Raw genomic sequence first — 144,179 nt, 5'->3', positions numbered from 1 at the left:
TTGGAAAAGACCATCTAACCTTTAATGGCAAGTGCCAGCATCAAAACAACACTTCAAACACCATAATCAGAGACTGCATAATCAATCAAAATTAAATGAGAATTCATATCTCATCTCCGTATCTTATTTCAACTTTTTTTTTTCCCTCTGAGAGAGCAGAAATGAGTCAAGTACAACAAACTAAAGTCCACATTCTTCAGTCTTCTCAGAAACCTGAGCTTACAAGCAAGAACTTGCTATTGCAATATAAAAAGTTTATTATCTCTCGAACACAAGAATCTCTGAATGGCAAACATGCCTTGTGTAAGTTTGAAGAGAACTCAAGTTGTTTCTGTGAATACAGGTTTATCCAAGCTTCCCCAGGTATTCCTGCAAGACGCAGTTTATCTCAGTCTTCTCCATGGAAATTGTCTCCAGCTACTGCCAGTTATCTCTTGTCAGTATTTATGATACTTTGATGACTTTAAAAGGCTGATGCTGTACTATGTTTCTCTCAGTTCTGCAGCAGAGAGACACAATTTTCATGGTTGCAGGAGGGCTTTCAAACTTACACATGGAATGACTGATTTCCTAAACCAGATTATTTAGCTTGCTTTTGGGCTAAACCAGCAGAATAACATTTAATTTTTGAGTTTTCATGAAAGCAAAGCCTAAGTATACCTTGAGCACACTTAGTAGACACTGATGATAAAAACATGATAGTCCCATTTAAGGTCACTGATCTATAGCTTATTTCCAAAAATATGAAGTCCATCTCTTCTGATTTTTTCCACACTAAAATGATTTCATTTCATGTGCTAAATATCTATCCTTAGCTATTGATATTCTTTTTTGAATACTATTTTCCTCAACCTTGAAAGTCTCAGAGTGAAATGGAAACCCTGTATTTGAAGACAGGTAGTGCATGTTTTTTCTCAGCTGGAAATGTATTAAAACTGCATCCTCCCAATATATATATCCTCATATACATATATACATACATATATATATATATAGTGCAGAGCTGTGAGAATGCAGGGCAAGTGAATTTGAAAGTGCTTCTAAAAAATGTGCCACGAGAGTTTCAGTTACAATACAGTGTTAAGCTTTTCATTGCCTTGTGTGTCGTTTGCACAATTGAGAAGAATATGAAGGAATGGAAAAGAAAATAATATTCATTTGTATAGTTCTGAATGAAAACTTTGTAGTCAAGAGTATGAACAACTTAAAACTACTTAAAATACATTTCCAAGGTTTTAATATCAGTATTTAAAAGCAGAAATTAATATAATTTATGAAGATGTGTTCACATGCCCTCTATTTTGCAAGTTAAGAAAACAAAAATGTATGAGTATGGTTGACTTACACAGCAACCTTCTGTGAATACTGTATGTGTATTTTGCCTTCTGGACTCCATCTCTCTCTCTTTCCTCTTTCTAAGTACTAGTAAGGTCATGGTTGTTCTAGCACTCATCTTTCCTGACTTACACACCAATCACCAAGAGTGGATAGAGCAGGTAGGGAGACATTTTTAGTGACATCCTTTTTTACTGTAAGTGTATACAGAATTATGCTATAAAACTTTTTGCAAGCACAAACTTTATGCTGATGTAGCCCTTCTTCTGTAGTTGCTTCTATTTTATACTTGTGTGAAGCAGAGCAGAAAGCCAAACCAATGGTTTAGCCAAAGGATATTCAATTAAACATTAACATTATTTGGCCTCTATCAATCTCTGAATCAGGAAAAAAACTATTTCACCACACAGCACAAAACTGTTTTCAGACTTTTAGAGAAACCCAGGATTGGTGGTATTGTATCTGTCTTAGAATCTGAAAACACAGGGGTAGATTATTGTTTGGGTTACAGAGGAGAAAAAAGACACAAGCTGATGTCAGTTTTAGATTTGTTTCTGTTTTCATTCTTCCTTTTACAAATGTAATGCTGCATTAAGTACCAAGCTATCTGCTTGGGGAGTTCTGCTCAGTTACTGAAGAACTACAGCAGAGAAAGCAACAGCAGTTTTCCCACAATATTCTGCCAGTCTCAGCAAGGCTTTGCCAAATAATCTTTGATAGTTTATATTGAGTAAAAATGTTGTTGTGTACAAAACAATAAGATATCTAAGTACTCTGCTATGGCAGATGCTGAGTGCTACTATCATATTTTGTTACTCCTCTGGAAGAACATCAAAGTCCTTTTGACCCTTGTGCTCCAAGTTCTCTGTTTTGTCTTTATACTCCAAGTTCTTCACATTTGGATGCCACAAACAACAGGTAGCATTATCAAGGAGTAAAATAAAGTCTAAAATAATATTAGTAAATTCAGGATAGAGGACCTTTTTACCAGTTGTTTCTTGTTCAGTCTTCTTCCAGTGAGATCAGTGAGTATAAGCCTTATTGCCTTTACAGTGAAAAATCAAACTTTTCTTCACTTTGGCTTTCCCAAAGTAGTATTGTCAAAATGGGACAACATAAAGTAAATAAAAAAGCTGTTTGGGGAATGATGTGAGAAATAGATGGGCTTCTTTTTGAGTTCGCTTTAATCAGGGTGTGTTGGAACCTTGAGTGCCACAATAATGAATGTGTTACAAAACATGGATATTAAAGGGTTATAGATTTCCAGTAAATCAGACCTCATTTTATTCACTGATTTTGTAGCCTTCTTGCTGGGCTGGGTAACAAAAGTAACTGTTAGTGTTAGCAATAATAATTTTTGTTTTACCAAGACTAAAGATAGAGGCCTGGTTAGTCTAAATCAGGAACTGAGACAAGTTACCAGCATCGCTTGCCACACTTCAATGAAAAGCTTTTTGTGGTTTGTGAAGAAAAGTCTTCATTTTTTGTTATTCTTGTAAACTGAGTCATTTTATTGCTGTTCTGTAATACTTCATTTCTATGGATTTCAGAAATGCTGAAATAACACATGTAAGGCTAGTCTTGTGATTTTGGTTAGCCTCTGGTAGGAAACAGTAAAAGCCTGATGTGAAGAAAGGGTCCTACTATTTTGAGTCCAGTCCCAAGACCTCTGGTGAAGTATGCAGACATCTAGTTGTGCAGGGTACTTGCTGACTCTTCAGTCTAGCCTGGTCGTTGCAGGCTATCACCCTTTTAACTGAAGCCCAAGGAATTATTAGATTCTATAGACATATGTCAGATCATAAAATTAGTAGGCTGAGCATAAAATAGGCAAATAAAAATGGGGCAGCTGATGGTTCAGTGAGCAGGGTTTGAGGAAAGATGAAGACTAGGGACTTCTTGAAAGAGGAGTTTGAAGGCAAGTTGATCACTGGGACTCCTCTTGCAGGAGAGAAAATGTGAGAAGAGGCATGTGAGGAGTTCTGCAGGCAAATAGAACAAAGCCATTTTAAAAACTCTCAGGCACAGGGCAGTATAGCTCACCCAGCAGGGCCATTTGAAAACTGGAGCAGAAAACTGAACATTCAGGGGAATTAGTATGTTTTTAGACTTGTAGGCAAAGAGAACTATTTTGAGAGTTGAAAAAGATGATTTTTAATTCCCATCTTCCTGTGATTGAAATAAGAATGGTTCTCATATAAACAGTAAAATGCATTTCTGATTGTCAAGAAAAGAAGAACTGAAGGTGATAACTTGCAGTAATGTCTGTTTAGTGCTGTCCCTCTCACGCTGTTTATTCAGTCCAAATGGGATCTGCAGGTATTTGCACTTAATAGTTAACCTTAGTTGCTCTCCTTTTGTATAGAATGAATCTAAGATAGCTGGCATATCAGACTTATGAAAGAATGACACAAAACTTTATTTTCTTGAAAACTAAATAAAACAGTAAGTAGGCATTCATCCTTTGTTTCTGTAAGATGTTTGGAATCTGCAGGTGTCTGCACACCCAGAGCCACTGATGATCTGTGCCATTTTAAAATGGTACATCTGCATGACTCTCTGTGCTACTTAGAGAAGGTGCCTCCTCAGATCCCAAAGGTGGATGGATAGTGAACACTTTGCCTTACCTAATAATCAGGCACATCTTGCCATTCTGAATGAACTCAACTGCTGTTCGCATGGACATCTCAGCACTGAGTCTGTTGTGTGGTTTTGACAAGTCCTTCATTTTTCTTCAGACTGAAAACCATCTTGTTTATTCAGAAACAAGCTTGCATAAAAACCAGTAGGAGTATAATGGAGATACAGTATAGCTATTACTATCTTGTACTCAAAGAAAAAATAGCTAACATTAGAAACAGTCAAACTCAAAATGAGCAAATTTGGATAACTGTCAGTTTTTGTCAGACAGTTAGTGTTTGGAGTTGACAATTACGAACTGCTCAAGTTAGCCGACTGTGTCGGCTGAAATGAAGGCTGAGGAATTTTTGTTGTGTGTTGCATTAAAACTTTGCCAAAAATAAAAATACCAGGAAGAAAAAGACTGGGCTGTATGACTGTATACTTGGCTGTATGTGAGGTGTGCCTTGTGAACCTAAAGTGTATTTTTTTTACAAGACCTGCACTTAATTTTCTTTTGCTTTGACTTAACCTGTCCATCTCTGTAAAAACAGTCTCCGCATTTGACATATCCTTGCCCCTGAAGTATTGGAGGAGCAGATAATGCAATAGAAGATGAGACTTTCAGCATATTCCATTAATGCCTATCACATTAAAACTCAAGGAACTCTTGGGAAGCTGCTGAAATTACATGCTTGTCCATGCCGGATTAAAGAGCATATGCATTTTTCTGGTGTCTCTGACTCATTCAAAACAGCAATTTCCACCAACAAGAAAATAGGTACCTTTCGTTATATTTTATTATTATTCTTGTTATTACTATTCTTCTTCTTCTCATCATCATCATCATTATCATTGCTATTATTATTATTAGTTTGTTTGGCCATGTGACTTGAATACTTCAGAGTAAATTAGTAGCTATGATTTTATAAGAACTCTTGAGCATGTTATGTAATAATACCTAGACAAATAAAGTAAAATGGTAGTGATTTCTATGAATGTATTTGGACAAAAAGAAGTACTAGTTTGAATTATTATACTTGTAAAAAAGTATTTTAAATACTTCAACTAATTCACCCTTCATCATATCTCATTATTTTTCAGTTTTATGAAACTTGTATTGTGGGTCTCTATTCAAAATAATATTCAGAGATGCTGAAATGTGTTGAGAGCACTTCTATTTTAGATTGAAAGGAGGAAGAATATGAAATAATTCTCAAAAGGCTTGTGAAATTTCAAGGTCAATTTTGTAACCTCACTGTTTTTGTATATTTGGATGAACAGTTGGAATTTCAAGTGGACTAAACTACAGTTCTGAACCTTTCTGAAGTTCTTTTGCACAGAACCAGTATTTGCCCCATTCTGTAAACCATGTTGCAATCTTATAAATACGTGGAAGAGTCTTCTGTTTCTTTCTAGCTTTAAAAAAGATAGCTTCAACCTCAGAAAACTATTATGAGGTTAAGAAAATCTAATGTTTCGGGTGGGAGTTATGTGAGGAAGCAAAAGTGGTTTGCAGAGGCTCATTGCATAAAGAGTAAATACACAATTAAGCAAACAAATAAAGCTAACTTTAGTGTTTATGTAGAGCAGCCACATAAAAATGAAAACAAAGTGGCATTCTTAAAAATGTAAGTTGGCCATTTCGTTCACACAGCATAACAAATTCATATTATCAGCTCTTCATATTTATGAATAAATCAGTTTTACTTTACAGGTAAAACACACACCATTCACTGAATAATTAGTCCTTATTTACAAAAAAGCTTTTTATAAAACTAAAAACATGATGCATAGCATTTCTTTACTGTCCAGTCTGATTTCAGCAATTTCTGGCCTTCAAATCACATTCCTTCAGGAACCCTCATTTTTTTCAGTGACAAATGGTGTCTGTGACTAGTAAAATAACATTGTTAATCTGGCCATGTCTATTATAGTATCCTAATTTTTGACATTTTCTGTCAGACATACATTTCTCAGTTAAGCAGAGGTGGTGGAAAGATCATATTCTGCCATTATTTCCTCCATCCTCTTCTGTGACTTTCCTTTTTTTCTTTAGTCTTAACTCATACAGTATTTATTTGCCTATTTCTTATTCCCTTCAGGGTGCCCTACATGTCTGAAAATATTTTGGAGATTAAGCCCTTGTTGGCTTCACGTTAGCACTATGAGTTTTGTCAGAGGTGCTATGGGATGTCAGAGAAGATGACTTCAGTGAATGGAAGCAGCTCCTTACATCACTGCAGCACAAATAATAATCCTGGCTTAAAAGCTGGAATTCAGGTCTGTCTGAGACTTGAAATTGGAGTTGTGCCTCGCTCTTATTTACAAGCAATACTTAAATTTATTACACTTTACAAAGTAATCCACATGTTCTGTATGGAACATTCCTATATAATCCACCATTGCGACCTGCCCTATATTTTGTGTGTCGTAAAGAACTCTACTCCTATAAATCAGTGAAACAGCAAATAGGTGAAAGAAAAATGACATGCTTATCTAATTACAGAACATGGGAAGATCAGAATCGAGTAGCTCTTTAAATGGCAGAACTTAACACTTAAACTCTGATTATAACAAGGTAGCATAGCACACATTTACCTTTTCCTCATGACAACCATTGTTAGAGGGATGAGACTTTAAAGAAGCATAATCCATTCTGATTAAAATGTGGAAACTTCTGTATACTTTCTGTGAGTGCAGTGTTCGTGTATGCTTACAAATCATTATAGCAGCCATTTTATATTTAAATGCCAAATTCAGCAAAGAGGTAATTTATTTTAATGCGACAAGAAGATGATCATTAAAGAACAACATTAAGGACAAATATTTTATTAATTTCACCATTTAAAAATCTGTTTTCCCTAAAAGCAATGTAACCATGATCTATAGTATTATAGGAGATTTGCGGTTACAGAACTGTAATGGGAGCTGTAATTCTGTACTAGATAATGCTCAGATAGGGATAAAACAAATAAAAGCAGTTTGAAATTGAAATATTACTCTGGATAAGATTATCCCATGCTCAGGAATTGCTTATGGATAGAAATGGCAACCTTAAAATATGAGACTGTTCTTCGTAGGGTAATCCCCACTTCTAACGCTTCCTGACATGGTTCCTTCTGGTGCAGTGGAGTTTGTTTTTTCACCGCAGAAAATCAAGTGATCGCTTGAATTCAACAGGCAGCTTCAGAAAGATTATCTTTTATTTGTAGGCTCAGGATAGCACTGGCTTGGGCTGCTTTTTCTTCCAACCATAAACCTCTGGCAGCTCCGTATTTGTAAAAAAGAGACAGGTTTTGCTGCTCTGTCCGGCTGGCTGCCCTATTTTCAATGTGTGTAACTGTTTAAGGGCTAGGGCTCAAGTGTGCATGGTGCTGTTTCAGTGTGTGGGGTGCTTAAAAGGGCCTACAAGGTGTATGTTCAAAAATACTCCTGAAGGCTTAAAGCTTATGCAAATGACAATGAATGAATAAAAACAAGAGAAAGAAAGTGGCAGAGGGTAAACGAAGAGTGAATCTGTTTTACAGGTTATCAGTAATCTGAAGATTTTATTTCTGATAAAGGTCTAGATTATTAGCTCATAACTGCAACAGAACAAACAGCTTAGATTCTCTCCCTTTGTGGTTACATTTCTTCTTCCCATCTGTTCAATCGGCTATTGCTTTTTCTATAATGTATCCTCTGCAGTATTATAGTTCATAGTTATGTGAAACAAATGAAAGGCATTATGAAAATGGCAAAGCAATGAACATCACTCTTGGCTAAAACTGAGTTTTAGCATTTCCTCCATGACATGAAGAAAACTTGCTTTGTTTTTATTTTTGATGCATTTAAGTTATAGTATGGTATTAGGAATTAAAATTTCTCCTTTCTCTGTTTAAGCACTGGAAAGTAAGGAATAGAAAGATTTTTTTTGATGAATGTCATATGTGCTGGATCCTGAGTTATGAATGGTTTGGGTATGGCAAAAACTTTTAAAACTTACAAAATGTTCTTATGACATTGTTTTGATATTTATTCCTGGAAGTACCACCCATTGTCAGAAAATGTTTAAGTATTAGAGGCTTATAAATAGTTCCACAGAAATAATGTTTTTTTCTGTGTGAAACAAAATTTTGCCATAGTACTTCTATAATTTTGTAATATAAAAAGTGCATCTCATCAATGTACATTTTGTTGAAAAGTGTAGAGAATGCTGTTTCTGTGTGATTTTTTTATTGTGGCACAATTTAGCTTATGGTTTGGACACTGTGTGGGACTGTGGACAACAGAAAAGGCATAGTATTTGATCGGTGCTGCATATCCAGAGTTAATCTATCACTGAGATACATTCTTTCATATAGGCTAAACCAAGTTGAATGATTTCATATTTGTGATAGGCTAGAATGAGGCAGCTGACTTGTGAGGGTTTCTTAAGCTTGTATGAGACTTTGGGAGATCCTAATGTGTTCATCCAAGATGTATGGCAGTGATTTGTTAGGTCAGTGATACCAGACTCTGTGTGAGCTCCCAAGTCTCCAACGTAAAAAGATGGGAAAGAAAGAGCAGAAAATGGTGCAAAGAAACTTTATGCGAGGTAAGGAAGCAGAATAATAAATCTAGAGATTGATAGCTGGGCAATGTCACCTGCATCGAAGTACCTGACCTTTCCAGAGTGCTCCCATCCTCTTCCTGTTCATTTTTCTCTTCCTCTTTTAGATAAGTCTGTTCAGGGAGTTCAGCAAGTTCATGGTTACACAAGCTCCCTCCTGTGAGGTAAATTATGCTGCAGTCTAGAACAAGGTACCTGTTTGCATTTAATGCCTTGCAATTTCCCAGCACAAATATTAAGCAGTAGTGTGATGTTATAAATACTTAGCAATTTTTCACCATATGCTATAACTAGCTGTCCAGGCAAAGGTGAAAAAATATTTTATAGAAATATATTTTAGTATTATGTGATGACATAACAATTCATTAGTACTCACCAACAAGGAGGGTCTTGTTGAAGCAGTGATGGTCAATGGCAGCCTTGGCTGCAATGATCACCAGATGGTGGAGTTCAGGATCCTGTGTGGGAGGAACAGAGTACCTAGCAAGACCAGAACCCTGGACTTCCGCAGGGCCAACCTTGGCCTCGTCAATCAATTGTTAAGGGAAGTCCCATGGGACAGGGTGCTAGAAGGTAAAGGGGCTCAAGATAGCTGGTCAACATTCAAGGACCACTTCTTGCGAGCTCAGGATCAGAGCGTCCCAATGGGTATGAAATCAAGTAAGGGAGCCAGGAGACCAGCATGGTTAAACAAGAAACTCCTGGGCAAACTCAAGTGGAAAAAAAAAATCTATGGATCATGGAAGGAGGGGCCAGTCACTTGGGAGGAATATAGGACAGTTGTCAGAGGATGTAGGGAGGCAATTAGGAAAGCTATGGCCTCCTTGGAACTTAACATTGCAAGTCAGGTCAAGGATAATAGAAAGGGCTTTTTCAAATACATAGCAAATAAAACTAACACTAGAGGCAATATAGGCCCACTGATGAATGAGGTGGGTGCCCTAGAGACAGAGGATATAAAGAAAGCAGAGGTGCTGAATGCCTTCTTTGCCTCTGTCTTTACTCCTGCAGGCTTTCCCCAGGAGCCCCAGGTTCCTATAGCCCCAGAAGAAGTCAGGATAAAGGAGGAGTTTGCCTTGGTAGATGAGGATTGGGTTAGGGATCAGTTGAGCAATCTGGACATCCATAAATTGATGGGTCCAGATGGAATGCACCCAAGGGTGCTGAGGGAGCTGGTGGAGGTCATTGCTAGGCCACTCTCCATCATCTTCGGTAAGTCATGGGCAACAGGAGAGGTGCCTGAGGACTGGAGGATAGCAAATGTCACTCCAGTCTACAAGAAGGGCAAGAAGGAGGACCCGGGTAACTATAGACTGGTCAGCCTCACCTCCATCCCTGGAAAGGTGATGGAACAACTTGTCCTTGGCACTATCTCTAAGCATATCAAGGATCAGGGGGTCATTAATAGCAGTCAACATGGTTTTACCAGGGGGAAGTCATGTTTGACCAACCTTATAGCCTTTTATGAGGTATTAACTAGGTGGATAGATGATGGTAGTGGGGTAGATGTGGTTTATCTTGATTTCAGTAAAGCATTTGACACTGTCTCCCACAGCATCCTTGTAGATAAGTTGATCAAGTATGGGCTTGGTGATCAGGTGGTGAGGTAGGTAGTGAGGTGGATCATGAACTGGTTGAAGGGAAGAAGTCAGAGAGTTGTAGTCAATGGGACAGAATCTAGTTGGAGGTCTGTGACTGGTGGAGTCCCTCAGGGGTCGGTACTGGGACCGGTGTTGTTCAATATCTTCATCAATGAACTGGATGAGGGTACAGAATGTACCCTCAGCAAGTTTGCTGATGACACTAAACTGGGAGGAGTGGATGACACACCAGAAGGCTGTGCTGCCATTCAACGAGACCTTGACAGGCTGGAGAGTTGGGCGGGGAGAAACTTGATGAAATTCAACACGGGCAAGTGTAGAGTCTTGCATCTGGGTAAGAACAAGCCCATGTACCAGTACAGGTTGGGGGCTGACCTGCTGGAGAGCAGTGTAGGAGAAAGGGACCTGGGGGTCCTGGTGGACAGGAGGATGACCATGAGCCAGCAATGTGCCCTTGTAGCCAAGGGCCAAGAAGGGCCAAGAAGGCCAATGGCATCCTGGGGTGCATTAGAAACCTGGGGTGTGGTTAGTAGGTCAAGAGAGGTTCCCTTTCCCCTCCATTCTGCCTTGGTGAGGCCGCATCTGGAATACTGTGTCCAGTTCTGGGCCCCTCAGTTCAAGAAGGACAGGGAACTGCTTGAAAGGGTCCAGTGCAGAGCCACAAAAATGATTAAGGGAGTGCAACATCTGCCTTCTGAGGAAAGGCTGAGGGAGCTGGGTCTCTTTAGCTTGGAGAAAAGGAGACTGAGGGGCAACCTCATCCATGTTTACAAGTATGTAAAGGGTGAGTGTCAGGTCGATGGAGCCAAGCTTTTTTCAGTGGTGACCAGTAATAGGACAAGGGGCAATGGATGCAAACTGGAGCATAGGAGGTTCCATGTGAATATCAGGAAGAACTTCTTTACTGTGAGAGTGACAGAGCACTGGAACAGGCTGCCCAGAGAGGTTGTGGAGTCTCCTTCGCTGGAGACATTCAAAACTCGCCTGGATGCGTTCCTGTGTGATGTGTTCTAGGTGACCCTGCTCTGGCAGGGGGGTTGGACTAGATGATCTTTCGAGGTCCCTTCCAACCCCTAGGATTCTGTGATTCTGTGATTCTGTGAAACCACTGTAGAAATTGAAGTAGAATGAGTATCAAGTTGAAATTCAGTAGTGTATTGAAAATATGAACTCAAATGGCAATACATCAGCAGTCTGATGTTCACAACAATGTACTACTCCAGCTAATGAGTTACACAATTTAATTTGCTGCATGGTAATACATTAACAATTGGTAATTAATAATAAATGCATGCTATCAAATTTATATCATCTAGTAATAATAATAATAATAATAATAATAATAATGTAATTATGTTTTCAAAGTATGCATTGTTATGAGTTTAGGTTTTGTAGTTGTCTCTGTGTATTATCTATATTGGATAAAGCTCTTTGATATACAGTATCTGGTTTGAGCTGTATTCCCATGATGGTAAATTAGCTATTACTTATTTATGGTTTAATCATTCAGCATGGAATTTGTGCAGTAAGTAAAAGTCTTCGTACAGATTCAATAGAATCTATACTGTGAGTTCCCAGAAATTATGTTAACTGAGAACACTTTCTTGCTTCCACTCTTACTGTAAAGATTAAGGGTTTTCTTGAGCATTGAGGAATTATGTCTTAATATGTCTTAAGGAGAGAACTGAGTGGGAAAGGGGTTGAAAGGGTGACCTACTATGTCTTGCTTTATCACTTAGGTACTTCATATTTAGCAGACAAGATGGGAATTATTTTTTTTTTTAAGATTTGGAGATAGGAAAGTTCTACGGATTTTCTTGAGCATGATGGCAAAGCTAAGAAATTTAAGAGTAGCTTTAAAAGTTTAAATTTCACATGGCAGAAAACAGAAGGAATTAAAGAAAAAAATTATGTGGTCTGATTTGAAAGGAAGACAATTATAGCATGTTAGTTTTGAATTGATTACGACAGGGCAATACTGACATGCTTAAAAATTCTAATACATAAGGCCTCTCTCCAGATTTATAATTTGCCTTCTGATATTTGGACAACCAAATTTGAAGCTTCCAAACACATTTTGTGTATTGGAGATGCTTCCTGTACTTTTTTACAGAATAACTCCTGGTCAGCCTCAAGTCTTCATATTTTCCCGTTTAAGGTTCTGAGTGCAAGTATTACTCGACATGTTCTTTAATCAGTAGTTCCTCAGTGACCAAAAGTGTCTCCATTTTAAGAGAGGGTCATCCAGATTTATGGTCCCTCACATTTAGCCCTGTTTCAACACCTGGAATTTAAAGCCAGGGTGGAACTAAAAAGACAACTGAGAAGTTCAACTAGCTTTACAGCCGTCAAGGAGTCTGTAAAGTTTTAAGTAGAATAATGTAAAATAACAGCACAGAATAGTTCCTGTTGTAAGCGACCTACAGCAATCATGTAGCCCAACTTCCTGACCACTTCAGGGCTGAACAAAGGTAAAGCATGTTACTAAGGGCATTGTCCAAATGCCTCTTGAACAGTGACAGGCTTGGGATACTGACCTACTCTCTGGAAAGCCTCTTCCAGTAAATATATGTCACTGGTTCATAATATCAAGCCTAGTTCTGAAACAGTATATAGACAAATTTTGCAAATTATTCTATTTTCGAATTGGCTTCTGAAGAACCATAAGACAATAGCATTTTTACTGCCTAATTCATGTATCTTCATCACAAACATAGGAGGCCATATGTATATGGAATGCTTAGACAAGCAGAAAGTTGTCTATGAACTTTGCTTGCATAGTGGGTCATAAAGCCTGTTAAAAAGAAAACTTACAACACAAGTGCAAGATATAAAGATGTCCATTCAATTAACATCTTTCAGTAAGTCTGGAGAAATGGAAGAGTACTGAAGAATCTTCAATTTTAGCTTTGCAGATGGAATTGGGAAAGACAATAGCATCTGTCTTTGCTGGAAAGCTCATTTACATCTTGGTTTGTGTGTGTGCATACATTCACACAGGCAGTATTAGTCATCACTCCATAGTTACATTTACTACGGATTATGATTTAATCAGGGCTGTAATTCCCTGTTTGAAGTAACTCTGTATCTCGATTTGATATTATAATCTTTAAATGAAATAATTTTGTCTGAATTCTCTTTGTATAATGAAAATTTACACTTTTTTTTTTTTTTTTTCATTTAATGCTCTCCCTTTTTCATTTCCTCAAACCTAAAAAAGAAACAAAAAACCAAAACAATTCCTAAAAATTCCAGATTGGCATCTAGTCAAATAGTGTCCACATAAAGGTTATTTCTTAAATGTTAAAATTATCCATTACAAGTGTTGCTGCTTCTATTTGGATTTACAATTTTGAACACACTGATATGCCCTTGGCAGTCCTAAGATTCATCTGAGCTTTACATTTTCAATGGAAAACTATAGCAGATTTTGGAAAACGGTTCTCAGTGCTGTTCTTTTTACATTTTCTTACCAGTTTTCTTGAACTTACCAGCTGTGCTTTGAACATATCTTCAAGAAATCATGGAAACCAAGACAAGGAGAGTGGTCTTCAGGAAGCTGTAGACAGCAGACAGATGGAATATGAGAACCTTGGGGGACATTAGAGAGACTTTGCCAGTGAAGAAGTTTGGCAGTTATATCAAGGTCAAAGAGAAACATGTTGCAGTGTCCTAAGATAAGATATTCTGCCCTGATGCACTAACACAACAGTTTTTTCCCAATGCTGCCATTTTTGCATCTTTGTGTACTCAGACTATGGTAGTCTGGGAGCTTGCAAGGTCTTTGGAGCAGAGAGATTTGACATTTCCAATCAAATCCGTAGTACACAGCAAACTGACTTTCTCCTTAGCAAGTTAGTTCAGAGTCATGATACTTAAACAAAGGAAGAAAAAAAAGGGGAAGAAGGGTAAGAGCATGAAAGAACCCTGTATCTATCATCCAAACAAGACAACCAAGAGCACTAAAGGGAGAATAAACTTAAGAAAAGGTTGTGTGGGAATTACATATTTCCTCAGTGTGTAGCTTTCTAGCATAATTTTTTTTCTTTTATTTTTGTTTGTTTGGTTTTTGTTTTGCAATTGTCATTTCCCATAAGTATGGAAGTTATATCGTGTATCGACAAAAGGGCTTAGAGGAGTTGCTCACTGCCTTGTACACAGCTACAGAATTTACAAGAGAGCATACAGGATCAGATTTTTGTTAAGGAGTTCATTGCTGATTGACAGGAGCCTGTAAGGGAAGTAGGATCATGCTGAATTGCTTTGTGCTCCTCCCCTACATGTGTACTGTTGGCAGCTGATACAAGACTGTGGGATGAATCTTTCATATGAGACAGTGTGGCTCTTTGTATGTTTGTATATATTTCCTGTATATTTTCACAAAAATCATAGTTTTTCCAGAATCATAAAATTTTTAAAGATTGTGAAGAGTAATTTGTAAAAGGAAGTGCTACAAAAATACAAGGATACTATCTGAAATTTTATGTTTCCTGTTCAACTCCAGAATGTGTCTCTTGGTCTGTATGGAGGGAGGGTAAAAAAAAAAAAAAAAAAAGAAAAATCATCTGAGGGAGATTTCACATGCCATAGTAGCAATGCCTCTTTCCACTGGGCTCAATTAAGATTTTTCTGGGATCCACTGATGTGGATCACTGAGCTATGGCAAAAAGCTGCATATTTTCCACAAATTCTGTGTTTGATAAGGATTTATTTTAAGTGTGTTTTTTAATTAAAACTAAATGATCAGGGCTTCATTAGGCCTGATACACAAAGTGAAAGACCAGAAGTACTGCAAAGCCACACATCTGCTGTACAGGCTCAAGTCTCTAAAGATATCTTTTGTAGTCCTTTGATTGTTGCAGAAATGGGAGGACAACCCATTGATATGAAGTGAAAAATTCTTCCTGTTTTCTCTATGGCAAAGACAACATAAAATTCTGTGACTCTGGGTTTCTAATCTGCCTTTGGTCAAGTAAAATTTCACTGACTCAGTTTTGCCTGAAAAAAGACTAGATAGTGGTCCAAGTTGTCTGTGGTTATTTTATAGCTGTGTTCTCTTATTTAAAAACATACAATTTTGAACCTGAGATGGGCATTCATAATCAAGTGCTCAGAAGAACAGAATAAATTACAGGAGAAAAAGAGTGTGATGGAAAAAACCCCCTATCCCTTTCCCAGTTAAAGGAAAGGCATGCAATCATCATGCTTTTTATTAAGACTCGTGCGTTTTCTGAGGGAAGATAAGACATGGGGAAGAGAGAGTAGAAGCTAAATTAGAATTGATATCAGATGCAACGATTAAGTATTGACAATTTTTCAGGCTTTGGAATGGTTCCCATTTGCTGCTGCAAGGCACTACTGCAGCTTTAGTATTTACGAGCACTTGGTGAATACTCTGACAGGTTTATTATTTGTTGGCTTTCTCCAGCATTGCAGAGTAAAAATTGTTTTCAAAGAGTATTCAAAAGTGTAGCTGGCTGCCACTGTATCAAACTCAATCAATCCACCAATGTATTTCACATTCTTGATTGATAACTGGCTCAGCGGCTTGGCATTTCAGGGAAGGAGTGGAAGGGGAACAGGTCTCAACGGTCATTAATCCCTTTTCCCTGAGCCTCCCCTGGGCAACTGCTTGTGCCATTATCCGCATTTCTTACTGCTGATTTCCACAATCCCATGGCTGTTCAAACCACCACAAATTCACCAATGTCCCTTTCACTTACTATAGACCTTTCATCACTCCAGCCTCAGCAGCCCTCCTGTGCTGATAGTGGTCAGGGAAACATCTCTTTCTTTATTTTTAAAAAAGTTGGGCCATTGATTTGGTTCCTTACCTCAGTCTCCTTTCCTCCCTTTAAATTTATGTTGTTCCTTACTGAATGGGAACATGAGAGTATGAATGTATTCCTTTAAAATCCATATGCATGGGTTGAGGTGAGAGATTCCTATGATAAATAAAGCAAGAGATTCTGTCTGCCTACTCTTCCACTGCTGGTTGAACTGGTTATTTGTGATGCTTTGTACATGTTAGCTGCTGGGCAGATAGTTTTTGTTTGTTGGGTTTTTTTGTTTTGTTTTGTTTTTCCATTTATTTGTTTAAATGCTGCATAACTGTGAGCAAGCTCATGCTGTGCTGACTGAAATGTCAGAAGTAATTAAGCCAAACTGTTTCCAATGGAAAAAAGAAAAGTTGTCTGTCATTATGAGGAACAGATATCTATAATTAATTGAGAGCTGGAACTTTTAGGAAGAAGGGGAAGAGAGACAGGGAGACAAACACATTTTTCATGTTTTTCCTGTGTTGGCTTCATTGCGTCAAGGGTACTGAATACTCCAGATGGGTTTAAAAAATACAGATTTGAGCTCCCCACTGAGGATTCAGTATAAAGTCTATCTGTCATTTGCCAGCAATCTGGTGTTACGTGTAGCTGTGCTGCCAGCAGCACTGCCTTGTGTGTATTTACTATGATATTAAAGCACAAATGTCTCCTCCACCTGTCCTCTAAAGAGTAATGTATCCTGGACAAATCTGTTCCATACAATCTTTATTTAACTACCCTTAGCTCTGGAGGAAGAATCCATGTTAAGAAGGAGTGAAATATCAAAATGAAGGGAATTAATTGCATGAGGAGAGGGAATTCAAGCTATGAAGACAGGGTAAAGAATTTAAAGGAAAGGAAACTGAGACAAAGAACCTCACTGGGAAATTCTGAAAGAGTGTAAAATATTATGAAAGAATTGAGCATGCACAGGAATCCTCCAATGTCTCTATAAACTGCAAATCAAAACCTGCCCCTGAAAACTTGTCCCCTGAAAGCCTTTACCCATGTCAGAGTCTCTACTGAGCCCACTAGCATGACTGTCCCTTAATCAAATCTGTGTTAACAGTTTAAAGGTCTGGGGCCAAGTACTTCAGGGGATTATGATTTCAGCTGACAAAAATGTATTTTATGAGGAGAAATTAATCAAGATCAACAGATGAGCAGTTAATGCATATGAACAAGAAAAGGTTTCAGGTGGAGGCTGTGAGCTGCATCAGCTTGGGCAAGAAATTAAAAGAAAATGATCAGCATTATATGAAAGTATTGCTCTTAGTGGAATAACCTCAGTTCTGTGGTAAGAGAGAGCTTGATTCCCTGTGTTAGCAAAACATCAGACTACCTAAGGAAATGGGCAGGATGTATGAGAAATTATTCTGGAACTGCAACTCTGTCCCAAAAAATAGGTTTGTGCTGAGGCAGTGCTGGTGTGGGGAGGGACTGTGCTTTCTTGAACAGTCTCTGCACACAGTATTGCTGCAGAGATTTGGGACAGCTTGAAAGGAGCATGTAAATTTAGCAATTTGCAAAAAAACCTGTTAGGATTGGTGAAAGGATACAGAAACAGTTGGGGGAAAAGGGCTGAAGAAGCTTACAAAACTGGACTCATTTGATGTTTTAATAATAATATTTAATATTAATAATAGAAAGGATCTTCTGGGGAAGATTTCTGCCCTATTGACTGATTTCCCTCTGGTCTATATCAGGTGTGTCCCTCAGCCAGTAGGGCTGGATGAGACCTTATTTCTTTTTTCCCCTTAGGAAAAAATAATACGAAAAGAGAACTTCATTTTTCATATCACCCTCCTGAACAGCCTTTCAGAATTCTGGCCAAGCTGCTCCAATAGTCAGATTCCCTTGTTAAAGATCCCTCATCCTCCAGAATATCCTTCCTGTCTGAATTCTGGCTTGCTATTAAATAGACTATGGGGGGATGATATTGGTGCCCTTGGCTGTTGCCTGATTGCTTTAGAAAAAAAACCCCACAGAACAGTGCACCATAATGCTTTGGATGCATTGCAAGATTCTAAAAATGCTGGATTTAAATTAATTTGTGTCTTGCAATAATGAGTTACATGAAAATACAGTCTTCTCAGCAGATGTATGCGTTCCTTCCCAAATCTCATAGTTTAAGAATTGGGTTATTGCTTGGGCAGCACAGTAGCAAAGATAATGAGGGAATTAAACATTTGCCTTGGCTGGGAGTACCCAGTGAAAGACTCTACAGTAACTGTGCATTTATTGCTAAAGCTGCAGCCTTTAGCAGCATGATCTGAATATCAGGATGTGTCAGAATATTCACAGCTTATAAGTGCTAGTAATGCTGACAGGTTCATCAACCTCATCTTCTTAAAGCTAGGACAATTTATTACATCTTTTTAACTCGAAGGAGTTTATATAATTGATGGATTTGGGTTATATTAGAGATACAAAATAACCTTGAGAGAACTGGTGTTCACTGCTGGGGTTGAATTTGATAGAGCTGAAGTGCCATTCAGCCGGGCCTTCAACAAAATTGATAGCTCTAGGTTCTATATGACCAATTTAAATTGTTTAACTAAAATTACCTTTTCTGTCTTAAATGCAGGACATGCTGATTAGGTTTGAGGGAGAGGGAGTGGAGAACATATACCTTAAATAAAACCTCCTAAACCAGCAGAGATTCTTTCCTTAGGGCTTAAGTGATGATGTCTCTAAGACACAAGTAGGATGTTAAGAAACCAAAGTCAACATTTCCAGAGTAGGGAGCTCTTTATTTTCCATGACAACTGGAGTCTATGCTGCAATGCATTTGTGTAAGCTTTTAGGAGAGCTATGTGTTTAAATAAAGCCTGTAAATTATTGTGCGTGTGTAGCAGCTTTTATTGTAGGGTTCAATGATACTTTTCAAAGGAGAGCTGGGATACAGGGATTGAGTGACTTGACTAAGCTCACACAGTACGTCAGTGGCGAACTGTGGCTAGGCTGTGGACTGCTGGGTCCCTGGCATATGGAGTTGGTGCTGGTTACTGCAACAGTTTCCATCTTTACAGGTTCTTCAGTCCTGACTATGCCTTATTGCATTTGATTATGTGGTAGAAACAAATCCAGGGAGAAGATAAAGAAGACAAATGGAAATTTGAAAGCAAAATACAAGAACGTGGAAAGATAAAGTTATATTTTCTGTTTTACTCTGGAGTAAATAATTTATGGTGATGTTCTGAGCATAAAAGCAGGTTTCAAAACAGTGTTAGAGAGGTTTTACTTGGATTATTTTAAATAAAGACATAATTTTGAGTAAGAGAAAGGAGATGGAGAGTGGGACAAGAGTTAGATTCAGGAGTTAGTGAGGAGGTGGGAAGGTGATTTTGAGTGTCTTATGGTTCTGAGGGCAGGTTTAAACACCCAAAGGACTCCAGCAGAAAAGAGATTGCAAAGTAAATGAAAATTTAGGCAGGCATACTGCTGTATAGAAGAGAGTTCCCTGCTCAGCTATATTAAAGATTGGTAAGAGAAAGATGCTGTTAAATGACTTTGCTTTACTAAATCATCCTTAAGCAAGCATTTCTGCATCTAAGTGCTATTCTACACTTGGAAAAAAAACACAAATAGGACTGCTACACCATGGTGCAGAAGCTATCCACACTGAGTGGTATTTTCTTTTATCTGGAAATCAAAGTTCTAGATATTTAGGATCTTTTTCTTGAAGTGTCTTATCCTTTTCCCCAACCCTATGATCGAAGATATAATACTGAAGACATATTGGAAATGGCTTGAAAAATAAATGATGAACTGAATATTCTGAGTTCTCGTAGCCATTCCATAAAGTACAGATACAATTTTGACAAGTGAAGCCCTTCATAAAACTGCAAAAGACATCCAGATGGCCAGTCCAGCACTCTGAAAAAGTGTATCTTGCTCCATTGAAGGACATCCCAGAATCTTAGGGGCTGGAAAGGACCTCGAAAGATCATCTAGTCCAGATGCCAGAGCAGGGTCACCTAGAGCACATCACACAGGAACGTGTCCAGATGTGTTTTGAATGTCTCCAGCGAAGGAGACTCCACAACCTCTCTGGGCAGCCTGTTCCAGTGCTCTGTCACTCTCACAGTAAAGAAGTTCTTCCTGATATTCACATGGAACCTCCTATGCTCCAGTTTGCATCCATTGCCCCTTGTCCTATTACTAGTCACCACTGAAAAAAGCTTGGCTCCATCGACCTGACACTCACCCTTTACATATTTGTAAACATGGATGAGGTCACCCCTCAGTCTCCTTTTCTCCAAGCTAAAGAGACCCAGCTCCCTCAGCCTTTCCTCAGAAGGCAGATGTTGCACTCCCTTAATCATTTTTGTGGCTCTGCGCTGGACCCTTTCAAGCAGTTCCCTGTCCTTCTTGAAGTGTGGGGCCCAGAACTGGACACAGTATTCCAGATGCGGCCTCACCAAGGCAGAATGGAGGGGAAAGGGAACCTCTCTTGACCTACTAACCACACCCCAGGTTTCTAATGCACCCCAGGATGCCATTGGCCTTCTTGGCCCTTCTTGGCCCTTGGCTACAAGGGCACATTGCTGGCTCATGGTCATCCTCCTGTCCACCAGGACCCCCAGGTCCCTTTCTCCTACACTGCTCTCCAGCAGGTCAGCCCCCAACCTGTACTGGTACATGGGCTTGTTCTTACCCAGATGCAAGACTCTACACTTGCCCGTGTTGAATTTCATCAAGTTTCTCCCCACCCGCTCTCCAGCCTGTCGAGGTCTCACTGAATGGCAACACAGCCTTCTGGTGTGTCAGCCACTCCTCCCAGTTTAGTGTCATCAGCAAACTTGCTGAGGGCACAGTCTGTTCCCTCATCCATTCCATATTGAATAGTAGTGGTTCCAGTACCGACCCCTGAGGGACTTCACTAATCACAGACCTCCAACTAGATTTTGTCCCACTGACCACAAGTCTCTGACTTCTTCCTTTCAACCAGTTCATGATCCACCTCACTATCTGAACATCGAGAGCACATTTACTGTTTATCTATGTTTATCAGCTATTTATTTTATGAATTTCATATTCGTGTCACCTTGCTGGTATATACTTTTTTATTTTGGAATGTGTACAGTATGGTGTTCTGTTCTGTGTAATTTTGTCTAGAATAATTGCTACCTGAAAGGCTTGTATTCAAATAAATTATGTATCTTCTTGCTCTGATTCTTGTTAATCTTATTGTAGCCTTTTCCCAAGACTGAAAATATGTGTATATCTATGTTAATATTCTATATATGGGTTTGTTAAACATAAGACATTATTATTAAGCTATATTTTGTGATTAAGTATAGCACTCAATTTAGATTCAGCTATACATATATTTATATGTATATTTATAGATGGAAGTATGGTACTGTTCAAGGTAAATCACAGCTTGTTTTCAAAATTCCCTGATTTACTGTAATAGTGGTGTTATACTCTCTTTGAGGATTGTGTTTCTAGTCAGCTAGTCATCTTCCACACTCTTGTCATATTTCTTGCTCTGCTGTCTCTCCTCTGTCTTGTGCATAAAGCAAAGCTTTCACATCTCAGGCAGTTGTGACCATTATAGGTTGTCTGCTGCATTGTGTGGCCAGAAACAAGAGATGAAGGTGCTTTTCTTTAAGCTAGAAACAGGCCACAGGGGTGCTTTGCATCCCATTTTGCTACCCTGGGACAGTCACGTGCACTGCCCCTCCTGCCACTGCTTGCTGCGCTCAGTGCAGATGTGTGTGGTGAACCAGGCAAGGGACTGTTGTTTACACATTCTTGATTTGATATAATTACAAAGCATTTTCCGTTGGTGTTCCTTAATCCCCAGTAGACAATATGGTCCATTGTGTAACTTTCCTTCCAAAAGTCACAGAGGTATTGTAAAGTGAAGCATTTTTAATTCATAACAGAATTTTGTGAAACTATGATTCAGCAGTGATTGTGAAAAATGGAGGTTTTCTGATTGATAAACAAATTGGAAAAGTAGAGGATTATTTTTCTGGTTGTATCACCTTTTTCTTGCTGTTATCTTTCACAGCTGTGGTAGGTTTATACCAGTTTGTTTAGGGATTTTTTTAATCTGTACTAATTATGTCATGGGAAATAGCCTTCAGATTTTTATTAATAAAAATAGGTTTAAATTTAAGTTCACTGAAATTGCCATAGTTTATAGTGCCATATTTTGATACTATTATCTTCCTTTCTTTAGAAAAACCAAGGAATTTTGCTAAGTGAAAGGAAACACATTCTGCATATTGTAAAATTCTGGTCAGGCTGTAATTCCCATACAAATAAACAACTGAGCACACCATACTTTTAGCTTTTAACTGCACCAGACCAGTTTTTTAAGGGATGGAATTATAATCTTGATGTCCTGGCCAAATTAGATTTGAGAGAGCTAAGTTTTGTCTGTCAGTGGTCTCCTGTGGATTCAATTCAATATGCTATTTTCTGACAGTTCAGAGCAAGTCCAATGGCTTTTGACCTTTTCATGTAAATTGGATTTTTTTTGTATTGGCTTACACGGTTCCTGAATCATGCTCCTTTTAAGCATATGTTTGCCCAGTATTCTTAAGTGACACTGCTGTGAAGTAATAATAATTTCTTCCTTAGCTCCCTCTTATTTCTGTGTGTAAGTGTATGAATATACAGAGAGGGCTGGTATGATTTCAGCCTACTTTATGACAGGTAATATGTTTACTAAAGAGAACGTGTTCCATACAGATGAGATGAAGGACAACATAGAGTGGCAGATTTTATTTGCATTTGTTTACAGTACCTGATGTATCAAGATCCTGTGCTACTTCATAGCTTGCAGGGTAGGGAAAATAGATCCTCATCTTGTATAACACACATACACAAACTTTCATACTCTCTGCACAATAATAAAACTTTATAATGCCTTGCAATTGTAAAAGAAATTTAGCTATCCACAAAATATCTTCCTTAACTTGGGGCAAAGTCCCTTGAGTACTTATAACTGAAGAAGAAAATACTATTGACTTAAGTGAGCCTTGGATTGAGCCTCTAAATGCATGTCTTAATCATACTCCTAAATAGTAGGAATATACTAAAAATGGATGCTGTATCCAAAGCTACATAAAAAAGCACTGACGTTTTCTTTCATGCATCTTGAAGGTTGGTTTTACTAATATTTCTTTGTCCTCTGCTATTCAATTTGTAGATGTACTTTGAGAACAATGTAAATTACTTGGTTGTTATCTTGTGACTTGCCATCCATTTCGTGGGTAGCATTTTTATTTCCTGGCCTCAAAAGCAGTTTTTTGTGGTTCCATCTATTACAAGTATAGCCATGTGATCCTGGAAGAGGTCAAACCTACATTTTGGCATTTCTCCTTCAGTTCTTTTATTCAAGTTTATGGTACTGATATGTTCATTGTTTTCAGATAATGTACAGTCCTGTCAACAGAACAATGCACAATGAATATGTTGTCTAATGTATCATTCAGCTTTTAGTTCTCTGCTACAGAATCAGTATTTTAGTGAAAACTTTAGGTAGTTACTGGTGCTCTGAAATACTGTGTTATACTGCAGAGGAACTTCGCTTAGCTAGTAGGAATATAACAATACTACCTTGATAACTTGTGGGATAATGCTGCCTGTTACCAAGCCCATGCCACTGAGTGCAGTATTAGACACAACTGGTTGATTTTTCTCATTATGTACTTCTGTGACTGTAATAAGAATTTTGGCAAGTAAAGGACACCTATAACATTTGCATGATTTATGTATGTGAGGTTAAAATTGCTGTTTTGCCATGCAGTATGTGATCTTGCAGGTACTGTAACAATTATGGCAAAGACAGTGAACAAAGTAGAATCTAAACTATAGAAGTATTAATGTTTAGACATATGTAGGATAGTCAATGCTGTATCCTGGTTTGCTTAGTGAAAAAGTCCAAGGGCCCAATTTGCCAGTTGCTGTTTGCATTGCAGCAATAATTGTTGCAGGCCAGTTTGAGTTGAAACTGTACTTGGACTGTCAGTTTTTTCCTATGTTTTTTAAATCCTTTGTTTCCTAATAAATGGAGCATATTGAAGGAATTTCTGTTCATTCTGCAGATTTTAAAGGTTAAAATATTCTTGAGTGTTGTAAAACAAAGAAACAATATTTACCAGTGCTTAGAAGTTATTTCTAGTTTCTTTGGAGATAACTATACATTTTATTCATAAATCACCAGTATGAATCTGTAGTGAAAAACTTCGCTGTGGTTTATTTTTACACACATGCTACATTTTAATGTTAACTGTATATTTGTTTCTCAGCTCCCTCTCCTTCATAAACAATGTAAGAAATGTGTATCAGAAGACACCATAATATAGTGAAAAAGTGGACATAAAACATGTTGGTATGTTGGCACTCAGATGGGTAACTTTCCTATATGCTCTGCACTTCATCCATAGTGTACATTGTGAATAACAACTTCAATGGTTTGTGTTGGCTTCTAGTTTAAGATGCCATTGGCTGAATGGACTTGAAAAGGGACAAAAGAAGCTCAGATAACAATATTATGTCAAAAACTTTTTAGCATGTTTTAAGTTTTGGAGAAGCAATAGTCAAAAAACCCCACAATGCTCCATTGTGAATCTCAAAATGTCTGCTAAACTGTCTGGAGAAAACAAACAGACTGAACAAGGAATATGCTGTGGAGTGCTGGATGAAGATACATGTATGCAGAAGAGATAAAACCAGTATAATAGTGATATCTCTAAACAACTGATTTAGAGTAGGACCTGTCTTTTCCTGAGTTACTGAAAGACACTGTTGCTGAGCAGTGTGCTTCAGCTGATGCGCTTTTAAACCTAATAACCCTCCTCTCTCCCCCTGCTCCAACATTTTGGGAGGGAGTTTGAGTGCTGAGCGGTAAATGAGAGTTGACCTCTGGTGACTTAAAGCAGAGAGAGATGAAAAAGATAATCTATACCAACTCTGCAGAACAAGAAGCAACATTCAGCAGCTTTCAAGAGACGCATCTGCAGAATCAACTGTAAAGTCGGGAGTGCAGGCAGTCATGGTGTTCTTACAGAGCAGCTTGCTACTGTTCTCCCTGCTAATTAGCTTGGTAGCCTGTCTCTGGGGTAATATTGGACAGTTCAGCCTGACAGCTGGAGAAGTACCATAGAAAATAATATACAAGCTTGAGTCAAATATTAAAAAAAGCACAACATTTTAAGACATTGATCTCCAATTACTGCAGCCCATAAATAAGGAATCTCTGCAACTAACATGTTTCAGATAGCTTCATATTTTGCTTTTTCTGTCAGCTTCATTTTTAACATTTAAATTCACATTTTGGCACTAGTTATCTTACAGACTACGTGTTACTTCTGATTTGTGAAATGGGGATCACTAGGTTAGGACAATTTAAAGAGAGGACAGCAGAGAATACAGGTTGACTTCAGGTAGCAGTTCTAGCAGACAAGAGGTAGTAGAGCAGTCAAGAAATCTGGGATGGAGCTTGATCAGTCCGTGAAAATAATGGGTCAGAATTTTAATGTGTGAAGCCTGGCATTAATATGAAAGAGTATGTTAGATACCGTTTTCTAGTCTTATTAACTGAATTAGAGATCCTTGTTTGACAGCAGAGGTGACTGACCTGAATATGAGTAAGTCCTCATCTGAGGATTTGAGAACATCCTCTCATGTTGTGATTAGAAGTGGTCATACTGCTGAACAAAAGGAAATGACCCTTTAATGACAAAGAGCTTTAGGCTGGTCCACTTTTATTTCTAATGCAGTAACAGGTATATAAACCATAGCTAGAAATTTAGGATGAACAAGGTTGGAGACCCAGTAAAAAGCTGAAAGAAAGGAAATTCTGAGGATATACGAGAGGCTGTCCAAGGGGCCAGATTTCCAATTTGTTGGAAGGGAAGAAAGAACTGAACATTTGCAGTATGTGGATTCTAATGGTTTTCTCAGAACGATATTCCTAAAATAGTACTGTAATAGATATAAGAGATGCGAATGTCTGCTTTTGGATGCATTTCAGGTTTCTAAGTAGTGTTGACCTAAAGGCAAAACTATCACTTGCATAATCTTTTATGAATATTTATAAACCCTTGATGTTGCTAATACTACTTCCCTCTCTGGGTTAACACAAACCAGTCATTCAGAAGAGTGGCAGGATGGGATTAAGCATAACCTGGCATGACTCCCATCCTTGGACTTTCGGAAATTGTTTTTAGTTAGTTCTGTGGTGAATTAATTGGCAGGCTTCTATTTGTAGGAAAGAAAGTAGCTGCAAAAGGAAAAAAAAAGCCTTGCATTAAGATGCATTTATATTCATACTGTAAGCATATGCAGAAACTTTCAATAGTACAATGTGTTTTATGAGTGGTGTCTAAGTGTCTGAAGGAGTAATGAAATGATCTGCTATTCTAGTTTTAAAAAGACTAAAGTTCTGTTCGTGCGCCTGACATAGTGTAGGCGTAAATAAAGTAGATTTTCAGCATTGTTCTTTCAGATTTAGGAGGTGGTGTAGATAAATTAATCTCTGTGCTCTGTCAGGAAGCTCATGTTTACTCTTTCATGCCTGCTGTGGTTGAGGACTGTGGCACAGGCTGACAAAGACTTAAGTCTTTACAACTATAAAAATGGTATAGTTTGACAATTTTCTCTGAGAAAGTAGAGAAAAGACCTTACAGAATTAAGCAGTCAGACTAACCATTTTAAAAATGCACATAATTTGAGTTTTGGGTCTCATATATAACAGTCATTTTACTGAGAGTCTTGTGGGATTTCCACTGGCCTTCTCCAGTTCTACACCATATTACTAAGATAGGAAGCCAAGCCATGATATCAAAACATGCAGCAAACAAGAAATCATATGAGTTTCAGGCCAGCATTATAACTGAAGCTATTCTGGCTCACGATGTACACGTGCTTCCTTTAGCACCCGCTGCTTATTTGTCTGGACCAAGGCACTTGCAGGCAAGAGCACGACTTTTGCTGCCATGCACGGGGAGCAGGAACACTGTTGCTCTCTCAGGGACCAATTATGGATATTTCATCGTTGCAGTAGATGGAGCTTGGGAATTGCTCCACAGTGAAGAAAAAAATCTATTTTATATGGTGAAACAATGCAGTCTTTTGAATGGACTGTCCCAATAGACACCTTTCCGAACTGTGGCAAAAGTAAACCTTGATGGCTTTGACATCTATATGGAACTGGTAAGATTGATAAACAGAACATTATAAATATAGGATGCTATACACCACTTTATATAGTCATGTTGAAGGTAGAAATGGATTGACTTTAAGAATATTTGGATTAATAGATTGATTAAAGGAATATTAGAATTAATTGTATAAATGTTTAAGATTTGGACAAACTGAAAACTGCTTCACATAAGTGACTTGACTTAGCATGAATAGCTGGACTGATAGGGCCTAAGGCTGCAATTCAATAATATTGAAACAAGATGTAGACAATGAGATAAGTAATCAAAATTATCTTATACAGTGGTGAAATGGATTAACCAAAACTGAAGTTGGAAAAACTGGAATGTTGAAGAATTATCGTGATGAGAAGTGACTGATGGTGAATGGTAACCCTCAGATATAGGAGGGTAGAACCTATCAGAAAGAGATGTAATCATCGTAGAAGATAATTAGATGAGCAGTCATGCGCACATCACGTGAGTATGTGCATGGTCAGATTGTGAGGCCTTAAAAGACACAGGTAAAATCCTGTTTTAGTGATACCCAGTTTGAGCTGTAATTAACCAACTGTATGACAGAACTCTATGGTCGGAGGCCCTGAGGAGTTTAGAAAGCAAGGGTGTCCAGTCTGAACCTCAGATTTTTGCAGGAGGGTCTTTCGAGACTCTTCTTTAACAAATTGAGACTGTCAGGTCTTAGCAGAACAGAGAATAAAAAAGTAAGTTTGTAGAATAAATAGCGTTTGTGCAGTATCTTTGACTCTCGGGCAGGATTCATGGCACTATCTATAGTCTTATCAAGGATGAAAGGGTCATTAAGAGCAGTCAACATGGTTTTACCAAGGTAAAGTCATGTTTGACCAACCTTATAGCCTTCTATGAGGAAGTAACTAGATGGATAGATGATGGTAGGGCAGTAGATGTGGTTTATCTTGATTTCAGTAAAGCATTTGCCACTGTCTCCCACAGCATCCTTGTAGATAAACTGAGTAAATGTGCTCTCAATGTTCAGATAGTGAGGTGGATCATGAACTGGTTGAAAGGAAGAAGTCAGAGACTTGTGGTCAGTGGGACAAAATCTAGTTGGAGGTCTGTGATTAGTGAAGTCCCTCAGGGGTCGGTACTGGAACCACTACTATTCAATATGGAATGGATGAGGGAACAGACTGTGCCCTCAGCAAGTTTGCTGATGACACTAAATTGGGTGGAGTGGCTGACACACCAGAAGGCTGTGTTGCCATTCAGTGAGACCTCGACAGGCTGGAGAGTGGGTGGGGAGAAACTTGATGAAATTCAACACGGGCAAGTGTAGAGTCTTGCATCTGGGGAAGGACAACCTCATGTACCAGTACAGGTTGGGGGCTGGTGGACAGGAGGATGACCATGAGCCAGCAATGTGCCCTTGTGGCCAAGAAGGCCAATGGCATCCTGGGGTGTATTCGAAACCTGGGGTGTGGTTAGTAGGTCAAGGGAGGTTCTCCTCCCCTCCATTCTGCCCTGGTGAGGCTGCATCTGGAATACTGTGTCCAGTTCTGGGCCCCTCAGTTCAAGAAGGACAGGGAACTGCTTGAAAGGGTCCAGCGCAGAGCCACAAAAATGATTAAAGGAGTGCAACATCTGCCTTCTGAGGAAAGGCTGAGGGAGCTGGGTCTCTTTAGCTTGGAGAAGAGGAGACTGAGGGGCAACCTCATCAACGTTTACAAATATGTTAATGTCTCCTTCGCTGGAGATACCCAAAACTCGCCTGGACACATTCCTGTGTGATGTGCTCTAGGTGATCATGCTCTGTCATGGGGGTTGGACTAGTTGATCTTTCGAGGTCCCTTCCAACCCCTAAGATTCTGTGATTCTGTGATTCTGTGACTTCAGGGGTGGATTGAATATGTGTCAGTAGTTCAGAAAGTCTTGTTAGAGAATTGGAAATATGAGATATGAACAAGCCTCTGTTTGCTGACAAGGCCAATAACAACCTAGTAAAAAACCTGTTAATTATTGAGGTTATTGAGATGAACTGGTGCAAACATTTGGCTCATAAAATGGTGGGTGAATTATTCATCAACTCGAAAAATAATAGAGGGAAATTCAGAACACTGACTGTGTCTTCTTAAATTTTCTTTCACTGCGCAGTACAATGGTGCCCAAATTTTTTCAGATGATGCCTAGCAAAATGTAAGTCTATCTGATAAATAAGGTTTCCAAATGCTAATACAGAAGTAAACTTAGCTTCTGTATAGAGTTAATCTAGCAAATAAAGTGAAAGAAATATTTTGCTGTGGGACAAGCTTAGCTGCACTTTTCACTTTTAGGCAGTTTCTATTATAGATTAAAAAATGCCATCTTCCTAGATGTGATATTCTTTGTTAACTGTCCTAGAATGCTAGTCAATAATAATATTTTTATTAGCTCTCTAGTTTCTCTAAATTTAATGGTAACTGTTGCAATTATACTTTTGTATGGAAGTAATTCAGAGGTATTTTCCAGCAGGTCATGAGTCAGAATGGAGTTTAGGATGCTTTGTGATTTTCCTAGTCAAATTTAGTATGCACATTAAATAGTTTCCTGGTTTGAGCCAGGATAAAGCCCGTTTTTCTTTTGCTGATTCCTTTTTTTTCTTTTTAGTGAGCTTTCTTCAACTAGCAACTGCGTGTTCTGCTAGGTTGATAAGACACTGGAATGTTTTTATAATTGCTGGGCCCTCAAGGTCGTGCCTTTGCTCTGCCGGCTCAGACACTACAGGGGGATCTGTGGCCCCCCCCCGTGGGAGGATGGGTTAGACGAACAGCAAAACTGGCCAGAGATATTCCATCCCATATATCTATGTAGGCTCGGGGGAAGGTCGGAGATGACAGAAGAAAACTTACTTCCTTCCTGCTTTGCTCTCTCTCTGCTTTGCTTCGCCTCTCTGTCTCCCTTCCTTCTTCTCTCTCTCTCTCTCTCTCTCTCTCTCTTCCATTCGTGGCCGGCGTCTGGGAAAACACCATCTGCCCATCATCGTCGACCCGTCGACCTCAAGCCCTCCTGACCCTCGTAACCCTCTGCCTTTCTCCAGGAGCAGCTTCGGGATTCCTCAAAATTGTCTCGTCTGAGGGAAGTGCTGTGGGAGTTGCTGGGGGTGGGGGGAGGCAAGAGGCTTCTACCCACATCTTTGTATAATCACATATATAAATATGTATACATATACACACACATATGTATATGTATCCTCTCATATCACCCATTAGTATTCTAATTAAAGCTGCACGGTTCAGTTTTCAATCTAGCCAAGTCTCTCTCTCTTTTTTTCTCTCTCTCCTTCCCTACCTGGGTGGGAGGGAGAGGGGATCGAGAGCATTGTTGTCAAACTGAGTCAAACGGTGACAAATAGATACTAAAGCCAATTAATAATAAGTTACCACAACATAAACCTACTCATACTACTGGTATTTATCTCTGTATGCATGATCTATCAGTAGCTTTGAACCCTTACAAGTTATCATTGAAAACATAGTTGGTCTAGTGAAGAATGGAATTTGGAGGTATCTAGACTACAACTTCTGTACTGAATCAGCCCAGGTAAAGACTGTGCCAATGATATAGAGAAAAATAAATTTTTCAATTAATTTGTGTTATGAGGAACAAACAAGTATTTGGCTTAGCTTTACTTAATAATTTACATAAAGGATGAAAAATAGGAACATAGATCTCTTTCATGAGGGAAGCGTTCAAGGAACTCTAGCTGTGTGTTATTAAAAATGATCTTCTCTGTAAACCTGCAAAGTCTTATCATGCTACTTAGTTAAAAAGCATCAAGAGAAGAACAATTTCTGATTTGTAGTTAACTGGTGTGAACAGCATGAAAAAGAATAAAGTTAATTACAACAAACAGTGTTAATTTTATTTTATTAAAACAAAAGGTCAATTTGATGCACTCTTTTTAATGACAAAGGTTATGAGGGTGCCAATATACAAACCAACTCGTTTGTATTGTGTATGTATCTATGTATTATTGTATATGTATTTGCTGTATACAAACCAACTCTGCAGTATTGGCAGACTGCTCGTCAGATATGCTGCATATAACTAAAAATTACAGAATTAGTGTACTACAGAACAATAAGGTAATATGTAATAAAGTACTAAGAGTTAAGAGGACCATATCAGGCACTGTTTTGCATTCCAGGTTCTGAGGAGACATTGTCACAGTTGTTACACAAATATTAAATAAGTAGAAAGTAATGATATTTTGCTTGCAATGTCTTAAATGTTTTCAGATTTTCCAGTGCAACAGTTACCAATTTCACAGCAAATCAATCTTTTTTAGTGCAATGGACCGGAGTGCCTGTCAGCAGCTTGAATTCCTGTTATGTATCTCCTAACCTTTCCTATCCCTGTTTTTCTACTTATCACCATTGCTGCCTTTATGTTATCCCTTGTCCTTGAAAGAATTCCCCATGTGCCCTTTTTCAGTTCTGTTATTCCTTTCTTTAAAACCCTGCTTGTCCATATTTTGCCATTTATATGAAATCAGTCTCAACAAATGATTGGCACCACAGTCAAGTCTGGCAAGATTTTTAACTTATCATCGTGCTTCTCAGCTGCAATGCTGTTTAAAATACATTTGGTAACAGACAGCAGATGGGTTTGATTTCAGGAAGGTAGATCTAACTGATAGGTTTTTCCAGTTTTTTTGTACAGCAAGTTAATTGTAGGACAGAATAGTTTTCTAAAGCATGCTTGTAACTTTTACCCCTATGGAGCTACAGGGGTAATTGTACATTAGGCTTGATGAAGTACTGAGGAGGGGTAAAAGAAAGTGACAACATTTGAAAACCCGGGGAAGTTGAAGTTGGCTCCACTCAGGATTAGTTCCTTATTTCCAGGATGTGTAACAGACTTAAGCATATGAGTCAGGAAAACAAGTGCCGTAGCTGTCTCACTGCTGTACTCAAGAGAAATTTTATAAACATTTATATGTACTTGTGGGTTGGTTTCCCTAGATGACTGCATTAGGCCAATATTCCTTATAGCTTGAAGGCTCAGGGCTAACAACACTCAGCAAGTGGTGAATCGTAGGTGCCACTGTACTCTGTGCTTGGATGACCTGACAGCATTGGAGTCTTAACTTCTTCTGGAATTGAAGACTATTGCAGAGATCACGTACTTCGCTGAATCCAGGCCAAACAAGGATTCTAACGAAGAGCTTGTGTAGATAAAATTCAAATACTTATACAATATATGCTAACATTTGTTTTAAGCCAACCATATGGAGAATTTGGCTCCAAACTGGTCTGACAGCTCTTTGGTCACAGGACACATCCTATTGAGCAACTCCAAAGTTCCTTAGCTATTTTATATTTGAGGATTTTTTTTCTAAATTTATTGTGCAAAGCTGCTCCCCTGTGTTACTGCTGTAAGTCATCCTTCATAAGAAAGTTAAATAAAAAGCTTCTGGCAATGTCTCCTGCCTTCTAATTGCCACTGTTAACACCTTCCCACTTTTTGTGCTATGAGACAGTTCCTGTTCTTGTCATGAGGCATTTTAGTGGGTATCACCAGGGTGCCATGAGTGCTGGTGGCTCCCTGGGGGTCAATGCCTGTCCCACTGTCCTCAGTGCAGGAGTAGAGGGGAGCATCCAGGGCAGCCTCAACCACCATGGCAAGACAAAGCAGTGGTGAAGAGACCAGACACAGGCTGAGCACAGGCCTGGCTGTGGCATAGTGGAGGCTAGAAATTAAAAATATCCATTACTTGATTTATACCTACATGTTCAGAAGTATATTTTGCATTTGCTGATCTGCATACGGCATAGTCCTGAGTTTGAAATTATATGATACAGATAGTTTTTATAGGGCATTATTTTTTATATGCTGTATAGTTATTAATTAATTACATTTTCTAATTGGTTGTCACATGAATTATAAACTGCTGCCAATAGAAATTTTGTTTTTCTTGTATATATTTCCACTCTGTGGAATTGAATGAATATTTTCACAAGTCTTGAGTGAAAAGAGAATATGTTTAACACTAAAAAAATATAACATAGTGTTTGGGAATCTTCTCTTGGCATAATGCATAGCCACAGTGAATATATAATACGCCTCCTAGGAAGTACACTGTTCACCCCCTGCAGCAGCTTCATAGCAGCACCTCATAGGAATTGTAACTGTCAGGTCTGATTTTGTTTGTTTCTGTGTTTAGAGATACAAGGATGTTGCTCAGCCACAGGAAGGTCTGTTAATCTTGGGAAAGAGAACTAAAAAGCTTAGTGAGAGCTGGGAAAGAATCACAGGGAGACACTGTTTCCTTAGGGGAACATGGAGTATATTCCAAAGGGAAACATTCAAATTTAAGATTGGTTTATATTTCTGGCTGATATGACAGATTTTGTTTCAATTTTCTTAATTTTCTTTATCTTAATAAAAAGATCAATGCCACCCTAGTTTTACTGAAAAATGTTTTTTTCTGTTTTTAACCACTACCAACAAAATCAATGCTTTCTTTTAAAAAAGTGATTTCCCCATGTACTACCATGACTATAAATGATAATTTCAGAAAAACCCCCTCTAAATATTGTGAATAAAATATTGTCAAAAAGCAGAGATGCTGCAAAAAGAATAACCCTGACATAAAGGTTATTTTCAGTGCTATTTTAACAAAAAAACCTAAGTGTGAAGACCTTTGTGCTTATCTGGAAAGCAACAGTGCTTATCAGTTAGGATTTACAGTCACAGGCATTTCTGAAGAAAGAGATTTGGTGTAAATGACAGCAAACAAATCTTCCTCTATAGAAGTATGATGTGGCAGTCTGCAGGAATTTCTTAGTTTAACATTTAACTGAGATGCAGCAGAGCAGATAAGTACATGGAGATCAAAATTAAACCAGTCTCTAGTTGGAGTGGTTATATATACAGGTAGTATAGATGGAGTTCTTCAGCTCATCATTTTCTGAAAAAGAAGTCCTGTCTGCAAAGGAAAAAAAAAAAGTGAAACAGTATTTATTCTGTCCTTTAGTATTGGCAAGGGTTATGGTTTTTAGGTTTTGGTGTGTTTTCTTACTTCTAAGAAGTGGGCTGACATCCGTCACAACAACTCCTGTTGTCAGTGTCATCCTAGTTATAATTTCAAATGGCTGAAATCCTGGTCTCCTAATACAATAGTTATCACATGAATGAGCAGATGCTGACATGGGGAGCATCTGACACTTTAAAAATTAAGGCCATCCAAGAAAACACATCAGCAGAATTAGATATATTTAGGTAGTTAAACATCTGCAGAGGTGACTTGTTTGCAAGTCATTAAGAATAATAGCTTGTTGTCAGAGTTCCTTGGCATACACATGATGTCTCTGGGTCTAGATCTTCTTGGAATTGTGTGTTAGCATCAGGGATGTGCTCATAAACACTTTTGGCAAGGTGAGCTCCCAGAAGTTTAGTGTGACACAACAGATCTAGGCACAACTCCAGCATCAAAACGTGCTGTGGAAATCTCAGCCTAGACACCTCCAGTTACTTGGTGGTGGTTTGACTAGGTTCAGGTCTCCATGTTTATACCACCGTGTTCTTGTTAAAACAGAGGGAAAGTGGAAGTGCTCCCTCTGTGCCAGACACTGTAATAAGCCTTCCTGACAAATAGAAATAGAAAATTAGTTATGAAGCCAACATTATGGAAATAAACATTTGGAAAGTTTTTACTTAGGTTATGTTTCCTAATTAAATTATTCTGTCTCTCTCCCCAGAACAACACAATTATTTCTAAGCTGTTATAGACATCTGGAGACCTCTCACACGTCTTCCTAAGAGCACTGCAACAGACCCCACATCATATATTCTTGTTCGTGGTAGGGAAAATAATGGCTATGGGCAGAAACCAGATCTGAGGGTTTCAGACTTGTGCTCTGGCACTGAGGTAAACCAGAAGGCATTACAGATTTCTGTTTCTAATAACTACTGAGTAAAAGCTGAAGACAAACTAAACTCAAACTGGAATAATTAACCCATGAAATTCTCAGTGGGAAGATGGTACACTAATCTGTGAGCAAGCTTCATAAATGAAAGGCTTTAAAACTGCCTGAGGTTGACGATAAAGTGTGAGGCATTGCTTTGTTTCAAAGGAAACCAATTTGCTGAGTGCTGCTTTGTGGGGTGATTCTTTTAGATTGCACATAACAAATTAGAGTTTCTGTTGGAGAAATAGAAGGTGAATTGATAGTAAACAGGTGGCTCCTGTTCCAGGGAGATTTGTTTGGTACCATTTTATGATTGAGCTGATACTGTGACACATTAAGTGGAGCTTGTCACTCTCCCATCTGGTCTACACAACTGCTGGAGGCAGAACCCATTTAGGACGTTGTACATTTCTTGCAGCTGTTTCTGAATGTTTCATAAATAACCAACAGAAACCACTGATTCCTTTGGCTTTATTAAACCTATCTTAGGGGAATCATATCATTGTTCATGGAGAAAATTGTACATGTTGCATGGCGTTTAAGTAACTAGTTGTCAAATTACAGCACTTTAAAGCCTTACTTAGTGCTAATGGGAAAATTGTAAAGTACAGATCAGGGCTTCTTTTGGCCTGATTATAATTTATCTAAATGACTACACTTGATAAAGAGTCCTTCATGCCAAGTAAAATGGTGTTTGCTGGTGGAAACCAATGGCATCTTTTTTTCATCCACCTGTGGATGCAGTTTATCCTTGGGTTTTATCTGGAAGAAGCAGTTGTTGCAGAATGCTGTATTCACTTCATACATCGTTTAAACTGGTTTTATTATTGATTAATTGCTTTTGTAATTCACAGTTGAAAGTGAACATTATAAACAAGCCATTCCCATATTAGCTTTTCAGTGCTTTGCCCAATGGACAATTTAATGTGACATCAAATGCGATAGTAGCTGAATGACAAAAATAACCTTCCCCATGCTTGTTGGCTTTTAATAGCTTGATTTCATTTTTAATAGGCTGTTAATCTTCAGTTAGTGTTTTGCTCTGTATCAAGCGTTTCACTGCAGTAAGCTGGGTTGTTTGTCTACTTTAGGTTTGTGTTGTGTTCAGTTAACACTCCCTTTGGAAGGCAGTTGGTGTGCATAAGATGCCTGAGACTGACTTTGCAGTAGAAAATTTTTACTCCCCTTGACAAAACTTTGCTATCTGTCATGATGTGACAGGCTAATAAAACTATTCATGTGCTAAGTCATAATGCTATCTAATATGTTGACAATAAAAAACTACCAGCTCTTGAATTCAAAGCAAGCAGCGTGCTGTATAGAAAAAGAGAGAAACTGCTGGGTTTAAAGGAGCTCTTCAATTGTATTGCTTTCTAGCTTAATGAAAAAATTGAATACATTGAGCTGTTTGACCTGAAGGAAACACATTTGTTTCAGCTACAGTTGTGTTCCAAGAAGCCTGGTATGTTCAGAATGTGTAAAGAAGGGTTTTATGACCATAGAAGACTTCTAGCACTGCTGGGATGGACTCTCCTAGTATTTCTTTTTAAGTTATTTTAACTCAAATCTATTAAGTTTGATGCATGCTAGCTCTACTATTTCTTTTCTTTCCTTCCTAAAAAATATACCCCCATTCCACCCCCGTTGTGTTTTTGTTGTCTCTGTGTGGTTAGCTTTGTGTTGTGTGCCAGTAACATTTCCATGTTGTTATTCTCCTGTGATATATAGAAATTTTTTTTTTTCCCCCAAAGCTATGACATATTCCTGAGCTAGATTAGTTACAATACTTGTTTTAGCTCTCTTGCCTAGTGTTAGTGTATTTTTCATCCCTTGTTTTTTACCTCTAACATTTCTTTGTTCAGTGCTGAATCTCTGTTTACCCCAGGTTCTTCTTCCAATATATTTAACCTTTTCCTTTCTTAGTGTAAGAAACTCTTATCACATTGTATTCCTGTCTTTCAACATGTCCCAACATAGAATAAAATGTTTTAATTTCTTCCTCCGGATCTCATTACCTACTGTATTTTTACAGAAGATGAGATTTCCTTGTCATTTTGTTGTGTGGTGGGACTATTGATACGAGAAACCTACTTTGCTTGCTAAGAATATAATTTTTACACATTCACTTTGCAAAGAGGCTATATAAAAGTAGCTACTAATTTTCCTGAAGAAATCTTAAGGGACCTTAAAACTTTACCTTCTTACACAGTTAATCTAATGAAAATAATAAATCGTACAGAAAAAACGGAGCACATCAAACACCTCAATTTCTTGAGGTTATCACCTCAAGAAATCTGAACAGGTTATCACCGGTGTTAGAAATGGAAGTTATTTTTTTCCTGCTTCTTAGTTCACTGATATAACTTTAAAGGTCTCAAAGTTTTGTGATGAATGGACAAAGTGAAATGATGAAAATGTAGGTATTTAGTCTTTGCTCGGCATTGATTGAATTCCAGAAGCTACATGTCAAACTTCAAGATCTGGCTTTACTTGAGGCCATTTTAGACTTCACATTAAATCATGTATGGCATTTCAATGGGTCATAAAGAGTAATAGTTTTCCTTGTCAAAGCATCTTTCAAACAAATCTGAAAAAGATAGTGAGCTTTGAAATGGAAAAATTCAGAGCTGATTTACAGATGATTGAAAAAACACTTATCACAGGCAAAATGAAATCTGAAGAGAAATGTATATTGTCCAGAATATATTAATCACTGAGAATTCCTGCTTTATCATTGCAGATTTCCTTGTAAAAGTGCAAATAGGGGCTCAATAAATAGTTTATGTTTCAGGGCTTGGCTAAGTTCAGTTCTTATGCATTTTCTGACCAAATGTGTCAAGAATAATTATGATAAGTTTTGCATGTAGTTTCTCTAATCTGATCTGTGCAAAGGACCAGAGTTGGGCAAACAGATTTGCATAACCTCTTCTAAAAAAAGGAATCAAGCCTGGTCATGCTCACTTACAGTCCTTCTCTCATTAGATACTTGTGGCTAATAGTTAAAATTCTTTTTTTCTCTAGTTGCTTTTCACATGTGTTTGTTTGTTTTGATTTAATTGATTTTTACTAGATTTGGCCATCATTCTGCTGTTTAATTATTGTCCTAATGCATGCAATTTCTCTCTTTTCTCGTTAATTTTCTATTTTGTTATTTGTTTGTTTTTTATTATTTTAATAGGCAATAAATGAAAACTCATTTTAATTCAATTACTGACTTTGTATGCAAAATAGAGAAGTAATCCCACCCCATGTATACATACAGATTAATTTTCATTCCTATTTAATTGATCTGCAATTCTATTTAATTTATGATTTCCTAACTGATTTGGTTTTGTTCTGTTTTCAGTATTTTAAAATATGCCAGCACACACAATATGCGAAAAATTCAGTATGTGCAAATAAAATTGTAAAAAGAAACCCATCCTTTCATGTCCTTTCCAAAAAAATACATCCTACCTAAATATTATCTAAAATGCTGTGTGAAAAGCTTATTTTTTCATTGAAAACAATACTATTTTATACTGTAAATCTTCTTCTCCCAAAATATAGCATGCAAAAGCACTTGTTTTAAGTGAGGTAAGGAACCTCTTTTTGCAATGCCAGCCTTACAGCTGCAGCAGATTTCAAGAACTATGATTCTTTCCGTTAGAATATTTTTGCTTTGCATGGTTTCCCAGAGCTTGAAAAAATAGGCCCATTAATAGAAACTAGGCACCAAACTAATAACTGGGCTAAGACCATTAAATATAAACAAAACAGCTAAATCTTCTTTGCTTTTCTTCTGAAAGTAGAAGAGTTTCAGAGTGATGTTTTTAAATACTTTTCTGCGAAGATAGCAAATACAAACATTTAATTACTAAAGATATCATGACTTTACCCATACGATGAACCTCTAGAAACAGTTCCTCAAGACTGGCTCCTTAAAAACAATACAAAGAAATTTTGATTCTAAAAGGGTATATACTTTTGAAATTCTTTCTCCACAGTACATCTTCATTAAATACAAAAATAAGGGGGAACATAAACGGGGCAACAAGGACTTTGACAATCCTTTTCATGAGTCAGTCATACATATGGCAGTTAATTTTATGCCCTAATCATAATTCCTTTTCCAGAAAGCTGATAAAATTTATTTTAGGTTCAACGAACCTTACCTGGACAAATATGATGTGGAAAATTACAAGTAGTAAATTTTTTTTAAAAGACGTAACATGGAATTTACACAGCCAGGCTTTCATTTAGATATATATTTTTCTTGATTGTTCATTTTCATTCTTCATTATCTCTCTGATGAATGAAAGTATTGCTAAAAATAAGGGATCTGGAAAATAATGCAGTAGTCCAAAAATTAAGTAACTCAGATGAGGAAATGAAAATGGTTTGTTGTTCTATTTGCTGCCTTGAGCCATTCCCATCTCTTTCAATACCTCACTGATGCTGTTGCTTATCTACTTTTACAGTACCACTTGCTAGGTAATATGACTGACAATAAAAGTCTAATTGTGTCACATTTGATCCCCGCTAGATGAATGACTTAAAGATCAAAACTGGTATAATTTCTGCAGAATTGCCATGTCTCACTCTGCTGGGGCTCATACCCCAAGGTGTGAATACCTTTGGGTCAGAACACATAGGATAGCTTGAGCTTTCAAGTGCCAGGCAGACAAAAGGCACCCTGGATGCCTGGGTGAGGTTGTGCTCTCACGGACTTGATTAACATTTCACAAAGATCCGTCTATCCCAAACCTGTTGTACTGTTGTAAATTTGTCACCGAAAATGACATACTTAGTACTTTGGCATTGCTGAAAACCTTCCTTAGCCTGTTCTGATGCAATCTCAGAGTATGTGAACCTTCAGCTGAGGGAAGTGGGCTGTAACGCACTCACTATGTATTTGTGTCAGACTGCCAATGCTGTGCTGTTGATCAAGCCCATCCTGAGTTAGGGATCTATCTCACAGTATACTCTTCCTTTTGGACTGTGACCACTGCTGTTTTTCTGTCTTCATAGTTAGGAAGACACTGAGACTGTGTACATGTCTCTGATCCATTTACAGAAGCCTGGGATTTGCTCGGATAGTCAAGTAGTAAATGTGGATTAGGATTTCCAGTGTCCTTGTACCTGTACTGATTTCAGTAGAATTGTTTCTGGTTTATGCAGCTGGGAGTGCTGTCAGCATCAAGTTTTAGACCTTTATGAAGCTACTCTCCTTAAGATAATTTTTCAGTTGCTAAATGTGGTCAGGATTTCTGAAGTATATTATTCAGGGGAAAAAAAATATCCAAACCTGTCATATTTAAAGGTCCCGTGTTTACTGATCATTCTTACTTGACTAAAAATCAGATCAAATCCAAATTTAGTTATCCAAGTTGCTAGTTCTTTCATTCTTAGTAATACAAGAAGGAAATATTGTGAGTTCAAGGGTTTAGAAGAGAAATATAGATAGTAGCTGCAGATCAGCTTTCTCTGAGCCCTGGCGGGTAGTTGTCACTGCAGGCTTAAGTGTCAAGGTAGAAAGCACAATCCCATTTTTGTGATGAAGCCTGTAATATCAGGAGAAAAAATCAAATCCGGTTGCTTGCTGTGTAATCCTAAAGGAAATGCTCTCTTAAGTTATAAGACAGTTTCAGTTAAAGCAGAGTTTCTTATCAGCTATGGGCAAGATGCCCAATATCGCATTGAAGACATTTCAGAAAAAGAATCAAAGTAGTTCAGCTGGTTTCCCTCAAGCTATGAGCATGAATACTGTGAGCTAGATTTTGATCTCTGTAGCACCAGTGTAGCTGTGGGTAGCTTGTCAGTTTTTCAGAAGAGCTATCTTGACTTGACTGCAATCAGCTGCTGATGTCCTGGGATAAATCCCAAGCTGCACTATTTCAGGAGATCCCTTGCTCAAGTGAGCCACACCCCTGTACTCTGATGACTTTCTTCTGGTCCTAATTTTGCTTCTAGATGTCTTCCTAAAAATCTTAAATCCTATCTGATTACACTTCTTTCTGTATGAAACCACCTGTTTGTTTAATATGCTCCAGGCTAACAGCACTGGATTTTACTTATTAATCAGCGTGGTCTACATCTCATAAAAGCCTTGCACCTGCCCAAGGGTTGAGTAGCTGTTGTTGTGCTGTGACATTTTTAGTGAAGGAAGAAAAGTTTTTATTATTCTGCTAATTACCATTCCTTCTTTCAAGATGTAGTTGTACCTCTGGGTCTGGAATTTACACGGCCTTTTTGACTCTTGAATTCAAGAAACATGAACATTAGGCTGTCTGCATAATATCCTGTCTTTTCATTTGAAGAGTTGTTTTGAAGGTGTGATTTTTGGCTCTGAAATCTTGGCATGTTTAATTTTCACAATAGGTTTATAGCAGTAGAGGTAGTGATGTTACAACCTGAAAGTAGCTGGTAATGTGAAATCTTGCCTTTTTACCAGTCTGCATGAGTTTAGATCATGAAACTCTGGAGTTTTCAATTTGCAAGCCAAATTTAAAGGCTCCTAGATTACAGAGTCTGAAACAAATTGTTGTCATTGTGCTTGAATATATTGCTAGAGTACTAATGGTCATTGAAATCGTTTGAGCAATTAAAGTTCATAAAGGGCATAGTCAGTCGTTATGGATTAGTGTAGGCCCCATAGGGTACATAGATCGTTGGCCTGTGGCTTCTGCTAATGTCTTTTTTTATAGACTTTTATAGCTGTCATATTTTAAAGGAATGTTTTATGTAAGATCTTTTATGTATGATTTAAGCAGTGCTAACTGTGATGTTCTTAGTTTCCTTGCAGTCGCAATCAAGACTGTTTCTTCCCAGTTGCTATATCCCAGATGGCTTTTACCTTCTTGATTATGCACCTTAATGTCTACTGCCATGTTCTCCAAATAACATTAATCACATCAAGTAATAAGATTACATTCATGCTAATTAATTAATTTCTAATAACCTGCAGTCTGGCTAGAGAAGATTCAAACCATGAAGTGAAGTTTTTACAGTTCTGACTACTGGCTGTTCCTTCTGGCACCTGCCTCTTGCATGAGCTACTGTGTTAGCCATCATCTGGGGAATATTGGCTCGTCTAACACTTTGACCCATATTTGGCACCAAGATACAGGCACTCTGTTCATCACTGACTGCATGAGGATCTGTTCTGAGTCTTAGTTCTTCCAGAGACCAGAATTCCTCAGCCTTTCCACAAAGCCTGACCTGATGCTGTATTTATCAGACATTTAAATATAGAAAGTAGCAGACCTGATGCTTCATATTCATGGTCTGGCAACACTTGGCAGAGTCCAACTGTTCAATAATCAGAGTCCAAAGCTATTAGTCTGCAGTATATTTTGGATTTAATATTCATCTTCTAATTGATTATCCTGTGTCTATGATTCATTTTCTGTTAATTAATTTATCCGTATATTAAGCATGTTCTCAAATTCTTGTCATTAGCAGCACCATGTGTTCACTTCCTGCTCTACAACTTTTGGCCATGTTTGGACATTTCTGAGTTTGTGTGTCTTCATCATACAATGCCACAGCTGTCATCTGTAGATGTTAGTCTTTCTATGGTCTACACACAGGTCAGTCTTTGTAACCAGCTGCTGACCAGCTATATTAGTGAGTTACACATCACTTCACCTGTATAGCTACAGCTGTTTGATGGTTTAATTTCCCCCCCCCCCCTTTTTTTTTTTTTTAAAAAAAAAGGCTTGAAGGACCTTAAACCAGCCTTAGTAAATGTTTTCTTTGTTCTGCTCTTGCAGAAGTTATCCTGTCAGCTTTTAATGCCCTATGAGAGAGTAAGATAGAAGAAAAAGACTAGGTGTAACAGAGCAAGATCTGTCCAGATATGTGTCTACTTGTGCCTACAGATAGCCATGCTGGTGTCTCCTTCCAGTTTAGTAAGTAAGAAAAAAAAGAAAAAAAAGAAAAAAAAAGAGCTAGGATATAAAAAAGTAATATGATAAGACAGAAAGAAATAGACTGCTCAGAAAATCAAATAGAAATTCCCAAGAGTGAAAGAGATTCTCCAGATCTTCCCAGAAGTGCTTTGGGAATACATTTTTCAATGCTTAAATTAACAGTGCTTTCAAATTAACAGCAGAATGCAACAGAATGCAGTGCATATGCTACTTTATGACTAAAAATAGCTTTGCATTCTACAGTGACTCAAACTGCAGCTTCTCTTTCATGAACGTTGACTTTGTGATTTTCTGTTTATTCTACAGTTCTTGTTGAGAAGTCCTTTAGATCAATGGCAGTTAGGTACTTCCTTGAACAAGGTTTAGGATCATTAATCACCATGCAGCAGTTGGTGAAAGCACTAAACATTTCCACCCATCTTCGGTAACATTAATTAGGTATTTTAACTTTATGCCCATCAGAGATTGCTGAAATGCATGCAGTAGATTGCAATGCAGTGGGAAGAGAGATGCAGAGCAGCTGTGTATGAAGAGATTCTGATGTGTTGAAGAGGTATATTCAGTGTTTGCTGGCAAAGTCCTTAATTCAGAACCTTAACTCAGAGTGAGAAGAGTCACCAGGTACCATTTTGTCACAAGCATGTGACAGTTGTACTGCAGCTTTGAGCTGCCCATAAGTTGTAAGAGTGAATTCTGACCTAATTATCTTAATTATTTCTCTTATAAAGTTCCATTAAATTAGACCTTTGAAGAATAAAATTGTCCTTAGGAATTTGATATTGAAAAATGTCTCATTACATTTTTATTTGAAGATCCTATGCAATAATGAGACAATAGTTATACATATACTCATAATGAGTTTTAACTATACTGTATTTCGTGCTGTGAATTCCTAGAACAGCAGAAATAGCGCTGGAGTTTTGGGACTCTTTGACATGCCCTTTTGGTGTGTGAGGAGTCATGAAACATTTTCAGATTGATTTCATAGGAACTTAGGTAGGCTGATATAAATTGGAAACAATGAAAAATTCATCTATTTGAAGATTTCATGAACATCTAGTAAAAACTTGCCATTTTCGGTTTACTGAGTAAGAGGTTCTAATGTATAAAATTAAAGCATTAATCTGAAAGTAGTTCTTGATCTGTTCCTAAGGAATATTAAAAAGAAGCAATTAATGCAGCAATGCAGTCTGCTTTGTTCTGAGTGTTCTCAGAATTCTGGAACCTAATTAGTCAATGCAATGATTGTCTCAGCCTAAGCAAAGTTATTGAATCCTTATGTATGTACTAGGCAAATATGGTGTTTCTTAAAATATACTAACAGTATATCTGTTTGGAGAACATAATTTTAATGCCAGGAACTAAACTGAAGGGATTTTCATAATAAAATATCTGACAGAAGGCTCTTTGCAGCTGTATTAGACATGATTATGTGGTTCTGTGGTTGCATAATCAAGCTTCCAGCATATGAGAAACATATATACTTCCCATATATATAAAAGATGTAACTGGGGAATTGATTGCAGCTTAAATTACCTTTCCTACTGCATTTCAGAAGGCCACAGGTTTAAGTACATTATTTTGCCATGGGCTTGATTTAAGCTAGAGCAATACCTTTTTCAATTTTCATTATGTTCTTTGCTGTGAAAAAAAAATTTCTCAAGAGAACAGATTCATGTCATGTCAGTTTGTGTCCCTACTATGAATTATAATAGGAATGAATGACCAGATTTTAACTACCCAATATGTTATGTGCAGTGTGCCAACTTGGTATGCCATTTTAGATTTCATCATAGCTCTTTATTGGATAGATATTTTTCTGTCACCCAGCTATTAGTTACAGCTGGAATGAGGATTAATGGAGTGGTTATCAAATCAGGATGTAGCACATTGAAAAGGTTGTGCCATAGAACACAAATTTTTAATTCAGGGAATAGAAATGTATTATCCTTTAACATAAGGAGTGGGAACAGGAAATGGCATTATCTATCCATTTCTCAAAATTAAGCTTGTTTAAAAATGCTGCTGAATGGCAATTCATAGAAGGGATGAGTAGATGATGACAGACTCCTGCAAAACTCTTAGATGCTCTTGTCTCATTATCTGTGAATGACTGGGATGAGGAAATTGCTATGCTGTTAATATTCAGAATTAACATGGTATGTTCAAGGGGATAGCCAGAGTGAGAAAGAGTGACTGAGCAAAATACAGAGGTGACTAGTAAAATGTGATAAATGAGACATCTGAATGGCCAAATATGCAGGCAAAGGTGGACATTAGACACTCTAGCTGAGGTCTGGAGCAGAAGGAGGCGAGTGACTGTAGTACACCTATTGGCAGGGGACAAAAATGCGGTTTCAGATGCGTTTTTCTGGAATATGTGTGTATTTTGTGTTCATATTTCACATCTGCCCAGGTAATTATTTAACCCTAGGCTGATGCTTCTGTCCATCTAACAAATGCCTGAAGTTTTGATGGTTGCAAAATTGTTCAACTTTAATTAAAATTAAACACATCATCCTATGGTGGGTTAAGATGTGAACTCCAGAGTGAATGGAATTGTTTATTTTGAGAAAATGCTCCCTTATATACTTCTACAGTGGGAACTGAGAATAAGCAACCAGAGTACAAAGAGTGTAAACAGCACTTACACCTTGGCACATACACAGTCTTTGGGTTCCCAGGATGTAGCCAATCACACACCGAGCATACGATAAGCAGTGTTCTGATTTATGTCTACATTCACAGTACTGCTCACAGCAAGCCCTGGCCCCTAGCTGGTCTCATATTGTTTTTATCTACTTCTTTATAGATAAAGGAGGCCCCTTTTCCCCTCGCTATTCTCCACGTCATCCTTCAAGCTGTCATGACATAGTAGCTGTGATACTCTTTTGGTTTATGCATGACGTAGCTTCTTGAGTTTAGATATGAAGACACCCTTCAATGACCCTTCAAGTCCTGTCATGTTGGATGGAACATTTAGACTTAAAGTCACATGGACTGATTGCTTTAACTTACAGTGAACTACTTGAAGGACCTTAAACTCTGAGGAGGTAATGAATTTTGAGGGCAGTGATCTAATATTTTGGGCAATCAGAGAAGATGCTATTTAGAGTATCCATTGTGGCTTTAAAGTTTTAGGTAGGTAAGAAAGGAAGGAACAAGCTTCTTTGCTAGGCGAGCTGCTGGTGAGAAGGTAAATTAACTATTCTCATTCTTACTGACTCATGCTACTCACTTGTTTTCACCTCAATAATTGTTTGCGTTTTTTCTTTATAACTGTGTCATTGAGCTAAATACCTTTATGGAAGATTTAAGAACCAACTTATTCTGAAAACGTAATTCTTATTCTAATACGGCATAAATCAATTAAGTACAAGTATATATCTATTTTGAGGTCTTCACTGACATAAGTGCATTTGAAAGGACAATTTGCCTTTTTTTTTTTTAATTCCGTAGTCCTAATACTTATGCTAACAAAACTTCTACATATAGAACTAGTCTAAACTATAAAAGAGCTATTATTTGTATAATTTATTTGCTTAAATGCTAGTTTAACCTCCTTTTTGGCTTCATGGTATGTAAGTGTAGGGAAAAAGGAGTGAATATAGTGTGCATATATGTGTGTATATATACATATATAAAAAATATATCTACTACTTGCCTTCTTGCTGTTAGTGGGACTGTTGTATGGAATTTTTCAGGAGGTCAGTTCCAGAATTGAGGTAGGAACAAACAGCTATACTGGAGTTTCAATGACCTGGTTATTTGAAATAGATGCATAAGTAAACATTTGTCTAATCTGCTTTTCCTACCTTCTTACTACCCTCCAAAGGATTAGACTCCTGCAAAGGTTTTTTTCTGCCTCTTTCCCATCATAGTTGAAACTGATAGGATGTGCTGTCAGCCTCCCTGATTCTGTGTTACTTGAGATCTTTAGACAGGGTTTTGGCAACTGATGTTTGACAGAAGAGCTCTTCAGTCTCGTATAGAATCACAGATCGTACTATAGGATATATTTTCTGCCACATAACACATTGCTCCTAAAATTGATCCTTCCTGTCTGACACAGTTCTTGCTCCCAAAGCCTCACCCAAAAAAACATCTGTGATAAGGTACAAGTAAATGGATAACTAGGAGCTCACTTGCATCTCTAGCCACAAGGTCATCTGCTTCTCAGGAAGTAGTTAACATCTTTTAGGATATTTTATGTGTGTGTGTCCAACTACTAGCACGTCAAATAGAGAAAAAGTGAAGAAGAGCTGTAATACTACATTTTAGACTTATTAGAAAAGCATGGCATTTGGGAAATGGACACTCTAATACAAAATAAACAGTAATTGCAGGACTTTGGGTAATTATTGAAATCATAAAATGTCTTGGACTGGAAGGGACTTTGAAGATCATCTAGTTCCAACCCCTCTGCATGGGCAGGGACACCTCCCACTAGACCAGGTTGCTCAGGGCCCCATCCAGCCTGGTCTTGAACACATTTGGGGATGGGGCTTCCACAGCTTCCCTGGGCAACCTGTTCCAATGTCTCACAGTAAAGAATTTATTTCTAATATCCAGTCTAAATCTCCGCTTTTTCAGTTTAAAGCCATTACTCCTTGTCCTATCACTACATGCCCTTATAACAAGTAATAGAATCATAGAACTATTCAGGTTGGAAAAGACCCTTGGGATCACCAAATCCAACCATCATCCCTCCTCTACAAAGCTCTCCCCTAAACCGTATCCACCAACACCACACCCAAATGATCCTTAAACACATCAAGGGATGGTGACTCAACCACCTCCCCGGGCAGCCTATTCCAGTGTCTGACCACGCTTTCTGTGAAAATTTTTTTCCTAATGTCCAGTCTAAACCTCCCCTGTTGCAGCTTGAAGCCATTCCCTCTTGTTCTGTCACTAATTACCTGTGAAAAGAGACCAGCACCAACCTCTCTACAGTGACCTTTCAGGTAGTTGTAGAGACTGATGAGGTCTCTCCTCAGCCTCCTCTTTCTCAAACTAAACATTCCCAGCTCCCTCAAACGTTCCTCATAAGAGTTATTCTCTAGGCACTTCACCAGCTTTGTTGCCCTCCTCTGTCCTCGCTCCAGCACCTCGATATCTCTCTTGAATTGAGGTACCCAAAACTGGACACAATACTCCAGGGGTGGCCTCACCAGTGCTGAGTACAGGGGGATGATCACCTCTCTGCTTCTGCTGGTCACACTATTTCTCATCCAAGCCAGGATGCCATTGGCTTTCTTGGCCAGCTGGGCACACTGCTAGGTCATATTCAGCCACTTTTCAGTTAGAACCCCCAGGTCCTTTTCTGCCAGACACTTTCCAGCCACACTTCCCCAAGCCTGTAGCATTGCCTGGGGTTGTTGTGGCCCAAGTGCAGGACCTGGCACTTGGCCTTGTTGAAGCCCAGACAATTAACATTAGCCCAATGATCTAATCTATCCAAGTAGAGCCACCCTACCCTCATGCAGATCAACACTCCTACCTAGCTTGGTGTCATCTGCAGACTTACTGATAATACACTCTCTGTCCTTATCAAGATCATCAATAAAGATGTTAAACAGAAACATTCCCAACACTGAGCCCTGAGGAACACCACTTGTGACTGGCTGCCAGGTGGATTTGACTCCATTGACCACCACTCTTTGGGCCTGACTGTCCAGCCAGTGCTTGATCCAATAGATCGTGTGCTCATCCAGGCCATGAGCAGCCAGTTTTTTTGTGATAGTTCTATGGGGAACCGTATCAAATGCTTTTTGGAGGTCCAGATAGACAATGTCCACAGCTTTTCCCTCATCCAGTTGGGCTGGCAGCTTAATGAAAGATGGATTCTCTCTATCAATCCCTCTCCCTTCCCTATAGGGAAACTTACTGGTTTGAAACTAAACTACACAGCTTTAGTGGAACAATAGTGATGAAACAATATGGAATATGTACAAATATATACAAAACCACTATCAGCCCTCCCACAAAACGCTTACGTCACCATGAAGGCTGCAGGGTAGACACTGGGAAAGTCCTGAACTTGACCTCTGGAATCAGTGGCAGACAGGACCTGGATGTAGGAACGCAAGGATTCAGGATCACAATGATCAGGATCATAGGCAAACAAATGGACAGAGTCCTCCCAGGACACCAGCCATGGATGAAGAGAGCTTGACCGTTGTGATCCCTCACCTGTTTACTGAGTATAATGCATATGTGATACTTTGTTTGATCAATTTTGGTCACCTGTCTGGTTCACTCCTCCCCAAAGGAGGGTCTCAGGTGTGATCCCTCCTCCCATCTGGTTCTGGAGCATGAGTTGTTTTCTTCAGAACCAAGCAGTGGCCTTGGTTCTACATACCATTCTCCAGCAGTAATTATGAACATTGAGCATTAGCAGTTCTAGAAGCAGACACTGACTGAGAAACATGCTGTTAATTTCAGCAAGTGTAGCTACTTAAAAGAGACTTAATTGAAAAGCAAAATCACTGGAAAGAAAATCAGTTCTATCCTGGCTCAAACCAGGATAGCCTATCACACTCCAGTTTATAGATATTGAGGAAAAAATGCACACACATACTGTAATTGCTCTTATACATCAACACAGAATCTTTTAAAACTGAACATCAGAATAATGCCCAGATAATCTTTCTGTTGTATGATTAATAGATTAGAACCTTACCCTGTGTGCTAAATAAACCCTCCCAGTAAAGAAAAGGAATTACAACAGAGGAGAATTTTACTCTGGGCTGTTTGCTCTGTGCACACTGTTCAGGTCTGTTCTGTCTAAATGTGTGATTTCTAAAATAAATGCAGCCTTAAAACTTCCTATAACATGAGATAAAAGGCAGAAAGCAGGTGCAGATGATTAGATGATCCATCCAAAAGCAATTAAGCTGGCAGCACTTTCACTGCACCTGGACTGGAAAGGATTCACCTGTGGTCTTGTCAGTTGGCCTTGCATTGGACTTGGATGCTGTGTTTTCTCCTCTCTCACTCATGCAAGCTTCAGACTTTAAATGAATGTGATGTAGAATCTTAATGGACTTATCTCACATGTCCTAACAAATTGCTAAGGCTGTATATTATATGCAGTTGCATGATTTACTCTCGCTCCAGATAATACATAGTTCATCATAATAAACTGTTTGTTTAATCCTTGATTTAAAAAAAAGAAAAAAAAAAAAAAAAAAGGCCATGTTGGTCTAAAGATAGTTATAGATCAAGGTCTACTTCCTGTAGAAAAAGATTTGCTGTGTGAAACTGTAAGATTTTTTTATTTTAGAGTAGTAGATTAAGAGCAAATAAAATAATCCCAGCATGCTTGAAGTAGGAGGCTGCCTTCTGGTGACCACCAGCTTTCAGATCCTGGGACGGGATCTTTGTGAACTGCTGTCTTGACATCTTCAGTATGCCAAAGTTGAGGATGATGTATCTCAAGGTACTGTAGATTGTATCCATTCATTTCAGATCCAGGGAAGGCAGAGAAAAGATACCTCAGAATTTTTATGGAAGTTTCTTGCCAGTTCTTGAGATGTTCTAATTTATTCTTCAAATAATTTTTTCTTTATAATTTGTTCTTTGATGTTCTCATTTAACAGACTTAATCTTGTTTTGAATATGTACTTTTATATTTATTTTTTTGCTTACTGTATATATTTTCAATTTTCATTAATTTTAATGGAAATTAAATATACAGAGTGAGAAGAAAATTATAACACAAATTTGGAAGGACGTAAAGACAAACAAGCTGTTAACAGCCTTTTCAGCACCAAACAGGTCTTCACATTATTAAATTGGCTACAAGAAAAGTTCCCATTTCAAGTGAGTCACACTGTCAAACGAGTAAATCACAGCATAGCATATTAGAGCCTCTTCAAAATGATGGGAAAACTGCTATCAGTTCACCTAGCAGCTTTCATAGTTCAAAAAGGAGCAAGTAAAGGGATATTTCAGTCCATCTCATTTCCTATTAGCAATCCAGTCTACAGTATTCAAACAGAAGGTCTACAGCATAGTTGAATGGTGGGGTTTTTCTGCTGTTGACAAAAGAGCAAATATTATGACTGTTTCAAGATTACAGAGAAAATCTCTCTAAAGATATACTCAGTTTGGAGAAAATGTCACTGATTCAAATTGATACTTTGAAAGAATAATGACCATACAATGTGATTTTCAGTGTGCAAAGTTCAAAGAAAGATGAAGCCGAAACAGCCTAAACAACTTGCTGGAAATAGAATTTAAACAATTTTCGCTTTTGGAAAAATTCTTACTGGTAGAAACTCTTTTGTTAGCCATAACAACTTCTGATTAAGTACTTGTCCTCTAGAATGTCTACAGAATTTGTAGGTATTTTGTACAAATTTTATAGAAAGACTGTACAAATCATATTTCACACCATGCACAGAGATGTTTCTGTGAATTATCATTTCTGTATCTCCTTGAGGAAGGATGTTAGAAAAGCAGAGTATGGCTTTCTGATTTTGTCACCTTATCTGAAAGACCCTGGTGCAAGTGAGAGTAGCTTGAAATGCCAGGCAGCATGGAGCCTAAGGAACTGATACTATAACATAGTGCACTTTTTTCCCCCTCTCTTAATATGTTTTTGATTCCACTAACTCATTTTTCTGTGGAGAAAGATAGATTTTTGAAATAGAAACTTGGCAGGGAAGTTGGGTGAGAGCTCCGTGCTGCTGCACATGGAGAGAGGAGGGGTTGATTAAAGAGAAAAGAAAGTAACGTTGTATCATGCGCTGTAGCTATGTGGTATGATTTTTTTTAATGTTGAAAAATACTAACGAAGAACAGGTGTACTAAAAAAGCTCTTACCTTTCAAAATGGTGAGAGTACTCTTCATCACTTGCTAATTATGATGACCATATGATATGTAATAATATCTACGTTCAGTTACTGAAAATGTAGCACCTAACAGTACGTTATCCCATTAAACTGCCAGAAGATACCAATTCCTTGTGCTCACCCTAGGCACTATTCCCTCTTCAAACAAGTTTGCACATACTGTATTGTGCATAAAATGTATTGTGAAACAAAACCAAGCCTGGGATAAGCTGTTGGCTCAAAATGGCATAAATACATAAAAATATCACAGCCCTGGAAAATTCTATTTATGTTTTACACCTTGGGCACATACCAGATAGACATATAGTTTTCAAGTTTTTGTCTTTCTTTGCAGGGAAGAATATTTTACTTGCTAAAGAACTAGTAACTGAGAAGATATGGTAGTGAAGAAAATTTAGCTTTTTTGTATTAGCTCATAAATGCAATCATGTTCTTTTGATCATTGTGCTGCAGTGGGATTCTTGAAAAGTAGTTAATTTTATTTAAGCCATTACATTGCCAGTTCCATGAAAATTTTATATATTTCTGCAAGAAAAAGGTAGAAATGGGAAATAAAGAACTTTTTATATTTATAGAATCCTTGAAACTGGTGAAGGTTTATGTTTACCAAAAAGTGTTATGATACTGTAAAAATAAAAAGCTGATTTTTAGTGCTCTGCTCACTCAGTAAAATCCTTACTTCAATAAGTAGACCAAGTGCACGTGCCATGTTTTTCTTTGTGATAACAGCTACCCCTTGAGGCAGGGCTATGAGAGACCCCATTGGGCTCTTCCCTTGCCCCAGGGATCTCAGCACTGGGCACCCTGGGGTCATGGCCAGTGGCCACGCTCTGCTTGGCCTGGCTGGGGGACACAGCACTGGCTCACCTGCTGCCCCTGTGCTTCTGGTGGAGAAACTGAAAGATGAGTGGGGGGATGGTGATAGAAGTATACCAACCTGTGAATGTACTAGGCAGGTCAATATAAAATGACTTTTTCTATAGTTTACTGACTGGGGCACAAACATGAGTAGATGGAAAAAAAATAAAAGTATTTTCCATACACCTATACATAAATCCTGGGACTTGTTGTTCTAGCATTGTGGCTTGAAATATAATCCAGAAAATGTCATTAAGCAAAAAGGTGGGGATATAGTTCTTGAGTCTGCATATTTCTGAGTAGTTTTCTGAAGGCAGAGGGAGAGGTATTTAGAGGAGTGTGATTTCTGCTTGCCTTATCTTTTTTCCTAAGAAGCTGTGTTGCCCACTGAAAGTCACACCATCATTATGGTCTGCACGGTATGTTGGTCCTTATGTTCTTACTGATAGATGATGCTGAAAAGATAAAGGTTTAAATTATTTTCCATTATTTTCTACAAAAAAGATCACCTAAAGTCAAATGGCTTGTGACATTAGTAAAAAGTAAGGAAAGGGAAAATGTCATCCCCTTGAACGGAGAAGAGAAGGAGTAGAAGTACTTCGATACTTTGTGTAAGAAATGTGTTAAGACAGACCCCAGGTTACAAATAAACTGTCACATAAATAGAAAATAATTGCTTTGAATTTCAGCAAGCAGGATTCAGGTGAGATATAGGAATAAAACTCACTACATGTAGAAGAAGAAACCAATGGATTAGAGTCCGTGTTGACTATAAAGGATGTCCATGCTTGGAGGACTTTTAGAAAAGGTTTGATGAAAAACTACCAGCACTGACATGGGTACAGTTGTTTGTGCATTAGGGCAAGAAGCTGTGCTGATCAGTCAGGTGGCAATCTGCAAAAATGAAAAGCAAGTATGTGAAATGATTGTGACATAAAAGCGAAACCTGTACAAACTTATCCTATTACACAGAAGTAAACTTAAAAGAAATCAGAATATGAATAGCAGTCAAAAGTTTTGCTTAATTTTTATTTTTCTGTAAATAAACATAAACATAATTTCTGGAAGGAGAGTTTTGCAAAGGCTTTCAGAAAGTTTTGCAGTTTGGCAGTCTGACGCTCAAAATTCCCATCCCACCTTTCCTCTGAATAATTTAGAAACTGTTCCCAAGCTCCACAATCTTATGTGCCCATCTGGGCACCCTTGGGCCAGAAAAGCTTGTGGCATGGGCTGTACTATAATTACATTCCTTTGCTTGGAAAATATTCCTGTAAGCCAGATCCAGCTTTTTCTCCTCCCCTCCCCCCCCACAAGTTTACTCAAAAAAGCAGATCATGAGAAAACTGACAGTTTGCCAACTAGGTTTTTATTATGGATTTAGAACCCTTAAACCACATTTGGGACTATTAAGTTAAATTTTCAGATTCAGCTCAATGACTAAATCAGCAGGCATTCTGGAATATAAAGTGAATAATATACTCCATAACAAAAATAAATACTTTAACAATGATTTACATGTTTACAGCAATAACAGTGCCTAATGTGCAGTAAAGTCAAATTTGAATAAAAATTAGTTAATTGAGTCCTATTTTAATTCTAAGAAGAAGAAATAAGCATCATGCATGATATAAGTATCAATTGCCTGCAAGATGACATATAAAAACATAATACTCTGTTATGATAATGAAGCAAAACCTAAAAGAACAGACTACTGTTCACCACTGCGTATTGCATCATCTGTATAGTGTCAGTGCATGGGAGAAAGCTGCAGATCTTGTAAATAAGGTCTTATTAATTGAGAGAAAACATCCTTTTCTACTTCACAATTCTAAAATGCATCACAGCACTGAAATGCCTTTGTAATCTACTCTCTGTGTATGTGTGCTTGTGTGGAGTGAAAGAAAACAGTTTCTCAGCATTTGCATTGAATCCCAAACTTCTGGTCAGGTTCTTTTTGATAATGAGAAAAAAATTACATGAATTAAAAAAGAGACTTCTAAAGAAAGTATAAATTTTAGATATATCTATATATAGTTTCTTCCTATTGGGCAAATCTTTCTGTGGCATAACCCCAAGTGAGGGACACCTGCTGTACCTTTGTCCTCTTCTTGCAATTTTATTCATCTTTTCTTTTATTCTTGATGTGAAAATCAATATATTTTGGTTGCTTTTGACAACACTGTGCTACTGGAAGACAAGAATGTTATAAAGTCAACTTCAGAGTATCAGTGCTTATTTTTATGTGTTTATATTGGTCATTGGAAAATCATAACTTTTCTTTGGACTTGGAATGGTGCAGTGGACTGCTTGTAAGAAGCCTGATACCATAGGATAATGAGCTAAATGTCAATCACATGCTCTCTCTGCAGCAAACTGGGGAAGGCTTTTTCTTATATTGGTCTACACACTTAGGTAAATACTCTTGATCAGCTTCTCAGCTGATGTAATTTGAAGTAGTTCTGTTGAAGTCAACTGAATTAGTGGGCTGTGCCAACTCACACCTGCACAGGATTATGTTCCTAAAATATGTATCAAATTACTTCAGCAGCTTTGAATGTGATGTGGTAGGAATGCCATACAAAATAAGTAATAGAGCAAATTACTTTTAGGGAAGTTCTACTGACTTCTGGGGGTCTGCCTGAAGAGGGAAGAATTGCACTGCATGAAGATGATAGTCATGATTCAGCTCTTAAACCACTAAGATAAAAACAAAAATGCATTACTGCAAAGAACAAAATAATATAAATTCTTTGCAATTGAGATTCCTTGACTGATTGACTCCTTCTGAGTGCCCCATCCCTGCAAGTATTCAAGGACAAGTTGGATGGTGCTCTGATCAACCTGATCTAGTGGGAGGTGTCCCTGCTAATGCAGAGGGGTAGTATCTAGATGATCTTTAAGGTCCCTTACAACCCAAACTGTTCTGTGATTCCCATGTGCAAATGAAAGTATCAGGTAGATGATTAAACACACTTTGTTAAGTTTTAACTACACAAAAAAACCCATGGTCTTGTAACTGCATTCCTCAGAGGCTGATTCTGACCCTGTTGAATGTATAAACTGTGCCTTTGATACACTCATTTCTTCTGCAAGTGTGTCCAAATGATTTTTGTGTGATAGTATAGTCTGTATAGTATAATTTAATCACTTGTCTGCATAGTTAAAGAATCTTAATAGACCATAAAACCAGCCTTATTGCTAAAGTTTATTTCTATATTTGTACTGGAAAATGTATTTGTATTTATCAATCTTGTAAAACAGTCACACTATTTATAAAATCTGATAGAAGAAAAAAATCTACTAGTCTTTTACAATAGAAATTTGATTTAGTAATCAGCTTTCTTCAGATAAATCTTTCCTAGTGAAGCAATCTAATGCTAGCATCTTGTTGGCTATTTTTTTTTTTTTTTATTTTATTTTTTTTGTGAGATCATTCTACCTACAAGTCATCTTGCTGGGCTTATGGTCCAGATAGGATCTGGACCAAATCTTAGGATTTCTGATAACCTAGCAATGAGTGAAATACAGCTTTGCTGCTTTTCAGTTTTCTCCTATAAAACATTTTTTTTGGTGACTTTTGCAGCTTTATAAAGGCATATGTGTGCCTTTCATCCGTAAAGCACACACACACAAAGTCTGTAACAACTGAGGAGGCTGGAGTGATTAAATATATTGACTAAGTACAGGGTAAGATACGTACATCTGGATGGCTCCCACATTAAACATCTGAATGACAAACAAATACATGATGACAGCAGTAGGAATAGAAAGTAAGTCGTGGGTGGAGGTGAAGAATTTGGTTTAAATTCACCAGTCTGACAGAGCTTGTGTCTTCGGCAATTTTGGTTTGCTTTTTTTCTAAAAGTCTAAATATAGACAGCCATGTGACAAAGATAAAGAAACAGAGTTGCACTCAACTCATACTGTTTTTTTTTTTTAAGATAAGAAGTATTTTCCTTAATGCCACCATGTTTCAGTACTTGATTTGTTGTATAGCTTTTACTTTGCACCTTTTCCAACCAAGCCTGTTTTCTTGAGGCAGATGGAAGGTGGCAGCACACACATACTAGCAAATTTAGTGAGTTTGCCAAAAAAGTTTGTTGAAAGTAACTAAACTTTGAAGTTGAAAGCACTATCGGTGGTGTGATTTTGCAGCTCAGGCTCACAGCTAGCCATCACTCTTTCCACGTTTGAAGGCTACTACTGAGACAGAGAAGGTTTCTGTGAAAAGTAAACACAGTGCAGATACACTGTCTAGTTGACCTATGGTCAAAGACTTTTTTTGAAAATCAATGTGTGGTTTCCTTTCCTATCTTCAATTTTTTTCTTTTCTGATAGCAGCAAAAGCAAGGGTTTCAGATGTGCAAATATTATAGTTCTGTGTATTCTTAAATTTAAAAGGCTTTCTCTGTTATCAACCAGATAAACTAAAAAATGAAATAGTAATACAAGCCCTCATCTTGTGGTCTGTTTCAACTCTTAAATAAGAACATAATATTCTGACTAAATAATAACGGGATTACCTTGGAGTTCAGGAGATTGCAAAATCCTGGAAAATGACAATCTCATTTACTTCAGTTACAGAATATGAAAAAATTCAGGAGGTCCAGGAGCAAGTTAAATGGGAATAGTGCCAGTTATGGGTTGCAGTCTATTGTACTGCCAGAAATCCCTTTTTGAATGCTGATAAGGTGCAGTGTGCTGCTGTTGCTCATTGCTTTGACGGAGTCACACACCAATTACCTGTCAAAGATATTTTCAAAGCAAGTGTGCAGCTTCTTCATTTTGACTTTGCTACTCTGACAAGCTAGAAAAAGGGCAATAAATAAGCAGGAGGGGATGTCTGAACCAAAGTGCATCTTTTTCTCCAAATGAAGAAAAATTACAGTTATTATTTTTCACATTGAACTGAAAGTTTAACTTTGTTTGCTGGAAGCATTTAGTCTCCAGCATTTGTATAGAGACCCAAATGGTTAGAATGCTGCTCAAGCAGCCCCCCCAGACCCCTAAGGAGACCCTGAGAATGTGCGCTGTATACCCTGGTGCAGTGCCTCCACCCGTGCAGCTGGAATGACAGCAGAATCCTGCCTCTCCTTCTCTTCACTAATTTGGGAAGCTAATTTGGAAGAGAAAAAAAACCTGAGCCAAGACTTCCAGTGCAGTTAACAGAAAACCATTAGTTTTATTATTTAAGTCAGGTGAAGTCACATTTTTTGTTACATTGGCATTCACCAAAAATGTTGGTTCTGGCTCTAACTTTAGTGCAGCTGTCACAACTATCAAACATTTGCCTGTAGAAGCAAAGGGTCAGTCACCTGCGTGTTGCTGTGATGCCCACTTATAATGACTGCAGAAATCAGCCAAGGACAGACTGAGTGTTTAGGCACCACCAGCATGTTCCCATGGATGCTCCAGTGAAACAAAGACAGAGAAGGGCAACAATATTCTGTGACACTTAGGGAGGACAATCATCTCCACTGGCTTTTGCGGGGTAGTGGGCAGAGGACTGAGTTTATACCAGCCTCTGCTCTGGCGACCAGCTATTTGTGAGATGGGAAACTCAATAGTGGCCCCATCTGCTCAGCCTCTATCCAGGCTGGTCAAATAGGAGTGGAGCAATATTGATTCTCTTCTTCCTTCCAACTCTGCATCTGCAAAAGGGCTAATCATAAGCTTAAGGCGTGATACTGCGCCAGGGGGAAAACAAAATAGAATATTAACTTTAGGATGCTAAGGTTGAATTTTGTGTAATATTTTCCTATGTATGTAATTAATATGCCTCCTGGGGAAGTGCAGCTGGAGATTCCTACATGGAAAACTCTCTTTAAGATACATAGAGTTGAGATATGCTAATCTAATTCAGAATGTAAGGCTGAAATATAGATAAGTTGATAATTATAGCTATATAAATAACACAGCTCTAATCTGGTGTGAATGTCCTAACTGGCATGCAAGATGCAGAGTACTGCCAATTTTTAATTTCCAGTAGGATCAGCTACAGCTATGATTCCTACTGTGAAAATTTCTGTATTACTGAATATGTATTTTTAATGAACCCAGTAGTAATCAAATCAACAGAAATTCATCAGCTCAGTGCTGTTCACTGAGGTTAGTGAAGATCTGAGTTTGGCATCCTAGTATATTAAAGGAAACAATAGAGAGCTTGGCAACATTTGCCTGTTTACCGTATCACAATTAATTTGGTGGTTTCTTCCTTTTTTCACCAGATGATGTGGCAAAAGCCCCAGTTCTGCCAAGTTGATCTGGCTGATTGTGTTTGGTCACACGGTCCTGGAAGTGCCCAGTACCTCTGACTAACATGCTCAGCACAACTCAGTGTTACTGAGAAATGATAACACTTTGATGCTAGAGACTTTTTTTCAGGCTTCTGGCAATATGTATTGATAAGAGCCAGTTTTTAAGAAGTCTTTAATCAAAATTGCAGTTAAACAGCTAGTACCACTTGTCTCTTTTAGGATGTATGAGAGTGCCACATCTAGTTAGACAAGTTTTGGAAATCCTACTAACTGGCTGTATTTTTACTTGTGTATCTGATTTTACATATATGGCCCAAAACTTACAGAAAAAAACATCAATCAAATCATGGATGTTGAGAAAAACCTTGATGCTCTCTCATTCTTTCTATTCTCAACTGATGTTCATACTTCATAAATGTACCTGTATTCCTGAGTTTTAAACTCATGCATATTTTATCCCTAGAGCCAAAACAGGCAGAAGAGGAAGCACAAAAGTAAGGTGTAAAGTACAAAGACTCAAGAAAATGAGTGAAGAGAAATGAAGTCAATAGCTTTTATATATATATATATATATATATTTAGAGAGAGAAAGCGCGTGTGTACATGTAAATATATATACACACAAGTATTATCTGTAGATATGTATTAGAAAACAAGAGACCAGACCACAAGAAGGGAAAGAAATTGCAACACAAGTGACACATGCATAGGAACAAAGTGTCAGTGCCCCGTCAAAAAAATACCCCCTAGAAACTAGAAGGGAAATCATGAAGCTTCAGGATAAAGGGAATTGTACCCGATTTCCTGAAACATGGCATTTTGCCTCTGCTGCAGGAAGACAAAGAATACTTTTTGACCTTAAAGCCTGCTTCTGCAGTGACTATAGAATAATGTCATTGTAAAGAGCCTTCTTCACTCACTCTTAATGGCTTCCTTATCAAATTTGTGCAGTTTACAAGCTAGGGGATGATTTGGTAGTTGCTTGCACTCACGATTGCTCTTGGGATCTAGGAACCAAGCTGTTTTTTGTGCCTTTTACATTACCACCAGTGATAAAGAACAAACAATTTGATGCAGCAGAATTCATTCCACTCTGAGAGCTCTTTGCAGTGCTAACTGAGGCAAAAATCTTGTTTTTATCAGAAAGTTGATAGGGCTCCAAGGCTCAGAGGGTACTGATATGCAAGAAGGTGATACTTAAAAACTTGCTTGTTTTACAATATTTTTATTACCTTTATTTTCCCTCTTTTTACAGTTTCCTGTTGGCTTATTCAAACCTTATTTCCTTGGAAAGGAAAATTTTATATAATCCTAACCAATAACCCTGCAGCCTCTGGGTGCAGAGGGTTTATTATAGCAGTCTTTACTGTGTGTTGGCTATTTTGCACCAGCAGTTTCCCTACTGCTTAAAGTCTGCTGCATTTTCATGCATGGGCCTGTGTTCTGGATTCAGGACTTATGTGTCAGTTTCTGACAGGGAACTTGAGAGGCAGTATCATTTCAAAGAAAGATTCTGCAAACACATAAAAATTAATTTATCCTGATATATGTGTATGGCTTGCCTTTGGGAGTAAAGTCACTTAGTTTTGTATGGAAACTGCTTCTGACATTAAGACCCCATATGTTTTCTTATCTGAGTATATGTTCAGTTTCCAGGGAATTTAAAGGTGTATTGGAGGGACACGGTTGGGAGTGCACATCACAGCTTGGCTCCTGGGAGTAAGGAGAGATCTAGCCTGGCTAATAGAGATCCCTTATGGATCTCAGTATCTACCTAGATTTTAAAAGGTTTTCAGAGAGACTGAATCTCTTTGTCTTCTGACAGAACAGAAGGGCAAACAACTTGACTGCAAGAGTGTAGCAAAATTGCCACAGTAAATATTATAACTGCAGCATTATTGGACAGTTTCTATATAATAATACTTTTTTTTTTTCTTTAGGATTCTTCACAGGCTTTAGATGAGGTCTCCTATGAAACAGCTCACCAAAACCAGCAACGCATAATTCCATGTGTCATCTTCATGATTCACATACTCCGGCAACGTGCCTAGCTCCTGCAGCTGCTGTAGTCTTTGAGCAATGGTAAGCTTTCCTCTCTCCTTGCATCCCCACTACATGATGCCTGCAATAAAATGCCATCAGAATGTCTGTAGAGAGGCCCACCTTAAAAACAGATAGAAATATTTTGCAATCCAAGCTAATGAGATCAGCAGTTGAGAGTGAAATTGTTCCTAGCTTTCATGAAGGTTGTCTGATAAACAGAAGTAGGTAAAATGCTTTACACATTACCCAGGGCATCCCGATGAATACATTAACTTATAATATTCTCATATGCCACATGCATTTATTGGAAGAGCTTTGTCTGATTGTTTTGATAATATTTTCATTTCATGTTGTAGAGATTGATACTAAGAAATAAATATTAGTGTTGTTTTTATTGCTCTTTCCTTCTTTATAAATTTCAGATAGATAAAAATTGTATACGCTATTGCTGGAATTTAACTCTCTTTTGCATATTGTGAATTTTTTGTCAAGTCTAAATGTAATGGAAGACATTAATCTACTTACTGTTTTTCTTCACTAACTTTGCTTAAAATGTGTTTTTGCTTTGCAATATACTATGAAGTTAAAGGCAATGCTTTTCCCACTGTTTTTTATATTTATATATTTATATGCAGTCATTGTGAAATGTGTTCAGTATTCATTTGGAAAATTTGCTATCTACTGCTCAATACCTACTTTGAATGTCAAAGTCGCCAGTAAACACTTCATTTTCTTATCTGAATGAAGCTAACATTTGCTGTCTGTATGAGGAAAAAAAATTCAGAACTTAATATAAAATTTCTGTTCCATCTTCCAGTATCAGAACTTTCCTATGTCAGTGAAAGAAAATTCACTCCTTTGGAAAAAAAACTGAACTGTGAGAGATACCATTATTTCTATTTAAAGTAAGTACCTCAGAGATGTAATCCAGTTTTTAAAGGTATAGTAAGAATTTTTTCTAAAGTCTCTCCCTCTGGTATAATTGTGATTCCGGAGGGATTTCTTAATTCAATTTCCATTCATGTTTTCTGCCAACAAATGCTTCTGCTATCATACATTTATATTAACTGTTCTGCTGGCTAGTAAAGTTTGTGTTTGCTTTTACATAATGGGAGGTGATGACCTAAAACTATGCCTTGGTATAAAGGAGTCCTTACATTACAGTCAAATACCAGTTGCAGTTTTAATGTCTGAACCATAAATACCTTATTCTTCTGAATATTTGAGGAGCAGACTTAGAAAACATAATGTGATGCATATATAACATCTGTCATTTGGAGAATTGTGTAAACTGCAGTACAGGTCTAGAGTTTTCCTTACCCTTTACTAAATGCAGTTTTCTCAAGGTGAGGATGGGGAGGGAGAAAATACATGTTTAAAAATACACAGACAATATTTTAGGAACTAATTAAGATCTCCCCCCAGTGCATACAATAACATGGGGATGTGATGGCTCAAATTAATGTGAGCAGGGCCACCTTTCAACCAGCTTTTTCTGGCTAGTTTTGCTTTTACTATTCCTTTTCATTTTCACAAATGTCTTGAAAGCATTGAGGGTAAAGAAAACAATACTAATTTTTAAAAACAGATATAAAAGTCCTGCTCAATATTTTTGGCCTCTCTGACCCCTGAAAAGCTTTGGAATATCCCAGGTCTTGTTATCACAGTTACACGTTTCTCAGGAAGGCTCAAGGAAGGTTGCTGCAAAATGTCCCCTGTGCTGCACACATGCAGTTAGATGATGCTGTAGAGGCTTCAGCTTGCTTATCTGTGCTGCTCACCCGTGCCATCAGTACACAAAAGCTTACATGCTTTTGTGCCAAGTGTTCTTATACATCTGTTGGAGCTAAGCTAAGCCATTCGCCCAAACTGTGACCTTGAGTGTGCAAGGCTTTGTAACTCCTCTGAAAGACTGCTGTTTACTTGTTCTGTTTATGATAACTGGGTGGGAAATTGCATTGTACTGCTGAAGAGAAGATTGGTTTCAAATTACTCTGAAAGGCAGCTAACAGAACAGCTAGCACCATGGGGCCATTTTTTAAAATGGCCCTCAGTCTGGCTTTCAAGTTTGTGTTCCCAGTCAATCGTAGAGAAAATTATTTCAGGCCAAATTAGCGATGAACCTCTTATCTACTACTTTTGCAAAAACGGGATAAGTTTGTGATTGAAAGGACAGTGTGAAAATAAGACAGCACTTGAACTTTCCCAAATGCAGTTGGTTTCACTGTTCTTTTGTTTTACTCAGGTTGTATGATCTTTTCTCTTTAAGTTGCAATAGTGTTGCATGATGCCAGTGGCAGCACTCATCGATGCCTCTTAAAGGATGGGAAGCATCCATATAGTATGTAGTAATGGAGCAAAATTGGTCAGAGGTTGGGCATCTTTCCCCCTTTATCTGAGTCTGTGGTAATATCCTGTGTTGAAACCAGGTGTCAGTGTCTTCGGGTAAACTGCCATTTACCTGAGCCAAGATTTCAACTCCAGACAGGGTAGGTGGGTGGATATGTGGGGCATGTCACAGAAAATTTAATATTAATTTTCATTAAAACTATTGGAATCTCGATTTGTTCTCCAGGATGCTCCAGGAGGACCAGATAACAACAAGGCAGTGAGATAAATAATAGAATCCCAGAATAGTTTGGGTTGGAAGGGACCTTAAAGATCATCTAGTTCCAACCCCCCTACATGGACAGGGACACCTTCCACTTGACTGGGTTGCTCAGACCCCCATCCAGCCTGGCCTTGAACACTTCCAGGGAGGGTGCATCCACAACTTCTCTGAGCAACCAGTTCCAGTTTCTCACCACCCTCATAGCAAAGAATTTCTTCCTGCTGTCATAATTTGTTCCAGAGTATGAAAAAATGTGCATTTCAAGATCTTGGAGCCTCTCCCTGTAGAACAAGAGGAAAAGACTGAGCAGATAAGGAATTGAGAACACCATGAATTTCAATACAGTCTGTCACCTAAAATACTTTTCCCCCTGGGGATCAATACAGCCTTAATTAAGGTCACCCTAAGGACTGATGTTCTTGGCAAATTTCCTTTTACAAAGACAGATTTCTTAATGAACTTTTCAAGGTGTCTTTTGTTGTGATTACCAGTACTGAGTTTGTCCCTTTCAACTATGAAAACAGCTATGAAAACTCACACTTTCTGATCGAATCAAATTACCGATAGAACTAGTCTGCTATACAAATGATCAAGCTGAACCTGTAATACAGCAAAAAGAGTCTCTGGGAAGTGCTGTCTACACCTTTCCTAACATTGCCAGATCATTGCTTGTAGTGAGTAAATACCTCATGTGAGGAAGCTGTATTTGATCAACATCAGGAAAATGAAGTTGAAGTCTGAAATTTTACTGCTTCTCAGAAACTAACATGTAAGTCATCCAGAAAAGCTTTCTGTGCATGATACAAGAGCTGCTAAATTCTCTTTGCAGCAATTTGACTTGAAGTCATGCTGTCTTGATGATTACTGTGAGAAGGACATATCTCTGAAATCTTGAAATCACAAGCACTGCATAGTCTTTCTACCCCTTCTTTTGAGAAAGGAGGAAATGTCCTTTGCATAAAAGAAATATCTAGCCTCAGGATGGATGGCTGCCTTTTTAAACAGCAACATGTCAAAATGAGTTAATCCTACTGGAGGATGCTGCTGTACCCTGTCCTTCTCATGAAATGGAAGCCAGAGGCTTCCCTCAGGGAACCTGACTACCGTTTTCTTAAAATACACCTGAATCTTTAATGTGTAACATAAAACATTCTAATTTATGAGAACAGTTCTTCAGTTTGGTTTTGTGTTCTTCTGTAACTGACAGTTTATAAGGAATTATAACAAACCAGCAAGCAAACAAAAGCATCCCCCTTGTTAGAGAAGCTTTTTTTTTTTCCTTTTTTTTTTTTTCCTTCTTCTTCCCATTGCAGGAAATGTATCACCAACTTACTGTAAAACAAGGAGGAAGGATGTAGAGAGGGGAGTTTGCCATTGATGACTGAGTCTTTATGCTGGTGGTCCATAAGGGTGTAGTGTATTCTTACAGTAGGTAATGAGATGTGTTGCTGTCTGCTGATGATCTATGAGGAAGGTCTTTCAGTCTCTCACAACCATGATCCTAAAAAACGCAAATCAAACAATCTTCTTCCTTCATGGAGGTGCTTTTGCACAACACAATGATTGCCTTCACATTCCCAGTGCGAAGTCTTACTTACAGCCTCAGAGAACACTAGCAAATATCCTATAAACACACGGCAAGACTCTGCATCCTGAGTTTGGCCAGAGTTTTTTTGGCAGAGGCTGCCAGTGACCTTACATTGGTTGATTCTGTCCTTAGCTGCTATCTGACAGATATGCTGGAGAGAACAGCATCAGGCTGTTAGTGCTATTGAGTCTCCTGATCTTCTTGGTAGGCTTTCAGCTACCAGATGTGAGATGGAACTCACAATCTCTTTAAATCAGAAGAGCCTAATAAATAAAGATGAAGTTCCTCCAGTCTCTGATTAGTTTACTATATAGGGGGAGAGCAGAAAGCTAGCAATTTTTGTAGTGACATTTAAGGTATGAAAGAGAAGTTCAAAGCAGGCTAACATAAACACTAAGCAAATAAAAAGTTTGAGCTTCTTGGAATCTCATGAGAAAGAAAATAAATATCCTTCCCATTGAAGGATATTCCCATTTTTGGCTGATTTTGGTCAGTCCTGCACTGCAGCTGTAAGGGATTCCAGGTTCCCATCTCCAAGGTGTGGTTACGGCATGGCTTAAGAGCCACACAGCAATCCAGGCCACATTATGGAATACAGTTAACCTTCATTCCCTAGCCAAGTTTGAAACAATCCTGTAATTGCATCTGGGGACAGGCAGGTTGGACTGGACTTCCCTGACCCAATTATAGCTGTAACTCTAACAAAGCTTAGCTATCAAAGCAGGTTAAAAAGCTAAAGGGAGAGATTCATGTTATGTGCTGAGCATGAAAGCTTCTTTGAAGCAGATCCATGGTGCTCTAATCCAAAGTTCAATAGGCACTGTGCCAGCCCCTCTGGAGTATCCCATGTGAACTTTACATTGCTTTCCTTATTAGTGGCATTCAGAGTGCTTGATGTATTTTTCATCATTCAGTCAATCTTGTGGTATAATGTAAATCATACAGACCCTTTCCTTAGTGGAGGGGCTGCTTTTTCCAACTTTGAGAACACCAGCCGCAAAGTACTTTACTTTTACCAGTGGAAGCTAAACTTTCTTTTGTAAAAAATAAGTTCCTTTTTTCCTGTTTACTTATATGTCTATTGCTCATTGCATTTAAATGAGGAATTAACTTGCTTGACTCAAAGCCAAATATTTTTAAGCTATGCCTTGTTGAAGGAAAGTATCTAAGACTAAAAAGTGGAATTGATTTACCAGTAAAAGTCTCAGTTACCTCTATCATAAGAAAACAGTTGGCATTTGCTTCAGGGACATTTCTGTAAGTAGGCACATGTACGCTTAATATTTTGCAGTTGAGGGGAGCAGGTGTTGAATTTTCAATTTACTGGGCTCTAATGCTTTCTTAAATGCCTTGTGTTTTTGTCTTCATCATAGGAGAAGTCTGACTAGCTCTAGAATGGCACCCCAGGTTTCCTTAGGTAGAATTTGGGCTCCACTGGCATTAATCAGGATTTTGCTGTTGTCTTCAGTGAAAAAATTACGCATCTGCTGCTCAGTTGCCTGATTTTAGTGCCCCATATTTTCATGCAAAGCTTCATGGAGATTTTAAGCTCAGTAGAGTGAAAAGCTTTTGGTTGTCAATTTGTTAAATGTGTTAAATTCTTTAATAATTACTCGTATAATTGTTATATACAGTTGCAAGAACTGAAAAGGGGACAGGCTGGAGACCATAAGGACAGGTAATGGGGAGTTACTCCTCAATGAAAAAGCTATTACATGCACTGAAGATCTCCCAGGAAAACACTTAATTCCGTGCACTTTCTTTGATCCCGCACATTGCTAGTGAAACATGAGACTAAATGGGCCAAAGGAAAAAGGCAATCATGGTAAAAGCACATCGAGGCATGTTTGGAATGAAAACTTGTGATGCTGCAGACACAAATATGCCTGTAAGCTCATCTAACTTACAGATTGTATTCAAATTGATATAATTAGCTCATATATCAATTACAATGAAACTATAGACTTCAGTGGCCTGCTAAAAACTCTTGATACATGGCCACTCAGCTGTTGGTTGGGCCAGTACACTAGAATTGATACCTGAGCTAAGTAAGTTAAAGACAGGTAGCATTTATGTAACAGATTGCACTGGTGTGTAGAAATATTGAAACTGTCTTAAAAGAAGTTAGCATGGGTGCTGGAAACAGCCCTGGAATGATATGCAGAGTTCAGGGTGGGCTAACTCAAAGGACTAGGAAGAAAACCAGCATGATGTTTGAGAAAGCAGAAAGCAGTGGTGATGGTGGGGGAAATTAGCACATAGCTTTGATCTTAGAGAAAGACTCAAAAAGAAAAAAAAAGAAGAATAAAACAAACAAAAAAAACCAAAATATTGAAAGGGAGGATTGTATACACAAGAAACAAAAACTGGGAACTAAAAAACCCTGAAGCTAATAGGGCTATTATTAAAATGTAGGAAAGGGAATAGACAGTGGAAAGTGAGAAATATGAAAAGTCCATGTAGAATAAAGAAAGATAAGGAGAATTCACAAACCTTGTGACAAGCATTTTCTTGTGAGTGTGCTTTGCTGCAGCGCCTCAATTTTGTAACTTGTTTTCAGCATCTGTTACTAGAGGAGACAAAGCTTAAGGGCAGGGAAACAGGAAAACATTCCATTGAAATAAAATCTAAATCCAGACATGAGCCTGGTTTTCAACTTACAGCCCAACTCTAAATCCCTTTAAAGTTTGCTTGTCACTTAATTGCACTACAAAATCTTGGCAGCCTCCTCACATCACAATTCTAAGCTGTCAAAGTAAGTAAAAGTGGATATAAAACCCCTCTAATGTCTGTCAACTTTTAGAAACAATTTTCTAGCTGTAATTATGCATTGAGCAGTAAGTTCATTGTGTCAGGTCACAAGGCCCAACCTAGCAAATAAAAGTCCATCAAACTTACTTGGGCTTTGCTTTATTAATTGGCCTTTCTGGAACAATGAAACCCACCTTTATCATATCCAGAACTAGAGTCTTTGATCTAAAGTTTCACATAATGCAAGTTTATTTGAACTGACATGCAAAGAAAAAGATAATTAAAACAACTAAAAATGCTCTGTGATCACTCTTAAGTGGCAGGAAAGCTCTCAATTACATGCATGGGCAGTGGCAAACTTTTAAACTGCTCTATCCTATGGATGTCTGGGGTATATATAGCAATGTGTAGCACTGCAGTGGTCTCATATCCTCTTCCTGACAATCTACTGTAACCAAAGGCCTCATGAAGAAATAATAAAGTCCCAGGTATGTGCTATGACAGCAAATGGGATGTTGTGGCCTGTGATACGTTGTGGATGTGGTGCAACCGTCTGCAATGACTACACAATAATTCAAAGTTATTTTACCATTGCATTGAAATTTTGTAGCATAAACAGTGCCTAGATACTTTACTGTTGACTACATGACGAAGAGAGTATGGGAGAGGGGAATTAACTAAGGGGAAGCTTCTTACAGTTCTGTTAAAAATGGCCTTGAGATTCAGGCTGGTGATTACTATGCCACGTATCAATACAAGTGTGGTTTCAAGCTGAAGTATTTTATCAGTCGTCACTCTAATTTCTGAACAGCAGAATGGGCTGGTTCAGGTTTCACATACATGCACTATACCAACAGAAGTCTGCTGATTTTAATGACATTGCCTATGCTTTATAAATGATGCTTATTGGACTTGCACCATGCTGTTTACAAATACCTAACAATATTTAACATACTTGCACCACAAAACATTCCGTTGTGTTAAAATCACCTATTAACCATTTTTTAAGAATGGAGATTCTGAGCAGAGGCACAAACCTGATCTTTATAGTAAGAGGAGACCTCAGTTCAGTTGGATTTTGTTTTTCAAGCTGAATTATTTTTAAGTGTAGTTGTTAAATGTTTTCATAGAAATAGTGGTTTTCTTCCCTATGTGCTTTTTGAAAGAAGTAGTTACAGGTACTTATGTAGGTTGTGTGTTGCTATGGAAATGTTAGGAACTGGTAAGCAAAGAAAATTCTGTTTATAAAGAAAACAGAAAACAGGGGGAAGGAAGAAAATATCACAAAATGGGGATGATATAATTATCCCCATTTTACAGCTGAGAAATCTCAGCACAACAAAGATAAAGAGCTCAACTGTTGTGGAAATCTATCAATCCTCTTAGGTTCACCTGTCGTTTAGGCATTGTTCTGCCTGCAGGGTATTCACAAAACATCTACAAATCATCACCCTCCCCTCACCCTCTACCTTTTTCCTGTGTCTGCATACAGATGCACTCCTTCATCATAGCTGTCAAACTCTCTTTTGTAAAAAGACCACAGAGTCACCCTGCCACCCTCACATCTAAAGAAATATAGCAAAGCCTAGCAAACAATAGTACAAGTCAGTACAGGAAGAACAGGCACTATCAGCAAAGAGACATTACTTTCTGATCCACTGAATGTCACAGTGCGGATGTGGGCCATCCATTCATAACATGTCACAGTAACTATGCAGCATGTGAAATGTCTTCACTGATCATTTTTGTTGTTTCAGAACTGACGATGAAGGAAACAGGTGGGTCATGTACCTGTGTTTAGCCTTGACAGTAAATTCTGCACTGTCATTGTCAATGGTGGGAATCAAAAGCATGTCCAAGCCATTAGGAAGAGATTAGAACTGAAAACAAGTTTGGATTTAAATACAAAACCTTTCTTAGTGACATGGTTACAGCCTTCCCACTCCTTCTCATGCCTGTCAGGCATTCCTGATCCCTGCACTCTGCAGCCAATCAGTGCCAGGATCTGGGATTCAAGCTGATGTTCATGTTCAGTGGAAGCTGGCTCAGAGATGTCGGCCCAATGATGCTTCAGGAGAGGAAAGTGGAGGATGCACAGGAGAAGGTGGCTATGTCCTTTACATGAGCAAGAAATCAAGTACTTCAAGTACCTATCCAGATGTTTTGGTACCACAGTTCCCTGTTAGAGCAAAGAGCCTGAAAAATAAAACCAAACAAAAAGCCTTCTCTGTGCCAGAGTCTAGAATTGTCCCAGTAGGTAGATAAGAAAATTGGTCCTACAGAACAGCATTTATAGAGTAGAGGAAGACCCTCTCTCCACATGCTTTACAGTTGCTTTGCAATTCAGCCTACATTGAGTCTGAGACAGAGGGCAAGATTTTCCTAAGACTAGGGAGCCCATGCTCTTATCCAGGACTATGACTGTGGTCAGCACAGCTATAATTCTGTTATAACCTCCTCATGCCATAACTGCCTGCACATCCTCCTCTGAGCATTTGGTCTGTTATCTCCTGGTCTGAAAAAAAAATGTGGAAGTTGGTGGAAAAACCACATCTGACTGAGGATGGAGTCATGCTACAAAATGGGCTAATTATCTGTTTGGTCACAGTGCTGGATGTCAAGAAATGTCTAGGAAGAAGGACACACTAACTCCTCACTTTTAAACAACACTCACCTGCATCTCACTTCCATCACACTTCCACACCACAACAAGACAGTCAACCATCATCCTGATAGTTTTTGATCTTGACTGTGCACTTATCCCTTCCCTACATGTTGTATATTCTTTTTGTAATAAATTCTATCTCTCCTTGAAATTCACTCACTCTTGGTATGTCTTACTTACTAGAGTTGTGTTCATCTTATCTTTTAGGAGAAAGAGGGTGGAATAGCCATCGATTCAGAGGGACTGACCAGGAGGGAGAGGCCAAATATCATATCAGATATCATCTGAATAGCCCAAACTGAGTAATGGACTGAGCCTGAACTGAAGCCAAAAAGACTTTTTCACCTAAAACTTGAGGCATGTGAGGCTTTTTACATGTTCAGCAAGGAAGATGTCCCAGAAGAAATGTTGGAGTGCTCCTTTGTGAAGTGAAGGAAGCCAGAGTTGGTCTTTGCATTTCTTCCTGGGACTTGTTAGGTGCCACTTGTGTATTGGCTTGCCTGTCTCTCATCTCTTACTACATTTGTGGATAGAAGTCTACTGTACTGGTATAGTCTCTGTTCCAGTCCTGGCCCTACTGAACTCAGAAAGCCCTACTACTTCCTTTCTAACTTCCCAAATTATCCACAGCGTTGCTGTCAGTCATAGTCTAGGGTGTCACCTACAGCTTCTGCCAACCATTCCTATCCTAACAGCCACTTCATGCTAATCTCGTCTGGAAAAATCCTGTCCTTGTTATGTCATATCTTTCACTATTTACTAATCTACCAGCCAAGACAAGCCCTTAAGGAATCAGTGCTTTCAACCGGTGTTCAAGCCTCCTTCCTGCTTCAGGAATGTCAGATCTAATCTGGTAGGATAGAGTAATTATAATTCAGGTACGACCAAAAATAATGACTTTAAGGACAGCAGCAGATGGATGTAAGTGTCTTGGAAGTAGGAGAAATAATGTAATAGGGCTAGGATGCAAATGATATGTCAAGGTTGTCAGAGTTCTGTGTGCTAAGCGTGTGTGAAGGGTCACCTGAGAGATGTAAGAAGCTTTAGACTTCTAAATGTAGATGTCAACAAAATATAAATGCCAAATACTGACAGAAGTATATGAGCATATGGGGAAGGAGAAAAGAAGAGGCAAAAAAAGCTTAGATGCCAACACAACCTGAGATGCATAACAGGACTGAATCCCAGATTGAATGACTAAGTTACTTCCCAAAGTCAGTTTAAAAATCTGTAATGCAGCCAAGAATTGAATCTATCACCTGAATTCCAATTTTTCATCTTCTACAGCGACAGTCTAAGCCTACTTCAAAGGCATCTTATAGGCTGTAAGGCCTCTTTAGCAAGCTACTCTAACTGATAACTTCCAACAGAAGATAGTCCATGCTATTTACTTAAAACACCTGCTTACATGATATGTTTTTCTACTTAAAAAAAAAATAAAATTGCTTCAAAAACAGAGCATGTCTATACAGCACGTTGTAGCCTGTTCAGCTCTGACTCAGATGAGACAAACTTAACCTTGGAATTTGTGTAACCTTTTTGTCTTGGCTATCATTGAACCTGAGTCAGTGCTGCTGTTGGAAGGGAGGATGAAGCAGATCAGGCTTGTAGCTCTGCTTCTTCGGAGCCTGAATTGTCTTGTTTGGGTGAAGTGCAGGCAGCAGGTGTGCATGACTGGCTACACCTGAAAAAGATGCTAGGTGTCACTGAAAGAAAGGCTGTAAGAGTTAAAAGGATAAATCCTGAAAGGAGGTTTGGCTTGTAATTCAAATCCTTATCTAATTCCCTTAGCAAGCAAAATTCAGATTCTTAGTCCCAAATAGTCTGTATTACTGAAGCTGAATATGGGGCTGCAGTTTACATCCTGTGGTGGGTTGACTCTGGCTGGATGCCAGGTGCCCACCAAAGCCGTTCTATCACTCCACTCCCTAGCTGGACAGGGGAGGCAAAATACAAGCAAAAGCTTGTATGTTGAGGTGAGGACAGGGAGAGATCAGTCAATAGTTTTCATCATGGTCAAAACAGACTCAACTTGGGGAAGTTAATTTAATTTATTGGCAATCAAGTCAGAGTAGAGTAATGAGAAAACAAAATCAAATCTTAAAACACCTTCCTCCACCCCTCTCTTCTTCCCAGGCTCAAATTCACTTCTGATTTTCTCTGTCATCTTCCTTTGCCGATGGCACAGGGTGACAGGGAGTGGGTGTTGTGGTCAGTTCGTCACACATTATCTCTGCTGCTCTGCCCTCCTCAAGAGGAGGACTCCTCACACTCTTCCTCTATTACAGTGTGGGGTCCCTCTCATGGGAGACAGTCCTCCTTGAATTTCTCCAACATGAGTCCTTCCCACAGGCTGCAGTTCTTCACAAACTGCTCCTGCATGAGTCCCTTCTACAGAGTGCAGTTGTGCAGGAACAGGCTGCTCCAATGTTGATCCCTCAACGTATCACTAGTCCTGCCAGCTATCCTGCTCCAGTGTGGGCTCCTGTCTCCATGGGGCCACAGGTTTTGCCAGGAGCTTGCTTCAGTGTGGACTTCCCACAGGATCAGCCTCCTTCAGGCATTTATCTGCTCCAGCATGTGATCCTCCATGGGCTGAAGGTGGATATCTGCTCCACTGTGGACAACCATGGACTGCATGGGAACAGGCTGCCTCACCATGGTCTTCACCATGGGCTGCAGGGAAATCTTCTCCAGCACCTGGGGAACCTTCTTCTTCACTGATTTCTCTGTCTGCAGAGCTGGTTCTTTCACACATTCTCACTCTTTTCTTCTGGCTGTTCTTGTGCAGCCATTTTTTTCCCCTTCTTAACTATGTTATCACAGAGGTGCTACCACCATTGCTGAGGGGCTCAGCTTTGGCCAGCAGTGGATCCATCTCAGAGCTAGCTGGCATTGGCTCTGTTGGACATGGGAGAAGCTTCTGGGATCTCACAGAAGCCACCCCAATAGCCCCCCCCTGTACCAAAGCCTGGCCAGACACCCCTTGCTCTAAGAATGCATTGATGTAAAATCCAATTGGAAAATCTTGGGATGTTTACAGTCTTTTTCTAAACTCCAGTGTCAGTTATACCTTTAATTATTACACAATAGAGAAGATAAGGATGAAAAATAAAAAGGATGAATGATACCTTGAAAATACCTTTTAAGTCTTCTAGCATGTAAAAAAATCAATGTTTGATTACATTTCACACACAATACATACAGCAGGCTGTTCATTACTTCAGCTACATACTGACTTTTCTAGCTCCTGGTAATAAAAAAAATTAACAAGTTATGGTCTTGTGATGCTTTTTTCTGTCTAGATTACTCATACAGTGACTGGTCTGACATCACCAGTTTACTAATATCGCTAGAAACTGTAATGTGGATCAACTGTTAAAATAACTAATGCTGCAATCCCTAGAGCAGGTAAAAGAAAATGCACACATCTTAGAAGTGTGTCTGTGTGCATGTATGTGCTTGCACACCTGACAGGGCAGGCAGTCAGAATGCAGCTCACAGAGGCAGAAAAGGGGGCAATGGCTCTCCTCAGAGTAGTGTGTTGATGCAGGAAGAAGCAGTTCTGACTATGATGTTCACTTTAGTTTTAAGCAAAATAAAGGGATTCCTAGCAGTTAAGAATCTTTTGTGTGGGTTTGGAGCTTGTATAAAGCATCAGTAAATCTATATGAGCCACTAGAATTATATCAGTTGGGAAAGGTGTATGTAATAACAGAAATGCTTTGTTTGCAGAAATAGTAAACATCACTATGCACTTTGGTTAAACAAAGATGTGGCTTCTTTGGAAAAGCTTACCCGATCTTAGCTCTGCTCTCAATTTGGTTGAGCTGTATTATGCTTTGGGAGAAATCAGGAAGACTAGACCTTTGGCTCCAGGTTAAATATTTCCAGTACCCAAAGCCATATGTACTTAGCTTATTATTTGATTTTAAATGGTTAACTTCTATACATGAAGATAAAAAATGTCCTCGTCTTGACTTCCTTTGCTAGGTAATAGAACCTAAAAGAGAGTTGAGAGAAAACATGAATGGAGTAGTAAGTAGTCTTTCTGCTAACTCTTGCTGCCTCCGAATATCAGGAGGAATTTTGGGTGCTTAGCACAAGAAAGCTTAGAGGATCAGGCCTGCTATGCTCATATTCAAAGGAAAAGAAGTCAGGGGCTGGAGTGTACTTTGGCTTTAGAGCTGAGGATGGAGGATCAAAGGCAGAAACTGAAGTAAAATTAAACAAATACAATTTTTCCTGCTTAAAGGAAAAAAGATTCTCTTCGTCCACCCCCTCATCTTTGTTTTCATTCATCTGTGACATAAAAGCACAGACTGCCAGTTAAAGGAAGCATCACTTTTAAAGCAGGGGGAGTAGAAATATGAGTATTTTATTTTCTATAAGAAAGGAGAATTTTACCTAGTCCTAATACTAAAATATATAACTGAAATAAATACTTCAGTTGGTTATTTTTTGAGAGAGGAGAAAAGACTTCATTTTGGCACTAGCACAGCTAGGAGAACCTGAAAAGTTAAATAGACATAAATTCCTGATAGGTGACAGTGTGATATGGCACTACAGAGAGAATAGCAATATGATGCTAGAATATTATCAGCAGTGCTGTTATAGAGCATTTGCTGTGTTAACATTACCTTATCCTAATAATTGACATGTCTTTTTCTGTATTTTAGTAGTTATTTTAGTTTGTGTTGTATACTTCCATTGTGTATTCCTGTTGCATATTTTAATAAGATATATAGTTCTGCCACAACAAAAGCAGATGCAATAAAGCTTGACTGATTGATGCTGCTTATATATTTTAGACTGGCATTGGGAATCAGCCTGAATTTGCAATTTGGTAATAAATGAATATTGATACAAATACTATTCATGTAACAAAAAGCTTGTTAATCTATATTCTAGTGGTGTTTTCTTTACTTGTTTGGCTGGGTTTGAGGTATCTCTTAACCCATCTCAGTGGGAGAATGAGAGTATAAATATTTTACTTCTGAAAGTTACAGAATGCAATGGTTCTGAATGATTAAGAACAGAACAAGCACATGAAAAACTATTCTTTGGAAGCTAGATTTTTGAACTGTTTCTGTTTTATTTCTTTTTAGCATGACATCCAATGTTGCATGCCAATTCTACCTGACTATAGAAGGCAGAATTTTTCTTGAAAATAGATGCTTTCTGTTTTACCATCTATGTGAGAGAGGAGTGGATTCCACTTTTTGGCTAATTTTATATAATTGTATAACAAATGAAGGATACCCTGAGTTGGGGAAGGAGAAGGATTGTGTCCTTCCTTAAAAACAGGTGTGATTTTTCTCTTTCAACGTCTTCCTCAGAGAAGCTAGGCAGTATCAAATTCCCTAAACCTGTGTAGGCAGCACTGTTTGTTATGCAGAAGTGGTAAGAGGCCTAAGGAGATTTACTTTTAAGGGCAGGAGGAAAGGAAATCCCTACTGAAACACTTCAGCAATACAAAAGTACTCCTGAGTACAGTTTAGGAAAAAATTTAAAAATTAAACAATAATGACAGAATTAGATAGTAATCAACAATGTACCAGATTTCAGGTAATTAGGAAAAAATATACATGAGATTTAGATAGCACACTAAGACTCTTTAAAAGCATGCTGCTCACATACTAAAAGTCATTGCTAACACTGGTGCACACACAGAGTGAGCAGGAAATAGGCCTATGAAAAACAAAAAAAAAAGAGGTGATTAACTATTCCTGAAGAGTGTCCAGTTATTGGTACAGCTGATATGGAGAAGTCTAACATAGAGTTCTAACACTTCTTCATCAAAAGCATGGTAACTGTAGGAATATCAATAAATTGAATGAAATCTATTTCATGTCTCCTTCCTGAATTAAAAGTTCCTTTAGATCTTTCAGGAGAAGTATTACAATATTTGGAAACAAAAAGAGAAGTTGCATGAGATTCTTTGAAGAAAAGTGAGGATTCCTAGAGCACTGCATCTAATTTTGGAGATCTATAGAGTACTTCTATGTTGCATATTTGGGCCATGCCTCAATTTTTTATCAGGGAGACCCCCACCTGGTTGCCAGTCTCACACCCTTGGCATGAAAATCAGACTTTAGTGGGAAATGTGCCTTTGATGTCGTTATAGATGGTGTATTTTCCCATCAGGTGTTCAATCTGTAGTACTGGACCAACAAAATATGGCATGTTCCCCAGCTGCATATTTTAGCAGTTAAATAAATAAAGATAGTTTTATCATGTTTTACTTTTCTGAACAGTGGGGATTTTTCTTGAGGACCAAGAGAGGTAGCAGGAAAGGCTCACTAACCTTATCCAGCTGATTGCTTAAAAATAAGAGAAAGAAGAAAGATCTGATAATCGATGAAAACATAGTCCAAAGGTCTGATAATTGATGAAATCAATCTGTTTCTGGCACCTGAAATAGAAGGACTGGGAGACTGAATTCTGATGCAGATAGCATAATATGTCAGAAGGTAACAAATCTTCATTTTCTGTCTGCCATGACTGATTGCAAGAGACTCCTAAGCCAAGTATTAAAATGAAAACTCATACTTTGATTCTTATAAGCTGTTTGCAAGTTATGTTAAATGTGGAAATAGTAGATAATCTGATGTATCATGCTAGTCTGATAAAAAAATCCACAAAACCCTGGTTGTAAATTTCCCTAAAGTCTGATACGATATCAAGTGTACACTCACCTAGTAAAATACATTTACTGAAGAAAAACAATAATTGGTAACATCATGAATTTTAATGGGAAAATTATACACTGATTGGTAATGTTACAATTAATGATTTCTCTTTCACAAACACTTCAGTGTTGTCAGTTGACCTGTAATGGAGATTCAGTGATGCAAAACAGCTCTTCTGTAGAATCTAATGTAATGAGATTGAACCTTCTAAAAGCTCAAATGGCATCCTCAAATTCAGCTAATGAAAAGTGATTCTGAATTGTCTAGCATCATGCAAATATAAAATCATAGAATCATAGAATCATTAAGGTTGGAAGGGACCTTAAAGATCATCAAGTTCCAAACCCCTTCCATGAGCAGGGAACCCTACCACTAGACCAGGTTGCGCAAAACCTCGTCCAACCTGGCCTTAAAAACCTCCAGGGATGGGGCAGATACCAGAATATATCAGAATATCAGAAGAGAGAATTTTCTTTTCCTACAAAAACCCTGGTTGTTGTCTCTGATTGACAGATTCCAATCAGTACTGGCCTTATTAATTATCCTCAGGTTTTCTTGCTGCTAGACTTCACCAAGAAAACGTGAAAATTCTACAATGCCCTTGATTGTCATGGTAGGAATATTGGACCTGAAACTTAGAGGCTATCAAGGCAGAGATTTACAAACTTGATTTTTCACAGTGAAGTAAAAAAGCTAATATGAACACTGATAAGTGTAGGGGTGATAATGTGGGTTGCATTGTAATGTTGTTTAGCTCATGTATCCTGCATTCTTAATATTACCAAGGCAAGTTCTTCACTGAGCTACAGATGGTTTAAGTCACATTACAGGGACCATTAAGCTGCAAAATTAGTATCTTCAGTATAGGATGTCCCCCTCGTGCAGGGCAGGCCCTATATGCCTGTACCCTGGAGTGCCCTCCAGCTCAATCCCCAGTTCATGTTAACAGAGAGTGAAGCTGCATTTTTGGAACTCAGTTTCAGTCACTGATCTCAAACATAGCTTGCTTTGCATATAATGATGCACTCTATAGTGGTCTGGAAGTGGGTAAAGGCTAGGGTCATTTTGTATCTTGTTGTCTCCTTCCTCTTGACTTTTGCTCTATGATTCAAGGTACAAAGGAGGCCAGGAATGCACAAGGATGCCTCTGATTGACAGGCGGTAGGTCCTGCTATGAAAACTTGAGATGTCTGCAGAAATTGTTAGCAGAATTGTACAAATCCTCAGAAACCATCTCCAGAATATATGACAGGTTTCCAGTATTGCAACTGACACATACATATAAGACTGCAGAGCTTTGAACTGTATTTGAACATTTAGATTATTTTCTCTTTTCCTTGGGATGGTAACAAAGGCTTTGATACACTCTAAAAAATGGCTTTGGGAAAGGAAAATGGTTATACACTTAGGGCACAGCAATGTTTTTACCGTCTAGGCTCCATTTAATGGTAAAGGCCACATTAGAATGTAGAAGCAGATCTGTAGGGGGAACAGTTGGTGCTGGTGTTCACATAGACTGTATCACTCTGGAGTACCTTTCATGTGGACTGGTAGACTGAACATCTTCAGTAGTAGCAATGCTTTAGATGTTTTCCTCAGGCTGGTCTTCTGACTTATCTTCATCCTGGAGGAATCCGGTTTGAGAGGACTCTGATACCACAAGAATGGCAAGTTGGAGCTGTGGGGAGAGTTGCTTCAGAACTACTGATCCAAACTATAAAGCTACTGTGAACACACCAGGAGACTTCTAATATGGTCCTGACCCTCTGACTTCAACTCCCACGTGGAGTTTTGTAACCTATAAAAAAGTAAGCAAATCCTCTTATTTCCTGATATAATTTGCTCTCTTAAAACTTTACTACATACATCTGTAAGTTCCTTACTGGTGGTAAAAAAAAATGTGTAAAACATTTGAGTTTAGCAAATTTAAAGTTTAGGTCTGTATTTGTTGTGTAGTTACACTGACAGCAAACAGTAGGATTAATTGGATTAATACATAAACATTCATGAATAAGCAAAGAGCTCACAGAGATTTGAAATATTTATTTGAAAAACACATGAAATGGCAATAATTGATTAAGGTGAGCATTCTCTAGGCTACATACCTTCAACAAGGTACTTCTCAAGGTTGAAGCTGAGACACTTAAGAATTTTCTTCACAGATTTCACAGAACTGTCAGACTTGAAAGGGACCTCTAGAAATCATCTAGTCTGCCCACTCTGCTAAAGCAGGATCCCCTGGAGCATATTACACAGGAATGTGTCCAGGCAGGTTTTGAGCATCTCCAGAGAAGAGGACGCCACAACCTCCCTGGGCAGCCTGTTCCAGTGCTCTGTCACCCTCACTGTAAATAAGTTTTTCCTCATATTTAAGTGGAACTTCCTGTGTTCCAGCTTGTGTCCATGGCCCCTCGTCCTGTCACTGGGAACTACTGAAAAGAGCCTGGCTCCATCCTCCTTGCACCCACCCTTTAGATGCCTGTAGGCATTAATAAGGTCTCCCCTCAGCCTTCTCTTCTCCAGGCTAAAGTGTCCCAGTTCTCTCAACCTTTCCTCATAAGGGAGATGCTCCAGTCTCCCAATCATCTTTGTTGCCCTCAACTGGACTCTCTCCAGTAGTCCCCTGCCTCTCTTGAACTGAGGAGCCAAGAACTGGACCCAGTTCTCCAGATCTGGCCTCACCAGGGCAGAGTAGAAGGGGAGAATGACCTCCCTCAACCTTCTGGCCACACTTTTCTTGATGTACCCCAGGATTCTATTGGCCTTCTTGGCAACAAGGGCATTTTGCTGCCTCATTCTTGACCGTGAAATATTCCTATGCTTTTTTCATCCTTTTGTACATGAATAATACATCTTGAATATCTAGGTTCCTTGTTCAACTGGAGAGCTAGGACATGGGTTTCTTTCATGATTCGCAACTGAAAGGAGATAACATAGGGAGTACTTTTGCTTCTTTCTCTCCTGTGCTTCCATACAACAGATGCATGCACTCTTTGCAGTTATTCTCTTATTAGACCATGTCTGGTCATACATAAAGAAGTTTCTTGAAAAGTCATTGAGGATTAGGCCCATTATATATACGCAAATATACCCAAAAATAGATGGTTAGGTCCAAGAAAGCAGAGTGCAAGACAGCATTTAAATGAAGCTGAAATGCCTTAGTGAGCCTACAGGAAAGGATAATCCCATCAACCATACATTTGTGTTCTTCTGTAAAATGCAGAGGGCTTTGACAGCATTCCCAGAATGCAACAGATCTACAGTGTGTCTTAATAGTAAAAATAGCAATTCAACACCTACAATCAGGCTTCTGTAATCCACTGCCTGCTTCAGAACAAGATTCACATGCATCTAAGATCATAAGAAAATTAGATATGATCGCATTCACTTCTTGAATAACTACAGAACAGTCGAATTCAAATCTAAGCAAAAACATCTGTGGACATTAAAATTAGTGCTAAATATTGTTCCTTTTGAGAGAATAGAGAGTATGATCTTTTTTTTTTTTTTTTAACTGAAGATCCTAGGGGTTTGAACCAAGTGTTTTTGCAATAAGATGTTTACAAGCTATGATTCTGCATTTATTTTACTTGTCAAACAAATGTGAGGGTGTTACACAGGCTGTTGAATGTGTGCATACACTATATAATGAGACGATTTTATGCAAATTGAACTTTCTCTCTGTTTTCTTCTGAAAAGGATAAAATAAAATAAAAATATTTTCTTACCTTCAGGATAAATGATACTCCACAATGTGATATCCCATTATTGTAATCGCTATTGTGCATAATGTTTCATTAGCACTGCTTTTGCTACAGTACACACATCTAAAGAAAATACTTGTACTGAATATTGTCAAGGCAGTATCAAGATTACTCATCAGGTTTGTTCATGGATGGTGAGTAAATGATGTGCTCTTTTAACTTGGCTCAAATCACTAATTACGACTCTCAGTTTCTCTCCACTTCAGGAACATTTCATTTCATAGTGAAAAAATAAGAACAACCCGCCTCTAATTATATCCTGGCTGTTAACAGATGGATGGAAATGTTGGTGACTTCCTTAATTTTAAAAAATGTCTTCATCCAAACTGCTAGGCATGTGGGAGCTTGTTGTCAATGAACGAGGAATACCCCTGTGAGGTCCTAAGCACTGGTCAGTAGAGCCCATATTGGTACATAAATTTGCAAGTCTCAGTGACACCAGTCAAGTTAGGTAAACGCACATCAGCTGAGCATCCAGCAGGGACAAATCACTGTGTGTTTTGTGTCGTGGTTATCTGTTGTGAATTCTTTGCTGCACTCTACCTCTCATGCCAATGGTAATATATGAACCTGTTGAAATCTTTGCAACAATGAGGTTTTGTAAGGTTTACAGGTAAAATTTTCTAAATCATGCAGGCTGGTTTCCCATCAGAAATGAATTGGCATATGGTGAAAAGACAATGAAAGCTCAGAATATTTTGGAATCTCAGAGTGGAGTAAATAGAAAATGTGTAGAAATTAGTTTTTTCTGTACAACCAGAGAAAACCCTGGCTGACAGCTCTAAATAAATATTAAGCATTTTTTGCTAGAAATAGATTAACATTCCCTGTTTTAGGAACACAGTACTACAGAGCATTGCACTCCTGAGTATTTACATTGTCTTTTGATAGCTAGCAGCTATTGTATATTTGTACACTTGCTGTGCTTTTGGCTTGACAAAGAGACATTGATATACATCCTAGTATTCTGTAGGGACTTAAAGTGGTTTTGCTCAGAAACCACAGAACCTTACAATAGAAGGTATTCCCTTGGTTCTGAAGAAAGAATTTTCTTTTTGCTGCATCATGGTTAGTGACTCAAACCAAGTTAGAGAGGTGCTGCAAGAGAAGAAACTGGGTTTCTTAGCACAATTTCTTTCAAGATCCTGCAAGAGTCATATGTCCTTACATTCCTGTTGGCTTGTGGAAGAAACTGATACTGTGCAAACCTCTACTGGATCTGTCTCTTTGTGGTGAATAAAATTGGGTTGCTTGGATTTGTTCTTTCCTGGCATTTCTAATGCTAACTCCCATCCTGCTATCATAGCTAGGTTTGGTGTTTGAAGACATATTACTCAATTACATGAGAAATTCCTCAAAGCTGTGAAACTAATCCCTGCCAGAGGACAGTGGGCTGTAACTGTCATCGTCCTTCAGGAAGCATTACTGCCTGTGTTTCAGTTCTCTTATTATTGTTTATTATTAAAATAATACTCATTTACGGACAGATTGGCTACAAATTCTGTGGTTTGGCCTGCTTTCCAAAGTGGTTTCTGATTTTGCCATGTCACTGAATGCCAGAGAAAAAGATTATGCCTCTAAAATCCCATCCTATTGTAATTTGACTGTACTTGAAGTAAAGGAGTTATGAACTATCTGAGTTTTGCTGATGGAAATGGCCTCTTTATAGTTTGTTATTAATTTAGACACAGTCCAAAAAAATTCATCTTGGGTCTCTGGTTATATGTCCTGGATGATGTGGTTAAGAAGGTTGCAACTTAGCTTTTGTTAATTGAATAAAGTTGAACTGCTTCCGGATAAATGTTCTTTAAATCTAATATGATGGAAAAGAGAGCCCACATCTATTATCTAAGACCAACCAACCCCACTCACCCCAAGCCCCAGAGGGAAAGCAATTATGCTGTTACAGGAGTCCTACTATAGAGCATGCCATTACAGCTCTGGAACAGACATGCTAAGTAGAGGAGTCAGCCCTGGTGATTCCCAGTCTTCCCAACTTCTTCTACTCCTGCTTTGCAGGATAGAGTGATTTGTTTGACTACAATGTAGCAAGGTTAATTAAGATGTCAGCTGATCTCCCACAGTGAAAATCCTGTCTCGGATTGGCTCAGAAAATCTGTCATAGCCCTTATAAAGGCAATATTGGGAACCTATGAGTGCAAAGGTATGTTACAGCTACAGAGCCTGTTGAAATCTAGATTTTCAAGTGCAACTGCCGTAGGGGAAAGGATACATCTATATCTTTTATTGTGTCTGGGTGGGTTTTTTGTTGTCATTTGGGTTTTATGCTGGATTTTTATTGGTGGTGGGATTTGTGGTGGGGTGTTGTGGTGGAGTTTTTTTTTGGGGTGAAGGGACGTGACACAGGGGGTGGTATGCTGTTGTTTGGCATTCTCTCTGATATCCTGAAAAAGAGTTTCTGAATTCACTGTAGCCAAATTTGCTGATTAGTCATATCCACAATTCTGGATGTTGAGGATGAGCTGCCTATCTGATAGCTCCTGCCAGATAGCTATCAGCAAATTACTTCATAAAGTACTTATGAGGCATAATTAAAATAATGACAAATTATTTCCTTCCTGTGTAACCCACAAGAGTAATTTACCAGCTAAAAATAGGGACCAGAAGGTACCATTACCATGAAAGAAGCATGTGCCCAGCTTTTAGCTACTCATTTACTTACAGTAGGAAAAGAAATCTGGCAGTTCCCGGACCACACCTGTAGAGATTTTCTTCCTCTCTGACCAAAGTGCTCTTTAGTCCTTTACAGAAGGTAGAAAAGCATCAGGGAGAGCAATCATGAGGAAACCATTTGTTAGCTAGATTACACTGCTGGATTATTAGTTCAAGCCACCTTTTGCTTTTTTTAATGAGGTGGGTAGTTAATGCAGAGTGAAGCTCTATGAAGGAAATATTTTTTTCTAGCTCAGCAGCAAATATGCAACTCTTTCTGAGGGCCTACAACACCTCATTTTCTGCAGGACACCAACAGTGGAAAACAGGTCTGGAAATCATAGAATGTCTCTGAAATTGTCTTCAAAGTATGCTTTTCTGAAAATAGAGTAGGAGTTAGTCCTTTTATATAAGTGACAGCAGACTTTTACTAGCTACAGCACTCAGTCATTGCTATAGGTGTTTGCATTGCCATCCCAAAGGAGCTCTCGATCAGTGGGCTGCTGTCAGCTCTTAGCTGCTTTGAAGCTGTGCTAATTTGTTTCAATATTTGCTGTGTCTGAGTCAGAAAGAGAAAACACCTGACTATATCCCAGTAAATACAAGTAGTCATATGGAATACAAAGCTTTTTGCTCCAATTTCTCTTTCAGTGCTTCGTATACATTTTATATTCTATAATTGCTAGGAAAAGGTACAGCACATAATTAGAATCCACGGCTTTGTCTGAATTTTGGAAGCATTGGGGTAAAATGTGTATTTTTTGGTGTACTTTAACGGAATTTGAAGTCTTTTTTGCAAAGAAGTCCTAAGCTAACAGGAAGAAAGAAAAAGTTGTTCCCTGTGTCTCTCTTGGTTCCCAAATGTCTGTAATTCACAGCTGGATGACAGATATCCTGGGAAGGGAAAGGTGGGATTGAATCTCACTAGAGATTCAGTTAAAGAACACTGGATCTGGAAGTTTTTACATTTTGGATGAGTGCTGTAAACAGCACTTTCCCTCTCTGCCATAATTTTTGATGTTTGTTCTAGTTGTCACATACTCCTTTCATGTACTCCTAATTTGAGGACTGTGATTCAGTTTAACTTTACATTTATTCAATTTCCCACAAATTTCAGTGTTGAGTTTTCATCATGTATGTCAGAACTTAAGAAAGACTTAAAGAATTAAAGAAGGTTTAAAAGAATTAAGGAAGAAAGGATTAAAGGAATTGGTTTACAAGGAAGGAGCATTGGGTATTTTTTTGAGAAATAGTTAATTTCTGAGTTATTTGCATGTCCTTCATTTTGATCTTTCTCAAGTATTGCGTTATGCATTTTATGCCTTTGACCATAGGGTGCTGAGAACATCTGTATGTATGTGTATGAATACATGTTCAAATGGAAATCCTAATCTGTAGAAACCAAGGTGGTAAAAATTTATAAACATCCTGTCTGATTCAGAGTGGATGACAACAGCTGTTTGGCAGTGCACAATGGAAGTTCACAAGCATTAAGGGCAGGAGGTAAAAGTACAGGTTGTTTAGATACACACAGAAAAGTAAAGCATATCAAGAAAGTTGCTTGTGTTTGATAGAATACTTTTTAGTTTTGCTATATGTAGTTTCCCTTGCTTTATATTCATTTTTAGATCTCAAAACATATATTTGAGTCTTCAAGCTGTATAGCAAATAGCACAAACCATTTGTTACACTTCTCTAAAGAAACTGGCAGTAACTAGTAACAAAAAAAAGTAATTCCAAGTGTTTATTTTTGTAAAGTGTAGGGTTAAAATATTATTCTTTAATGTTGGGAAGTTTTGCCCCCTTGATAGTTTCACTGGTCAGACAATGTCTCCTGCTGATATTTGCTATTGTTATGGTAATAATACTTATCAGAGTGTTGCCAAAGCTGTGACCATGTAAGCATTTCCTAGGAAATGACTTGAGGGAGGCTTTCCGTCAGACTTTGGTCTGTAAAACTCATAAGACTCATAAATCAGAAGTGCAGTGTTCTTTTCATACTATTGTTGAAGCAACAATGACCCACTGAAATTCATTAACCACTCCAAGGGGAACAGTTGCCCTTTTAAACTCTTACATATGTTAATTCATGCCTGGAAAAAATCCCATACTCTTATTTTCAGATTGCAAGTGGGCAAGAAAACAGCTACCTAACATATCATCACTGCACAATCCAAACAACTCATTTTTAGGGCATACTTTGTGCAAAAAGCACAAAGTGTGTGAACAGCCCTTGGGGTCTCATTAAGCTGTTTCCTAGGTCACATTAATTAACTACAGTGATATGCCATTCAGTAACAGCAAGTATTAGTAAGGAGTTCCATCCACATTTATGTCTGATGCCCACTGTGGTGCTGCCTTGTAATTTTTATTCTGCAAAGCTGTCCACATTTTAAAAACTGGTTTTGAGACATCTGATCACTTTTCGGGAGCTATGAACTAATCCTTGAAAAGGATCCATGCTATAGTTCACTTCAGTTATCTAACCTTCGTGCTAAGGAGAGCTGCAACATGCCTGTTCAGTTGCTTAACATGATGTACAGAACCACAGGCAGAATACAGTAGCCTGACTATTATATCTGTACTACTACAGGTACACAAAATATTGCCTTATATAATGATAGTGTGTCTCCATGTCTCCTGTTTTATTCTGGATTAGCAATAAACTTCTAAGTGGATAAAGAGAGAAAGACAAAAAGAGGATGGGAAAGAGAAGTACAAGACAAAGACTATCAGTGCAGCTTAATGGTCAGAACATCTAACTACAGCCTTAGGTCTAATTAAGATTCAGGTGGAATATAATATAGAGCTTATTACCTATAAGTGAGTGTTGTTATAACTAGAATCTTATTTAGATGTTAAAAAGATGTTTCTAGTTTTCCTTTTTACCTGAAAAAATGATCTGATTTAGGAAACTAATCCTAGGAGAGAACTCAGGCTTGAAAATCATGAACAGATTTAATTACTTGATTACATTTGTGCGATGGAGTAATTTCTTTGGAATCTTTTCTTCCCAGTGGTTGTTTGCAACTCAGTTTGCTGAATGCTTTGAATACTGCTTCTTGGCACCTAATTTTGTAGGTGTTTAAAAATGGAACATGGCAGCACTAGTGTCTCTTTATAAATTTGTCCCTATATGATCCTAAGAAGTGGTGTCGTTCCACATTTACTAAATCTAGTTATAAATATACTTGAAAGAAATGTCTGGCTTCTGGCTGTATGTTTTTTTGTTTGTTTGTTTGTTTGTTTGTTTTTCCTTCAAAAGCACATTAGTTTTATGAATGCTGGTCAGAATTTGTATGTTTTTAAGATTGCTTTCAAGTTTTTCACTGATGCCACCAGTAAGTGCATGTTTCCAGTGTCCATATATAAAAATGTTTTTAACTGATCTGGCTTAAAACTTTTCATTTATAGACTTCTACTTTTTCATTGTGAGGGAGGTGGAAAAAAATCACATTGGTGCTTTTCCTGGAAATGTACTATCTCCAGAGATTAGGAGACTGCAATTTATTTTCACTTTCAGCCATTTCTTTCCTTGTCTGCTAGATACTTTCATGACTGATAAAAAAACTTGCTGACTAATCTCATTCAATATAAACACATGGAGAAATACAAGGATATCTAAGACTTTCTCTGACCAACTCGAAACTTGAGGGTGGGAGGATTCACTGGAAAAAAAGAGAGGACACATGACCCATCAATACAAAAAAAACAACGCACAGAACATACTTTTGAGTTGCTTGCAAAGAGAAAAGAATCTAGGCCATAGAATTATGAATGTTTGTATTTTTCTATTTATTTGTTTATTGTCTCTTCTGGGTGTTTGTTTTCTGGGTAGTTTCCCTTTCCTACAGCTGAAAGACTGGCTTTCTGTGTAAGACGTCACATGCCTATGTAAGGTTTTCTTGTATTGAAGTATTTGGCTTAATTCTTTTTATTAATTTACTGCATGGACATTGCTTATGAACAAGAAGATGTTGTCAAATAAGTTTCTTCAGCTGCAGCTTATTTTCCTTTAGATAGTTAAGGACTATTGCAGCAATATCATGGTATTTCACCATTATATTGTAATTTCACTCTTAACAGAGCCTGGTTTGGAGAGGTTGCAACTGCATTTCATTACTACTAATGCTCCTTTATAATTTTGGAATTAAGAAGACTTTCAGGGCAAAGAGCAGTAGACCTTTTGTGCCATAGCAAACAATTCTCAGGAAATCTGAAATGGTATATTTCCTGTGGTGGTCTAATATACACAGTATAGCCCACATTGAGCATTGGTGGCTGATTTCTTGATCTTGCTTAAAAGCTGAATTATGTCAGATAAGAAGAACTAAGGAAAAGAGAGAAGGGCTATCTTACTTTGGCTATTTATTTTTCTTTAATAAAAGTAAAACTGAACCAACAATCCTCTGAGAAAATAAAGGTCAGGAATTGTCCACACTGTTGTAACTTATTTTTAGTGAAAGAAGACAGTGACAAAATTAATTTGGACTGAAATAGCTGCATGGCTACTCATGATATTTTGTCTGGTTTATCATACAGTTATTCATAGTCCTTTAAAGCTAAACTTATATGGATAATTTTTAGGTTAAGTATTTCCTTCAGTGTAAAGATGGAGGAAAACAGGAAGAAAAGATCAACGGTATAGAGAGAAATCCTAAAATCTGTCTTATGATAGATAATTCATTTTCTTGGAAGAAGGCACAGAACCTATTAGGTCTTCTTTCTAAACTGATGAGAAAATCAAAGGCTGAAGATGAAAGAAAAATTGTACAATATATTAAAAAGTTACAGACTTCTGAATCAGAAAGAAACAAGAAGCCACTGAAGTAGAAAACAGAACATCTGCAAGGAAAAATGTATTAATACCATAGAGAAATGTAACTAAAAGTGAAATGAATCCTAGGGAAGATGCCAGTAACATACACAACTTCACAAGAAGAATAAGTAATACCATAGAATATCGTGATTCCCTGGAACAAGTGACCACAAATTAGGAAAAAGCATAAGGCTGGTAAATCTAGGATAGCCAGGAAACCTAAAGAAAACTGCACACCTGACCTAATAATTTGTATTTAAATGCACAGGAACTAGAGGTGTTAGGAACAGGTAATGGACACACTGCTTAGTACTGTAAGTGTTCCTGAGCACTTAGGAAAGATTTGAAGTGTCATAATGGAGAAGTGTGAATTAAATGCAAACCTATGTTTTTTATGTAGCTGTCTCTTTCTATGAACATGGGCTCCAAATTCTGGATTTCTAAAAATGGTTTCTGGATTTTGCATCAGTATGGGTGCTGGAGTCTGGGAAAGGGAACACTTGATTTAATTCAGCTGTAGTGTTGATGGCTAGTCTAACACCATGAATATTTTGTGATGTATAAAGCCTTCTCTTTGGGATTAATTACAAAGCTATCAACACCTTCAACTATTAAACTCTCAATGCAGTGGAGAGTACCTGACCAATTTGTCATAACCTGTAACTTGTCATGTGTAAATCTCTATTATTTTAATAACACACTCAGCTTTGCATCCTCTCTGCCCCTTTCCTCTTTAACCCACTGTAATTGAAAATGAGCCTACTTTCAAAGAATAGATGGAAGATCCCAGAAACTTCAGAGTGTGAGACCTGGCTATTTTGTTTGTGAGCTTGACTCTATTATGCTAAGTATAGGAGGTTTCCTACTGAGAGAAAAGTGGATCTCTGTTTGACAGAGTACTCTTTGCTGTCTCTCTGCTTATTCATATTTCAACCAAAGGGAATGGAAATAGAAGCTTTGTAGCACTCTTCGAAACAGGGTTTTACTGTCCAATAGCTTTTTAGAATCCAATTGCCTTTTTATATCAAATCAGATTGAATCTGACATTTAGCTCTTCATATGGTGATGGAATGTTTTATTGGATTGAAATAAATGGTGTAGGAATTCCTTGTAGTAACAAAACATTTAGCAATTTAAGTTTAATTAATTAGATCTAGATCTGTAAAATAAATAATACATTACACACCTTTAGTTTTTTCGTAATAGGGACCTTTAAAAATCCTTGTCTCTTACAATATTGACTGAAAGCAATCTTCACATCTCCATCTTGTGCAACTTACAGAATAGTATCCCTGCTGATTATTAGCCATGTCAATGTGATGTATGGATTTTTAATTATCTGAAATTAGCCTGAAAAAATATATTTTAAAATTTGCGTCAAGGTGGCAGAGGGGAAACTTTAGAAATGGAATAAATAATAGAACTGTACAAATAAAAATCAGAACTACTAAATGCAATAAATAGCTCATTCCACGTGAGTAATGAACCCATGATCTGAAGTGTTTTTTGCTATATTTCTGTACCATCCAGTAGTAAGCAAGCAGAGTCTAGAGCAAAATAATTTTAAGATATATTAAGTGTTTGGGTATATAGTGATGTTTAAAAGAGAATCAATGATTTGTGTTCAAAATCTTGTCTCAGTGTCACAACTGATTAATTTCTAATGAAATTTTAATTACAAAATATTAATTTTTTAAGAACTGTCTAGACCTTTCTGCCTGCAGATAATCCACAATTGCTTCCACACATTCTGCGTGTAGAAGAACAATGAGTATATTTTCCATTTGTATGCCATTACTTACTTGAACCTATGTCTCCACAGCACTGTGTTCCAAAGGCTAAAGACAATTCACAAAAAATTCTGGAATATTTTAGTTAATGATACAATTTCTTCAACTTTGTTTTAAATCAAGTGAGAGTTAAAAGATTCAAGTAATCTGCTTTCTGAATCTCAAAATACAAACACTTTAGGATGTGTATTAGGATATTAGGTCTTTTGATGCTCTTCTAAGAAGTCCTCTGGAAATAGGATAGTCATCAGATAAGAGAAATAGATCTTGAATGAGACTGTTGTGCTATAGTGATTAATTGAAATTTTAATAAATCTTTCACTCTCACCTTTAAGAAATGTAAATTCCACGTAAACATCAGAAAGAACTTCTTTACTGTGAGAGTGACAGAGCACTGGAACAGGCTGCCCAGAGAGGTTGTGGAGTCTCCTTGGCTGGAGACATTCAAAACCCACCTTGACGTGTTCCTGTGTGATGTGCTCTGAGTGATCCTGCTCTGGCAGGGGAGCTGGACTAGATGATCTTTTGAGGTCCCTTCCAACCCCTAAGATTCTGTGATTCTGTGAAATGTAAATCTAAGCATTGCCATGCTCCCTGGCATATTTATTTAGCTACTTTTTGTCTGATTTTGAATAAAATATGTTTAAGGAAGAATTGTAAAAAAAAAAAAAAAAAATTAAAAAATTGTTTATAGCAATAGTTAAATCCCTAAACCTACGGAACAGGTAATTATAAAGAAATTATTACCAGGGCTAGTCAGAGGAGCATTGAGACAAACAGTGCCCAAAAACCAGTATGGTATAGATACAAAACCTTAACAATATTTGAAAATTCCACAAGGAAATATTTGAACTCTTCACATATTTTAGCCTTTATAGTTTCATAGTTCTTCCATCCAGACAGAAATTGTGTGGAATATCTATTGTCTTCAGTGGAATCTGTAGGCATGAATACTAGAACAAACATTTTCTCTTGTTATAAGAAGTGTGTTAATCTTTTTGAATTATAATACTTCTACTGAGATGCAGAATATAAAACAAGTTCCCTGTAATTTATTATCTGCAAATACCTCATATTTTAAAGGTTCTTTTTTGAACATTCATGAATTCACATTCCCTTCCCCTCCCCCTTAAAGCAAATGGCAGTAATTCCACTGCCATGACCCAGTTTTTAAAATCCTCAAGTAAAAGTGACCCCAAACAGATAAGGACGGATAAGTATATCTTATTGATATTTGCTCTCCTGAAATGTTCTATGACCCCGGCAGTAAAATTTCTTCAGTTTTATTCTCTACTTTAAAAAGAAAATAAATTATTAATTTTTGAGTTGCTGAGGAAGTCAGTCACTAAAGAAAGCTCCATCTAGATGCTCTTCCCTTCTCTGTGGTTTGTTGCAATGTCTTATTTCTGCTAACATCTTAATTCTTTTTGAATACAAAGTGAAAGTTATTTGTCATTTGCACTGTTTTTCAGCAGGTCTTCAGAGCACGGTTTTAAGCTCATTTATTTCCAAATGCTCCTCTCCAACATGGGTCTTAGAATGATTAAATAACCATTGACTTCTGAAGGTGGAAATCTCACTTGTGAAATGAGGGACTATGACTTTTGACTGCTCCCTACCCCAGTACTTTCTTTTGTAGTTGTGTACTGCATAATCCTACAAATGTCATGTTAATATATTTTCCAGTTGCTATTGAGAATGCTCAGCCAGAGGCAGAGTGACTCTGAGGGATGAAAGCAAAGGAGTCTTGAAAGTGCAGATGAAGATCCAAAAGCAAGTACAGGTACTTTCTGTTTAAGGTTTCTGATATGACATGCAGTTCAGATGAGACAACAGCTTTGTATAATACCTGTTCAAAAGGTAAAAAAAGGAAATAGTATTTCCTTCTGGCAAAAATATTTAAGTCATTAAAGGAGATCTACTGGCATTAAGAAGAGTCTGATATTTGTATCACAAAACCAAAACTGAAGGTTGCTTACTCTTTCTCTGAGTTGTATAGGATTTTTCATTATATTCCAATCTGAAAGAGAAAATTATTATGTCTGAGCTATATCAAAAAGGAAAAGAAAAGACGCTCTCCTTTCCTATTTATAATACTATGCTACAGAGTGTTGATTGTCTGCTGTGTGAATAATCGAGATCTGTTATGTATCAGTCTAGGGACACAAGCCATTTTCTAGGCTTGTGCTGTTCAATCCTGAAAGCAGTTTTACAGAATTCAGCAAAAAGAAATATTTCATAATCAAATAATTGAATTTTCAAAGAACTTTTCAATGCCCTAGGTACAGATGGTACCTATCTAGAAGACTGCCAATCACATTACCTAACATATACAATATGTTATGCTCTTACTGTCTTTTGAAATTTTGCTTGGTATGTTAAGATCCCCACAAAAATGTTTAACAAAAGGAAGGGCTTCTTATTTCATAAAGTAGTTGGACCCTGCCTGTCATATTTTCAACGTGCCAATAGCTGCTTTTGCATTATCATTTTTGCATAAAGTTTTAAGCCTACATTTACATGTAGATGCAGATAATATTGAGTAGTTAGTCCATTACTTGCCCTCATCTACAAAGAGATTAAAAAAGTGGCAGTCTAGCATAGTATCAAAGGATTAGAAACCACCTCAATTGTTATTTAATCCATCCTCTTGTCCTAGGGCAAAATCTACTGTGCCTTTGTCATTCCTGCCAGATGCTTGTGAAGATCCAACTTAATGAAATCTGGTTCTCATACAGGTTTACTTTTGAGCACTGGGGAAAAACTTGTAATTGCTACTCTGTTTTCTCATTCCTCAGCTGTGAAAATGATTGCCTTTGAAGAATGTTGGAGATGGACAGTTTTTTTGAGTTTGTGTGTCTGTTTAATTAGAGAATATTATTAGCATTTTATTTTACCGATGAGGAGATTTATGCATTGAACAGCCTGACCCTTTATGTCCTGGAATAAATTGTTGCCTAACATTTACATGATAAAACATTTGAAGGAGGTGGATTTCAGTCCACGTAGCTAACCTCATTAATACTGGGGAGCAGCGCAGGTAACAAGCTTTAGGCTCCTCCCTCCTGGAAGCTTGATTGCAGGGCTTGGGGCTGCAGCTCGTCATGGCAGGAAGCTCCTAAGTACCCTGTGAGGAGGTCATGGCCCCTCCCAGCTGTCAGGGGCTACTTTCAGCCAAGGGTCTTGCCGTGACTCTGCTGGCACTGCACCTTCTGCTATGTTAGGCTGGAGCTGGCCCCTTAGAAGCCAAGAGCCCCAGGAATGCTGCAGCCATGCCTGACCTGGACCTCTAGTCCTGACACACATGTTGGCATCACAGCCCAGCCTCAGCCTGTCTTTATCCCCACAGTGCTACCTGGACATCCCAGGGCTGTGTGTTACCCTAGTTGCCCTCACTAGTCCCAATCCTGAGCCTGCGCTGGATCCCTAGCTTGAGCCCAGGCCTACCTGATTGCCATCGATGTGCCATGGGGATGCTGAGTTCTGGGACAAGACTAAAGGAAATTGGAGAAGCCAAGATGTCAGGGACTGTAGGCACATCGCTGACTATGCAACCTGAAAGCCTCAGAGATTTGCAGGTCTTTTTTTCAAGGATGGCTCTTCTGACCATCCTGCCCATGTGAATATAACTCTAAATCTATACAAGCAAATGAGTCAGTGCAAAAGAGCAGCCCAGGACACTGAGCAGGATTGACTCTCCCTTGGAGGCTGTTCCTGCGATGCTTGTGGCTCCCACCATCGAGCACTCTCCCCTGTGATGCCTTGCCTTACTTAGCACCGGCTGGGAGCTTCTCCAGTCAGCAGTTTGTAGGCAGCGACTTTGTTTTGGGGAGTAAAAGCATTTAGTTGTATGCCTCAGGCTGTTCCCTACCAGTTGTTGTAAGTGCCCAGGAATGGCTCCTGCACGTCTTGCTTACAAGACTAGGTGTAGCCTGAGGGGTCTTGTTCTAACAGGGACCTGCCAGGGTGCAACTGCAGTCATGGCAGCGGCTTCCAGACAAAATTTAATGGAGAAGAAGAGGAGTTTTGTTTCAGGACTGCGTTTCTCTGTTTCCTTCTTCCTTTGGTATTAATACATAACAAAATATACCCAAGTTCATGGGAGGTTAAAGTACTAAATTAATTTATTTGCAGAATCTGGGAGGGAATGCATGAACGGGTTATACTGCAGATTGAATTTCTGGCATACGGAGGTTAGTGTGATGGGAGAGATGTAGAAATATCTATAAATAATGAACATATTTGATGCAAAATAACTTTGACATAATTAAAGCTTGCATAAAAAGAATCTCTAACTGAACATGTCATTCTAAATGGTGTCAGATTGAAAGTAAATGGGATCTAGAAGACAAAAAAAAGATGGCTAATCACCTTTTAACGGGTAAAACAAACATCTAGCAGTCATGCCATCATAGAACCCTAACTCCTGAATAAGTATCCGTTGTTACCAGAGGGAAAGTTTAGAATGTAGGATTTTCTACTGTAGGTGTAACTGATTTCTCCCTGCTGAGGGACAGATAGTTGTTAGCATATTGCTCCTGTCTTTGTAAAATATTGTTTAAGAACTTAGATTTTGGTTTTGACTTCTTTCCTAATAGTATATCACTCAAATGTAGAAAAATTGGAGGGCATAGTTCAAAAGTAAGCTCTGATGATAATAAATTAAGAACATTTCCATACTGCAAGATAGATGAGCAGGTTGTGAGTTTCATTCATCTGGAATAATTGATTTACATCAGTTCTGCAGAGCTGTAGGAAATTACTATTTCAAATCAATTTGATCCAGTTATAAAGTACAAGACACTTTAGCTTATTTTATCTATGCTTTGTGAGATGGATACGAAGATAATAATATTTGAATTTTAAATTCACTAAATTGTGAAAGTACACAATATCTATCTTGAGTGTAACATACAATCTACTTATATGCTGATTGAGGTTTAGATAGAATCATAGAATCATAGAATCCTAGGGGTTGGAAGGGACCTCGAAAGATCATCTAGTCCAACCCTCCTGCCAGAGCAGGGTCACCTAGAGTACATCACACAGGAATGCATCCAGGCAGGTTTTGAAGGAGACTCCAGTGAAGGAGACTCCACAACCTCTCTGGGCAGCCTGTTTCAGTGCTCTGTCACTCTCACAATAAAAAAAATTATTTCTGATATTCACCTTAAACGTCCTATGCTCCAATTTGCATCCATTGCTCCTTGTCCTATCACTGGTCATCACTGAAAAAAGCTTAACTTAAGCCAAAGTATATTTTATGTATTTTGCCACTACATCTAACAGGTATCAAGAGAATGCAAAAGGTCAGTTAAGAAATTAAAACATCTCTCTAAGATTATGCAGAGCTTGTACGAGCTGAGTATCTGTCTAAAAAGGCAGAGATAAATAATTAGCATATCTGCAGAATTAAGTTCATTAAAACATTTAGTCTATTGAGAATGTATGGAATATAATCTAATTTGAATAAATTATTTTCTGTGAGTTTTTTTTTTCTCTCTATCTTATCACTTTTTTCCTCAAAGAGAAGATTCAAAATAAAGAAAGCAATGCATAAAACATGGTTTCTACAGCAGAATCTCATCACTTTTTAAACAGACTGCTATGCTACACATTTTTGAGTCTGTTTTTCTTCATCCTTTTGTGCTCAGACTGTTTTCAGGTAGAACAAATGATGGCAATAAATAATTTGAGAGAAATTCCTGGCAACTCATAAACCAATATTTGTCCTATTATGTGAAACAGAAGGTCAAAGTTTGAAGTAAGATTTAAAAGGAGAGGTCAGCAATGACTTCCCACTCTCTTTTGAAATCCCCAAAGCTGCTGAGTTTGCCTGCAATATGCCAATACAGCACTAATAGTTAATAACTACTACTCCAAATGAATTTTCCCTGTGAGAGTCTCAGAGCTTTAGCTAAGTTTAACCTAATCTCATGCCTGTCAGGTAAGTAAGTCCTACTAACCCTCTTAAATATATAGCAAAACTTAGTCTCCGAGAGACTGGCAACAAGATTATGCAGGAAGCGTACAGCAGAAGAAGAAATAAAATACTTAATTTCTTTATTCTCATGAGCCTCAGTTACAGTATGTTTCTTCTAGCCAACACCACCAATTAGGCACGTGCTCTCCTTCAAAGGCTACAGTCACCATTTGTTTCTGCACACATATGGCAGCCACCCCTGTCGGAACTCGAGCCTTCCTGGTACAGTGACCACAGGTCTCTTGGTGAGGTAGATGAAGTTTCTGCTGTTACAGTGGTGCTAGATTATTCTCTGTTACAAAAATATATTTAGGCATAATTTTTTAATGCCTTTCCATTGCAGTTACTCATGTTTGTGTGTGTATGTGTGCTGGTGTTTAGGCAGGAGACGGATACAGACTGGTTTGGGTTTGTTTGGGTTTATTGAGATTAGACTAGAAGGTAACCCAGTCCCCTCTGCTCAAGAGAAACCAAGCCACTGCCAAGACTTAAACTGGCTTGATTAATGAGCTCTGTTCTACTAACCTTTCTGTAATCTCTTCTAAAGTTTTAGGTTTGGTTTAAAGTAGTTTCGTTTGGGGTGAGAAGTTGGGCTGGTTTTAATTTTATCTGGATCATTAAACTAGAATCTAATTGGCACTCATAATCGAGGGCAAAGACTTTTCCCCCTTTGAACTGACTCAGATGCACAGAAAAGGAGCTGACAGCAGTGTATTCTGTTTTATTCAGCTATGTATGAGATTTACATTTGGAAACCTAATACAGTCAAATGCAGCATCCAGAATTCATCTTTTGTGGTGCCTTGCCAAGGCAATGCTTGTGATCAGTAAGTATAAGCAGATAAAGAGGTCTGAATATTTCTGTGAATCTTGATGTCAACTCCTTCTCTTTAGTGAGGGATTGTTTCAGCTAGAAGGTCTGTTTAAGATAGAAGCTTAAAATTTTATATGCTTTCTTATTTCCTTCACACTGAGTTGTGGTCCACTCTAATCCCTGTCTGTAGGTGAGAATGATCCTTCACTATAACAGTGGCAGGGAAATTATGAATACAGTGAATTGCAAAAAACCCACAACCCAACAGCCATCATCAACAACAACAACAATTTTAAAAAAACAAAACCAAAATATGTATGTGTGGTTGAAGCTGGTAGTTACATGAAACGTGTGTGAGCCTACAGAGCTCACAACACTGTAACAGTGAAGGAGGATTCTCCCTGTCTTTAATTTTACCTATATAGAGTGTGGCTACGTAAAGTTATTCTGTATGTTTTTGGCATGATTTCCTTTCACTTTTCTTTTCTCAAGAGCATTAGAACTTGAAGCAACCAACAACTGAAAATCGTGACCAGCATCTCATACCTGCTTGATTTAATTTGGGACTAAAAATGATTTTCCTTATTTTCTGGTTGAATAATTCCTGCAGTGATGTAATTCTGCTAGGAATGGTGTAAGACTGCAGATAACATGCAACAAGCTCCTTTAATATCTGGTCTAGTCTTATTTTTGCGCTCTTGTATTTTTGGAATAAAGATCCAAATCTCTAATTAGTAATATTCATTCTAACCAAAACAGATAGGATTAGATTCAGAAAAGAATTTAGATAGTCTGACGTTCAAAATGTTACAGTGTTAGGATGGGCACCCTTATCTGCACAAAGATATTCTCATCACCTTGTCTGGAGACAAATAGTTGACCAAGAAGGAAACCACAGAAAGTTGAAAGCTGAATAGTGTAAACTAGACAGGAGCAAACTGAAGAAATAATGGGACCTATGGCCATTTAGTCAAAGAGAATTAGGAATATAGTTCCATTAGAGAAACTAAGCTGTGAAGTCAGCTCTTGTGTAGTATTGTCTTTAGGTCACATCTTCATTACCATCACACTCTTTAAGGCAGCAAGAATTGTAGTTCACTCTAATTCCCTGTCACAAGTAAGCCTAGAGGAATGTCCTAACTAGTAGGCAGGTTATTCTGGAGCAAACATGCCCATTGTTTTTCAGGTTTTTCTGATTGTATAAGTAAAGAAATATTTATTGTGATGGGAATTTGTACTGACCTCTCCCACAGGAGTATCCTGACCATTTCCGTAAGCCTCTGTGTCAGTTTGATGCCTTTTCCTTCTCCTACTGGCCCATAAATATTTTTTTGTTTGAACACCACTGCAGGACATGTTTAAATATTTCATAAAAAACAGTGATCAGTGGCCTGGTTGTTAGATCCTTCAGCTTAGGTAGAGGTGGGCTATGTTGAAGTTCAACATGCAGAATTTGTCAGGGGAGCAATTTGAAACTACATTCGTCACTGGGTGGTTGAATGTGTTTGAAACCAACATCCTATCAAAGAGGGATGCTTATAGGGTATCTGTGAGAGTAAACTGGCAAATAAAATGTAAAGGTGAACACTTAGCCTGAGTATAAGAAGTTTTGCCTCAAACACTTTGGCAACAGTAGCTCTTAAGTGAAAATATTAAATATTCTCCATTGAAATAGCAGAGCCTTCTACATTTTACTGCTAGGAAATTAATGGCTTTCCACATGCATTGCTTAGATCTAGAGGGCTCTTCTGAACAGTTCCTGAAGATTTTGAGTGCCTCAGTTCTAGTTTTTGGTGCTTGCATGAGCTGTATTGGTCTGAAATCACTTCCAGGCTGTTTCCAATAAAAAGGCAGACTTTGCCTCCAAAACAGACCAGCAGGGTTCGTCACAGTAAAGCCAAAAGGGTGTCTGAAGCCTGCGTGATGTGCCTGAATATTTCTCTCCATTTAACTATAGTAAAATTTATTCCAGCACACACGCATGTTTCCTTGAATGAGGATTTGGCACCGAGGAAGCTAACATTTGGGTCGAATACATTTTTATAGGCTGTTTCTTATGCCAAGACTATTACCTTTTTTTTTTTTTTTTTTTTTTTTCCTGGGGAAAGCAATTGTGAACTAACAAAGTGGGAGGGGAAAATGGGAGGTTGAATGGGGTTATTTATTTCCCCAGTTTCTTGATCCAGAAATGTTTGGGGGAGATTTTAATCCTCTGCAAATTTATGTTTCATTCAAAATTATGTTGCATTATGTTTCTAGGAGAAAAAAAATCTAGTTCTGCCCAGGTGGAAGGAAATTAGTAGGTGGTGTGCTCAGAAGAGTTACCTTTGGAAGCAGAGTAAAGTTCTTTCACTAGTAGAGAAGAGGGGGAGGGGGGCAAGGAGGGGTGGAATCTGAAGCCCACAGGGGGTTTCTCATAGTTCTCCTTAGACGGACTTTACAATTTTAATGGAAGAGATTGTTTTTCCATGCTGATCAGATATTTGCTGCAATTCCTTCCTGCAGCTTTTCTCACATTTTGTTTACTTTAGCTGTGCTGTTTCTTTCCTTTCTTTTTCTGTCCTTTCCCAACACTACTTTCTCTTATTTAGCTTTTTGGCAGAATCTGCCAATAAAGTTCACATCCTGTACACAAGGTACTCTTCAAGTATGTATGAAAGGATGATTGCAAATCCTGCCTGACTAGTTTGGTGGCCTTCTACAATGGGGTCATGGCCTTGGTGGACAAGCAACTGATGTAATCTACCTGGACCTGTGCAAAGCCTTCAACACTGTCCCGCATGATGTCCTGGTATCAAAACTATAACAGTATGGATTTGATGGATGGACCACTCATTGGGTAAGGAACTGACTGGATGGACACACTTAAAGAGTGGTGATCAATAGCTCAATGTCCAGATGGAGACTTGCGATGAGTGGTGTTCCCCAAGGGTTGGTACTTGGACTGGAGCCCTTTAACATCTTTGTCAGCGACATGGGCAGTGGCATTGAGTGTACCCTCAGCAAGTTTGCTGACAACACCAAAGTGTGTGGTGAGGTCGACACAATGGAGGAAAGAGATGCCAACCAGAGGCACCTTGACAGGCTGGCAAAGTGGGCTTGTGCAAACTGCTTTAATTCAGCCAGGCCAAGTGCAAGGTCCTGCACCTGGGTCAGGGCAATCCCAAGCACAAATACAAGCTGGGTAGGGAATGGATCAAAAACAGTCCAAAGGAGAAGGACTTGGGGGTGATAGCGAACAAGAAGTTCAACATGAGCCAGCAATGTGCGCTTGCAGCCCAGAAAGCCAATTGTGTCCTGGGCTGCATCAAAAGAAGTGTAGCCAGCAGGACATGGGAGGTGATTCTCCCCCTTTACTTGGCTCTCGTGAAACCCCGCCTGAAGTACTGTGTCCAATTCTGTAGCCTCCAACATGATAAGGACATGGAACTCCTGAAGAAAGTCCAGAGAAGAGCCATGAAAGTCATCTGAGGGCTGGAGCACCTCTCCTACGATGACAGGCTGAGATAGTTGGGACTGTTCAGCCTAGAGAAGAGAAAGCTCTGGGGAGACCTTTTGGCAGTCTTTCAGTGCCTGAAGGGGGCCTACAGGAAAGCTGGTGAGAGGACAAGAGGCTCAAAACTGGAAGAGGGGAGATTTAGGTTAGACATTAAGAGGAAATTCTTTAGTGTGAGGGTGGTGAGACACTGGAACAGGTTGCCCAGGGAAGTTGTGGAAGCCCCATCCCTGGAAGCATTCAAGACCAGGTTGGATGGGGCTCCAAGCAACCTGATCTAGTGGGAGATGTCCCTGCCTATGCAGGGGGATTGGACCTAGATGATCTTTAAGGTCCCTTCCAACTCAAACCATTCGGTGATTCTATGATGATTCTATGATTCTGTAATTCACTAGGGAAAAGAGACTGGTAGATTCAGTGAGATGGACCTCAAGGTGCCAGTACTGGTTAGCATGATAACAATAATCTCATTTCAGAGCTGTGTAGGTCCAACAGACAAAACAGAATTCAGGCGGATTGTTTGAAGGACAATGAGGAGAGTTTACTTCTATATTGCTTGGAAAGTTTTCTGGGTGGAAGAGATTGCAAGCTGTGTTTGAGACATTCCCAAACAAGTAAGGGAAGCTGGTGGAGAGGAGGCAGGAGCAGAGTTCGATAAGACACAAGATGTAGCAGCACACGATGTCTTTAAAAATGTGAAAATTAGAAATAATTTAATAATATTCATATTCCATATACATACTTACAGAACAATGTGAATTTTAATGGAATACAAGGCCACATGGCCAAGATTTTATTTTTCAGAGTGTGGATGAGGACTTTTTTTCCTCACGGCAGTGGTGAAGACTTTTATTTATTTATTTTCAGTTTGCACCATTTGCATCAGACAATGTCTCACCTTGTGTGACTGCCAGCAGGGTTAAGGGAGACAGTCACTGGAATAAGGAAAGAGCTCATATCTAAGAAAGTGTAGTCTTGGCTTGTGTTTGAGTATACATGCATGTGAACAGAGAATATGGCTGGATTAATAACGGAGGATTAAAAAAAACCAACACATTTTAGTGAAGGAATCTGTCCTGCTGTCTTGGAATGACGAAGACAGGATCTGGCAGAAGAGAAGAAGGAAGTCTTAAAGACCTGATCAAGAGTAACTTTTTTATCAGCCTAAGTATCCTCTCACTGCCTCAGCTCTCTGCCTCCAGGAGCCAATACCACCATAGACGTCATTCTCACATCCTAAACCACAGTCACTAGCTGAATAGTTCTATGTAGCCCTTTAAGGTTTGTATCCAATACGAAAAACACTCTCAAAGGATTTTTTTTTTTCCAAAGTATTGCCTTTAACCAGTTGGTTATGGCTGTTTATTAACAGCCGTATAATTTGCAACTAATTTATTTTTCCCTGCAGCAATGGCACCGAAGTCCTTGCATAGCTGAGAAGCAAGCAGCTGAATTGTGCCTTCTGTTTGCACATCAGGCAAAGTCATATGGAGAAACACTGCAACATATTTTTATTCACAGTCAAGAATGACTGTGGAAGCATAACCTTTCAGAACAGCCCTTTTAGAAATGACATAAATCTATAATGAATGAAGACTGCTTATCTACATAAACCACATATTTATATGCATAAACCCTGAATGCAAATAGCTTTGTCTTCTCCTGCCTTAGCTTTTTTTTTTTTTTCAGTCTAAAATAATTATTTGTTAGTATCACTATTGTGTTTGGTAAGTGTTTAACATTCAATTTAAGAGAAATTTACCCAGGAGCACAGTACAGACTAGGATCCCCCTGGCTGGAGAGCAGCCCTGTGGAAAGGGACCTGGGGGTCTTGGTGGATAACAGGCTCAACGTGTGGGAACAGTGTGCTGCTGCAGCAAAGAAAGCCAGCAGGATGCTGGGCTTCATCAAGGGCATCACCAGCAGAGATCAAGAAGTCATCATCCCGGTCTACTAGGTGCTTGTCAGGCCACACCTGGAGTATTGTGTTCAGTTTTAGTCCCCGCTCTACAAAAAGGATGCAAAGAGGCTGGAGAGGGTCCAGAGAAGGGCCACAAGGGTGATCAGAGGACTGGAGGACCTGCCATATGAGGAGAGGCTGAGAAAACTGGGTTTGTTCAGCCTTGAGGTTGTGGAGTCTTCTTCACTGGAGACATTCAAGACCCGCCTGGACGCATTCCTGTGTGTTGTACTCTAGGTGACCCTGCTCTGGCAGGGAGGGTTGGACTAGATGATCTTTTGAGGTCCCTTCCAACCCCTATGATTCTATGATTCTATGATTGAGAAGAGAAGGCTTTGGGGAGACATTATTACCATGTTCCAGTACTTAAAGGATGGGTACCAAGAAGATGGAGACTCCCTATTTACAAGGAGTTATATGGAAAAGACAAGAGGTAATGGGCACAAGTTGCTCCTGGGGAGATTCCGATTGGATGCAAGAGGTAAATTTTTCACCATGAGGACAGTCAAACGTTCAAGGAAAGGTTGGATATGACACTTAATGCCATGCTCTAGCCAATGTGGTGGTGTTGGTCATGGGCTGGACTTGATGATCTTGAAGGTCTTTTGCAGCCTTGGTAATTCTGTGATTCTGTGATTGGGATAGTCTCCTAAGGAAATGGTAGATTCCCCCACATTGGACAGTTTTAAGTCTAAGCTTGACAGGGTGCTGAGACATCTCATATGAACTATAGCAGTACCTAGAAAGGTTGGACCAGATGATCCTTGAGGTCCCTTCCAACCTGACATTCTATGATTCTATGATAAATAGTAAAAACTTGCTGCTATTTTTCAAATTACCATTAATTTCTCCTTGTGTAATTTTTTCTGCAATTTCTGTTGCCACCGTGCCGAGCTAGACATCAAATTAATATCTGAAAGTTTCAGTGATTTTAACAAATAGCTGTATACATTGTGCATTTGTTGAATGAGATGGCTGAAAATGTTACCACTTGCTGAACAAAATATTAATAAGGTATATCTGTAACCTGGGCCTTCATTTTTAGATTGCCTCAGGTTTACACACCTAACTGCTATTTAGCTACCTAACTGCTCCTGATACCATCCTATCCTTCAATTAACTTTGATGACAGTGAATCAAAGCTCGTAATATATTTGTCAGCATGCTTCTTAGCCAGGGTTTTTATTAAAAAGAGGTGGCCTGCTTTTCTGGTGACATGATCTGAGGTTTTGCAACTTACAAACCAAAAAACCAGACATTTTCATTATTTGTTGTAGATTGCAGGAGACTAGTAGTGAATCTTTTGCATTTCTAAATTATTTGTTCTGTTGAACTTACCATAGACAATAACCTTGTTATGACCTTGATTGAAAATGTCCAGTTATGTTCAGCTGCATACCATATGCATGATATGTAGATTGGCTGTGGGAGGCAGAAACACCACTTAATTTAAAGTGTTCTGTGAGCTGGGGGAGAACAGTCAGCAAATACAGCAGAACTAGTTAGCACCCATCTGGTACTATTTTGGGTAAACTGATTGAATGATTATCCTCAAGTACATCTGTCCTCTGGCATTTATCTTGTTTATTTAGGATTTTTCATGTCAGAGGATAGAAGGGAAGAAGAAACTGGTGAAATACTATATGATTTCCCATTATATGTGCTCAGAAAATGAATATTTGTACTTGTTTTTATTCCTGTGAGTCACTGGATTAAACTTTTCTGTTTTGAGCACTAAAACTTTTGGTTTTAGCACCATTGAAGTTTGAGAATACATCAATAAGATGGTGGTGATACCAATCAGCAGGCCAGCTACTACTAGAACTTTTAGTTGGAAACACAGAGATGTTCCTGGCAAATGGAAAATACTGGAACAGAGCATTGTTTTTATTATTTTTAAAGCTAGTAGTGGTATTAGTAGAGCTGTCTTTGAATGCTTTACCCCCAGAAAAAGAAGTTCTATCCTTACCACTTGGAGAAGAAGAGAAGCAGAAGGAACTTTCTCTGTAACACACAGGGAAGAGGTGAGTTATACTTTTGTTTATGTTGAAGGTATTAATGGTGTAAAAACAGTAGGTATCTAACAACAGGAAAATCTATGGTCAGTGTGTGACACAGCATCATGGGAAGAACAGGTACCATATTATGTAGAGAGAATGGCAACATGCATTAGATCTGTCTTTTCCCTCTTGAATTCCTCCCGTGTAGAGGAGGGTTTACTGGGGTGCCAGCCAAAGAAAAGAGATCTCATATTAATAGGAGGGATTTCTCTAAGAGGATAAAGTTTATATCTATGCAAGAGTCTGGTAAAAGATTTAAGCAAGAAAAAAAAAAAAAAAGTTGTTAGGCTGTGATTGAGGAAGCCACGCTGAATTTAGCAAAGTATGTTTTTGAAAAATAAGTGAATCCTCATATAACATGTATTATAAATCTACTTTTAAAAATAAATATGTTACTATTATTATTACTGGTTACAAGACTTTGCCTAAAAATTTCTAGCTTGATATCAAGTGGCCATGCTGTGTCACCTGTTCCTTTCTGATGCCTTTTTTACTTCTCTGTAAATTCAAGTACCTGTATGGTGACTTTTACTCTTCAGTGCAGGTGTAGGTATGTCTGGAAAGACTGGATTGAAGAGGTGAATAGATTTTGCAATATATTTGTGATGCTTTGGAGTCATGTTGTATCCTTGAAATAATTATTTCCTCCTCAGAGGATGTGGTGAGATAAAACCACATTGTGTCTTCATGCCTCTGCAGGTGTCTTTGTGCATAAAATATTCTTAGAATTTGACTGTTTTGGTTTGCTCTTGCCCTTTGGATTCTTCATGATAATCGGCTGAAGTTTGCCTCTCCATTACAGGATGATGCAAACCATTTCCAGAAAAATTTGTATTTCTTCCTAAGTATTTTTCTCCAGTTTTGAATAACAGAAAGAAATAATGGCCATGGTATCATATGTAATGTGTAGACAAGCCATTTGAAAGAGGAGTGTTATTTTAATGCAATATAAATAATGTATACTTCATTTTCATGTAAAAAACTGTGTACGCATATTGACAAATAGGTACTTGTCTGTCCAAAATGGAAACCCTTATATTGCAGTCTCTTATTCCAAAAGTAATTCCCAATTTCTTCATTTTAATATGTCTGCTAGCTGCTTACATTGTGATCTTCTCTTTTAAAAAAATTTGGTTCCCAAGTGTTTTTTCTCTGATTATACTGAATTTTAATGCTTAATTATAAGAATTTCCTTCGAGAACAATGCAAATGTGTCATTAGCTATTTCTTCTAATGGTGGAATATCTCATCTGGAACATAAAACTTGAAATTAATTTATAGTTTGATATTTAACTGCATATTGGCTAGTCAGTTTTGATCAACCTTTGCTTTACTATGGTCATTAGAACTGGTTGACTTATTCATCATTAATATTATTAAAAGCTTTTACTGGCATTCTTCACTTAAAAATAATTCCTGGTTTAATCCTAATTTCTGTATTTGAGGTAACAGGCTGGCTCCAGACTCAGAAATGTGAGATGTGATTGCTTGTACTAACAGGACTTCCTGTAAAACTGTGGCTGATAAAACCTAGAGTTTGTATCACAAATGACTTGACTCATTTTTGTGAAAGTTAGATACTGAAAAGAGATAAACATAAATCCATATTAATTGAATTTTAGAAGCTTAAATATGGCATATAAAAAAGAAGTCTCTCAGCTTGGTAGGCTCCCTCTGCAGTGAAGAAATATATGTTCTCAGGTGAGTAAATCAGGTCACTCAAAAATGAATCTATGTATAGAGTGGAGCCTGTCTCTCTCTGCTTACTAGAACAGGAATACTGAGTGACTTGGTTCCTGATTTGGATACTTGTATGTACCATAAAGCTAAAGCTAAACCAGGGCCCAAACATAAAATCGTCTAAGTGGTCAGTGGGAAATTCTAAAGGATGCATTAGTGTCTAGTCTTTTCTGATGCACAGTTGATAATCCACAGAAGTGCCCCTTTCAGCTCACATGCATAAAATTATCTTGGAATTAGTTATCCAGGTCATCCTTTTCTTACAAAATGCTATTGAACCTGGAAGGTTGCCTTTGTCTGGAAGATTACTGCTCAAGACCTTTTCTGAGGTGAAAGAAAGAGATTGTTCTCTATTTTCTGTGCGAGGAGTTTTGAACCTGCGTTAAATACCAAGACAGATGGTGAGGGCAGAAAGGACAGAAATTTGCCATATCCTCATGAAGCAGGTGCTTTGCTAAGGAAGTAGTTGAAGCCAAATTCTTTGACTCAGGAAAATTTCTAGCTACCAGCTGAGTAAAATGGCAACACTACATCTAGTTCTTGCCCTTTCTGTTCAGTTTTTGATGAGTTTTTCAAGACATCTGATGTGATAATTAAGGCTTTAGAAAATATGCCAAACAAAATTCAGACAGTTAAGTAAGGAGAAGCCTAATGTTCAGAATGAGACATTTAGGCAGTGAGGAAATTCAGGACTCCTTGAAATAAAAGTGCCTGTGGGGTTAGAGAGCAGGTAAACACTAATTTAGGCAACTAAATAAAGTTCGATCTCCATTACTATTTGGATCTGAACAAACTATGTGTTTAATTCCTTATCTATATCTATTAAATAATTGTTAACCCTTTCTCATTATTTGATCTTTTTTCTTGTAAATTAGTTGGTGCACAATTTTCTGTATGAATGTGAAATGTATAGTTTATTAGGCCCCAGAGTAACATGATAGTGATTCTTCTCTGTGACTGTGCTATTATTCTCCCACTAGAGAGTGAGAAATTGTGAATAACAAATAATGCATTAGCATGTAATGCACATTAAAATGTCAATTAAAAGTGATTTCTGTCAAAATTTCCCCACGCACAAAAAGAGCGTGCTTTTTTTTGCTTTTTTTTGGGGGGCATTGGTTTTGGTTTTTTTTTTGTTTGCAAGAATCTATGGTATTGACAGCAAGAAAGACACATGAGAACATGCCCCTTTTTTTGTTAAGGTTCTGTGTGCTGTGGTGTGAAAAACAGCAGACCGTAGTTTGGTGTGGTTTAGTTTTGGTGGGTTTGGGTTTGTTTGTTTGTTTGTTTTTTAACAAGGGAATTGTTTATTTTACTGCAATTTATACAGATTAAAAAATGACTCACTTTCCCTCAGGGGATCTTGAAGTCCTTCTGCATTTTACCAGAAGCTACTTTTTGAAACTGGAGCCTCTGCTGATAATATTTGAGTGTTGGAGGGAGGCCTGAGCATTAATTTATGTTTTTTTCTAACAAAATGTACACAAAATGCCTGTGAGTTAACATGAAGAGTTCTGACCAGTTAGGAAGAAGATATGTAGAAGCTAAGAACCTCAGAAAAGCAGGAAATATGAGAAAGGGAGAGGTTTTGTTATGCTTCTTTCCCCTGTTCCCCTCCTTAATATTATAATCACATGCTTTTACTCTGCAAATTACACTCCCTGGTTAAAGAACTGATGGGTTTTCCTTGCAGAAGTTTGGAATAGAAAGCATACTTGAATAACGTGCATCCACCTGTGCATGTCCCTGCTACCTGAGAGACATAAGGAACACTAAGTGGAATCTAAAATATTATAGAGAACATCAAATCACTGAATTCCTTGTGTCTTGAGAGCTCTGGAGTGCTTAGAACAGTCTGTGCAGCTGGTCTCCCTTGGTCTCTGTCAAGTCCTGCTCCAGAGGACTTTCTGTGAGCTGTGATGACTCTTGGAGAATCAGGTGTGACAAGTGCACGGATCTTGAATCTGTTGTTTTCAGATGTAGTTGCAATTCAGAATGAGAACAGGTATCCTTGCTTTCCAGCTTCATTTATTTCCATGGAATCCTGAGTACTTGACACTTACAAATGATACTGATGAAATCAAAAGCAGTCTTACACTACAATTAAGAATCAAGAAAAAGTACATAAAAATATGAAGGTTTAGGTAAGGATTCCTTACCAGATTATAGATTAACTTTTTGGCTATATGTTTCTAACTAATCAATGCTGTGGAGTTCCTCCCAGCATTTTAGCCTTCTAAAAGAAGGTGTCTGTTGTAGACTAGAAATCTAAAATCCTTCTTTAGCTAAAGAGGAAAGTTAAACACCTTTTGTCAGTATTCAGTCCAATGCTAAATTAGGATTGCAAGTTATGTGGCATGTCGTTTGCAGGTGTCAGTTTCTTTCAGTGTACCAGGAGGCAGTTTAGGTGACAACCTTAATTTAGATGCACACCTTTTATATGATGATGAATAGCTGAAAAAAACCTGAACATTCAAAAATTGGTCAGCCATTCCACTATGAAACATACTTTTGTGTGTATATATATATGTATCTACATACATACACAGATGTATATGTATTTATGTGGCATTTTTAGCATTCAGGACAATTCATATTCCATTCAAAACTGGCAGGATATAAAAAATTGAAAGGTTCAGTCATTTACTTTTAAAATTCAGCTTGAGTGTACAAAACTATTATCTCAGCATTTGGTGTGCCCTGCTTGTCAGCAGTGTAAGTAATTAAAGGGTTCAGTGGTTAAATATTGCTACAAGTAGTTAAAAAATAAATTGGGTTTTTTAAAAGACAGACTGGGAGACAAACACATGAATAACAAATATGTGGATACATACATAGATCTGTAACTGGAAAAATAGGTGCTGACAGGTCACTATTTTCCATCACTTCTCTTTATTAAAAAAAGGCAGTTGGTGAAATTGTGGTTGAGGGTGGGGAATATAAAGGAATGAAGTGTTAAAGGTAGTTTCCATTTTGCCCTACAGTAAAGGAAAATTAATGCAAGCATCACACTTGCAGACTTAAACTAATGGTGACTGTTTCATTTGTCAAACCTTAAATCACAGAGATGAAATATATCAAGGAGCTATTTTGATCAAGCCAGTCTGTCTGAGATTGTCTACTTTTACAAAATATTAAACTTAAAATAATCTTTCTTAAGATAGCAACCAATTTTGTTTACTACTATCCTAACCTTGCCTGTCTGCCTTCCCCACTTTCTAATTTTTTTTACTTTTTATAATTAGTCTTGTTGGTGAATTATGATTTAAATTAATGGCCACCTGCCTGCTGAGGGATTAGTCACAGCAACAGTCTCTAGTTAATGTGCTAACACAATGAACAATAATACACATCACAGGATGAAAATATTCCTCTGTCTACATATTTACCTTATCGAATGTCAGCAGCTGTCCTTGCTGTGGATGATTCTGCAGTCTTTCAGGGGAATGACTATCACACATTGCTGTAGACAGTGGTACACATGGAAAATGACAATTTAATGACCAAAACATTTGTTCTGCTTCTCCTTTTTCCTGTCCTCTCTTCTGGTGAATTCTCAACCTGAAACATAAAAATGTATGGGGACTGAGAGCCTTTTATAAAGTTGTTTTAACAGTAACAGACTCTAATAATACTTAAAGGCCTTTACAATTATTTGCCATGTAGTTTTAAAAGATATTAATGTATTTGTAGTAATTGTGTCTTCCAATGTCATTCGGAAAAAGCATCCAAACTATCTCAAAACTTGGCATACTATGGCAGGATGGTTCCCATCACAAGTCTTCAGCATGGATATGAAAAACATGTAATAAGCATGTGATTGCTGTAAGGAATACAACATATTTACTTATCTTTACTAATGAAACAGTAATGTGACTGTTATTAGGTCCAGAATTACAACACAGACTCAACCCCTTTCATACAAAGCCTTCTATTTCAGTAATTCTAATATAGATAGGTATTTTCAATTACTTTTTTTTTGGCTGAAATACAAGTCACAATTAACATAATCTTCCCAATTGTTTTGAACAGGCTATTAAGGCTGTTGTTTTTACAAAACAAATTGGATAGTAATTGAAAACCAATTTTAGTGCTATTTATGTATTAGACCATCGTGTAGATCTCAAAAACAGTTATGCACCTGTACTTGTGTAACGTTAGGGGATTTGAAAATCCTATTTGTTTTCTGTGTAAATATTCAAAGGCAAATCAATCATGTAATGTATACTGAGTGCATTTCACAAAACACTGAACAACTTGTCTGTAAAGTAATGTTTTAACTTCATCTATCTCATAAATACGAAGGCTCATTAACTATACTTTAAAATATTTTGTATTGGATTATAGTATAGTTAAGTATCTTTGAAAGACACATTGCTATCCTACTGATTCCTGTAATGGCTAGAAATAATGTCTAGTAAAGAGTGGACTGACATTATTATAAGTGTTATTGAAATGTTATTCTCTTCTACTGCTGTTGACCTTGGAATACATTTGTAATTCTATAGTCATTGCTACATTTCAAGGCTTCAAAGAGGCTACCTAGTTCAAATGTAGATTTTCTGTTACAAAACACAGAGATCTATTCTGTGACAATTTAAAATGTTACATACTCTTGCTTTCTATGCTTGTTTGTCACCATGTCACACCCACAATCATAAGTATTTTAAAGAACTGAATGGAAGTGGTTAAAACTGAAATATGGGATGTTACATTTCTTCATTATTTGTGGATATTATGTGTGTTTTTTTGTTTTGTTTATGTTTTTGGTTGGCTTTTTTTTTGTTTGCTTGTTTTGTTTTTGTAGACAGCTCTCTGTGTATATCCTAATGTTTCCTTTAATTTGTTTATTGTTTGGGAGTAAATTCTGGGGATCTTTTCTAGGCACATTTTTCCTGGGAGTAAGTTTCATTGCGATGGAAAAAAGTGGCAGCACAGGAAAAATGCAAATTCTGGAAGTCTGATTTCTGACATGGATAATTGTATTGAAAGAAATCAGAATGTGCACTTAAAAGTAAACAAAAGAAAAAACAAACAAACAAAACCAACTTTGCTTGCTAAATATTAATCTCCCCAAATTAATTTGTTAAAATATTTAACTTCCACTTAGAACAAATCTAATGATGCTCTGAGAAGAAGTATAATACCTGTATACCACTCTATACTAGAGTGACTTCTGCATAAGAAGGAGGAAAGAAAGCATGTAGATGTAATCACAGTGATCATGTGTAGAAGGTCGCATTTCACTAAGCACTATCTACATCTGTTACTTACCAATTCATTATGACTGTCTTAATATTTTAATCTGTATACAGTGATTTATCTCTTTTTTCATTTAGGCAGAATATATAGAAATAATAGATTGTAACTAATGGATACTAAGTACATTTAGCATCTCTCTAAGAAACTAGAAAAGACTAGCCTGCAAAGTTAAAAAAGACTAGCCTGGGACAGATCTATCACAGGAGAAAGAAAATAGTTCGATATGGGATGATACTGTACTTGGGAAAGATCACGTAATATTTATCCATCCATTTAGCCTACCATATACTGTAGAGTAAATATAAAAACTGTAGCAGAACTTTTTTTTTTAAAGTAATAAGATTAATTTTTTTGTATGTGTTTATGTTTCCTCAGCTATCTTCTCAGTTGCCACCAACCTAGAGTAATTCAAAGGCAAGATAAGCATCACTTAGTTTGGAGCTATGGCAAGAATTTCTCTCCTCTTTCTAGGCTTGCTATTTGAATCATGATAGTTGCCAGTTTAAATTTGTAGGGCTATAAAGCAGCTTTCCCTAGAGAAATAACAGCATCCCATCAATCATGTTTACTGGCTTTGTTCGCCTCTGAATCAAATTCAAAGTCCCCCCAAGCAGCTTAAAAAAAACAACTTTCAAAGTTAACTGTGTAATTGTTCACTTACTCCCATATTGGTGTATGTATTCTGTGATTTCTCCAAAATTATAAATCTTGCCTTTTGTTTCATAGCATTTCTCAGAATGACCCTTGAGCCAAATATTTCAACTGAAACTTCCAGGCATTCAGATTCTCTATTCTGTTTTCAAGTACAAGCCCTTTACTTTCAGCTCATAGTAGTTCCACTCGTCCCTCTTAATGTCTTTCTTCTTCATCATCCCCTGTCTTTTTTTGACTTCTGTCTGCAATCGTCATTGTTTTTAGCCCTGATGAAAAAAGATGGTAAAAATTAGTGTTGATTTGGTTTAGTGGAAATCTAATTCATTTTGTTTAGTCAAAAAATCCACAGCTTAGATTTTCCTGACTTGTCATTAATCAGAAAATAGGCTGCAGTTTAAATTTGAACTGAAATGCATTCAAGGGGCAGCTTCATAATCTTAGGATGTACAGGCCCTTAGGGCAATAGAATAGCCTTTCCCTAGTATATATGTACTCTCAGCTGAGACTTCCAATGTGGGTACCAATTAATTGCAAGGACAGATACCTGCTAGGAAAAGACCTACTTAATTGCAGTTACTGTTCAATAGCTGTTGGTATGGCAATGGTTTCTGCCTATTATTGCTCTAGACTGGATTAAAAAGAAACCTCGAAGGGGCATCTTCTTCCTCTCTCCTCCAAGGTTATATATTGACGCAAGAACATAAGTAGTATAAGCACAAACTTATTGAGTCATTCACTCATAGTCACCAGGGGTTAGATTTCAGTGTCAAGAGAAAACGGCTGAGACATTTTCCTTATTAAATAGAATAAGTAAATAGAATTTTTGAGGTTTTAAATCTAGCGGTAACTCTACATGTGTAAGTGCTTCTGACTGTTTACTGTAAATGCAAATCTCTAGAAACTGCAGCTGTAGCTGTGTTTGCAGCTCTAGGATGCTGGAATGCTGTTGCAATAATGTAGGAAATGTCCTAGATGAGCTTTTCTTGGTGGGTTCTGAAAGAATGACACTGTGTTTTTATATTGAGTAGACCAAAAATAGTCTTAAAACTGTGGATCAAATCATATATGAAAAATACAACAATCTCAGTGTAATAAAATAGTTCAAACTTTCCACCACAGTAACTTACTATTTTTGTTTATACTTCCTTTTAAAGGACATCAATCCAAACAAAAAAATAAGTTTCAGTATCAGCATAAATCATAATTTGTAATAATAATGCTATTTTGCAAGCTGTGATACAGAAGAGGTGATCTTTGGCCAGAAGTGCCTGCAATCTTTGTAAACATTGATGCTGGATTTGCAGCTGAGTCTGGCTGGGATAAACAACTTCATAGCAGCCAGTGGTTTGGATTTGTGGCTAAAACACTGTTGGTAACAAACCAATGTCTGGGCTACAGCTGAGCAGTGGTTTTGCACAGTGTTAAGGCATTCTCTCTTTTTTTTTTTTTTTTCTTTCTTTCTCCTTTCCTTTATTCTTTCCCCTCTCTGCTCTGCCTAACTGAGTCCTGGGAGTGGGCAAGAGATCAGGAGGGGACATAGCCTCAGCAGCTGATCTGACATGGCCAAAGGGATATTCTGTACTATCAAATGTCATGCTCAGCAATAAAAACTGGGAAGGAGGAAGAAGGGTGGGAATTTGTTTTTCAAGGTGGCTCTTACTTAGACATTATGTGGGCATTGATCTGCCTGTGGGAGGTGGTGAGTGATTTCCTTTGCCTCATCTATTTTTTTCCCCTCCCTCTTTCCTTCACTGATTAAACTGCCTTTATTTTGACTCATGGGTTTTCTTGCTTTTGTTCTTCCCATTCTGTTCCTCAGCCTTGTGGAGAGGGTGGGGGAATAAGAGAGCAGCTACATGGGTGCTTGCCTAATTTAAAGTCAATGCTACATCATTGCTGCAGCCTGAAGTTAGTACAACTCAGCTCATAACCAAGATATGTCAGTACCCAGGGTATGAGAAATGATTAGCAATGACAACTTGTGCAGCATGGCTACTTCAAATGTGACCAAAATCTCCAAAAATCTCAAGAGTTTCTTGACTTATCTTTGACTAAAAATCTGATTTTACTCTGCTGTATTTGAGTGACATTGCATGTACAGTCATATTCATAAAAGCTAGAAAAATCAGGAAGGGTAAAATTGTGATTTTTATTATGTCTACATTACTCTTCTAACCACAATGATGATTCAACATGTTGTGACATGCACCAATATAAAATGATTTTGATGTTTCACCACTATAATGCCCTATTAAGGATATAAATTATCATTCTGTTGGTGTAACACATCCCTGAAGTCCTTCAGGAATTACTCCTGAATTTCATTTTTCATTTATCCAGTTACATGCTGTACATTTATTAACAAAATGGAACTTTGGTATATCTGCAGTGAACTGTGTTCACCCTTCAGGCAAACAAGCCCCTCAAAGCTCAAGAGTTTTAGCTCACAAGCTGTCTGCTTGTCTTGCAAGTTTGCTTTTTTCTGCAAACCTAAAAACATTCAATAGCCTGACATGGAAGGGATTGCCTAGAGGAAATGTGAATATTTCAACAGTTAACCACTGAGAAGCTTCCACAGTTGAAAAGAAAGGCAATAAAAATCCTTTCAGATGTGTCCTGGAAGGAAATCACTAATTGTGATATTTAAATTATTTCTAGAAGAGGAAGAATGGTCCAAATCTCCAGAGAGACTAAGTTGAAGGAAAAACTGCAATTAAGACAAATATTTCCAAGCTGCCTTAGTCACCATATTCGTGAGCAAAACTTGGTAAAAAATGCTCCAGTACACCAAGAATCTAGTTTTCATAGATGCTGGAAGAAAATAGTAGATACTGAGTTTGCACTAAGTGACAATAGTGTCAAAATAAGATGGGCTGGAATTTTCAATTACAGGATATTCATTCTGGGAGTTAAGGGTTCTGACAGACAAGTCACATCGGCGCTAAAGTCATGTTCTTAAGGGACATTAAACAGATGTTGTGTAACCTCATCAGAGCTAACTAGATTTAAATGTTAGTCATGTTAGATACCAGCAAATCTGCTTTTGCTGGCTGTGATAATAAAAAAAGATTTCAGTACCTCATGACAGTCAGACTATAACTTGTTTGTCATAAGAATTGGTGCCCTTAAGATCAGCTGTTTCAGATCTTAAGAGCTCACTACAAAAGCAGTATCAGCTGATATAAGAGGATGGATAGGATGATAGCAGTTTGAGAAAGATCCTGTTGAAATTGTGTCTTCAGATCAGTAGGAGAAGAGTTCACTGCAAGCATATAAACAGCTAGGGAAGAGAGTGGCTGAAATCAGAAGGAAAGACCATGATCAACTTAAAATACCCCTAGGTATTTGGAGTGAGAAGACAGAAACTTATTAACAAAAGGGAAGGTGTGAAGATTCCCGATAAGATTGAAATTAGTTATCTTATCTCACCTTGCTTATTTAGAACTTGATCAGTTATAATTGGGTCACTTGTGGCAAATCTTTATCTAGTCCGATTTTAAAGAACCTTCCCAAACAAACAAACTCCAAAGTTAAACCTTCCAATCACAGGTTCCACAACCTACATGTCTACCTTTCGATATTTACTCATCAAAGTGATTGATTTTTCCATTAGTCTAGCTAAGTCTCCTTCCTCAAGTGCCCCCTTGCAAGAGTGGACTGGGCCTCATCAAGCTGCAGGACATTCAGGTATGTAAACAATCCAGGACTTCCTTCAAAACTCTTCTATCTTCCTTAGAAGTGTAGAACAATACATCTTTCAACCTAAAAGTTTTTGACATTTTAGAAGAAAAGAGAAGATTCCAGAGCACTATTTTTAAATGCTTCTCCATGATTTGTCACTGCACTTAATGGGATCAAAAAGATGCTCTAAAAAGACTTCTCGAAAGCTAAGGAGAGAATGAAAGACCAGGGTTCCATTCCTGTTGAAACACAGAGGTATAAGATTAGAGATCTTTTTAAAGGTTATTTTTTTTTTCTTCTTTGTTGTTGTGGTTACATCTCATACTAGTTATCGATTTAAAAAATGCACTTAAAACTCTACAAGTACATTAAAATTTAATGTTCACCATAGTGATATTTTTTAATTCCCCGGTGATAGTACTGAAAAGATCAGATATGCAGGTTTCCTGGAGCTGACAGATTAGATCTAAGATGCTCAGATTTGTGTGTCTTCTTTTTGTTAACAGATTTTGCCAAACTTTTTTTTACACAGAAAACAGAAGTATGGAGAATGCAGTTGAATTTTCTTTGTCAGCTTCTATGATGATCTGCTATCCTTTCAAGAATGCAGTAGATGCCATATTGCATAGATTTTGCAAATAAATCATATCAGTATAACTGAGAAACTTCAGGAGGTATGGCATGTTTCCTCACAAATCACCAGCTTGGCAGAATCACAACATAAGCCAGAAGTGATTTTTTTATTTGCTGTAGTTTGTATCCTGCTGCGTAAGCAATCTTCTTCCTTAAAGTTATAATAACTTCATAAAGGGCATTGTCTTCAAAGTCTTTGTTTCATCTAGACTGTAATTTTCAGAGACTGGATAGGAAAACAATTTTCCTGGTGTTTTCTTACAGCAATTAACTATAATGACATTTAAGCCAATTACACATTCAGCTATCTAGATGTCTTGTTGAAATCTCAGTGATCTTATTCCCCAGTCCATTTTATACATGTACAGGTACCATGGTAATTGCTTCCAATGATTCCATTTAATTTGAGAAGATCTACTTTGCAGCATTTGTTTCCTGATAAATGCTCAACTTATACCATTTCTGTTTTCTATGCATCTTGAATTTCTGATTACATTTTCAATAGTTAAACTACAAAAGCCACTATTTAACTATAGATTTAATCTCCAGCACTACTTCAAATTAAGTGAATCATTATACTTCACATTAAAGTTGTGTAAGCAGTTAGAGCTGGGCGGTGTAGTTAAGAAATCACTTAAATGGGCTCTGCTTTTGAGTAATACTACTGTGTTCTAGTCAGAGGTCACATGCCACCTACCTTCTTAATGCTGCTTTATGTTTTGCTGTGACTGCTACATTAGAAGCTCAGTTTCCCTAGATGTACCACAACATTTGAAAATGTTTCTGCAATAATTCTTAAATGTGACAAAGCAGCTATAGAAAGTAACACAACACAGACATCAGGATATTCTAGAATGTGGTTATGGTAGAAACAGGAGAAGGAATTAAAATCACTGCTTTGTATTCTGTAATGGTCAACTTGTTCTGCAACGAATGTTAACACCCTTGAGACAGCGAGAGCTACTGCTGGCCTGTATAATGCTTAGAATTTTGGCCTTGAACTGTCTAGAGGCATGAAAAACCAGCAGAAAAAAAGGGAAATTGAAATGATTTATAGCACTGTCGTGGGTTGACCTTGGCTGGATGCCAGGTGCCCACCAAGCAGCTCTGTCACTCCTCTCCTCAGCAGGACAGGGTGAGGATAAAATAAGATGGAAAGGAACTCATGGGTCAAGATAAAAACAGTTTAATAAAGCAAAAAGGTCATGTATGGAAGCAAAGGAAAACAAAAGATGTATTGTCTTTTTCCTATCAGCATGTGATGTCCAGCCACTTCCTGGGAAGCAGGGCCTCAGTAGGCCATGCAGTTGCTGCAGAAGACAAATGTCATAACAGTGAGTGCCCCTGCTTCCCCCTTTCTCAGCTTTTATTGCTGAGCAGGAATATCCCTTTGGTCAGTTTGGGTCAGCTGTCCTGGCCATGTCCCCTTCCAAGATCTTGCCCACTCCTAGCCTACTGATAAAGGGAATGTTGGAGAGAGCCTTGATGCTGCTGGCATTTTGGCACTGCTCAGCAGCAGCCAAAACACTGGTGTGTTATCAACACCTTTCTAGCTACCAACACAAAGCACAGCGCTATGAGGGCTGCTATGGGAAAGTTAACTCCATCTCAGCCAGACACATTGGAAGAATTGAAGTATTTTCTAGAACTTGTGTCAGTCAAATGAATAGGACATAGCTTACTTGTTTTACATGTGGAAAAAAAAGCAGCAGCATTGCATATTCTTCTATTATAGTCTTCCATCACAGAAGACTACAGGTCTAACAAGAACGGAAAAATTTTCTGCTCTGATGATTCATCATATAATTTTAGGCCTCCAAGTTGAATAGAAACCACCACATCCTCTAACTGTGACTCTTTCACCCTTGCCATCTAATTGAAACCTTCTGCATCTATAAATAAATAACAAAAATCCCTATCCTTATTATGAGATCCTGAAGGCTTCCAAAACTAATTGGCCCTCTGTTGGAAAACATAAAAATAAGAATGCTAAAGTTTTCCAGCAACATTTTGGTAAGTCTGTAAGTTGGCTTTGAGAGGCGGTGTAATCTCCTATTACGCATTGCTCAAGAGATTTACAGGCAGAAACTAGATGGCTTAGAAAGGGATATTATTTGACTGGAGAAAATTATATGAGAGTATTGCTGAAATAGAGACTGAATTATAAAAAAAGGGGACTAAGGAAATAAAAGAGAATGCAAGTTGTATATAATATTCTCTTTCAGAAAAATTGAATAAAAGACTCAAACTGCTAAATCTTAATTTAAACTTTCTGGGAAAATATGTAGGTGTGTGTTTGTTTTGTTGTTGTGTTTTTTGTTGGTGTTTTTGTTTGTTTGTGGGTTTTTTTGTGGGGGGCAGGGATAATCATTGGCTTTCCCAAACTAAGAATAATTCCAGTCATTAAAAGTTAAAACTGGCATTCGTATGCCAGTTAAGAGGAAACTGCAAATGACACTGTTGGTAATAAAAGTATTTACAGTGGGTATGTTGCTATTACCTAAATTACAATTTAAAGTAAGACTCCCAACTTAAAAATCCAACTGTGAGTGCTCTACTGAACTAATTGCTTACAAATAAGGAGGAAGTTTTGAGTGCTAGGAGATACTCAGATTGTATAACCTTTGAAGCACAAGACTGGTACAATCCTCAAAGTAGGAGGGGAGCAGGCATAGCAAGCAACTGCTGGAGAATGAAGCTGGCCAATTACAAATGACAGAGAAAAAATGGAGTACTAAATATCTCCCTTCTCTCAGTGTCCACAGGTAAGGTCAGCTTATATCTATGCCAAGAAGCAATGATGAGGCATACAGTAAACCACTGATAGAAGAGGGCCAAGTTAGGGACTATTTGTATAGATCAGGCACTCCATCATTTTTGGAAGGTTTTGAAGGTCAGGGAAAATTCCAGAGGAGAGGAAGAGGGACTTGAAAAATATAATTGCCACCTACATAAAGGGCAACAAGTAAGATTCAGGGAACCACAGACTGGTTAAAAAGTTAATAACTGAGTATCTGATTTCTTTTCATGTTTTCTTGCATTCTACCTCATGAATGGAAGCAGAACAGCAGTGAAAATTCTCATTTATTGGATATTTATGATGAAATATTTTTGTGCAGAAAAGCTCTGGTTGGAGCCAGACCAAGACGTTGACTCTGCTAGTTGAAGACCTACTGGAACAGGCAGCAATTCTAGGTGAATTCATTAGTCAATTGCAAACCATTCTATTAACATCTGGCTTTGGTTATTTTATCCATAATAGTACAAGGTATTGCTTTTTTTAGAAAGTCTCTGATCTGTAGGCCTCAGAAGGGACCTGTTACAGCCAAATGTATTTAAATTGAAATAATAATGTTAGCATAGTTATAGTATCCCTTAGAGTGACAAACTGACAGAAATGTTCCCCTTTTCATGAAGGTTCATAAAGAGGAAAATCATGGAAGTCCAGTAAGATTTGTCTTTTTCCTCAAATGACTCTGGTAGCAAAACTCTCTAGAAGTGCAGACTTCATCATATAGAAGCATATGCTACAGATACTACAGAAACAAAATGTGACTGAGCTGAAAATCTAATTTGAACAGTAGTTAAAACCAAAAGTTTATTCTTTCATTGTGCTGAAACCATATACCCAGAGCATGAATTTTTTCAAGTGTTTTCTGCTGTTGTGGTAATATAAATTAGACTGTGAAGAGCTACAAATGCTGAAGAAAAGACATATACTTTAAATGCTTCCAAAAAGAAGTCTAGCTCAATAACTTTAATTCATTTCTCTAGTAGTAACAGTATTTAAATAAAGCTTTTGACTCCTGAATGAAACTTTCTGGGCTGCAAGAACATAAAGCCACATTTTTTTTTCATGAAGGCTGAAGAATTAGAGGTTCTGCAGAAGAAAAGGCAATGATTTTACAAATTTTGTCATAATTTACTTCTACTGGATTTTAAAAATATTTGGTCAATAATCCCTGTGATTTTCATATAATTGGAAAGGAAAATATTTGGCTGAAACATCTCCCCTGCAAGCAGCTTCTGACATTTATTCTTTTTGGTATCTATTTACAGAAAATACACTGAAGTAATTTTAAATCACTGTAGCATTTACAGCAGCTCGTGTATGTGGAGGACATAAGTATACAAGAGATTACAATATTTTGTACAGCAAGGTTTGAGATTAATTGAGATGATTTGTTTCAACTTTATAATTGAAATGTGAAAATGAACTAGATTTAATTTTACCCTTTAGATTAATTTCATTTCCAATGTTATACTGTAGAAAGATTAATTGAATTTTATTTCCATGTTGAATAATATCTTAGCGAAAGTAACTAATTTTATAGACCTATACTTAGTAACCTCTTAGATTTTAATTTTATGCTAAATTCTTAAGTTTTAATACCAGTTTTCAAATTTTCATTCTGTATAAAAATGAATAGATAATCTGAAATAATGGATTTCTGTTTTCTAACAGGCCTTTTAAGTATTTTGTTATTATTTACATGCTGAAATTACTAGGATATCCCACAGATTCAAGAACAGAATCATATATTAACTTTTACTATATAGTATATATATTGTAATAAATACTATTGACTTCATCTGAAGATTGGAACAATTATGAACTTTTAAGAGACATAAGTAGCTCTTTTGAAATCTATTGACATAGCATATTTATAGATAAAAAACATAACATTTTTATTTCCAGACTTTTCATGACAGCATCCATCAGTAAGAGTTATGATGGTCTGTAAATGGTCAGATATGAAAATCAGATAATATTGTAGAATATATCTTCAATTCATAGCTTTTACTGAGAAATAAAATATCCTGTCATTGAATTACATCATACTGACAAATTGGTTTTCCACTTGATTGATCTTATATTTAATGTTTTGCCTGTGACAATATATTTATAGAGTTTTAAAAGACATTAGCACCTCTTGTGAGTTATGGATGGCTAAATACAATTTTTCCTACTGATCATTTTCAGTACAACAGCAATTTTAAAGGAAGTCTAACTAAATGTGTGAAGGTCTCTTCCAATGCAAACCTTTGTGTATTTCTATGACATGAAAGAGTGCAGAAGAATGAAAGGATTGTCAGCAATCCCTGCTGGCCAAACATGAACCTGTTTGAGTAGTCACAATAATGTCATGCTCTTCCCGAATTACTCCACTGCCTGACTGTACTTGTGCTGAAAAATTTTTTCTTTATGTTCAGTCTGATCTTCTCTTTTTCCAACTTATGGCTGTTGTCTTGTCCTCCTCCCACTCAGTGCTTTCAAGAGTATAGCTCCATCTTCTCAATGTAGGTACATTGTTAGTACTGGGAGGGCTGTTGTTAGGTTCCCTGAAGCAAATTTTCCTCCAGCCTCAACAAGCCCTGGTCCCACAGCCTCTGCTTGCACAGTGAATGACCCAGCCCTGATCATCCTGGTAGCCTTCCTTCTTTGAACCCCTGCTTTTTTTTTTTTTTAGGTATGTGGTCCAAAGTATAGAACTTCATTCACACTACTCCTAGGCCTATGCTTATCTAACTTGGAGAAATTACAAATTTCATTAATTAAAATGCTTTAGCATGTGATTTACTTTTTACTTTACTGAATAATTTTTGAGATACTTGGTTTTACAGAGGCCTCTCTGACATTTTGCTGCCACAGAGTTCCAGGGCAAAAAAAAAAAAAAGCAGAAGCCAGATTCTCTGAAGGCTGAAGCTATTACAGCCACAAACCTTTGCTTTGCTCTCTTTTATTTGAACAAGGATCTCCCTACAATAACGTGTGGTTGTTGCTTAAGCAGGACCAGTTTATTCCCGCTGATGACTATCTACTGATTCTGCAACTAGAACAGATTTTAAGTTGATAGGATACCATTACACCTAGAGATTAGAATTTAAAATAAAATTGTGCTTCTAATTTATGTTTTTTGTGTTTAAAAGTAATTTTGCAGTAAGAAAGAGAATATCAGGCCATCCTCTTTATGTTTTTATGATTCCAAAGCACTGAAGTAGTTCCGTGATTACAACCAGTAATAATGATACACAGCTGCACAGTATATTAAGGATATTTTATTGACTTCAGTTATAGATAAACTAATCAGCAGATGATGACAGAAAGGACAGGGAATGTAGCCAGACACTAAACTTGAAGCACATATATTGCAAATCAATAATGTTTCAAATAAACACTTACAGAACAATCACTCGATAATTAATAAAATGTATGCAACTTGCAATTTATTTACTCTGTGAAAAATATACAAAATATTTTAATACAAGTAAACTATTATGTCCTTTACAGCTCCTGGTTAATTTCTCTTCTGTTTGTATACAAAGATCTTCATAGAGTGTACAAAATGCAATTTAAATTCAGTAAATGTTGTGCAATTCACGTAAATATCAACTCTGCCCTCCGCCCTTGGAATATGCCAGGCAAAAAAAGAAGCATCTTTGTAATTTCCCTTTGTTCCACTTAAATAATACACAATGCTTACAGTATTACTTCTAAATGATAAATAACTAAGCCTTTGTCAACACATGAATATTGAGTCTGAAGCAATTCAGGAGACTTTTTTTTTTCCTCTTTTCTGCAATTTAAGATTTCCTTTTCACTTGAGTATCACTATAAATGTTCATATGGTATGCAAGTAACTTATTTCAAGTCTGGAGCTTAGAGGCAGCAAAAAAACCAACCCAATTATGTTGTGCTATTTAGATATATAAAAAAATACCCAGGGCATAGTGTCTTGTTTCTGTTATGTTGGCAAACATCTTGGCTGGTCTCTAGCAGCTACAAAATGTCTTCATTTTGTGATCTCCTTTCTGCAGTGCCTCTGCAAGCTCCTTGGAGCTTGCCTCCTTTAAGCAAGAAGACCATTTTAGTAAAAGAATGGCTCAAAAGGTGCCACCATGTGCTTGCAGTGCCTTAAATCATAAGGGAATCACACAATTCTTAGATGTGAAGCCTCTGCTTCAGAACTGCTAATCTCAGTCAATTAATCACTCAGTCTCAGATTAAAGGATTATAAATTTCCATGCCAAATAATTTCATTTTAATTTGTTATTATTTCCCTACGTTTCTCTTTCAAGGATCTTTGGCCATATTCTCATGTGTATCTCAGCAACTCTCAGAGCTGGAAATGTGCACTTAAAACTAACTCTTAAATAAACCTTTCTCTTTGCCACTCAGGGTGTTTCCATAATGTTTGTATTGCATTGTGAGACTCATGGCAAAACCACAAAGAGACTGTGCCATTTGAACTTTCAACTTCCATTTATCAGAATGACATATCTAAACAATTTTTTTTTAATTTATTAAAACAAAAAAAAGGTTTTTCAGTTAAAATGATACAGGGAAATGCTACTTAAGCCTGCCAGATAAAGCCTGGTTTTAAAGCAAGACCTTAGAAATGTAGAGAAAAAAAGAAACACAAGACAGAGAAATATTGGCATTCAGGCCTCTCCCTCCTTCTCTCTCTTTTTCTCTCTTTCCCTCTCCCTTTTACTTTTACCAAGTCACTGTCTTCTTTCAAAATAGCAGAGGTTGCAGCAGACATTTACAAGAGTTCTGTTCTTCAGCCTTCTTAAATAATTCAACAACAGCAGGAACTCATAGGTGGCAAAAAGAGCTGCAGTTTATTATAGAATAGTCTCTCATAGCCTAGTATAGTTAACAGAAAGAGAATTATTTTTTTATTATTGTGGAACATAAAGAGAAAATTTTCTTTAAAGGTTGTTTGTTTGTGTTAAATAAAGAAGTTATCTGTGCCTGAGAACACTCTCTGCTGATGAAAGGTACCAGCTTATTTTGTTGGATGTTTAAAATCCTTTGACTTTTATAGAACTCATTTCTCAAATTGTCCCTCATAGCACATTTAGGACAATGTAAATTCTTATGGTATTTGATTAATTTCAGATTAAAATATGTGGGAACCAAAGGTTGGTGCTTGTTTCTATCATAAAAAACTCCAGTCATTAAGAGGGTCCTTAAAAATCCCCAAATCACAAAACATTCAAGAGCAGAAAGGTTTGAATTATAGTACAAAGTGGACTTTGAATTTTGCAGTTAGATTCTAATTTCATGGGGCCAGAACACCTGCAGTTTTGCCACATGGGATTTGCATTCACAAGGGCTTGTACTACAGTTTGTTCAGGCTGTGCCATGTGCTGCTGGCGCTCCAGAGATTTCCTACATTCTGCTTCTGCTCAAAATGCACAGCACTGGGGAACTTGGAACACTAAAGGCTTTAATGTAGCTGCACATTGTCACCCACTTGTATTTCCTTTGATAATCTTGTGACAGTACATGCCACATTAAAACACAGTTCTATTCTTTTTCATGCCTGAGTAGATGAATGGGCGGACTGACTAAATAATGTCATCAGATCACGTTCTCCCAATTGTCAGTGTTTGACTCTGTGCAGTTGCTGCAAAGAAAAACCTCTTTCTGAAAGCCCTCGTGTTCTGTAGTAGAGTAACATACGATAAAAAGAGCAAATTCTTGTTTTAGCTTTGCCAGGCCAATTGGAGTGAGAATGACACTGATCTCTAAAATTAGAGCTGTTTGTATAATTTGACATAGAAAAAATCTATGCTGTGGGACTCATTTAATTACCAGATGCATTTCCACAACACCAGATAATTTTCAACATTGTTTTGGCAAATCAAATCAATCCAAAATTATCTGTGCTGGGTGGAAGAAGAGAAAATAATTTCTTTACCAGTATTGAAAGGTACTGTGTTAAGAGCACAAAATAACACAGATAAAGAAGAAAAAAAGAGAGCTGGGTCCTCTGTTGGTGGAAATAAAATTACTTCACTGATTTGAATGAAGTGTATCTGATTACTTCAGCAGTGGAACCTGCTCTTGAATGGAGATTCATATTTAATTTCCTGTCACTGTACAGAATAATCACCCAGGGAGTCTCCAAGTGTCTGTATAAAACCCAGGAAAATTAGCAAAGAGGAAAAAGTTTGCTTATTCTTCCTTATCTCACTGCCAATATAGATTTTATCTCCATAGTATGACTTCTAAATCTTTGTCCAGCTATACTGGACACTACAGTATTTCATGTGTCATTTGCTTCTGAGGCTTAAAACTATGCCAGATGAAAAATTACGGATTATTGGCAATCGAATTCCTTCCTAGTACTAAGTACATATATAGAGAGAACCATTTACATCACTCTAGCATTTTTTTTCTCTGCCTTTCTGCTTTTTCTGAAATAATGACAAGTCTATTCAGGCAAAGCCAGTTTTAGGTTTTTTGAACACTGGGAATAGTAAGAGAAGCTCTCCAGGGTGGTAACTCAACTCATAAATTGTCCTTTCTGAAGCGAAGATGCATTATCTGCCTTATGCCTAAACCAACCACATACCAAAAAAAGTGCTCCCCAAAGCCTGTTGCTATCACCTGCTCACTGCAATTTCTTTGGTGAATCGTATGTCCTTGTGATCACAATCACTGTTGAAGTAACTTTGTACCTCTGGATTTAATTCAGGATTTGCCTCCTAATATTTATTCCCAGGTTGACAACAAGCTAGAATCAATTGTTCATTAATAATTCTTGACTTGTATTCAGATAATTAGCACAGCAAAGCTGGTAGAGTCTTGTTATTATGGGCAGTATTTTAGTATTACAGTCAGTATTATGCAGTAATGTAATCAAAGTGCTCTTAATGCTCTTCATCTCTTTATGGAAGTTGTGAAACAAGAAAATACCTAAAAACTTCCTTTGGAACTTCTTGCTTACTGATCCCTGAGTTTATACACATTACTGCTTATTAGTATCCTTTTTTGTAGTCTGTTTGGAATCTTCATATGGCAGTGCTTACTGAGCTAATGTTGTAAGATGTTGTGCAGAGATGTTTTTGTAAGCTTATTCAAGATATTGATATAGTTTGGCTACTGTGTCCCCTCCAGCTATTACATTTTCACTTGTAACATCAAAAAGCAGTTACGTTTCTCTGTCATGATTATTTGTTTTTAAAAATTTACTTCCTCAGTTTTAAGATTTTGTTATTCCCCAGATGTCTGCCTATTTTTAACTAACAGTACTAGTTCTACTTTTCAATAGGGATACAAAGTGAAGCAAATTATTCAAGATTGCAGTTTATCAGCTCCAATTCCGTACTTCCTTTTCTTCTTCTTCCTACCCCAAGTGTTGTCATATCTATCCACTTATCCATTACTCTTGAAAATATATTGGCAGGGGTTAATACATTTGTTCTTTTAGTTTCCTTGAGCCTCAAATACCTATCAGCTATGATTTGCTGATAGTTTTTGTTTCCTTCCCTGTTCTACCTGTGCTACTCCCTTACCATGTTAACAATTGTCTTTTCACCTGTGTTGATTTAAGCTATTTTTTTTCCTGTGATCTCTGGCTTTTGCAGCTTCCCTATTTGTTACCATCAACATGAATGCTTCCCCAACTTTTTTTGTTACGTTGTCCTTGTTCCTCTTCCTAAACCTCTGACCTTTCCTTTTCCTTTCAAACAGATCAAACACAAAAATTTCTAAATTCTTTGATTCTAAAATCAGTGTAGTAGCTATGTCTATCTGGCAGGAAAACTCTCTCAGAGTATCTTCACAGACCCTTCTGGTTTGTAAAGGATGGTTTTAACACCAATCAACAAAAGCACCTGTAGAATCAGACATTAGAGATACAATTAACTGTACTACTCATGGTCTGAACAAACTGAACTCCTCTTGATGCAGAGCTGTATCTCATAGCTCAGATGTGTCACTGCTCTCTAGGGACCCTGACCAAGGCTTGGTGAAACCAAATCTTTCTTCAAGCCTCTTATGTTACTTTTAAGACAGTGCTACATCTACCCACTATGTCCTCATTTTAATCAGTAAACAGTGTAAACTAGCTTCCTTTCAGTAACCTTAAGTGACCCAGCTCTGCTGTCTGCAGTTACGCACTGATGCTCATATTTGCAATCTTTCTGTTCCTGCCTTTAGTTTCTAATTTTATGGCACTTCAAACACAACAAGGTGACATATAGCATCAGCTTTGGCTCCTGTGTGTTCTCTCTGGTTGTCTTATGCAGCGCTAGAACAATAATTTCACCCATCTGTAGACAATTATTTTAATACAGATAATCTGTGACAATACTGAGTACTAGTCCATATGTTGATAGCTGAAATCCAGATGACCTCATTATCAGAGGAAAATGTCTGTTTCTCTGTCTGTGATTTCTGTCTTGATCTGTGTATTTCCATCACATCCTGAATGGCCTGTTTCATTTCAGAGAAGCATTGGAATAATGAACAATTGTAATATTCATGAACACATCAGAAAATAATAAGAAATACAGTAAAAATAGATTAAAAATAGGGTTTTTTTTTCCAAAAGCAGGAATTAATTTGACAAAGCTGTAAATCTTAAAGGTCATTAGGCCTAAAAAAGCAGTTACCTGAGAGCTCCGTAAAATCATTAGCAACTTTACTCCTAGCATTTCAAAGGCAGTATTTCATTACTGAAGCTTTAAACTCTCATTGTTTCTAGAGATTTATTTCAAGCAATTCAATATTTCTTCTCTACCAACAGTGAAGACATAGAAAACTAATTCTTACCACAAGGACATTAAAGTTATTCTCCATAATCATACTTCCATTGTGTCCATAATTACTGCAACACATGGAAATGACCTGTTGCTTTTCAGGAAACAAAGCCCAGGAGAGGAGTCTGGTCTATGAAAGACAGAGGGAAAGAATGCTACAAACACTAGTTACGTGCATGGTCTGAAGTTCTGATTCTCAGGGTTACTTCACTGATTTTTTTTTCAAGGCATGTGGGGAAGGAATAGATATTTTTCAATAAATTCATGCTTTCAAGAAGTCTTCACAAAGGATTAAATTCTTGTAGCTTGTAGACTCTCCTTGAGCCCCTGAAGAAGCATGGTTATGCTCTGCCCTATAGAGAACCATTAATTCATCTTGTGCGAGCCACTTATGGGAGTCATTGCTGTAAACAGGACAAAAATGTTGATTCACATCCCCTGTGCACAGTTTTACCTCATTATATCCGAAGTTGGAATCAGATTCTTTGTCTCTTTCTTTGCCTGAATAAAGAAAAAAATATTCCATTGGAGACATTAAATATTTATGGTTTTATTGCATAGTAATAAATACTTACTAAGGACAGATTTCTTTGCTATGAATACATACATCTTGTCTTGAGCAATCTCTTTAGTTACTTAAACCAGAATATATGTGATTCAGTGTTGGCTCTTAGTAGTAACAAGCCACTAAATTCTGGGGTTTATTCATTTGCTTTTTTTCGTTTTCCTCAATCAGATAATAATAAATGTATATTTAGAATTAGAATTGAAAGGAAGAAGATAAGGTATTAGAAAAGCTAAAACCCAGCAGTTTAAGAATGATATAATGTGTTTTATGTAACAGTGAAAGAGTGAAATACCATTTTGAAGCCTGTTTGTGCTGTATATATCACTGATAAAGTGAATAACCAGTGAAACTTCCAGCCTAGAAAGTTACTTTAGGGAAATAAAAGAATTTAATCAAAGGAGGCAAACTGTGTTTTCCTTAATCCTTATAGGTTTGTTAGGATTAATATTATAAGATCCTGGATAAAAATACAGCTATAGTGGGGTCTGATAATCTAGTTTTCTTTCATTAGGAGGGTTTCCCTAAGTTTAGCTATAAAATAAACTTAGTCATTGTGTCTGCTCTGTTGGAATCTAAGCCCTCCAGCTCAAAAGCTGCTGTGAACATTAATGAAGATCAGCATATAAAGAGCAATGATGTACCATGATTGCAATCAGAATAATGAATTAGAAATTGATAAAGTGCAGAATTTAAAAGTAAATATTCAGTAGTACATAAGATGAGAGAAAGTTCATGGTGACAATGATTATTAGCTTGTTTTTTTCCCCTGGCTCTCACATAATAAATCACTGTATTTTACCAGCCATATTTTCAATTATGTACCTCATATCTGGCTAAATTTAGAATAGTAAGGAAACTTGCTTAGTTTTTAAGATTTGTTTTGTTTAAGTTATTTGCTTTGTTTTATTTGTGAAAATAAAAGGATAAAAGCTTGAGTAATTTTGATATTTGTAGTTATAAAGCATTACAATAATATCTTGACAGTTACAAATTGGAAAGTATTTTTTACTTAGAATGGGAGATCTAGTTAGCAAGAACCCCTTGTTCAGAAATCTAAATATACGTGGCAAAACTCCTTCCATACTTTATATAGCCATTGCCATGCTTTAAATAGCCATTTAAAAAAAAGTAAAAAACCATACCTACTGAAAGAAAGGAAAATGACTGCAGAATGGCAAGCCACTGCTGTCTGGTCATGCAGGAGAGCTCACACAGGGTTAGTACCATCGATTTCCACTTGTCCTTTCTGCAGCTGGTGGCTCTTTTAACAGCAGAAGTGACAGTGCACTGACTCTGCAGCCACTTTAGCATATGGGTTGAGGCAGCTCTCAATCATTTTTGGTTTAAGCTAATAAATATGACAGGTGAACTACAACAGCCAAGGAGCTGGCAGAAGATAATTTCATGTATCATATAATTTCAATATCATATCATCTGGAACTGGGTTAAATGGATTCCTAAATTGTGGTAGCAAGATTAGTTTGGACTTACAGGGATACACTTTCAGTGACACAGAATTTGCTCATTAACATTTGCTCAGTAATGCAGAAGGTGTCTCATGAGGGCATCTAGTCAGGGTGGCAATACTCAAGGAATACACAAGCTTTAGATCGGGTATACGAGCCACATACTTTATTAAAATCAAGTCTAGCCATACTACAAACACATTAGCTTCTCTCCTCCATTGTTCCTTTCTTCCAGTCTACAAAAAAATTAAGAATTTATTTTCTTGCTTATTCTTGCCTTTTGGAATTGCGTTAAAGCATGTTTCACCTTTTAAAATGGACATTAAAATAAAAATCTTTGTAAAGAGTAACAGATACTCTAAGGGACCAGCACAGTAGAGGTGGGTTACACCTGCAAATAGCATCCATTCATGCTGTGAATTTCAGGTGAGTATGATTTTCTAATGACAGTTTTGTCTACAGTGCCATTAGTTTTGCTCTGAAAAGTGGGTATTGGGCATGCACTCCCAGAACTGTTGGACTCTTCTGTTTTTGGGGATGTATAAAGGAGACAAAAATGTTCAATGAGCATCTCCACTATGGAATGCTTACACTGACACAAAAGTTTAGCATAACTTAATTTAGTATATTTTACTATATATTATATATAATATTATAGAATATTTATAATAATTATATGTAATTATATATTATGCATAATTATAACAATATGTTATTATTATATAGTATATCATTATTATGTAGATTATATATAGTTTATAGATTATACCTTTTTGTAATTTTTTATTATATATTATACATATTTTCTTGCATCAATGTTCAAATACAAAAACTTTGCCACTAGATGAAATTAATTACTGGACAGACAGTGTTTATCATGAGGTCTCATTTTTTTATTGTATAGTTATACATATATGAAAGATGAATAGCAGCTATTCAAAACAGCTCAAAATAGCCCATACAGGCAATTTCTCCCTTGTAGGAGAAATGTTTAGTACTAGTAAATATGTTCCTTTTAAGTCCAGTTTTATACTCCTATCTTAGTTATATTTCCATTGTGCTGGAATGTACTGGTGAAGGTTTCTGATATGAGATGCATATCAATGTCTGGAGGATATAAAGTAGCATAAAACAGGTGGTCTAATAATTAAAAAATAAAGCCCAAATGATATACTAAAGGAGTTTTGATTCCTTGAATTAAATACAATTCTGCTAGAGCCAGAACTCAACTTCTCACAGAATCACAGAATCTTAGGGGTTGGAAGGGACCTCGAAAGATCATCTAGTCCAGATGCCAGAGCAGGGTCACCTAGAGCACATCACACAGGAACGCATCCAGGCGGGTTTTGAATGTCTCCAGCCAAGGAGACTCCACAACCTCTCTGGCAGCCTGTTCCAGTGCTCTGTCACTCTCACAGGAAAGAATTTTTTTCTGATGTTTACATGGAACCTCCTATGTTCCAGGTTGCACCGTTGCACCTTGTCATATCACTGGGCATCACTGAAAAGCCTGGCTCTGTCCTCCTGACACTTGCCCTAATGTATTTGTAAACATGGATGAGGTCACCCGTCAGTCTCCTCTTTTCCAAGCTAAAGGGACCTAGCTCCCTCAGCCTTTCCTCATAAGGAGGATGCTCCGCTCCCTTAATCATCACCACCATGATACAACATTGGGAAATTTACCCGAGAACTTTGTGTGCACTAATTTTCATAACTCTTTAATTTCTTTTATTTTTTTAAAAAAGAAGTAAATAATAATAATAAATCAGAACAATTACATTTTAATTTAAATTAGCTGTAAAAATATGGGGAGAATATTAAAGTAGAAAAAGTATTTATTTTCAATTTTTAACAAAAATAAATGATATCAAAAGTACCAGGTTATTTAATTTTTACTTTTTCAAAGGATTTTTCATTTAAAAATATTTTCCATTCAAAATAATTTGCCACTCTCAGATACAGGAATTTAGGAAAAATCTTGAGATTTACAGTAGAATCTAAAACAATTGTAATTTTAATTTTTAATTGCTTGAGCATTTTCACTTTCTAACAATAATAATAAAGTAGAAGATACATTCACTTCAGAAAAGTAATACTGGTAACAAGAACCAATTTGTACCACTTGTTGTTCTCTTAATTACAAACATTGTATTTCTTTCCTTGAGTCATGGAAATTATTTACAGAATGACAAAAACACTAAGCCCACAATTTTCCTGAATAAAGAATGTAAAATCACATGGCTAATGATACAATGATGCCTTATTATTCATTATTATATTTTTGGCTCTTCTGCAAATCTCAATGATTCCAGACAGAATTTAGTTTATTGGAAAAATACTATTCCTCTACAAAGAAGCAGGTAAAAACCATTTATACTGCAAGTACAATAACTCTTAACAAAATTTACTCCATCCTTTTACTCTGAACATAGTAATTACACATGAAAATACTGTCAGAAATGTCTCTCTACACATTTCTGTGAGGGTATTGGTCCAGCTTACTCAATTGGGCAATATTGCATGTGTATGCATTAAATAGAAACAATTACTTGATAATAACCTTTAATTTATGCTGCTTTGAGTAAAATAGTAAACCCTATTCTCAAATTCCCTTTCCGTTTTACTGTGTTACATTTAAACTACTTTTTAAACCCTATACAGCAAATGTTTTCAGTTAGAAAACTAAAAGTGAGCTGAAAGGGTGCATTAAAGAAATTTTTTTCAAGTATTTTTCTAAAATCTGTAATGATGTGCAAGCAATATCCTTGGGTTTCTCATGTAATCACAATTATTAGGCAAAGTGAAGACTTCAGTAGCCTTTGGAAGCTCTCTGAGAGAATCATGTACAGACCTCAGAGGGACAATAACCCGTTCCTCACAATTTTACCTTTCCTATTGACACACACATTTATGGCAATCAAGGAAGTGAAATATCCCTTGAAAGATTAATTCACTGAGTGATTGTGGATTAATTTTATCAGAGTGCCAGATCCAAAGCTAATAGAATTTCTTTTAATCATCCAATCTTTCCTTAAGTGGATGTCATCTGTTAAAAATCATTAAGCCAATCTGGACTGATGATTTCTTTGATTAGCTGCCCAGATTGACATATTGACAGCTAAATGAAACAGAAGAAGTTCATTGTGCTGTAGTGACCAAAGGCACTTATTTCAAAGCTCAGCAACACTGATATCAGCAGCAGTGTTGCTGTTGTCTGTATCACACCCCCAGTGGGCAACTGTAAAAAAAAGATTTAAACATGATGACCCCAAGGTGCAGACACCCAGTCCCTGCGTTGTTCTTAATATGTTTTCTAGATGAACTGTATAATACAGGATTTCCTATATTTCAGTCTGAAACTCTGTACTGGGTTTGTGTGTCAAGGTTTTGGTAGTGAGGGTGGGCAGCTTCCCCAGAAGCTTTTCACATGTCCGATAGAACCAATGCCAGCTGACTCCAAGATGGTAACATAGTTAGGAAGGGGAAAAAAACTGCTTCACAGCAGCAGCCAGGAGAGAAGAGTGAGAATATGTGAAAGAAAGCTGCAGACACCAAGGTCAGTGAAGAAGGAGGCAGAGGAGGTGCTTCAGGTGCTGGAGCAGAGATTTCCCTGCAGCACAGGGTGAAGACCATGCTGAGGCAGAGTGTCCTTCTGCAGCTCATGGGGGTCCACAGCGGAGCAGATACCCAACTTCAGCCCATGAAGGACCCCATGGAGGTATTCCTGTCATTAGGTAGTATGACTGTACAGAAGTTTACCATCAAGTCCAGCTTCAGAGCCCTCTGACATGGCAGTTTATGCTGACTTTGCCGTGACAGTTATTCATTTTTATTGATTACACCTGTGGTGAATTTGGCACGTCCAGTTTAAATGTCATGTTTGAGTGCATTTTTGAAAACTCAAGTAGGTGGTTTACTTTTTGAGATCAATTTGTCAGACAGCTCTGGGCAGCAGGAGATAAACAAAACCAATTTCTACCCATCAGGAAACACAATGTGTGTCCTGTCTGCAGTGGCCAGTTTTGGTTGCACTGGTATGTTGGGTACTTTAAAGGCAAATGTCACATTCAATTTTTTTTATTATTATTTTTTTTCTGCCATAACCTGAGTTTCTTCTGTGTGACACACAGGCCTCTACTGTTAGCTTACTTTTGAGAAGGAGAAAATAGATTCATAAATACTTTGGTGATGGTCAATAGAAATAACCGGTATATGACAAACAGAGTGGTTCAATGGACTTGATTTGAATAGCAGCATCCCCCTCTCAGTGGTGTACTGTGGAATTTGTAGGAATGAATCTGGGGTAAACCATTAACTGATACAGGGCTAGACCAAGACTGAAACTAAAAATCATGGGAAGTGTTTCTGTCCTTGTGATTCCTCTTTCCATTTGATTTTTGGGGACAGATCTCTAGGGTGATTTACAGAATTGCAGAATGTTTGGAGTTGGAAGGGACCTTGAAAATCATTGAATTCCAACTCCCCTGCGTGGGCAGGGACACCTCCCACTAGAGCAGGCTGCTCAGATCCCCATCCAGCCTGGCCTTGAACACCTCCAGGGATGGAGCCCCCACAACATCTCTGGGCAGCCTGTTCCAGTGTCTCACCACCCTTACACTGAAGAATTTTGGCCTGATCTCTAACCTGAATCTCTCTTATTTCTGTTTAAAACCATTACCCCTTGTCCTCTCACTGCAAGTCCCTATAAAAAGTCTCTCCCCAGCTTTCCTGTAGGCCCCCTTCAGGTACTGGAAACCACTATGAGGTCTTCCTGGAGCCTTCTCCAGGCTGAACAACCCCAACTCCCTCAGCCTGTCCTCATAAGAGAGGTGCTCCAGCCCTTGGAACATTTTTGTGGCACTTCTCTGGACACATTCCAACAGCTCCATATTTTTCTTGTGCTGGGGTCACCAGAGCTGAACGCAGTATTCTAGGTGAGGTCTCACCAGGGCAGAGTAGAGGGGCAGAATCACCTCTCTTGATCTGCTGGCCACACTTGTTTTGATACAGCCCAGGATGGAGTTGGCCTTTTGGCCTGCAGCTGCATATTGGTGGCTCATGTCCAGCTTTTGATCCACTAATACCCCCAGGTCCTTTTCCACAGGGCTGCGCTTAAATGTGTCTTCCCCCAGCCTGTATTGATATCTCTGGTTACCTCGGCCCAGGTGCAGGACCCTGCACTTGGCCTTTGCTCAACCTCATGAGGTTCACCTGAACCCACTTCTCTAGCTTGTCCAGGTCTCTCTGGATGGCATGTGGTCCCTCTGGCATATCGACCTCTCCGCCCAGCTTGGTGGGATCAGCAAACTTGCTGAGGGTGCTCTCAGTGCCACTGTCAATATCGTTAAGATATTAAACAACACTGGACCCAGCACTGATCCCTGAGGGACACCACTTGTCACTGTTTTCCATCTGGACTTAGAGCCATTGACCACTACCCTCTGGATGTAACCATCTAGCCAATTCCTTATCCACTGAACAGTCCACCCATCAAATCCACAACTCTCCAATTTAGAGAGAAGGATGTTGTGGGGGACCATGTCAAAGGCCTTGCAGAAGTCCAGATAGATGACATCCACTGCTTTTTCCTGGTTGACTGATGTAGTCACTTAATCATAGAAAGCCACTAGGTTGGTCAGGCAGGATTTGGCCCTGGTAAAGCGGTGCTGGCTGTCCTGGATCACCTCCTTGTCCTCCATGTGCCTTAGCATGTCTTCTAAGAGGATCTGTTCCATGATCTTCCCAGGCACACAGGTGAGGCTGATATGTCAGTAATTCCCAGGGTCCTCCTTTCTACCCTTTTTAAATATGGGCGTAACATGTCCCTTCTTCCAGTCACCAGGGACTTCACCTGACTGCCATGACTTTTCAAATATCATGGTCAGTGGTTTGGCAACTACATCTCCCAGTTCCTTCAGGACTCTGGAATGTATCTCATCAGGTCCCATGGACTTGTATATCTTTAGGTTCCTCAGATGGTCATGAACCTTATCTTCACTTACAGTGGAGGGGACTTTGTCTCTCTGGTCTCCATCTTGTGGGCCATCAACATGAGAGTTGTGCTAATCTTTCTTCTACAGCTCATGCTCTGTGTCCTGATCCATGGGATTTTTCTACATATCCTGCATTGTCTGGCATTCCAAGCTTTTACACTGCTGTGCACTTGTCCTTTCTTTCACATCAACTTCTCTCTATTTCTTTCTAACTGTACACAACCCCTAGATACTCCTTTTCACAAACCCCGTTCCCTGCCTCCATTAGGTCTGTTATTTTATGCTACTTCAAGAACTCCTGGTGTTTTTTGTAATGTAGGAAACTAGGAAATACTATTTCTTCCAGCTCAAATGAAACAATCAATGTATCAATCCCCTGTTAAGTAAGTTAAGTAATAAGTTTTAAGTAAGTTCTACAGCTAAGCCTTCATTATCCTTCATCTGACATGTCCCTGTTGGAGATCTTGTCAGCAAAGACAAGCCTGATACAGCAGGTTCTGGAAGCAGATGACTAGAGCTTCACTTTTGCTATGGAGGATCCCTGTTTTCATTCCTAAAAATATGCACCTAGAAAAATTTCTCATATTTTGCGTATAAACAGAAAAATAAGATTACAAAAGAAGAGAGAAAAATATGTGTAAGCATAAATATAGTTGCACATCAAGCTGTAAATACTTTTGTATTTGAGATCTGAAAAGAATTTGCCAGAACTTGATATATACTACTGAATTTAGTAAGGTTAAAATTAGAAGCTTTCTGTCTCCAAAGAACATAATTTCACTGAACTTTCTGTGTCTTGGTTTTGGCTGTTGTATGAAATCTTGGCTGGGGCAGGTATAAGGAATTTTGCTTTCAATGAGACAATATTTCCTTTTCCCAACACATACACAAAACTATTGTAAAATTCCATAGCTGCAAACTGATTCATGTTTCAGAATATTAAGTAGTGTAAATCAGCATGTGTTCTATGATAGCAGTGACATGATGACGCAATGGAACTAGACTGATTTATGCAAGCTGAGGATCTTGTCCTAGATCTTCAAATGGCAAAATACGTTTGCACTAATCTCTTATGATATGCATTTCACTTTTATGAAGCAAATGCAGAGACTACTGTGCACAGATGGTTTTGAACTATATTTTTCACTAGTTGGCTTTGTCAGATACTTCTTTTTAAAACTTCAGAGAAATTTCATATCCTCTTTGAGCACAGCCCTGCTAAACATACGTTTCTCTAAGTGATTGAAACTTTCAATTTAATTTGGTGAAAAATCGTCTTTGAATTCCCCAGAAGAAAAATCAGTTCCTGTTTGTTTTGGTGATCTACTGAAGTTTTTAAGGTTTTAAATGTTGGAGTTGTGCTGGTTTTGGATGGGATAGAATTAATTTTCTTCATAGTAGATAGTATGGGACTGTGTTTTGAATTTGTGCTGAAAACACTGTTTATAATGCAGAGATGTTTTCATTCTTGCTGAGCAGTGCTTACAAGGCCTTACAAGGCTTACAAGTCAAGGCCTTTTCTGCTTCTTAACCCACCCCACCAGTGACTGGAGGTGCACAAGAACTTGGGAGGGGACCACAGCAGGGACAGTTGACCCCAGGTGACCAAGGAGATATTCCATACCATATGATGTCATGCTCAGCATATTAATCTGAGGAAAGGAAAAGGAAGGCGTGATGTTCAGAGTTGTGGCATTTGTCTTCCCAAGCAACTATTATGTGTGATGGAACCCTGTGTTCCTGGAGATGGCTGAACATCTGCTTTACTTGGTAAGCTGTCTTTATCTCAACCCATGGATTTTCTCACTTTTACTCTTCCAGTTCTCTGCTTCATTGCACTTGGGGGAGAATTGAGCAAGCGTCTGTGTTGGGCTTAGTTACTAGCTGGGGATAAACCCCAACAGAATTCTGGTATGTATGCAAACAGAACTGTGAAAAGGTATTTAAAAAAAACATAAACACAAACAATGTTATATTAGTAATTTTGTTTGTAAAATGTGTGTCAACATGCTTCAGAATTATTAACAAATATTGATAATGAACGAGTCAGCATTTCAAAGCCTGTTAGTGATTTTTGAGCATGGTAACCCATACCTTTCAAAGAAACATGAAGTGAAATGAATCATGCAAGTACAAGAATTGCGCCTTGATCTGGGATTTACTTTTACACCATATATGACATTTGATATTTTTCTGAATTATGAAGAGTTCAAATTGAAACAAAAATAATACCAGGACCCATTGTTCGAAGTTTGTACTGTATAAAATATTAGTATTAGAGGCATACAACCTTTTCACACTGTAATATAATAGTAAAAAAATATAGAAGCTTGGAACTATTAAAAAATTATTAAATACACAGACTGTCCTTTTCAATTGCATTCTTAAGTAATTCTTACTGATCACTACTTAGAGAATTTCTGTCAAAAGTGACCTAAAATTGATTACACTTTTTCAAAAATTCTGTTCTTTTAGTAAGCTTGTGCAGTTATATGTGTCTGCTCAGAGGTGTATCTTTTGGTATTCATTAAAACTTGGAAAGGCAATAATAACTGGTAATAAAAATAGAAAGCCAAGAATGGATTTTGCCTTTAATTATTTCTTATTTTTGCGTATAATTAAAAAAATATTTATTGCCATTTAAAACTATTTAAAAATCAAGACACAGACAATAGATAAGATGAAAAAAGCAGATTTTTTTTTGCAATATGGAGAGCAAAGTGCATTTAAATGCAGCCAGACCTGCTCAAGCGTGAGCACTGCTACAAGGTATAGTAGCATTCTGTGCTCTGTGACCTGAATTGCTGTTCTGCATGAGATTTTTCTGGTTTGAGGAAGAAGTGGCCTAGCAATGTGAGTTTTGAAGGCTGCATGGCCCTGCTAGCTTTGCTAAAAGATTGTAGTAGGATGCCTTCCTCAAAAACTGGCCGGGGTATCAACCTGTATTAATGCTCTTTTGATGCACTCTGAATGCTCTGTAGACAAAATGTGCCTAGTGTCAGCTCTTAATTTCAGTTCAGTTCTTTCTTAGGGAAAGCTCTAATTGAAATATTTGTAGATTGTATGGTATTACAGCTGACCTACCTACCAATCATTTCCTGTATTGTCAGGCAGACATTCATTGGAAATTTTGAGATAAAATGTTATCTAGGTATAATTTTTTTTCTGCTTAAGTATAGCTTCTAATGTGGAATGATTGCTCTTATGTATTTCTAATTTAAAGAGAAAATAAATATAGATATTCCAAGTTTAATTTTGTCGTAAAGTTGATATGGTTAGTGAAAAGAAGAACCTACAGATGTTTTTATCATTTTAGTCAGGTAGGTCTGCTTCTATGATAAGCTTTATCTTCTGCATTTTTGCAGCTAAAACCAAAGCCTTAGTTAAACTATTTGTCTTTATCCCTCACAAGGGGTAGATATATCCGTTAAATCCCTGTCCTTCCTCATGCTTTTTCTACCTTACTTTTACCACCCTCACAAGGTATGGTCCAGTAAAATGCGTTTGAATGGTGAAAAAACGATGAATAATGGAAGTACTTGAAAGATGACTGTTTACATAAAATTAGCATCATGCATGTGTGTGTATGGTCAGGAGTGGATCTAAATCATAGATCTTCCTAATCTTTATATGCTCTTGCCTGCTTACAGACTCAGTGCAGTCTGATGGAATAACAAAATAATAATTCAATGAGCTATATGAAAAAGTTTTCAGGTATGGGCACATCTAAGTTTAAAGACTGTCTTAAATAGATTGAAATATCAAGAGTACTTAACACGCTGAGTGTATAAATACTGTGTTGTGGATCATACTTAGTTCACCTGCTTTACTTTGTCAGTATAGTATACTAGGCAATTTTAATCTGTTTCAGTCATAAACAGCAGTCATAGCTTATAAGATAAAGAAATAAACAGGATGACTTTAGTTAGAATAGTTTATTTTACAGGCTTTTGTAGAAGCTTCTGTTAGAGCTGTTAGAGCCAAGGATCTGTCAGTGTTTCCATTTTCAAGGATTTGTAACCACACTGTAAAAATGAGCTTTAGGCTGAAACTTGCCAGATAAAGTCTCAGCTCCAAACCAAATTGTTTTAGAAGAACACATTTCCATAGCTATATTTTCTCTTCTACATTAAACTGGAATGTTTTAGTTTAGTTGCTATAATGAGCTCCACATTTTATATTTTGTTAATAGCAACCATTCTGAGCTGCTACCTAAAGCCTTGTCCTCAATGTGTCAGTGGGACCACATTGTAATCAGAGAGAGTGGGTTTTTTTACAGTTTCCAAAGGAGGAGCAAACACAGAATATTTTTTTCCTGCTCTTGAGTCTGTAAAGGCTGAAGGGTGCAGATTTAACAGATAAGACACAGTACGATGTTACAATGCTCATAATGGAAGCGCACACAGCTGAGCTGTCTCTTTTTAATCACAGGAGTTACTGACTCAGATGATGCATTTTGTGACTGAATCTATGCTGTTTCTGAATTTAAGTTGTTGTCGGGTTGTGGGTTTTGGTTTTTTGTGTGTGTTTGGTTTGGTTTTGGTGTTGTTTTTTTTTGTTAGTGTTTGTTTAATTGCACCAATTAATTTGTAGTCATCCCAAACTTAGTGTAAAATACACACCACTCAACTGCATCCCTGGCCACATTCTGCATGGATTTTCCCTAAAGTAACAGCATTTTTTTCTTTTGTATCATCACCGCTTGAAAATATCCTATACAAAGACGTCCCCAGGTAAACAAACACGTATTAGGTTACCTCTACAATACTTGTCAATACCTTCTGGATATTTCCAATATCTTTTTGAGAACATGGCAATTCCTTGTTTTTGAAGGATAGGAATTAAATGTCTAGCATGTGAATAAACTATTTGTAGATATCTCCATACATGCCTGTGAAGTTTTCCCTAGAGAGAGAGAAAACAGACCGAAGTCACTACACAGGCCCATATATTTATATTAGCATTATGAAAATCATGCCTCATTAGCACTGTTTTTGTCTGCGCAAAATGGAAGAATAGCCTAATAAGTCATGGTGAGAGAACTATAAAATAAATCTTATGGTGTAATGGAAAGCTATTCAATTTTATGTTATAAATAGTATGCATTTATAGAGTTGTCTAGATATGTAACATTGTAAAGGACTGATTAAGCTATTATGTTGAAAATATAAGTTTGCCAACACAGAGAAGGATTTTTTTTTTCAGTTCTTTTATATAAATGGAAGCAACAAAGGCTTTTTGAAATCCTTGAAGCATTTACATTTTCCACATGTCTACCTGATGGGTTCATTTTTCAAGGATATCATACAGATTGCCCATCTAAGCATTAACAGAGTTAATTTACATTGCACCCAAAGCTGTGTGAGAGTAAATCACACCTGAAAATCCTGGCATAAAGATACATGTTTAATAGTTCATCACATTGTTTCTTGAATAGTACATATTATGAAGTCATTCAAAAAGTGGCTTCTCAAGCATTACTCAAACAAATCTTATATTCCCTGTTAATAGTACAGCTCTTTTCCTGCAAATGTCTGCCTGTCATTCTCCATATGGGCCTGAAGGGCCCAATAAACCACCTTTTACTGCATGTCCCCTTTCTGTGATGTTGAAGTTGAGGGCTGAATGGTGGTGGATTTCAATGTCAGAAATTGTTGCTAGAAGTGCAGGGGAAAATAGAGCCTTGTGTTATGTTTTTCAAAGGCACAGATAAAATATTTTATGTATACAAACAATACACAAGTATGTCTGTACAAGATTTTTCTACTCTAACACTCACAGTATTGTATACTGGACTATAACATAAATTATTGGTAATTTTCCCTGTATTTATTAAAAGTATCATTGTAGGTGTGTACACACTGTAGATATGTAAGACTGGTTCTGCACGATCAAGATGTATTTCATTGTCTGAGGTAGAAACTATTGCAAATGGTTCACAATAAGGGGTGACAACCATAGCTGGTGTACAAGAGTTGTGTGGTGTTGTGATGATCATATCCTTTTTTTGATAATGCCCTGTTGCTTTCAGAGTACAGGGAGTCCAAACTCTGTATTCTTTCCAACTAGCTTTTAACCAAAGCAGATATACCAGTCTGTTTGTTTTTTTAAAGGTCCCAGTATGGATAGGCAAACAGGCTGTGGAGTCTTGTGTGTATTTTTTTATTTCCCAGTATGTTGTTAATTTTCTGGGTTGAAAACTCACAAAGAACTCAGTAAGAATTCACTATCTAACTTTCAATGTGTGACAGTCTTGAAGACTTTCTGTAAATAATTCCTGAAAGCAATGAAGCATGTGGTGGAACAAGCCATAGGTTGTGAAGATTAATCTATTGGGAAAGCACACAGATATTTAAAAAGCTGAAACATCACTAAATATTTTCGGTTAATAAAGAAATGTAATTCCAATAAAAAGCTATTCAGTTTCTTTCATAAGTGCTTTACTTTTGAGTTTCAATTTCTTAACAGAGTATATGATGTAGTAAAAATGCAGAAAGAATGTAGTAAAAAGTATGTGGAGTGGCTGCCAACAGCTTCTGTGTTGAGTTTGCTGGATATATCACAGTTCAGGAAACAGTGAAGATGTAAGGCAATGCAAAATGCGTACACTCATGAAACCCCCAAAAAAGAATGTCCTTCCTTACATTTAACCACACATAATAATTTAGTTTTAAAAATCAGCAATATTATGGGAGGATCTATGTATATTACAACAACAGAAAAAATCTGTCATAGTACAGATAATATATTTTAAGTGACTCCCAGGGCTGAAATGCAATTGAACTGTATATCTTGGATCATAAAATGTTACACGGTAGGTTGCCGGATGGTACTGTAGTTTTATACTTCCTGTGCTCATGAATAGTACAACGTGCTTCTTTTTTTGAAAGTATGAGTAATGGGTGCAATGAAGTTAGATTTATAATTTTAAAAAAATGCTCCATTCTTGCAATCAAGTAGAACTCCTTTATTCTCACTTTATTTGAAAGTTGAATTTTGTATTGTAAGGATAGCTCACCTGCCACACGCGAGCGAAAAAACCTGTGATGGAGACTTTTAATACAGCACTAATGAAGATCACATGGCCCATCAGACATGAGTGTCTACTGTAAGATAATTGTCTCGTCTCCATAGTTAAAGAAGAGCAAAAGAGACAGACTTTTGCTATCTGTGTTAGAAATCCAATGATAGGTGTTCGCTGAAGTAGTCTGTGTACAGATTAGACTAGTAGACACCTCATTTTATATTTCTGGAAGCTGTGGTTTTGCTAAGGTCTAGACTTTACCTGTGGTTTGTCCATTATATTTTTCTGCAAGGAAACAGAACGATTCCTGCATTTCATGGGATTTACAAATCTGTCTTCTTTGGAATAAATCATAAAGGGCTTCATGATATAGAAGAGGAGCTTCTTCAAGCACAGCTCATAGATCAGACTGAGGAAGTATCCCTCCTACAATGCTATTGCACATGTGTTCAGTGGTGGCTAATCTCAACAAGCACTCTGTATGATCCATCATGTACTAGGTAGAATTCCTGCTGGCTGAATGAGTTGTTGAAGGGCAAGTTTGTATTTTGTAGCTAGATACACAGGAGTGCAAAAAATCCCCTTTATCTGTATTTGTAGTGTCAGCCTGGAAGGGTATAGGAAAGGTCTAAGGATATTTTGTATGCAGCATCCTCTTCAGATTCTGGAAGCTGAGCAAGCAATAGAGAAGTAGCACAAAGGTTAATAATGTGCTGTGAATACGTGAAAGAAAATGGAGAAGTAGCAGCTCAGCAGTTGAACTCTACCCTCATGGCCTTTGCAAAAGGTGAAAGGTTTCCTAGGACAGCATGGTCCCACACAGACACTGATATTTTCCAGACTGAGTACCAGAATTCCATCTGTTACACAGAAATAAGGAATACAGTGTGTCCAGTTCAGCACCTAAAGTGAGAAATTTTAATGATTGAAACAATTTTGA

Source organism: Apus apus, chromosome 4 (assembly GCF_020740795.1).
Source record: "Apus apus isolate bApuApu2 chromosome 4, bApuApu2.pri.cur, whole genome shotgun sequence".
In the NCBI taxonomy this organism is placed as follows: domain Eukaryota; kingdom Metazoa; phylum Chordata; class Aves; order Apodiformes; family Apodidae; genus Apus; species Apus apus.
The sequence above is the reverse complement of the archived record's forward strand: the minus strand, read 5'-3'. Positions refer to the sequence as shown.